This window comes from Dromaius novaehollandiae, chromosome 5, assembly GCF_036370855.1.
Source record: "Dromaius novaehollandiae isolate bDroNov1 chromosome 5, bDroNov1.hap1, whole genome shotgun sequence".
Lineage (NCBI taxonomy): Eukaryota > Metazoa > Chordata > Aves > Casuariiformes > Dromaiidae > Dromaius > Dromaius novaehollandiae.
The window spans coordinates 73,118,235-73,255,420 of NC_088102.1; positions in this window are offsets into that span (position 1 = coordinate 73,118,235).

Here is a 137,186-nt window from a genome sequence, read left to right on the forward strand (position 1 = left end):
GGTGTGGCAGAGCCGGAGAGCCAAGTGCTGCTCATGGGGCTGCTCTTTGGGTAGGTGAGGTCACTGGTGCCTCAGTGCCTGATGGGCTGAGCTGAGCTGACTAAGCTCAAAAGCAAAAGCAGCAGCCATAGTCCTTACGCTGGTCTAGCACACCAGGAGACTGGAGTGCCTTCCCAAGCACAAAGAGCAGCTCTGTCTCCAGCAGCAGCCTCTCAGGCGCTGAGGCACAAGAGCCATTAGGAGCCCAAAGAGCAAGCACATGGCCAGGGCTGCCCTAGCAGACACTAGGACACAAGTGCCCTCACACGCACCAAGAGAAACCATGCGCCTAGCCCTGCCTTATCGGCACTGAGGCAGAAGGGAGCTCCCAACTGGAATCCCCAGCCAGATGAGCAGCACTGGCCTAGCAGGCACTGAGGCACAAGTGACCTGACAGCCACCTGAGCAGCACGGGCCTTGCAGGCACTGTGGGAGAGGAGACCTGAATGCCAGAAAGAGCAGACCTATGGTTGGCTCACCTTCGTCAGGCACCGAGGCACAAGTGACGTCGCAAGCACAAAGAGAAGCCATGCTCCGCTTGCCAGGCAGCTCTTTTCAGTTTGCCTGAGGTCACTAGTGCCTTATGGCCTAAAAGGCCGGTGCTGCTGCCAGGGCTGCCCATGTGGCTGTGAGGTCACTTGTTGCTCAGTGCCTGCGAGGCCAGTGCTGGCCGTCTGGCTGGGCATTGCTGTTGGGAGCTCCCTTCTGCCTCAGTGCCTGATGCGGCAGGACTGGGCGCACGCTTGCTCTTGGTGCTTGTGAGGTCACTTGTGTGTCAGCGCCTGCTAGGGCAGCCCTGGCCATGTGCTTGCTCTTTGGGCTCGCAGTGTCTCCTTAGCCTCAGGGCCTGAGAGAGAGCAGCGCTGGGGACAGAGCTGCTGTTTGTGCTTGTGCGGGCACTTGAGCCTCCTTGTGTGCTAGAGCCCTGTTAGGCCCATGGCTCTTGGTTTGGCTTTTGAGCTCAGCTGCGCCCCACTGCCTCATTGGCCAGTGCTGCTCACCTGGCTACTCTTTGTGCTCTTGAGAACATTGGTGTGGCAGAGCCGGAGAGCCAAGTGCTGCTCATGGGGCTGCTCTTTGGGCAGGTGAGGTCACTGGTGCCTCAGTGCCTGATGGGCTGAGCTGAGCTGACTAAGCTCAAAAGCAAAAGCAGCAGCCATAGTCCTTACGCTGGTCTAGCACACCAGGAGACTGGAGTGCCTTCCCAAGCACAAAGAGCAGCTCTGTCTCCAGCAGCGGCCTCTCAGGCGCTGAGGCACAAGAGCCATTAGGAGCCCAAAGAGCAAGCACATGGCCAGGGCTGCCCTAGCAGACGCTAGGACACAAGTGCCCTCACACGCACCAAGAGAAACCATGCGCCTAGCCCTGCCTTATCGGCACTGAGGCAGAAGGGAGCTCCCAACTGGAATCCCCAGCCAGATGAGCAGCACTGGCCTCGCAGGCACTGAGGCACAAGTGACCTGACAGCCACCTGAGCAGCACGGGCCTTGCAGGCACTGTGGGAGAGGAGACCTGAATGCCAGAAAGAGCAGACCTATGGTTGGCTCACCTTCGTCAGGCACCGAGGCACAAGTGACGTCGCAAGCACAAAGAGAAACCATGCTCCGCTTGCCAGGCAGCTCTTTTCAGTTTGCCTGAGGTCACTAGTGCCTTATGGCCTAAAAGGCCGGTGCTGCTGCCAGGGCTGCCCATGTGGCTGTGAGGTCACTTGTTGCTCAGTGCCTGCGAGGCCAGTGCTGGCCGTCTGGCTGGGCATTGCTGTTGGGAGCTCCCTTCTGCCTCAGTGCCTGATGCGGCAGGACTGGGCGCACGCTTGCTCTTGGTGCTTGTGAGGTCACTTGTGTGTCAGCGCCTGCTAGGGCAGCCCTGGCCATGTGCTTGCTCTTTGGGCTCGCAGTGTCTCCTTAGCCTCAGGGCCTGAGGGAGAGCAGCGCTGGGGACAGAGCTGCTGTTTGTGCTTGTGCGGGCACTTGAGCCTCCTTGTGTGCTAGAGCCCTGTTAGGCCCATGGCTCTTGGTTTGGCTTTTGAGCTCAGCTGCGCCCCACTGCCTCATTGGCCAGTGCTGCTCACCTGGCTACTCTTTGTGCTCTTGAGAACATTGGTGTGGCAGAGGCGGAGAGCCAAGTGCTGGTCATGGGGCTGCTCTTTGGGTAGCTGAGGTCACTGGTGCCTCAGTGCCTGATGGGCTGAGCTGAGCTGACTAAGCTCAAAAGCAAACGCAGCAGCCATAGTCCTTACGCTGGTCTAGCACACCAGGAGACTGGAGTGCCTTCCCAAGCACAAAGAGCAGCTCTGTCTCCAGCAGCGGCCTCTCAGGCGCTGAGGCACAAGAGCCATTAGGAGCCCAAAGAGCAAGCACATGGCCAGGGCTGCCCTAGCAGACACTAGGACACAAGTGCCCTCACACGCACCAAGAGAAACCATGCGCCTAGCCCTGCCTTATCGGCACTGAGGCAGAAGGGAGCTCCCAACTGGAATCAACAGCCAGATGAGCAGCACTGGCCTCGCAGGCACTGAGGCACAAGTGACCTGACAGCCACCTGAGCAGCACGGGCCTTGCAGGCACTGTGGGAGAGGAGACCTGAATGCCAGAAAGAGCAGACCTATGGTTGGCTCACCTTCGTCAGGCACCGAGGCACAAGTGACCTGGCAAGCCCAAAGAGAAGCCATGCTCCGCTTGCCAGGCAGCTCTTTTCAGTTTGCCTGAGGTCACTAGTGCCTTATGGCCTAAAAGGCCGGTGCTGCTGCCAGGGCTGCCCATGTGGCTGTGAGGTCACTTGTTGCTCAGTGCCTGCGAGGCCAGTGCTGGCCGTCTGGCTGGGCATTGCTGTTGGGAGCTCCCTTCTGCCTCAGTGCCTGATGCGGCAGGACTGGGCGCACGCTTGCTCTTGGTGCTTGTGAGGTCACTTGTGTGCCAGCGCCTGCTAGGGCAGCCCTGGCCATGTGCTTGCTCTTTGGGCTCGCAGTGTCTCCTTAGCCTCAGGGCCTGAGAGAGAGCAGCGCTGGGGACAGAGCTGCTGTTTGTGCTTGTGCGGGCACTTGAGCCTCCTTGTGTGCTAGAGCCCTGTTAGGCCCATGGCTCTTGGTTTGGCTTTTGAGCTCAGCTGCGCACCACTGCCTCATTGGCCAGTGCTGCTCACCTGGCTACTCTTTGTGCTCTTGAGAACATTGGTGTGGCAGAGCCGGAGAGCCAAGTGCTGCTCATGGGGCTGCTCTTTGGGCAGCTGAGGTCACTGGTGCCTCAGTGCCTGATGGGCTGAGCTGAGCTGACTAAGCTCAAAAGCAAACGCAGCAGCCATAGTCCTTACGCTGGTCTAGCACACCAGGAGACTGGAGTGCCTTCCCAAGCACAAAGAGCAGCTCTGTCTCCAGCAGCGGCCTCTCAGGCGCTGAGGCACAAGAGCCATTAGGAGCCCAAAGAGCAAGCACATGGCCAGGGCTGCCCTAGCAGACACTAGGACACAAGTGCCCTCACACGCACCAAGAGAAACCATGCGCCTAGCCCTGCCTTATCGGCACTGAGGCAGAAGGGAGCTCCCAACTGGAATCAACAGCCAGATGAGCAGCACTGGCCTCGCAGGCACTGAGGCACAAGTGACCTGACAGCCACCTGAGCAGCACGGGCCTTGCAGGCACTGTGGGAGAGGAGACCTGAATGCCAGAAAGAGCAGACCTATGGTTGGCTCACCTTCGTCAGGCACCGAGGCACAAGTGACGTCGCAAGCACAAAGAGAAGCCATGCTCCGCTTGCCAGGCAGCTCTTTTCAGTTTGCCTGAGGTCACTAGTGCCTTATGGCCTAAAAGGCCGGTGCTGCTGCCAGGGCTGCCCATGTGGCTGTGAGGTCACTTGTTGCTCAGTGCCTGCGAGGCCAGTGCTGGCCGTCTGGCTGGGCATTGCTGTTGGGAGCTCCCTTCTGCCTCAGTGCCTGATGCGGCAGGACTGGGCGCACGCTTGCTCTTGGTGCTTGTGAGGTCACTTGTGTGTCAGCGCCTGCTAGGGCAGCCCTGGCCATGTGCTTGCTCTTTGGGCTCGCAGTGTCTCCTTAGCCTCAGGGCCTGAGAGAGAGCAGCGCTGGGGACAGAGCTGCTGTTTGTGCTTGTGCGGGCACTTGAGCCTCCTTGTGTGCTAGAGCCCTGTTAGGCCCATGGCTCTTGGTTTGGCTTTTGAGCTCAGCTGGACCCCACTGCCTCATTGGCCAGTGCTGCTCACCTGGCTACTCTTTGTGCTCTTGAGAACATTGGTGTGGCAGAGCCGGAGAGCCAAGTGCTGCTCATGGGGCTGCTCTTTGGGTAGGTGAGGTCACTGGTGCCTCAGTGCCTGATGGGCTGAGCTGAGCTGACTAAGCTCAAAAGCAAACGCAGCAGCCATAGTCCTTACGCTGGTCTAGCACACCAGGAGACTGGAGTGCCTTCCCAAGCACAAAGAGCAGCTCTGTCTCCAGCAGCGGCCTCTCAGGCGCTGAGGCACAAGAGCCATTAGGAGCCCAAAGAGCAAGCACATGGCCAGGGCTGCCCTAGCAGACACTAGGACACAAGTGCCCTCACACGCACCAAGAGAAACCATGCGCCTAGCCCTGCCTTATCGGCACTGAGGCAGAAGGGAGCTCCCAACTGGAATCAACAGCCAGATGAGCAGCACTGGCCTCGCAGGCACTGAGGCACAAGTGACCTGACAGCCACCTGAGCAGCACGGGCCTTGCAGGCACTGTGGGAGAGGAGACCTGAATGCCAGAAAGAGCAGACCTATGGTTGGCTCACCTTCGTCAGGCACCGAGGCACAAGTGACCTGGCAAGCCCAAAGAGAAGCCATGCTCCGCTTGCCAGGCAGCTCTTTTCAGTTTGCCTGAGGTCACTAGTGCCTTATGGCCTAAAAGGCCGGTGCTGCTGCCAGGGCTGCCCATGTGGCTGTGAGGTCACTTGTTGCTCAGTGCCTGCGAGGCCAGTGCTGGCCGTCTGGCTGGGCATTGCTGTTGGGAGCTCCCTTCTGCCTCAGTGCCTGATGCGGCAGGACTGGGCGCACGCTTGCTCTTGGTGCTTGTGAGGTCACTTGTGTGCCAGCGCCTGCTAGGGCAGCCCTGGCCATGTGCTTGCTCTTTGGGCTCGCAGTGTCTCCTTAGCCTCAGGGCCTGAGAGAGAGCAGCGCTGGGGACAGAGCTGCTGTTTGTGCTTGTGCGGGCACTTGAGCCTCCTTGTGTGCTAGAGCCCTGTTAGGCCCATGGCTCTTGGTTTGGCTTTTGAGCTCAGCTGCGCACCACTGCCTCATTGGCCAGTGCTGCTCACCTGGCTACTCTTTGTGCTCTTGAGAACATTGGTGTGGCAGAGCCGGAGAGCCAAGTGCTGCTCATGGGGCTGCTCTTTGGGCAGGTGAGGTCAGTGGTGCCTCAGTGCCTGATGGGCTGAGCTGAGCTGACTAAGCTCAAAAGCAAACGCAGCAGCCATAGTCCTTACGCTGGTCTAGCACACCAGGAGACTGGAGTGCCTTCCCAAGCACAAAGAGCAGCTCTGTCTCCAGCAGCGGCCTCTCAGGCGCTGAGGCACAAGAGCCATTAGGAGCCCAAAGAGCAAGCACATGGCCAGGGCTGCCCTAGCAGACACTAGGACACAAGTGCCCTCACACGCACCAAGAGAAACCATGCGCCTAGCCCTGCCTTATCGGCACTGAGGCAGAAGGGAGCTCCCAACTGGAATCCCCAGCCAGATGAGCAGCACTGGCCTCGCAGGCACTGAGGCACAAGTGACCTGACAGCCACCTGAGCAGCACGGGCCTTGCAGGCACTGTGGGAGAGGAGACCTGAATGCCAGAAAGAGCAGACCTATGGTTGGCTCACCTTCGTCAGGCACCGAGGCACAAGTGACGTCGCAAGCACAAAGAGAAGCCATGCTCCGCTTGCCAGGCAGCTCTTTTCAGTTTGCCTGAGGTCACTAGTGCCTTATGGCCTAAAAGGCCGGTGCTGCTGCCAGGGCTGCCCATGTGGCTGTGAGGTCACTTGTTGCTCAGTGCCTGCGAGGCCAGTGCTGGCCGTCTGGCTGGGCATTGCTGTTGGGAGCTCCCTTCTGCCTCAGTGCCTGATGCGGCAGGACTGGGCGCACGCTTGCTCTTGGTGCTTGTGAGGTCACTTGTGTGTCAGCGCCTGCTAGGGCAGCCCTGGCCATGTGCTTGCTCTTTGGGCTCGCAGTGTCTCCTTAGCCTCAGGGCCTGAGAGAGAGCAGCGCTGGGGACAGAGCTGCTGTTTGTGCTTGTGCGGGCACTTGAGCCTCCTTGTGTGCTAGAGCCCTGTTAGGCCCATGGCTCTTGGTTTGGCTTTTGAGCTCAGCTGCGCCCCACTGCCTCATTGGCCAGTGCTGCTCACCTGGCTACTCTTTGTGCTCTTGAGAACATTGGTGTGGCAGAGCCGGAGAGCCAAGTGCTGGTCATGGGGCTGCTCTTTGGGCAGCTGAGGTCACTGGTGCCTCAGTGCCTGATGGGCTGAGCTGAGCTGACTAAGCTCAAAAGCAAACGCAGCAGCCATAGTCCTTACGCTGGTCTAGCACACCAGGAGACTGGAGTGCCTTCCCAAGCACAAAGAGCAGCTCTGTCTCCAGCAGCGGCCTCTCAGGCGCTGAGGCACAAGAGCCATTAGGAGCCCAAAGAGCAAGCACATGGCCAGGGCTGCCCTAGCAGACACTAGGACACAAGTGCCCTCACACACACCAAGAGAAACCATGCGCCTAGCCCTGCCTTATCGGCACTGAGGCAGAAGGGAGCTCCCAACTGGAATCCCCAGCCAGATGAACAGCACTGGCCTCGCAGGCACTGAGGCACAAGTGACCTGACAGCCACCTGAGCAGCACGGGCCTTGCAGGCACTGTGGGAGAGGAGACCTGAATGCCAGAAAGAGCAGACCTATGGTTGGCTCACCTTCGTCAGGCACCGAGGCACAAGAGACCTGGCAAGCACAAAGAGAAGCCATGCTCCACTTGCCAGGCGGCTCTTTTCAGTTTGCCTGAGGTCACTAGTGCCTTATGGCCTAAAAGGCCGGTGCTGCTGCCAGGGCTGCCCATGTGGCTGTGAGGTCACTTGTTGCTCAGTGCCTGCGAGGCCAGTGCTGGCCGTCTGGCTGGGCATTGCTGTTGGGAGCTCCCTTCTGCCTCGGTGCCTGATGCGGCAGGACTGGGCGCACGCTTGCTCTTGGTGCTTGTGAGGTCACTTGTGTGTCAGCGCCTGCTAGGGCAGCCCTGGCCATGTGCTTGCTCTTTGGGCTCGCAGTGTCTCCTTAGCCTCAGGGCCTGAGGGAGAGCAGCGCTGGGGACAGAGCTGCTGTTTGTGCTTGTGCGGGCACTTGAGCCTCCTTGTGTGCTAGAGCCCTGTTAGGCCCATGGCTCTTGGTTTGGCTTTTGAGCTCAGCTGCGCCCCACTGCCTCATTGGCCAGTGCTGCTCACCTGGCTACTCTTTGTGCTCTTGAGAACATTGGTGTGGCAGAGCCGGAGAGCCAAGTGCTGCTCATGGGGCTGCTCTTTGGGTAGCTGAGGTCACTGGTGCCTCAGTGCCTGATGGGCTGAGCTGAGCTGACTAAGCTCAAAAGCAAACGCAGCAGCCATAGTCCTTACGCTGGTCTAGCACACCAGGAGACTGGAGTGCCTTCCCAAGCACAAAGAGCAGCTCTGTCTCCAGCAGCGGCCTCTCAGGCGCTGAGGCACAAGAGCCATTAGGAGCCCAAAGAGCAAGCACATGGCCAGGGCTGCCCTAGCAGACACTAGGACACAAGTGCCCTCACACGCACCAAGAGAAACCATGCGCCTAGCCCTGCCTTATCGGCACTGAGGCAGAAGGGAGCTCCCAACTGGAATCCCCAGCCAGATGAGCAGCACTGGCCTCGCAGGCACTGAGGCACAAGTGACCTGACAGCCACCTGAGCAGCACGGGCCTTGCAGGCACTGTGGGAGAGGAGACCTGAATGCCAGAAAGAGCAAACCTATGCTCAGCTCACCTTCGTCAGGCACCGAGGCACAAGTGACGTCGCAAGCACAAAGAGAAGCCATGCTCCGCTTGCCAGGCAGCTCTTTTCAGTTTGCCTGAGGTCACTAGTGCCTTATGGCCTAAAAGGCCGGTGCTGCTGCCAGGGCTGCCCATGTGGCTGTGAGGTCACTTGTTGCTCAGTGCCTGCGAGGCCAGTGCTGGCCGTCTGGCTGGGCATTGCTGTTGGGAGCTCCCTTCTGCCTCAGTGCCTGATGCGGCAGGACTGGGCGCACGCTTGCTCTTGGTGCTTGTGAGGTCACTTGTGTGTCAGCGCCTGCTAGGGCAGCCCTGGCCATGTGCTTGCTCTTTGGGCTCGCAGTGTCTCCTTAGCCTCAGGGCCTGAGAGAGAGCAGCGCTGGGGACAGAGCTGCTGTTTGTGCTTGTGCGGGCACTTGAGCCTCCTTGTGTGCTAGAGCCCTGTTAGGCCCATGGCTCTTGGTTTGGCTTTTGAGCTCAGCTGCGTCCCACTGCCTCATTGGCCAGTGCTGCTCACCTGGCTACTCTTTGTGCTCTTGAGAACATTGGTGTGGCAGAGCCGGAGAGCCAAGTGCTGGTCATGGGGCTGCTATTTGGGCAGGTGAGGTCACTGGTGCCTCAGTGCCTGATGGGCTGAGCTGAGCTGACTAAGCTCAAAAGCAAAAGCAGCAGCCATAGTCCTTACGCTGGTCTAGCACACCAGGAGACTGGAGTGCCTTCCCAAGCACAAAGAGCAGCTCTGTCTCCAGCAGCGGCCTCTCAGGCGCTGAGGCACAAGAGCCATTAGGAGCCCAAAGAGCAAGCACATGGCCAGGGCTGCCCTAGCAGACACTAGGACACAAGTGCCCTCACACGCACCAAGAGAAACCATGCGCCTAGCCCTGCCTTATCGGCACTGAGGCAGAAGGGAGCTCCCAACTGGAATCCCCAGCCAGATGAGCAGCACTGGCCTCGCAGGCACTGAGGCACAAGTGACCTGACAGCCACCTGAGCAGCACGGGCCTTGCAGGCACTGTGGGAGAGGAGACCTGAATGCCAGAAAGAGCAGACCTATGGTTGGCTCACCTTCGTCAGGCACCGAGGCACAAGTGACCTGGTAAGCCCAAAGAGAAGCCATGCTCCACTTGCCAGGCGGCTCTTTTCAGTTTGCCTGAGGTCACTAGTGCCTTATGGCCTAAAAGGCCGGTGCTGCTGCCAGGGCTGCCCATGTGGCTGTGAGGTCACTTGTTGCTCAGTGCCTGCGAGGCCAGTGCTGGCCGTCTGGCTGGGCATTGCTGTTGGGAGCTCCCTTCTGCCTCAGTGCCTGATGCGGCAGGACTGGGCTCACGCTTGCTCTTGGTGCTTGTGAGGTCACTTGTGTGTCAGCGCCTGCTAGGGCAGCCCTGGCCATGTGCTTGCTCTTTGGGCTCGCAGTGTCTCCTTAGCCTCAGGGCCTGAGGGAGAGCAGCGCTGGGGACAGAGCTGCTGTTTGTGCTTGTGCGGGCACTTGAGCCTCCTTGTGTGCTAGAGCCCTGTTAGGCCCATGGCTCTTGGTTTGGCTTTTGAGCTCAGCTGCGCCCCACTGCCTCATTGGCCAGTGCTGCTCACCTGGCTACTCTTTGTGCTCTTGAGAACATTGGTGTGGCAGAGCCGGAGAGCCAAGTGCTGCTCATGGGGCTGCTCTTTGGGCAGCTGAGGTCACTGGTGCCTCAGTGCCTGATGGGCTGAGCTGAGCTGACTAAGCTCAAAAGCAAAAGCAGCAGCCATAGTCCTTACGCTGGTCTAGCACACCAGGAGACTGGAGTGCCTTCCCAAGCACAAAGAGCAGCTCTGTCTCCAGCAGCGGCCTCTCAGGCCCCGAGGCACAAGAGCCATTAGGAGCCCAAAGAGCAAGCACATGGCCAGGGCTGCCCTAGCAGACACTAGGACACAAGTGCCCTCACACGCACCAAGAGAAACCATGCGCCTAGCCCTGCCTTATCGGCACTGAGGCAGAAGGGAGCTCCCAACTGGAATCCCCAGCCAGATGAGCAGCACTGGCCTCGCAGGCACTGAGGCACAAGTGACCTGACAGCCACCTGAGCAGCACGGGCCTTGCAGGCACTGTGGGAGAGGAGACCTGAATGCCAGAAAGAGCAGACCTATGGTTGGCTCACCTTCGTCAGGCACCGAGGCACAAGAGACCTGGCAAGCACAAAGAGAAGCCATGCTCCGCTTGCCAGGCGGCTCTTTTCAGTTTGCCTGAGGTCACTAGTGCCTTATGGCCTAAAAGGCCGGTGCTGCTGCCAGGGCTGCCCATGTGGCTGTGAGGTCACTTGTTGCTCAGTGCCTGCGAGGCCAGTGCTGGCCGTCTGGCTGGGCATTGCTGTTGGGAGCTCCCTTCTGCCTCGGTGCCTGATGCGGCAGGACTGGGCGCACGCTTGCTCTTGGTGCTTGTGAGGTCACTTGTGTGTCAGCGCCTGCTAGGGCAGCCCTGGCCATGTGCTTGCTCTTTGGGCTCGCAGTGTCTCCTTAGCCTCAGGGCCTGAGAGAGAGCAGCGCTGGGGACAGAGCTGCTGTTTGTGCTTGTGCGGGCACTTGAGCCTCCTTGTGTGCTAGAGCCCTGTTAGGCCCATGGCTCTTGGTTTGGCTTTTGAGCTCAGCTGCGTCCCACTGCCTCATTGGCCAGTGCTGCTCACCTGGCTACTCTTTGTGCTCTTGAGAACATTGGTGTGGCAGAGCCGGAGAGCCAAGTGCTGCTCATGGGGCTGCTATTTGGGCAGGTGAGGTCACTGGTGCCTCAGTGCCTGATGGGCTGAGCTGAGCTGACTAAGCTCAAAAGCAAAAGCAGCAGCCATAGTCCTTACGCTGGTCTAGCACACCAGGAGACTGGAGTGCCTTCCCAAGCACAAAGAGCAGCTCTGTCTCCAGCAGCGGCCTCTCAGGCGCTGAGGCACAAGAGCCATTAGGAGCCCAAAGAGCAAGCACATGGCCAGGGCTGCCCTAGCAGACACTAGGACACAAGTGCCCTCACACGCACCAAGAGAAACCATGCGCCTAGCCCTGCCTTATCGGCACTGAGGCAGAAGGGAGCTCCCAACTGGAATCCCCAGCCAGATGAGCAGCACTGGCCTCGCAGGCACTGAGGCACAAGTGACCTGACAGCCACCTGAGCAGCACGGGCCTTGCAGGCACTGTGGGAGAGGAGACCTGAATGCCAGAAAGAGCAGACCTATGGTTGGCTCACCTTCGTCAGGCACCGAGGCACAAGTGACCTGGTAAGCCCAAAGAGAAGCCATGCTCCACTTGCCAGGCGGCTCTTTTCAGTTTGCCTGAGGTCACTAGTGCCTTATGGCCTAAAAGGCCGGTGCTGCTGCCAGGGCTGCCCATGTGGCTGTGAGGTCACTTGTTGCTCAGTGCCTGCGAGGCCAGTGCTGGCCGTCTGGCTGGGCATTGCTGTTGGGAGCTCCCTTCTGCCTCAGTGCCTGATGCGGCAGGACTGGGCTCACGCTTGCTCTTGGTGCTTGTGAGGTCACTTGTGTGTCAGCGCCTGCTAGGGCAGCCCTGGCCATGTGCTTGCTCTTTGGGCTCGCAGTGTCTCCTTAGCCTCAGGGCCTGAGGGAGAGCAGCGCTGGGGACAGAGCTGCTGTTTGTGCTTGTGCGGGCACTTGAGCCTCCTTGTGTGCTAGAGCCCTGTTAGGCCCATGGCTCTTGGTTTGGCTTTTGAGCTCAGCTGCGCACCACTGCCTCATTGGCCAGTGCTGCTCACCTGGCTACTCTTTGTGCTCTTGAGAACATTGGTGTGGCAGAGCCGGAGAGCCAAGTGCTGGTCATGGGGCTGCTCTTTGGGCAGGTGAGGTCACTGGTGCCTCAGTGCCTGATGGGCTGAGCTGAGCTGACTAAGCTCAAAAGCAAAAGCAGCAGCCATAGTCCTTACGCTGGTCTAGCACACCAGGAGACTGGAGTGCCTTCCCAAGCACAAAGAGCAGCTCTGTCTCCAGCAGCGGCCTCTCAGGCGCTGAGGCACAAGAGCCATTAGGAGCCCAAAGAGCAAGCACATGGCCAGGGCTGCCCTAGCAGACACTAGGACACAAGTGCCCTCACACGCACCAAGAGAAACCATGCGCCTAGCCCTGCCTTATCGGCACTGAGGCAGAAGGGAGCTCCCAACTGGAATCCCCAGCCAGATGAGCAGCACTGGCCTCGCAGGCACTGAGGCACAAGTGACCTGACAGCCACCTGAGCAGCACGGGCCTTGCAGGCACTGTGGGAGAGGAGACCTGAATGCCAGAAAGAGCAGACCTATGGTTGGCTCACCTTCGTCAGGCACCGAGGCACAAGAGACCTGGCAAGCACAAAGAGAAGCCATGCTCCACTTGCCAGGCGGCTCTTTTCAGTTTGCCTGAGGTCACTAGTGCCTTATGGCCTAAAAGGCCGGTGCTGCTGCCAGGGCTGCCCATGTGGCTGTGAGGTCACTTGTTGCTCAGTGCCTGCGAGGCCAGTGCTGGCTGTCTGGCTGGGCATTGCTGTTGGGAGCTCCCTTCTGCCTCGGTGCCTGATGCGGCAGGACTGGGCGCACGCTTGCTCTTGGTGCTTGTGAGGTCACTTGTGTGTCAGCGCCTGCTAGGGCAGCCCTGGCCATGTGCTTGCTCTTTGGGCTCGCAGTGTCTCCTTAGCCTCAGGGCCTGAGAGAGAGCAGCGCTGGGGACAGAGCTGCTGTTTGTGCTTGTGCGGGCACTTGAGCCTCCTTGTGTGCTAGAGCCCTGTTAGGCCCATGGCTCTTGGTTTGGCTTTTGAGCTCAGCTGCGCCCCACTGCCTCATTGGCCAGTGCTGCTCACCTGGCTACTCTTTGTGCTCTTGAGAACATTGGTGTGGCAGAGCCGGAGAGCCAAGTGCTGCTCATGGGGCTGCTCTTTGGGCAGCTGAGGTCACTGGTGCCTCAGTGCCTGATGGGCTGAGCTGAGCTGACTAAGCTCAAAAGCAAACGCAGCAGCCATAGTCCTTACGCTGGTCTAGCACACCAGGAGACTGGAGTGCCTTCCCAAGCACAAAGAGCAGCTCTGTCTCCAGCAGCGGCCTCTCAGGCGCTGAGGCACAAGAGCCATTAGGAGCCCAAAGAGCAAGCACATGGCCAGGGCTGCCCTAGCAGACACTAGGACACAAGTGCCCTCACACGCACCAAGAGAAACCATGCGCCTAGCCCTGCCTTATCGGCACTGAGGCAGAAGGGAGCTCCCAACTGGAATCCCCAGCCAGATGAGCAGCACTGGCCTCGCAGGCACTGAGGCACAAGTGACCTGACAGCCACCTGAGCAGCACGGGCCTTGCAGGCACTGTGGGAGAGGAGACCTGAATGCCAGAAAGAGCAAACCTATGCTCAGCTCAACTTCGTCAGGCACCGAGGCACAAGTGACGTCGCAAGCCCAAAGAGAAGCCATGCTCCGCTTGCCAGGCAGCTCTTTTCAGTTTGCCTGAGGTCACTAGTGCCTTATGGCCTAAAAGGCCGGTGCTGCTGCCAGGGCTGCCCATGTGGCTGTGAGGTCACTTGTTGCTCAGTGCCTGCGAGGCCAGTGCTGGCCGTCTGGCTGGGCATTGCTGTTGGGAGCTCCCTTCTGCCTCAGTGCCTGATGCGGCAGGACTGGGCGCACGCTTGCTCTTGGTGCTTGTGAGGTCACTTGTGTGTCAGCGCCTGCTAGGGCAGCCCTGGCCATGTGCTTGCTCTTTGGGCTCGCAGTGTCTCCTTAGCCTCAGGGCCTGAGAGAGAGCAGCGCTGGGGACAGAGCTGCTGTTTGTGCTTGTGCGGGCACTTGAGCCTCCTTGTGTGCTAGAGCCCTGTTAGGCCCATGGCTCTTGGTTTGGCTTTTGAGCTCAGCTGCGCCCCACTGCCTCATTGGCCAGTGCTGCTCACCTGGCTACTCTTTGTGCTCTTGAGAACATTGGTGTGGCAGAGCCGGAGAGCCAAGTGCTGCTCATGGGGCTGCTCTTTGGGCAGGTGAGGTCACTGGTGCCTCAGTGCCTGATGGGCTGAGCTGAGCTGACTAAGCTCAAAAGCAAAAGCAGCAGCCATAGTCCTTACGCTGGTCTAGCACACCAGGAGACTGGAGTGCCTTCCCAAGCACAAAGAGCAGCTCTGTCTCCAGCAGCGGCCTCTCAGGCGCTGAGGCACAAGAGCCATTAGGAGCCCAAAGAGCAAGCACATGGCCAGGGCTGCCCTAGCAGACACTAGGACACAAGTGCCCTCACACGCACCAAGAGAAACCATGCGCCTAGCCCTGCCTTATCGGCACTGAGGCAGAAGGGAGCTCCCAACTGGAATCCCCAGCCAGATGAGCAGCACTGGCCTCGCAGGCACTGAGGCACAAGTGACCTGACAGCCACCTGAGCAGCATGGGCCTTGCAGGCACTGTGGGAGAGGAGACCTGAATGCCAGAAAGAGCAAACCTATGCTCAGCTCAACTTCGTCAGGCACCGAGGCACAAGTGACCTGGCAAGCACAAAGAGAAGCCATGCTCCGCTTGCCAGGCAGCTCTTTTCAGTTTGCCTGAGGTCACTAGTGCCTTATGGCCTAAAAGGCCGGTGCTGCTGCCAGGGCTGCCCATGTGGCTGTGAGGTCACTTGTTGCTCAGTGCCTGCGAGGCCAGTGCTGGCCGTCTGGCTGGGCATTGCTGTTGGGAGCTCCCTTCTGCCTCGGTGCCTGATGCGGCAGGACTGGGCGCACGCTTGCTCTTGGTGCTTGTGAGGTCACTTGTGTGTCAGCGCCTGCTAGGGCAGCCCTGGCCATGTGCTTGCTCTTTGGGCTCACAGTGTCTCCTTAGCCTCAGGGCCTGAGGGAGAGCAGCGCTGGGGACAGAGCTGCTGTTTGTGCTTGTGCGGGCACTTGAGCCTCCTTGTGTGCTAGAGCCCTGTTAGGCCCATGGCTCTTGGTTTGGCTTTTGAGCTCAGCTGCGCCCCACTGCCTCATTGGCCAGTGCTGCTCACCTGGCTACTCTTTGTGCTCTTGAGAACATTGGTGTGGCAGAGGCGGAGAGCCGAGTGCTGGTCATGGGGCTGCTCTTTGGGCAGGTGAGGTCACTGGTGCCTCAGTGCCTGATGGGCTGAGCTGAGCTGACTAAGCTCAAAAGCAAAAGCAGCAGCCATAGTCCTTACGCTGGTCTAGCACACCAGGAGACTGGAGTGCCTTCCCAAGCACAAAGAGCAGCTCTGTCTCCAGCAGCGGCCTCTCAGGCGCTGAGGCACAAGAGCCATTAGGAGCCCAAAGAGCAAGCACATGGCCAGGGCTGCCCTAGCAGACACTAGGACACAAGTGCCCTCACACGCACCAAGAGAAACCATGCGCCTAGCCCTGCCTTATCGGCACTGAGGCAGAAGGGAGCTCCCAACTGGAATCCCCAGCCAGATGAGCAGCACTGGCCTCGCAGGCACTGAGGCACAAGTGACCTGACAGCCACCTGAGCAGCACGGGCCTTGCAGGCACTGTGGGAGAGGAGACCTGAATGCCAGAAGGGGCAAACCTATGCTCAGCTCAACTTCGTCAGGCACCGAGGCACAAGAGACCTGGCAAGCACAAAGAGAAGCCATGCTCCACTTGCCAGGCAGCTCTTTTCAGTTTGCCTGAGGTCACTAGTGCCTTATGGCCTAAAAGGCCGGTGCTGCTGCCAGGGCTGCCCATGTGGCTGTGAGGTCACTTGTTGCTCAGTGCCTGCGAGGCCAGTGCTGGCCGTCTGGCTGGGCATTGCTGTTGGGAGCTCCCTTCTGCCTCAGTGCCTGATGCGGCAGGACTGGGCGCACGCTTGCTCTTGGTGCTTGTGAGGTCACTTGTGTGTCAGCGCCTGCTAGGGCAGCCCTGGCCATGTGCTTGCTCTTTGGGCTCGCAGTGTCTCCTTAGCCTCAGGGCCTGAGAGAGAGCAGCGCTGGGGACAGAGCTGCTGTTTGTGCTTGTGCGGGCACTTGAGCCTCCTTGTGTGCTAGAGCCCTGTTAGGCCCATGGCTCTTGGTTTGGCTTTTGAGCTCAGCTGCGCCCCACTGCCTCATTGGCCAGTGCTGCTCACCTGGCTACTCTTTGTGCTCTTGAGAACATTGGTGTGGCAGAGCCGGAGAGCCAAGTGCTGCTCATGGGGCTGCTCTTTGGGCAGGTGAGGTCACTGGTGCCTCAGTGCCTGATGGGCTGAGCTGAGCTGACTAAGCTCAAAAGCAAAAGCAGCAGCCATAGTCCTTACGCTGGTCTAGCACACCAGGAGACTGGAGTGCCTTCCCAAGCACAAAGAGCAGCTCTGTCTCCAGCAGCGGCCTCTCAGGCGCTGAGGCACAAGAGCCATTAGGAGCCCAAAGAGCAAGCACATGGCCAGGGCTGCCCTAGCAGACACTAGGACACAAGTGCCCTCACACGCACCAAGAGAAACCATGCGCCTAGCCCTGCCTTATCGGCACTGAGGCAGAAGGGAGCTCCCAACTGGAATCCCCAGCCAGATGAGCAGCACTGGCCTCGCAGGCACTGAGGCACAAGTGACCTGACAGCCACCTGAGCAGCACGGGCCTTGCAGGCACTGTGGGAGAGGAGACCTGAATGCCAGAAAGAGCAAACCTATGCTCGGCTCACCTTCGTCAGGCACCGAGGCACAAGTGACGTCGCAAGCACAAAGAGAAGCCATGCTCCGCTTGCCAGGCAGCTCTTTTCAGTTTGCCTGAGGTCACTCGTGCCTTATGGCCTAAAAGGCCGGTGCTGCTGCCAGGGCTGCCCATGTGGCTGTGAGGTCACTTGTTGCTCAGTGCCTGCGAGGCCAGTGCTGGCCGTCTGGCTGGGCATTGCTGTTGGGAGCTCCCTTCTGCCTCGGTGCCTGATGCCGCAGGACTGGGTGCACGCATTCTCTTGGTGCTTTGTGAGGTCACTTGTGTGTCAGCGCCTGCTAGGGCAGCCCTGGCCATGTGCTTGCTCTTTGGGCTCGCAGTGTCTCCTTAGCCTCAGGGCCTGAGAGAGAGCAGCGCTGGGGACAGAGCTGCTGTTTGTGCTTGTGCGGGCACTTGAGCCTCCTTGTGTGCTAGAGCCCTGTTAGGCCCATGGCTCTTGGTTTGGCTTTTGAGCTCAGCTGCGCCCCACTGCCTCATTGGCCAGTGCTGCTCACCTGGCTACTCTTTGTGCTCTTGAGAACATTGGTGTGGCAGAGCCGGAGAGCCGAGTGCTGCTCATGGGGCTGCTCTTTGGGTAGGTGAGGTCACTGGTGCCTCAGTGCCTGATGGGCTGAGCTGAGCTGACTAAGCTCAAAAGCAAAAGCAGCAGCCATAGTCCTTACGCTGGTCTAGCACACCAGGAGACTGGAGTGCCTTCCCAAGCACAAAGAGCAGCTCTGTCTCCAGCAGCGGCCTCTCAGGCGCTGAGGCACAAGAGCCATTAGGAGCCCAAAGAGCAAGCACATGGCCAGGGCTGCCCTAGCAGACACTAGGACACAAGTGCCCTCACACGCACCAAGAGAAACCATGCGCCTAGCCCTGCCTTATCGGCACTGAGGCAGAAGGGAGCTCCCAACTGGAATCCCCAGCCAGATGAGCAGCACTGGCCTCGCAGGCACTGAGGCACAAGTGACCTGACAGCCACCTGAGCAGCACGGGCCTTGCAGGCACTGTGGGAGAGGAGACCTGAATGCCAGAAAGAGCAAACCTATGCTCGGCTCACCTTCGTCAGGCACCGAGGCACAAGTGACCTGGCAAGCCCAAAGAGAAGCCATGCTCCGCTTGCCAGGCGGCTCTTTTCAGTTTGCCTGAGGTCACTAGTGCCTTATGGCCTAAAAGGCCGGTGCTGCTGCCAGGGCTGCCCATGTGGCTGTGAGGTCACTTGTTGCTCAGTGCCTGCTGGGCCAGTGCTGGCCGTCTGGCTGGGCATTGCTGTTGGGAGCTCCCTTCTGCCTCAGTGCCTGATGCGGCAGGACTGGGCGCACGCTTGCTCTTGGTGCTTGTGAGGTCACTTGTGTGTCAGCGCCTGCTAGGGCAGCCCTGGCCATGTGCTTGCTCTTTGGGCTCGCAGTGTCTCCTTAGCCTCAGGGCCTGAGAGAGAGCAGCGCTGGGGACAGAGCTGCTGTTTGTGCTTGTGCGGGCACTTGAGCCTCCTTGTGTGCTAGAGCCCTGTTAGGCCCATGGCTCTTGGTTTGGCTTTTGAGCTCAGCTGCGCACCACTGCCTCATTGGCCAGTGCTGCTCACCTGGCTACTCTTTGTGCTCTTGAGAACATTGGTGTGGCAGAGCCCGAGAGCCAAGTGCTGCTCATGGGGCTGCTCTTTGGGCAGGTGAGGTCACTGGTGCCTCAGTGCCTGATGGGCTGAGCTGAGCTGACTAAGCTCAAAAGCAAAAGCAGCAGCCATAGTCCTTACGCTGGTCTAGCACACCAGGAGACTGGAGTGCCTTCCCAAGCACAAAGAGCAGCTCTGTCTCCAGCAGCGGCCTCTCAGGCGCTGAGGCACAAGAGCCATTAGGAGCCCAAAGAGCAAGCACATGGCCAGGGCTGCCCTAGCAGACACTAGGACACAAGTGCCCTCACACGCACCAAGAGAAACCATGCGCTTAGCCCTGCCTTATCGGCACTGAGGCAGAAGGGAGCTCCCAACTGGAATCCCCAGCCAGATGAGCAGCACTGGCCTAGCAGGCACTGTGGGAGAGGAGACCTGAATGCCAGAAAGAGCAAACCTATGCTCAGCTCACCTTCGTCAGGCACCGAGGCACAAGTGACCTGGCAAGCCCAAAGAGAAGCCATGCTCCGCTTGCCAGGCAGCTGCTTTCAGTTTGCCTGAGGTCACTAGTGCCTTATGGCCTAAAAGGCCGGTGCTGCTGCCAGGGCTGCCCATGTGGCTGTGAGGTCACTTGTTGCTCAGTGCCTGCGAGGCCAGTGCTGGCCGTCTGTCTGGGCATTGCTGTTGGGAGCTCCCTTCTGCCTCAGTGCCTGATGCGGCAGGACTGGGCGCACGCTTGCTCTTGGTGCTTGTGAGGTCACTTGTGTGTCAGCGCCTGCTAGGGCAGCCCTGGCCATGTGCTTGCTCTTTGGGCTCGCAGTGTCTCCTTAGCCTCAGGGCCTGAGAGAGAGCAGCGCTGGGGACAGAGCTGCTGTTTGTGCTTGTGCGGGCACTTGAGCCTCCTTGTGTGCTAGAGCCCTGTTAGGCCCATGGCTCTTGGTTTGGCTTTTGAGCTCAGCTGCGCCCCACTGCCTCATTGGCCAGTGCTGCTCACCTGGCTACTCTTTGTGCTCTTGAGAACATTGGTGTGGCAGAGCCGGAGAGCCAAGTGCTGGTCATGGGGCTGCTCTTTGGGCAGGTGAGGCCACTGGTGCCTCAGTGCCTGATGGGCTGAGCTGAGCTGACTAAGCTCAAAAGCAAAAGCAGCAGCCATAGTCCTTATGCTGGTCTAGCACACCAGGAGACTGGAGTGCCTTCCCAAGCACAAAGAGCAGCTCTGTCTCCAGCAGCGGCCTCTCAGGCGCTGAGGCACAAGAGCCATTAGGAGCCCAAAGAGCAAGCACATGGCCAGGGCTGCCCTAGCAGACACTAGGACACAAGTGCCCTCACACGCACCAAGAGAAACCATGCGCCTAGCCCTGCCTTATCGGCACTGAGGCAGAAGGGAGCTCCCAACTGGAATCCCCAGCCAGATGAGCAGCACTGGCCTCACAGGCACTGAGGCACAAGTGACCTGACAGCCACCTGAGCAGCACGGGCCTTGCAGGCACTGTGGGAGAGGAGACCTGAATGCCAGAAAGAGCAAACCTATGCTCAGCTCAACTTCGTCAGGCACCGAGGCACAAGTGACGTCGCAAGCACAAAGAGAAGCCATGCTCCGCTTGCCAGGCAGCTCTTTTCAGTTTGCCTGAGGTCACTAGTGCCTTATGGCCTAAAAGGCCGGTGCTGCTGCCAGGGCTGCCCATGTGGCTGTGAGGTCACTTGTTGCTCAGTGCCTGCGAGGCCAGTGCTGGCCGTCTGGCTGGGCATTGCTGTTGGGAGCTCCCTTCTGCCTCAGTGCCTGATGCGGCAGGACTGGGTGCACGCTTGCTCTTGGTGCTTGTGAGGTCACTTGTGTGTCAGCGCCTGCTAGGGCAGCCCTGGCCATGTGCTTGCTCTTTGGGCTCGCAGTGTCTCCTTAGCCTCAGGGCCTGAGAGAGAGCAGCGCTGGGGACAGAGCTGCTGTTTGTGCTTGTGCGGGCACTTGAGCCTCCTTGTGTGCTAGAGCCCTGTTAGGCCCATGGCTCTTGGTTTGGCTTTTGAGCTCAGCTGCGCCCCACTGCCTCATTGGCCAGTGCTGCTCACCTGGCTACTCTTTGTGCTCTTGAGAACATTGGTGTGGCAGAGCCGGAGAGCCAAGTGCTGCTCATGGGGCTGCTCTTTGGGCAGGTGAGGCCACTGGTGCCTCAGTGCCTGATGGGCTGAGCTGAGCTGACTAAGCTCAAAAGCAAAAGCAGCAGCCATAGTCCTTACGCTGGTCTAGCACACCAGGAGACTGGAGTGCCTTCCCAAGCACAAAGAGCAGCTCTGTCTCCAGCAGCGGCCTCTCAGGCCCTGAGGCACAAGAGCCATTAGGAGCCCAAAGAGCAAGCACATGGCCAGGGCTGCCCTAGCAGACGCTAGGACACAAGTGCCCTCACACGCACCAAGAGAAACCATGCGCCTAGCCCTGCCTTATCGGCACTGAGGCAGAAGGGAGCTCCCAACTGGAATCCCCAGCCAGATGAGCAGCACTGGCCTCGCAGGCACTGAGGCACAAGTGACCTGACAGCCACCTGAGCAGCACGGGCCTTGCAGGCACTGTGGGAGAGGAGACCTGAATGCCAGAAAGAGCAAACCTATGCTCAGCTCACCTTCGTCAGGCACCGAGGCACAAGTGACGTCGCAAGCACAAAGAGAAGCCATGCTCCGCTTGCCAGGCAGCTCTTTTCAGTTTGCCTGAGGTCACTAGTGCCTTATGGCCTAAAAGGCCGGTGCTGCTGCCAGGGCTGCCCATGTGGCTGTGAGGTCACTTGTTGCTCAGTGCCTGCGAGGCCAGTGCTGGCCGTCTGTCTGGGCATTGCTGTTGGGAGCTCCCTTCTGCCTCAGTGCCTGATGCGGCAGGACTGGGCGCACGCTTGCTCTTGGTGCTTGTGAGGTCACTTGTGTGTCAGCGCCTGCTAGGGCAGCCCTGGCCATGTGCTTGCTCTTTGGGCTCGCAGTGTCTCCTTAGCCTCAGGGCCTGAGAGAGAGCAGCGCTGGGGACAGAGCTGCTGTTTGTGCTTGTGCGGGCACTTGAGCCTCCTTGTGTGCTAGAGCCCTGTTAGGCCCATGGCTCTTGGTTTGGCTTTTGAGCTCAGCTGCGCCCCACTGCCTCATTGGCCAGTGCTGCTCACCTGGCTACTCTTTGTGCTCTTGAGAACATTGGTGTGGCAGAGCCGGAGAGCCGAGTGCTGCTCATGGGGCTGCTCTTTGGGCAGGTGAGGTCACTGGTGCCTCAGTGCCTGATGGGCTGAGCTGAGCTGACTAAGCTCAAAAGCAAAAGCAGCAGCCATAGTCCTTACGCTGGTCTAGCACACCAGGAGACTGGAGTGCCTTCCCAAGCACAAAGAGCAGCTCTGTCTCCAGCAGCGGCCTCTCAGGCGCTGGGGCACAAGAGCCATTAGGAGCCCAAAGAGCAAGCACATGGCCAGGGCTGCCCTAGCAGACACTAGGACACAAGTGCCCTCACACGCACCAAGAGAAACCATGCGCCTAGCCCTGCCTTATCGGCACTGAGGCAGAAGGGAGCTCCCAACTGGAATCCCCAGCCAGATGAGCAGCACTGGCCTGGCAGGCACTGAGGCACAAGTGACCTGACAGCCACCTGAGCAGCACGGGCCTTGCAGGCACTGTGGGAGAGGAGACCTGAATGCCAGAAAGAGCAGACCTATGGTTGGCTCACCTTCGTCAGGCACCGAGGCACAAGTGACGTCGCAAGCACAAAGAGAAGCCATGCTCCGCTTGCCAGGCAGCTCTTTTCAGTTTGCCTGAGGTCACTAGTGCCTTATGGCCTAAAAGGCTGGTGCTGCTGCCAGGGCTGCCCATGTGGCTGTGAGGTCACTTGTTGCTCAGTGCCTGCTGGGCCAGTGCTGGCCGTCTGGCTGGGCATTGCTGTTGGGAGCTCCCTTCTGCCTCAGTGCCTGATGCGGCAGGACTGGGCGCACGCTTGCTCTTGGTGCTTGTGAGGTCACTTGTGTGTCAGCACCTGCTAGGGCAGCCCTGGCCATGTGCTTGCTCTTTGGGCTCGCAGTGTCTCCTTAGCCTCAGGGCCTGAGAGAGAGCAGCGCTGGGGACAGAGCTGCTGTTTGTGCTTGTGCGGGCACTTGAGCCTCCTTGTGTGCTAGAGCCCTGTTAGGCCCATGGCTCTTGGTTTGGCTTTTGAGCTCAGCTGCGCCCCACTGCCTCATTGGCCAGTGCTGCTCACCTGGCTACTCTTTGTGCTCTTGAGAACATTGGTGTGGCAGAGCCGGAGAGCCAAGTGCTGCTCATGGGGCTGCTCTTTGGGCAGGTGAGGTCACTGGTGCCTCAGTGCCTGATGGGCTGAGCTGAGCTGACTAAGCTCAAAAGCAAAAGCAGCAGCCATAGTCCTTACGCTGGTCTAGCACACCAGGAGACTGGAGTGCCTTCCCAAGCACAAAGAGCAGCTCTGTCTCCAGCAGCGGCCTCTCAGGCCCTGAGGCACAAGAGCCATTAGGAGCCCAAAGAGCAAGCACATGGCCAGGGCTGCCCTAGCAGACACTAGGACACAAGTGCCCTCACACGCACCAAGAGAAACCATGCGCCTAGCCCTGCCTTATCGGCACTGAGGCAGAAGGGAGCTCCCAACTGGAATCCCCAGCCAGATGAGCAGCACTGGCCTCGCAGGCACTGAGGCACAAGTGACCTGACAGCCACCTGAGCAGCACGGGCCTTGCAGGCACTGTGGGAGAGGAGACCTGAATGCCAGAAAGAGCAAACCTATGCTCGGCTCACCTTCGTCAGGCACCGAGGCACAAGTGACCTGGCAAGCACAAAGAGAAGCCATGCTCCGCTTGCCAGGCAGCTCTTTTCAGTTTGCCTGAGGTCACTAGTGCCTTATGGCCTAAAAGGCCGGTGCTGCTGCCAGGGCTGCCCATGTGGCTGTGAGGTCACTTGTTGCTCAGTGCCTGCGAGGCCAGTGCTGGCCGTCTGGCTGGGCATTGCTGTTGGGAGCTCCCTTCTGCCTCAGTGCCTGATGCGGCAGGACTGGGCGCACGCTTGCTCTTGGTGCTTGTGAGGTCACTTGTGTGTCAGCGCCTGCTAGGGCAGCCCTGGCCATGTGCTTGCTCTTTGGGCTCGCAGTGTCTCCTTAGCCTCAGGGCCTGAGAGAGAGCAGCGCTGGGGACAGAGCTGCTGTTTGTGCTTGTGCGGGCACTTGAGCCTCCTTGTGTGCTAGAGCCCTGTTAGGCCCATGGCTCTTGGTTTGGCTTTTGAGCTCAGCTGCGCCCCACTGCCTCATTGGCCAGTGCTGCTCACCTGGCTACTCTTTGTGCTCTTGAGAACATTGGTGTGGCAGAGGCGGAGAGCCAAGTGCTGGTCATGGGGCTGCTCTTTGGGCAGGTGAGGCCACTGGTGCCTCAGTGCCTGATGGGCTGAGCTGAGCTGACTAAGCTCAAAAGCAAAAGCAGCAGCCATAGTCCTTATGCTGGTCTAGCACACCAGGAGACTGGAGTGCCTTCCCAAGCACAAAGAGCAGCTCTGTCTCCAGCAGCGGCCTCTCAGGCGCTGAGGCACAAGAGCCATTAGGAGCCCAAAGAGCAAGCACATGGCCAGGGCTGCCCTAGCAGACACTAGGACACAAGTGCCCTCACACGCACCAAGAGAAACCATGCGCCTAGCCCTGCCTTATCGGCACTGAGGCAGAAGGGAGCTCCCAACTGGAATCCCCAGCCAGATGAGCAGCACTGGCCTAGCAGGCACTGAGGCACAAGTGACCTGACAGCCACCTGAGCAGCACGGGCCTTGCAGGCACTGTGGGAGAGGAGACCTGAATGCCAGAAGGGGCAAACCTATGCTCAGCTCACCTTCGTCAGGCACCGAGGCACAAGTGACGTCGCAAGCACAAAGAGAAGCCATGCTCCGCTTGCCAGGCAGCTCTTTTCAGTTTGCCTGAGGTCACTAGTGCCTTATGGCCTAAAAGGCCGGTGCTGCTGCCAGGGCTGCCCATGTGGCTGTGAGGTCACTTGTTGCTCAGTGCCTGCGAGGCCAGTGCTGGCCGTCTGGCTGGGCATTGCTGTTGGGAGCTCCCTTCTGCCTCAGTGCCTGATGCGGCAGGACTGGGCGCACGCTTGCTCTTGGTGCTTGTGAGGTCACTTGTGTGTCAGCGCCTGCTAGGGCAGCCCTGGCCATGTGCTTGCTCTTTGGGCTCGCAGTGTCTCCTTAGCCTCAGGGCCTGAGAGAGAGCAGCGCTGGGGACAGAGCTGCTGTTTGTGCTTGTGCGGGCACTTGAGCCTCCTTGTGTGCTAGAGCCCTGTTAGGCCCATGGCTCTTGGTTTGGCTTTTGAGCTCAGCTGCGCCCCACTGCCTCATTGGCCAGTGCTGCTCACCTGGCTACTCTTTGTGCTCTTGAGAACATTGGTGTGGCAGAGCTGGAGAGCCGAGTGCTGGTCATGGGGCTGCTCTTTGGGTAGGTGAGGTCACTGGTGCCTCAGTGCCTGATGGGCTGAGCTGAGCTGACTAAGCTCAAAAGCAAAAGCAGCAGCCATAGTCCTTACGCTGGTCTAGCACACCAGGAGACTGGAGTGCCTTCCCAAGCACAAAGAGCAGCTCTGTCTCCAGCAGCGGCCTCTCAGGCGCTGAGGCACAAGAGCCATTAGGAGCCCAAAGAGCAAGCACATGGCCAGGGCTGCCCTAGCAGACACTAGGACACAAGTGCCCTCACATGCACCAAGAGAAACCATGCGCCTAGCCCTGCCTTATCGGCACTGAGGCAGAAGGGAGCTCCCAACTGGAATCCCCAGCCAGATGAGCAGCACTGGCCTAGCAGGCACTGTGGGAGAGGAGACCCGAATGCCAGAAAGAGCAAACCTATGCTCGGCTCACCTTCGTCAGGCACCGAGGCACAAGTGACCTGGCAAGCACAAAGAGAAGCCATGCTCCGCTTGCCAGGCAGCTCTTTTCAGTTTGCCTGAGGTCACTAGTGCCTTATGGCCTAAAAGGCCGGTGCTGCTGCCAGGGCTGCCCATGTGGCTGTGAGGTCACTTGTTGCTCAGTGCCTGCGAGGCCAGTGCTGGCCATCTGTCTGGGCATTGCTGTTGGGAGCTCCCTTCTGCCTCAGTGCCTGATGCGGCAGGACTGGGCGCACGCTTGCTCTTGGTGCTTGTGAGGTCACTTGTGTGTCAGCGCCTGCTAGGGCAGCCCTGGCCATGTGCTTGCTCTTTGGGCTCGCAGTGTCTCCTTAGCCTCAGGGCCTGAGAGAGAGCAGCGCTGGGGACAGAGCTGCTGTTTGTGCTTGTGCGGGCACTTGAGCCTCCTTGTGTGCTAGAGCCCTGTTAGGCCCATGGCTCTTGGTTTGGCTTTTGAGCTCAGCTGCGCACCACTGCCTCATTGGCCAGTGCTGCTCACCTGGCTACTCTTTGTGCTCTTGAGAACATTGGTGTGGCAGAGCCGGAGAGCCGAGTGCTGGTCATGGGGCTGCTCTTTGGGCAGCTGAGGTCACTGGTGCCTCAGTGCCTGATGGGCTGAGCTGAGCTGACTAAGCTCAAAAGCAAAAGCAGCAGCCATAGTCCTTACGCTGGTCTAGCACACCAGGAGACTGGAGTGCCTTCCCAAGCACAAAGAGCAGCTCTGTCTCCAGCAGCGGCCTCTCAGGCCCTGAGGCACAAGAGCCATTAGGAGCCCAAAGGGCAAGCACATGGCCAGGGCTGCCCTAGCAGACACTAGGACACAAGTGCCCTCACACGCACCAAGAGAAACCATGCGCCTAGCCCTGCCTTATCGGCACTGAGGCAGAAGGGAGCTCCCAACTGGAATCCCCAGCCAGATGAGCAGCACTGGCCTCGCAGGCACTGAGGCACAAGTGACCTGACAGCCACCTGAGCAGCACGGGCCTTGCAGGCACTGTGGGAGAGGAGACCTGAATGCCAGAAAGAGCAAACCTATGCTCGGCTCACCTTCGTCAGGCACCGAGGCACAAGTGACCTGGCAAGCACAAAGAGAAGCCATGCTCCGCTTGCCAGGCAGCTCTTTTCAGTTTGCCTGAGGTCACTAGTGCCTTATGGCCTAAAAGGCCGGTGCTGCTGCCAGGGCTGCCCATGTGGCTGTGAGGTCACTTGTTGCTCAGTGCCTGCGAGGCCAGTGCTGGCCGTCTGGCTGGGCATTGCTGTTGGGAGCTCCCTTCTGCCTCAGTGCCTGATGCGGCAGGACTGGGCGCACGCTTGCTCTTGGTGCTTGTGAGGTCACTTGTGTGTCAGCGCCTGCTAGGGCAGCCCTGGCCATGTGCTTGCTCTTTGGGCTCGCAGTGTCTCCTTAGCCTCAGGGCCTGAGAGAGAGCAGCGCTGGGGACAGAGCTGCTGTTTGTGCTTGTGCGGGCACTTGAGCCTCCTTGTGTGCTAGAGCCCTGTTAGGCCCATGGCTCTTGGTTTGGCTTTTGAGCTCAGCTGCGCCCCACTGCCTCATTGGCCAGTGCTGCTCACCTGGCTACTCTTTGTGCTCTTGAGAACATTGGTGTGGCAGAGCCGGAGAGCCGAGTGCTGGTCATGGGGCTGCTCTTTGGGCAGGTGAGGCCACTGGTGCCTCAGTGCCTGATGGGCTGAGCTGAGCTGACTAAGCTCAAAAGCAAAAGCAGCAGCCATAGTCCTTACGCTGGTCTAGCACACCAGGAGACTGGAATGCCTTCCCAAGCACAAAGAGCAGCTCTGTCTCCAGCAGCGGCCTCTCAGGCGCTGAGGCACAAGAGCCATTAGGAGCCCAAAGAGCAAGCACATGGCCAGGGCTGCCCTAGCAGACACTAGGACACAAGTGCCCTCACACGCACCAAGAGAAACCATGCGCCTAGCCCTGCCTTATCGGCACTGAGGCAGAAGGGAGCTCCCAACTGGAATCCCCAGCCAGATGAGCAGCACTGGCCTCGCAGGCACTGAGGCACAAGTGACCTGACAGCCACCTGAGCAGCACGGGCCTTGCAGGCACTGTGGGAGAGGAGACCTGAATGCCAGAAAGAGCAAACCTATGCTCAGCTCACCTTCGTCAGGCACCGAGGCACAAGTGACGTCGCAAGCACAAAGAGAAACCATGCTCCGCTTGCCAGGCAGCTCTTTTCAGTTTGCCTGAGGTCACTAGTGCCTTATGGCCTAAAAGGCCGGTGCTGCTGCCAGGGCTGCCCATGTGGCTGTGAGGTCTCTTGTTGCTCAGTGCCTGCGAGGCCAGTGCTGGCCGTCTGGCTGGGCATTGCTGTTGGGAGCTCCCTTCTGCCTCAGTGCCTGATGCGGCAGGACTGGGCGCACGCTTGCTCTTGGTGCTTGTGAGGTCACTTGTGTGTCAGCGCCTGCTAGGGCAGCCCTGGCCATGTGCTTGCTCTTTGGGCTCGCAGTGTCTCCTTAGCCTCAGGGCCTGAGAGAGAGCAGCGCTGGGGACAGAGCTGCTGTTTGTGCTTGTGCGGGCACTTGAGCCTCCTTGTGTGCTAGAGCCCTGTTAGGCCCATGGCTCTTGGTTTGGCTTTTGAGCTCAGCTGCGCCCCACTGCCTCATTGGCCAGTGCTGCTCACCTGGCTACTCTTTGTGCTCTTGAGAACATTGGTGTGGCAGAGCCGGAGAGCCAAGTGCTGCTCATGGGGCTGCTCTTTGGGCAGCTGAGGTCACTGGTGCCTCAGTGCCTGATGGGCTGAGCTGAGCTGACTAAGCTCAAAAGCAAAAGCAGCAGCCATAGTCCTTACGCTGGTCTAGCACACCAGGAGACTGGAGTGCCTTCCCAAGCACAAAGAGCAGCTCTGTCTCCAGCAGCGGCCTCTCAGGCGCTGAGGCACAAGAGCCATTAGGAGCCCAAAGAGCAAGCACATGACCAGGGCTGCCCTAGCAGACACTAGGACACAAGTGCCCTCACACGCACCAAGAGAAACCATGCGCCTAGCCCTGCCTTATCGGCACTGAGGCAGAAGGGAGCTCCCAACTGGAATCCCCAGCCAGATGAGCAGCACTGGCCTAGCAGGCACTGTGGGAGAGGAGACCCGAATGCCAGAAAGAGCAAACCTATGCTCGGCTCACCTTCGTCAGGCACCGAGGCACAAGTGACCTGGCAAGCACAAAGAGAAGCCATGCTCCGCTTGCCAGGCAGCTCTTTTCAGTTTGCCTGAGGTCACTAGTGCCTTATGGCCTAAAAGGCCGGTGCTGCTGCCAGGGCTGCCCATGTGGCTGTGAGGTCACTTGTTGCTCAGTGCCTGCGAGGCCAGTGCTGGCCATCTGTCTGGGCATTGCTGTTGGGAGCTCCCTTCTGCCTCAGTGCCTGATGCGGCAGGACTGGGCGCACGCTTGCTCTTGGTGCTTGTGAGGTCACTTGTGTGTCAGCGCCTGCTAGGGCAGCCCTGGCCATGTGCTTGCTCTTTGGGCTCGCAGTGTCTCCTTAGCCTCAGGGCCTGAGAGAGAGCAGCGCTGGGGACAGAGCTGCTGTTTGTGCTTGTGCGGGCACTTGAGCCTCCTTGTGTGCTAGAGCCCTGTTAGGCCCATGGCTCTTGGTTTGGCTTTTGAGCTCAGCTGCGCACCACTGCCTCATTGGCCAGTGCTGCTCACCTGGCTACTCTTTGTGCTCTTGAGAACATTGGTGTGGCAGAGCCGGAGAGCCGAGTGCTGGTCATGGGGCTGCTCTTTGGGCAGCTGAGGTCACTGGTGCCTCAGTGCCTGATGGGCTGAGCTGAGCTGACTAAGCTCAAAAGCAAAAGCAGCAGCCATAGTCCTTACGCTGGTCTAGCACACCAGGAGACTGGAGTGCCTTCCCAAGCACAAAGAGCAGCTCTGTCTCCAGCAGCGGCCTCTCAGGCGCTGAGGCACAAGAGCCATTAGGAGCCCAAAGGGCAAGCACATGGCCAGGGCTGCCCTAGCAGACACTAGGACACAAGTGCCCTCACACGCACCAAGAGAAACCATGCGCCTAGCCCTGCCTTATCGGCACTGAGGCAGAAGGGAGCTCCCAACTGGAATCCCCAGCCAGATGAGCAGCACTGGCCTCGCAGGCACTGAGGCACAAGTGACCTGACAGCCACCTGAGCAGCACGGGCCTTGCAGGCACTGTGGGAGAGGAGACCTGAATGCCAGAAAGAGCAAACCTATGCTCAGCTCACCTTCGTCAGGCACCGAGGCACAAGTGACCTGGCAAGCACAAAGAGAAGCCATGCTCCGCTTGCCAGGCAGCTGCTTTCAGTTTGCCTGAGGTCACTAGTGCCTTATGGCCTAAAAGGCCGGTGCTGCTGCCAGGGCTGCCCATGTGGCTGTGAGGTCTCTTGTTGCTCAGTGCCTGCGAGGCCAGTGCTGGCCGTCTGGCTGGGCATTGCTGTTGGGAGCTCCCTTCTGCCTCAGTGCCTGATGCGGCAGGACTGGGCGCACGCTTGCTCTTGGTGCTTGTGAGGTCACTTGTGTGTCAGCGCCTGCTAGGGCCGCCCTGGCCATGTGCTTGCTCTTTGGGCTCGCAGTGTCTCCTTAGCCTCAGGGCCTGAGAGAGAGCAGCGCTGGGGACAGAGCTGCTGTTTGTGCTTGTGCGGGCACTTGAGCCTCCTTGTGTGCTAGAGCCCTGTTAGGCCCATGGCTCTTGGTTTGGCTTTTGAGCTCAGCTGCGCCCCACTGCCTCATTGGCCAGTGCTGCTCACCTGGCTACTCTTTGTGCTCTTGAGAATATTGGTGTGGCAGAGCCGGAGAGCCAAGTGCTGCTCATGGGGCTGCTCTTTGGGCAGGTGAGGCCACTGGTGCCTCAGTGCCTGATGGGCTGAGCTGAGCTGACTAAGCTCAAAAGCAAAAGCAGCAGCCATAGTCCTTACGCTGGTCTAGCACACCAGGAGACTGGAGTGCCTTCCCAAGCACAAAGAGCAGCTCTGTCTCCAGCAGCGGCCTCTCAGGCGCTGAAGCACAAGAGCCATTAGGAGCCCAAAGAGCAAGCACATGGCCAGGGCTGCCCTAGCAGACACTAGGACACAAGTGCCCTCACACGCACCAAGAGAAACCATGCGCCTAGCCCTGCCTTATCGGCACTGAGGCAGAAGGGAGCTCCCAACTGGAATCCCCAGCCAGATGAGCAGCACTGGCCTCGCAGGCACTGAGGCACAAGTGACCTGACAGCCACCTGAGCAGCACGGGCCTTGCAGGCACTGTGGGAGAGGAGACCTGAATGCCAGAAAGAGCAGACCTATGGTTGGCTCACCTTCGTCAGGCACCGAGGCACAAGTGACGTCGCAAGCACAAAGAGAAGCCATGCTCCGCTTGCCAGGCAGCTCTTTTCAGTTTGCCTGAGGTCACTAGTGCCTTATGGCCTAAAAGGCTGGTGCTGCTGCCAGGGCTGCCCATGTGGCTGTGAGGTCACTTGTTGCTCAGTGCCTGCTGGGCCAGTGCTGGCCGTCTGGCTGGGCATTGCTGTTGGGAGCTCCCTTCTGCCTCAGTGCCTGATGCGGCAGGACTGGGCGCACGCTTGCTCTTGGTGCTTGTGAGGTCACTTGTGTGTCAGCACCTGCTAGGGCAGCCCTGGCCATGTGCTTGCTCTTTGGGCTCGCAGTGTCTCCTTAGCCTCAGGGCCTGAGAGAGAGCAGCGCTGGGGACAGAGCTGCTGTTTGTGCTTGTGCGGGCACTTGAGCCTCCTTGTGTGCTAGAGCCCTGTTAGGCCCATGGCTCTTGGTTTGGCTTTTGAGCTCAGCTGCGCCCCACTGCCTCATTGGCCAGTGCTGCTCACCTGGCTACTCTTTGTGCTCTTGAGAACATTGGTGTGGCAGAGCCGGAGAGCCAAGTGCTGCTCATGGGGCTGCTCTTTGGGCAGGTGAGGTCACTGGTGCCTCAGTGCCTGATGGGCTGAGCTGAGCTGACTAAGCTCAAAAGCAAAAGCAGCAGCCATAGTCCTTACGCTGGTCTAGCACACCAGGAGACTGGAGTGCCTTCCCAAGCACAAAGAGCAGCTCTGTCTCCAGCAGCGGCCTCTCAGGCGCTGAGGCACAAGAGCCATTAGGAGCCCAAAGAGCAAGCACATGGCCAGGGCTGCCCTAGCAGACACTAGGACACAAGTGCCCTCACACGCACCAAGAGAAACCATGCGCCTAGCCCTGCCTTATCGGCACTGAGGCAGAAGGGAGCTCCCAACTGGAATCCCCAGCCAGATGAGCAGCACTGGCCTCGCAGGCACTGAGGCACAAGTGACCTGACAGCCACCTGAGCAGCACGGGCCTTGCAGGCACTGTGGGAGAGGAGACCTGAATGCCAGAAAGAGCAAACCTATGCTCGGCTCACCTTCGTCAGGCACCGAGGCACAAGTGACCTGGCAAGCCCAAAGAGAAGCCATGCTCCGCTTGCCAGGCAGCTCTTTTCAGTTTGCCTGAGGTCACTAGTGCCTTATGGCCTAAAAGGCCGGTGCTGCTGCCAGGGCTGCCCATGTGGCTGTGAGGTCACTTGTTGCTCAGTGCCTGCGAGGCCAGTGCTGGCCGTCTGGCTGGGCATTGCTGTTGGGAGCTCCCTTCTGCCTCAGTGCCTGATGCGGCAGGACTGGGCGCACGCTTGCTCTTGGTGCTTGTGAGGTCACTTGTGTGTCAGCGCCTGCTAGGGCAGCCCTGGCCATGTGCTTGCTCTTTGGGCTCGCAGTGTCTCCTTAGCCTCAGGGCCTGAGAGAGAGCAGCGCTGGGGACAGAGCTGCTGTTTGTGCTTGTGCGGGCACTTGAGCCTCCTTGTGTGCTAGAGCCCTGTTAGGCCCATGGCTCTTGGTTTGGCTTTTGAGCTCAGCTGCGCCCCACTGCCTCATTGGCCAGTGCTGCTCACCTGGCTACTCTTTGTGCTCTTGAGAACATTGGTGTGGCAGAGCCGGAGAGCCAAGTGCTGCTCATGGGGCTGCTCTTTGGGTAGCTGAGGTCACTGGTGCCTCAGTGCCTGATGGGCTGAGCTGAGCTGACTAAGCTCAAAAGCAAAAGCAGCAGCCATAGTCCTTACGCTGGTCTAGCACACCAGGAGACTGGAGTGCCTTCCCAAGCACAAAGAGCAGCTCTGTCTCCAGCAGCGGCCTCTCAGGCGCTGAGGCACAAGAGCCATTAGGAGCCCAAAGAGCAAGCACATGGCCAGGGCTGCCCTAGCAGACACTAGGACACAAGTGCCCTCACACGCACCAAGAGAAACCATGCGCCTAGCCCTGCCTTATCGGCACTGAGGCAGAAGGGAGCTCCCAACTGGAATCCCCAGCCAGATGAGCAGCACTGGCCTAGCAGGCACTGAGGCACAAGTGACCTGACAGCCACCTGAGCAGCACGGGCCTTGCAGGCACTGTGGGAGAGGAGACCTGAATGCCAGAAAGAGCAAACCTATGCTCAGCTCACCTTCGTCAGGCACCGAGGCACAAGTGACGTCGCAAGCACAAAGAGAAACCATGCTCCGCTTGCCAGGCAGCTCTTTTCAGTTTGCCTGAGGTCACTAGTGCCTTATGGCCTAAAAGGCCGGTGCTGCTGCCAGGGCTGCCCATGTGGCTGTGAGGTCACTTGTTGCTCAGTGCCTGCGAGGCCAGTGCTGGCCGTCTGGCTGGGCATTGCTGTTGGGAGCTCCCTTCTGCCTCAGTGCCTGATGCGGCAGGACTGGGCGCACGCTTTCTCTTGGTGCTTGTGAGGTCACTTGTGTGTCAGCGCCTGCTAGGGCAGCCCTGGCCATGTGCTTGCTCTTTGGGCTCGCAGTGTCTCCTTAGCCTCAGGGCCTGAGAGAGAGCAGCGCTGGGGACAGAGCTGCTGTTTGTGCTTGTGCGGGCACTTGAGCCTCCTTGTGTGCTAGAGCCCTGTTAGGCCCATGGCTCTTGGTTTGGCTTTTGAGCTCAGCTGCGCCCCACTGCCTCATTGGCCAGTGCTGCTCACCTGGCTACTCTTTGTGCTCTTGAGAACATTGGTGTGGCAGAGGCGGAGAGCCGAGTGCTGGTCATGGGGCTGCTCTTTGGGCAGGTGAGGCCACTGGTGCCTCAGTGCCTGATGGGCTGAGCTGAGCTGACTAAGCTCAAAAGCAAAAGCAGCAGCCATAGTCCTTATGCTGGTCTAGCACACCAGGAGACTGGAGTGCCTTCCCAAGCACAAAGAGCAGCTCTGTCTCCAGCAGCGGCCTCTCAGGCGCTGAGGCACAAGAGCCATTAGGAGCCCAAAGAGCAAGCACATGGCCAGGGCTGCCCTAGCAGACACTAGGACACAAGTGCCCTCACACGCACCAAGAGAAACCATGCGCCTAGCCCTGCCTTATCGGCACTGAGGCAGAAGGGAGCTCCCAACTGGAATCCCCAGCCAGATGAGCAGCACTGGCCTAGCAGGCACTGAGGCACAAGTGACCTGACAGCCACCTGAGCAGCACGGGCCTTGCAGGCACTGTGGGAGAGGAGACCTGAATGCCAGAAAGAGCAAACCTATGCTCAGCTCACCTTCGTCAGGCACCGAGGCACAAGTGACGTCGCAAGCACAAAGAGAAGCCATGCTCCGCTTGCCAGGCAGCTGCTTTCAGTTTGCCTGAGGTCACTAGTGCCTTATGGCCTAAAAGGCCGGTGCTGCTGCCAGGGCTGCCCATGTGGCTGTGAGGTCACTTGTTGCTCAGTGCCTGCGAGGCCAGTGCTGGCCGTCTGGCTGGGCATTGCTGTTGGGAGCTCCCTTCTGCCTCAGTGCCTGATGCGGCAGGACTGGGCGCACGCTTGCTCTTGGTGCTTGTGAGGTCACTTGTGTGTCAGCGCCTGCTAGGGCAGCCCTGGCCATGTGCTTGCTCTTTGGGCTCGCAGTGTCTCCTTAGCCTCAGGGCCTGAGAGAGAGCAGCGCTGGGGACAGAGCTGCTGTTTGTGCTTGTGCGGGCACTTGAGCCTCCTTGTGTGCTAGAGCCCTGTTAGGCCCATGGCTCTTGGTTTGGCTTTTGAGCTCAGCTGCGCCCCACTGCCTCATTGGCCAGTGCTGCTCACCTGGCTACTCTTTGTGCTCTTGAGAACATTGGTGTGGCAGAGCTGGAGAGCCGAGTGCTGGTCATGGGGCTGCTCTTTGGGTAGGTGAGGTCACTGGTGCCTCAGTGCCTGATGGGCTGAGCTGAGCTGACTAAGCTCAAAAGCAAAAGCAGCAGCCATAGTCCTTACGCTGGTCTAGCACACCAGGAGACTGGAGTGCCTTCCCAAGCACAAAGAGCAGCTCTGTCTCCAGCAGCGGCCTCTCAGGCGCTGAGGCACAAGAGCCATTAGGAGCCCAAAGAGCAAGCACATGGCCAGGGCTGCCCTAGCAGACACTAGGACACAAGTGCCCTCACACGCACCAAGAGAAACCATGCGCCTAGCCCTGCCTTATCGGCACTGAGGCAGAAGGGAGCTCCCAACTGGAATCCCCAGCCAGATGAGCAGCACTGGCCTAGCAGGCACTGTGGGAGAGGAGACCCGAATGCCAGAAAGAGCAAACCTATGCTCGGCTCACCTTCGTCAGGCACCGAGGCACAAGTGACCTGGCAAGCACAAAGAGAAGCCATGCTCCGCTTGCCAGGCAGCTCTTTTCAGTTTGCCTGAGGTCACTAGTGCCTTATGGCCTAAAAGGCCGGTGCTGCTGCCAGGGCTGCCCATGTGGCTGTGAGGTCACTTGTTGCTCAGTGCCTGCGAGGCCAGTGCTGGCCGTCTGGCTGGGCATTGCTGTTGGGAGCTCCCTTCTGCCTCAGTGCCTGATGCGGCAGGACTGGGCGCACGCTTGCTCTTGGTGCTTGTGAGGTCACTTGTGTGTCAGCGCCTGCTAGGGCAGCCCTGGCCATGTGCTTGCTCTTTGGGCTCGCAGTGTCTCCTTAGCCTCAGGGCCTGAGAGAGAGCAGCGCTGGGGACAGAGCTGCTGTTTGTGCTTGTGCGGGCACTTGAGCCTCCTTGTGTGCTAGAGCCCTGTTAGGCCCATGGCTCTTGGTTTGGCTTTTGAGCTCAGCTGCGCACCACTGCCTCATTGGCCAGTGCTGCTCACCTGGCTACTCTTTGTGCTCTTGAGAACATTGGTGTGGCAGAGCCGGAGAGCCGAGTGCTGGTCATGGGGCTGCTCTTTGGGCAGGTGAGGCCACTGGTGCCTCAGTGCCTGATGGGCTGAGCTGAGCTGACTAAGCTCAAAAGCAAAAGCAGCAGCCATAGTCCTTACGCTGGTCTAGCACACCAGGAGACTGGAGTGCCTTCCCAAGCACAAAGAGCAGCTCTGTCTCCAGCAGCGGCCTCTCAGGCGCTGAGGCACAAGAGCCATTAGGAGCCCAAAGAGCAAGCACATGGCCAGGGCTGCCCTAGCAGACACTAGGACACAAGTGCCCTCACACGCACCAAGAGAAACCATGCGCCTAGCCCTGCCTTATCGGCACTGAGGCAGAAGGGAGCTCCCAACTGGAATCCCCAGCCAGATGAGCAGCACTGGCCTAGCAGGCACTGAGGCACAAGTGACCTGACAGCCACCTGAGCAGCACGGGCCTTGCAGACACTGTGGGAGAGGAGACCTGAATGCCAGAAAGAGCAAACCTATGCTCAGCTCACCTTCGTCAGGCACCGAGGCACAAGTGACGTCGCAAGCACAAAGAGAAGCCATGCTCCGCTTGCCAGGCAGCTGCTTTCAGTTTGCCTGAGGTCACTAGTGCCTTATGGCCTAAAAGGCCGGTGCTGCTGCCAGGGCTGCCCATGTGGCTGTGAGGTCACTTGTTGCTCAGTGCCTGCAAGGCCAGTGCTGGCCGTCTGGCTGGGCATTGCTGTTGGGAGCTCCCTTCTGCCTCAGTGCCTGATGCGGCAGGACTGGGCGCACGCTTGCTCTTGGTGCTTGTGAGGTCACTTGTGTGTCAGCGCCTCCTAGGGCAGCCCTGGCCATGTGCTTGCTCTTTGGGCTCGCAGTGTCTCCTTAGCCTCAGGGCCTGAGAGAGAGCAGCGCTGGGGACAGAGCTGCTGTTTGTGCTTGTGCGGGCACTTGAGCCTCCTTGTGTGCTAGAGCCCTGTTAGGCCCATGGCTCTTGGTTTGGCTTTTGAGCTCAGCTGCGCCCCACTGCCTCATTGGCCAGTGCTGCTCACCTGGCTACTCTTTGTGCTCTTGAGAACATTGGTGTGGCAGAGCCGGAGAGCCGAGTGCTGGTCATGGGGCTGCTCTTTGGGTAGGTGAGGTCACTGGTGCCTCAGTGCCTGATGGGCTGAGCTGAGCTGACTAAGCTCAAAAGCAAAAGCAGCAGCCATAGTCCTTACGCTGGTCTAGCACACCAGGAGACTGGAGTGCCTTCCCAAGCACAAAGAGCAGCTCTGTCTCCAGCAGCGGCCTCTCAGGCGCTGAGGCACAAGAGCCATTAGGAGCCCAAAGAGCAAGCACATGGCCAGGGCTGCCCTAGCAGACACTAGGACACAAGTGCCCTCACACGCACCAAGAGAAACCATGCGCCTAGCCCTGCCTTATCGGCACTGAGGCAGAAGGGAGCTCCCAACTGGAATCCCCAGCCAGATGAGCAGCACTGGCCTAGCAGGCACTGTGGGAGAGGAGACCTGAATGCCAGAAAGAGCAAACCTATGCTCGGCTCACCTTCGTCAGGCACCGAGGCACAAGTGACCTGGCAAGCACAAAGAGAAGCCATGCTCCGCTTGCCAGGCAGCTCTTTTCAGTTTGCCTGAGGTCACTAGTGCCTTATGGCCTAAAAGGCCGGTGCTGCTGCCAGGGCTGCCCATGTGGCTGTGAGGTCACTTGTTGCTCAGTGCCTGCGAGGCCAGTGCTGGCCGTCTGGCTGGGCATTGCTGTTGGGAGCTCCCTTCTGCCTCAGTGCCTGATGCGGCAGGACTGGGCGCACGCTTGCTCTTGGTGCTTGTGAGGTCACTTGTGTGTCAGCGCCTGCTAGGGCAGCCCTGGCCATGTGCTTGCTCTTTGGGCTCGCAGTGTCTCCTTAGCCTCAGGGCCTGAGAGAGAGCAGCGCTGGGGACAGAGCTGCTGTTTGTGCTTGTGCGGGCACTTGAGCCTCCTTGTGTGCTAGAGCCCTGTTAGGCCCATGGCTCTTGGTTTGGCTTTTGAGCTCAGCTGCGCACCACTGCCTCATTGGCCAGTGCTGCTCACCTGGCTACTCTTTGTGCTCTTGAGAACATTGGTGTGGCAGAGCCGGAGAGCCGAGTGCTGGTCATGGGGCTGCTCTTTGGGCAGCTGAGGTCACTGGTGCCTCAGTGCCTGATGGGCTGAGCTGAGCTGACTAAGCTCAAAAGCAAAAGCAGCAGCCATAGTCCTTACGCTGGTCTAGCACACCAGGAGACTGGAGTGCCTTCCCAAGCACAAAGAGCAGCTCTGTCTCCAGCAGCGGCCTCTCAGGCCCTGAGGCACAAGAGCCATTAGGAGCCCAAAGGGCAAGCACATGGCCAGGGCTGCCCTAGCAGACACTAGGACACAAGTGCCCTCACACGCACCAAGAGAAACCATGCGCCTAGCCCTGCCTTATCGGCACTGAGGCAGAAGGGAGCTCCCAACTGGAATCCCCAGCCAGATGAGCAGCACTGGCCTCGCAGGCACTGAGGCACAAGTGACCTGACAGCCACCTGAGCAGCACGGGCCTTGCAGGCACTGTGGGAGAGGAGACCTGAATGCCAGAAAGAGCAAACCTATGCTCGGCTCACCTTCGTCAGGCACCGAGGCACAAGTGACCTGGCAAGCACAAAGAGAAGCCATGCTCCGCTTGCCAGGCAGCTCTTTTCAGTTTGCCTGAGGTCACTAGTGCCTTATGGCCTAAAAGGCCGGTGCTGCTGCCAGGGCTGCCCATGTGGCTGTGAGGTCACTTGTTGCTCAGTGCCTGCGAGGCCAGTGCTGGCCGTCTGGCTGGGCATTGCTGTTGGGAGCTCCCTTCTGCCTCAGTGCCTGATGCGGCAGGACTGGGCGCACGCTTTCTCTTGGTGCTTGTGAGGTCACTTGTGTGTCAGCGCCTGCTAGGGCAGCCCTGGCCATGTGCTTGCTCTTTGGGCTCGCAGTGTCTCCTTAGCCTCAGGGCCTGAGAGAGAGCAGCGCTGGGGACAGAGCTGCTGTTTGTGCTTGTGCGGGCACTTGAGCCTCCTTGTGTGCTAGAGCCCTGTTAGGCCCATGGCTCTTGGTTTGGCTTTTGAGCTCAGCTGCGCCCCACTGCCTCATTGGCCAGTGCTGCTCACCTGGCTACTCTTTGTGCTCTTGAGAACATTGGTGTGGCAGAGGCGGAGAGCCGAGTGCTGGTCATGGGGCTGCTCTTTGGGCAGGTGAGGCCACTGGTGCCTCAGTGCCTGATGGGCTGAGCTGAGCTGACTAAGCTCAAAAGCAAAAGCAGCAGCCATAGTCCTTATGCTGGTCTAGCACACCAGGAGACTGGAGTGCCTTCCCAAGCACAAAGAGCAGCTCTGTATCCAGCAGCGGCCTCTCAGGCGCTGAGGCACAAGAGCCATTAGGAGCCCAAAGAGCAAGCACATGGCCAGGGCTGCCCTAGCAGACACTAGGACACAAGTGCCCTCACACGCACCAAGAGAAACCATGCGCCTAGCCCTGCCTTATCGGCACTGAGGCAGAAGGGAGCTCCCAACTGGAATCCCCAGCCAGATGAGCAGCACTGGCCTAGCAGGCACTGAGGCACAAGTGACCTGACAGCCACCTGAGCAGCACGGGCCTTGCAGGCACTGTGGGAGAGGAGACCTGAATGCCAGAAAGAGCAAACCTATGCTCAGCTCACCTTCGTCAGGCACCGAGGCACAAGTGACGTCGCAAGCACAAAGAGAAACCATGCTCCGCTTGCCAGGCAGCTCTTTTCAGTTTGCCTGAGGTCACTAGTGCCTTATGGCCTAAAAGGCCGGTGCTGCTGCCAGGGCTGCCCATGTGGCTGTGAGGTCTCTTGTTGCTCAGTGCCTGCGAGGCCAGTGCTGGCCGTCTGGCTGGGCATTGCTGTTGGGAGCTCCCTTCTGCCTCAGTGCCTGATGCGGCAGGACTGGGCGCACGCTTGCTCTTGGTGCTTGTGAGGTCACTTGTGTGTCAGCGCCTGCTAGGGCAGCCCTGGCCATGTGCTTGCTCTTTGGGCTCGCAGTGTCTCCTTAGCCTCAGGGCCTGAGAGAGAGCAGCGCTGGGGACAGAGCTGCTGTTTGTGCTTGTGCGGGCACTTGAGCCTCCTTGTGTGCTAGAGCCCTGTTAGGCCCATGGCTCTTGGTTTGGCTTTTGAGCTCAGCTGCGCCCCACTGCCTCATTGGCCAGTGCTGCTCACCTGGCTACTCTTTGTGCTCTTGAGAACATTGGTGTGGCAGAGCCGGAGAGCCAAGTGCTGGTCATGGGGCTGCTCTTTGGGCAGGTGAGGTCACTGGTGCCTCAGTGCCTGATGGGCTGAGCTGAGCTGACTAAGCTCAAAAGCAAAAGCAGCAGCCATAGTCCTTACGCTGGTCTAGCACACCAGGAGACTGGAGTGCCTTCCCAAGCACAAAGAGCAGCTCTGTCTCCAGCAGCGGCCTCTCAGGCGCTGAGGCACAAGAGCCATTAGGAGCCCAAAGAGCAAGCACATGGCCAGGGCTGCCCTAGCAGACACTAGGACACAAGTGCCCTCACACGCACCAAGAGAAACCATGCGCCTAGCCCTGCCTTATCGGCACTGAGGCAGAAGGGAGCTCCCAACTGGAATCCCCAGCCAGATGAGCAGCACTGGCCTAGCAGGCACTGTGGGAGAGGAGACCTGAATGCCAGAAAGAGCAAACCTATGCTCGGCTCACCTTCGTCAGGCACCGAGGCACAAGTGACGTCGCAAGCACGTCGCAAGCACAAAGAGAAGCCATGCTCCGCTTGCCAGGCAGCTCTTTTCAGTTTGCCTGAGGTCACTAGTGCCTTATGGCCTAAAAGGCCGGTGCTGCTGCCAGGGCTGCCCATGTGGCTGTGAGGTCACTTGTTGCTCAGTGCCTGCGAGGCCAGTGCTGGCCGTCTGGCTGGGCATTGCTGTTGGGAGCTCCCTTCTGCCTCAGTGCCTGATGCGGCAGGACTGGGCGCACGCTTGCTCTTGGTGCTTGTGAGGTCACTTGTGTGTCAGCGCCTGCTAGGGCAGCCCTGGCCATGTGCTTGCTCTTTGGGCTCGCAGTGTCTCCTTAGCCTCAGGGCCTGAGAGAGAGCAGCGCTGGGGACAGAGCTGCTGTTTGTGCTTGTGCGGGCACTTGAGCCTCCTTGTGTGCTAGAGCCCTGTTAGGCCCATGGCTCTTGGTTTGGCTTTTGAGCTCAGCTGCGCCCCACTGCCTCATTGGCCAGTGCTGCTCACCTGGCTACTCTTTGTGCTCTTGAGAACATTGGTGTGGCAGAGCCGGAGAGCCAAGTGCTGCTCATGGGGCTGCTCTTTGGGTAGGTGAGGTCACTGGTGCCTCAGTGCCTGATGGGCTGAGCTGAGCTGACTAAGCTCAAAAGCAAAAGCAGCAGCCATAGTCCTTACGCTGGTCTAGCACACCAGGAGACTGGAGTGCCTTCCCAAGCACAAAGAGCAGCTCTGTCTCCAGCAGCGGCCTCTCAGGCGCTGAGGCACAAGAGCCATTAGGAGCCCAAAGAGCAAGCACATGGCCAGGGCTGCCCTAGCAGACACTAGGACACAAGTGCCCTCACACGCACCAAGAGAAACCATGCGCCTAGCCCTGCCTTATCGGCACTGAGGCAGAAGGGAGCTCCCAGCTGGAATCCCCAGCCAGATGAGCAGCACTGGCCTAGCAGGCACTGTGGGAGAGGAGACCTGAATGCCAGAAAGAGCAAACCTATGCTCAGCTCACCTTCGTCAGGCACCGAGGCACAAGTGACCTGGCAAGCACAAAGAGAAGCCATGCTCCGCTTGCCAAGCAGCTCTTTTCAGTTTGCCTGAGGTCACTAGTGCCTTATGGCCTAAAAGGCCGGTGCTGCTGCCAGGGCTGCCCATGTGGCTGTGAGGTCTCTTGTTGCTCAGTGCCTGCGAGGCCAGTGCTGGCCGTCTGGCTGGGCATTGCTGTTGGGAGCTCCCTTCTGCCTCAGTGCCTGATGCGGCAGGACTGGGCGCACGCTTGCTCTTGGTGCTTGTGAGGTCACTTGTGTGTCAGCGCCTGCTAGGGCAGCCCTGGCCATGTGCTTGCTCTTTGGGCTCGCAGTGTCTCCTTAGCCTCAGGGCCTGAGAGAGAGCAGCGCTGGGGACAGAGCTGCTGTTTGTGCTTGTGCGGGCACTTGAGCCTCCTTGTGTGCTAGAGCCCTGTTAGGCCCATGGCTCTTGGTTTGGCTTTTGAGCTCAGCTGCGCCCCACTGCCTCATTGGCCAGTGCTGCTCACCTGGCTACTCTTTGTGCTCTTGAGAACATTGGTGTGGCAGAGCCGGAGAGCCAAGTGCTGCTCATGGGGCTGCTCTTTGGGCAGGTGAGGTCACTGGTGCCTCAGTGCCTGATGGGCTGAGCTGAGCTGACTAAGCTCAAAAGCAAAAGCAGCAGCCATAGTCCTTACGCTGGTCTAGCACACCAGGAGACTGGAGTGCCTTCCCAAGCACAAAGAGCAGCTCTGTCTCCAGCAGCGGCCTCTCAGGCGCTGAGGCACAAGAGCCATTAGGAGCCCAAAGAGCAAGCACATGGCCAGGGCTGCCCTAGCAGACACTAGGACACAAGTGCCCTCACACGCACCAAGAGAAACCATGCGCCTAGCCCTGCCTTATCGGCACTGAGGCAGAAGGGAGCTCCCAACTGGAATCCCCAGCCAGATGAGCAGCACTGGCCTCGCAGGCACTGAGGCACAAGTGACCTGACAGCCACCTGAGCAGCACGGGCCTTGCAGGCACTGTGGGAGAGGAGACCTGAATGCCAGAAAGAGCAAACCTATGCTCAGCTCACCTTCGTCAGGCACCGAGGCACAAGAGACCTGGCAAGCACAAAAAGAAGCCATGCTCCGCTTGCCAGGCAGCTCTTTTCAGTTTGCCTGAGGTCACTAGTGCCTTATGGCCCAAAAGGCCGGTGCTGCTGCCAGGGCTGCCCATGTGGCTGTGAGGTCACTTGTTGCTCAGTGCCTGCGAGGCCAGTGCTGGCCGTCTGGCTGGGCATTGCTGTTGGGAGCTCCCTTCTGCCTCAGTGCCTGATGCGGCAGGACTGGGCGCACGCTTGCTCTTGGTGCTTGTGAGGTCACTTGTGTGTCAGCGCCTGCTAGGGCAGCCCTGGCCATGTGCTTGCTCTTTGGGCTCGCAGTGTCTCCTTAGCCTCAGGGCCTGAGAGAGAGCAGCGCTGGGGACAGAGCTGCTGTTTGTGCTTGTGCGGGCACTTGAGCCTCCTTGTGTGCTAGAGCCCTGTTAGGCCCATGGCTCTTGGTTTGGCTTTTGAGCTCAGCTGCGCACCACTGCCTCATTGGCCAGTGCTGCTCACCTGGCTACTCTTTGTGCTCTTGAGAACATTGGTGTGGCAGAGCCGGAGAGCCGAGTGCTGGTCATGGGGCTGCTCTTTGGGCAGCTGAGGTCACTGGTGCCTCAGTGCCTGATGGGCTGAGCTGAGCTGACTAAGCTCAAAAGCAAAAGCAGCAGCCATAGTCCTTACGCTGGTCTAGCACACCAGGAGACTGGAGTGCCTTCCCAAGCACAAAGAGCAGCTCTGTCTCCAGCAGCGGCCTCTCAGGCGCTGAGGCACAAGAGCCATTAGGAGCCCAAAGGGCAAGCACATGGCCAGGGCTGCCCTAGCAGACACTAGGACACAAGTGCCCTCACACGCACCAAGAGAAACCATGCGCCTAGCCCTGCCTTATCGGCACTGAGGCAGAAGGGAGCTCCCAACTGGAATCCCCAGCCAGATGAGCAGCACTGGCCTTGCAGGCACTGTGGGAGAGGAGACCTGAATGCCAGAAAGAGCAAACCTATGCTCGGCTCACCTTCGTCAGGCACCGAGGCACAAGTGACGTCGCAAGCCCAAAGAGAAGCCATGCTCCGCTTGCCAGGCAGCTCTTTTCAGTTTGCCTGAGGTCACTAGTGCCTTATGGCCTAAAAGGCCGGTGCTGCTGCCAGGGCTGCCCATGTGGCTGTGAGGTCACTTGTTGCTCAGTGCCTGCGAGGCCAGTGCTGGCCGTCTGGCTGGGCATTGCTGTTGGGAGCTCCCTTCTGCCTCAGTGCCTGATGCGGCAGGACTGGGCGCACGCTTGCTCTTGGTGCTTGTGAGGTCACTTGTGTGTCAGCGCCTGCTAGGGCAGCCCTGGCCATGTGCTTGCTCTTTGGGCTCGCAGTGTCTCCTTAGCCTCAGGGCCTGAGAGAGAGCAGCGCTGGGGACAGAGCTGCTGTTTGTGCTTGTGCGGGCACTTGAGCCTCCTTGTGTGCTAGAGCCCTGTTAGGCCCATGGCTCTTGGTTTGGCTTTTGAGCTCAGCTGTGCCCCACTGCCTCATTGGCCAGTGCTGCTCACCTGGCTACTCTTTGTGCTCTTGAGAACATTGGTGTGGCAGAGCCGGAGAGCCAAGTGCTGCTCATGGGGCTGCTCTTTGGGCAGGTGAGGTCACTGGTGCCTCAGTGCCTGATGGGCTGAGCTGAGCTGACTAAGCTCAAAAGCAAACGCAGCAGCCATAGTCCTTACGCTGGTCTAGCACACCAGGAGACTGGAGTGCCTTCCCAAGCACAAAGAGCAGCTCTGTCTCCAGCAGCGGCCTCTCAGGCGCTGAGGCACAAGAGCCATTAGGAGCCCAAAGAGCAAGCACATGGCCAGGGCTGCCCTAGCAGACACTAGGACACAAGTGCCCTCACACGCACCAAGAGAAACCATGTGCCTAGCCCTGCCTTATCGGCACTGAGACAGAAGGGAGCTCCCAACTGGAATCCCCAGCCAGATGAGCAGCACTGGCCTTGCAGGCACTGTGGGAGAGGAGACCTGAATGCCAGAAAGAGCAAACCTATGCTCGGCTCACCTTCGTCAGGCACCGAGGCACAAGTGACGTCGCAAGCACGTCGCAAGCACAAAGAGAAGCCATGCTCCGCTTGCCAGGCAGCTCTTTTCAGTTTGCCTGAGGTCACTAGTGCCTTATGGCCTAAAAGGCTGGTGCTGCTGCCAGGGCTGCCCATGTGGCTGTGAGGTCACTTGTTGCTCAGTGCCTGCGAGGCCAGTGCTGGCCGTCTGGCTGGGCATTGCTGTTGGGAGCTCCCTTCTGCCTCAGTGCCTGATGCGGCAGGACTGGGCGCACGCTTGCTCTTGGTGCTTGTGAGGTCACTTGTGTGTCAGCGCCTGCTAGGGCAGCCCTGGCCATGTGCTTGCTCTTTGGGCTCGCAGTGTCTCCTTAGCCTCAGGGCCTGAGAGAGAGCAGCGCTGGGGACAGAGCTGCTGTTTGTGCTTGTGCGGGCACTTGAGTCTCCTTGTGTGCTAGAGCTCTGTTAGGCCCATGGCTCTTGGTTTGGCTTTTGAGCTCAGCTGCGCCCCACTGCCTCATTGGCCAGTGCTGCTCACCTGGCTACTCTTTGTGCTCTTGAGAACATTGGTGTGGCAGAGCCGGAGAGCCAAGTGCTGCTCATGGGGCTGCTCTTTGGGCAGCTGAGGTCACTGGTGCCTCAGTGCCTGATGGGCTGAGCTGAGCTGACTAAGCTCAAAAGCAAAAGCAGCAGCCATAGTCCTTACGCTGGTCTAGCACACCAGGAGACTGGAGTGCCTTCCCAAGCACAAAGAGCAGCTCTGTCTCCAGCAGCGGCCTCTCAGGCGCTGAGGCACAAGAGCCATTAGGAGCCCAAAGAGCAAGCACATGGCCAGGGCTGCCCTAGCAGACACTAGGACACAAGTGCCCTCACACGCACCAAGAGAAACCATGCGCCTAGCCCTGCCTTATCGGCACTGAGGCAGAAGGGAGCTCCCAACTGGAATCCCCAGCCAGATGAGCAGCACTGGCCTTGCAGGCACTGTGGGAGAGGAGACCTGAATGCCAGAAAGAGCAAACCTATGCTCGGCTCACCTTCGTCAGGCACCGAGGCACAAGTGACGTCGCAAGCACGTCGCAAGCACAAAGAGAAGCCATGCTCCGCTTGCCAGGCAGCTCTTTTCAGTTTGCCTGAGGTCACTAGTGCCTTATGGCCTAAAAGGCCGGTGCTGCTGCCAGGGCTGCCCATGTGGCTGTGAGGTCACTTGTTGCTCAGTGCCTGCGAGGCCAGTGCTGGCCGTCTGGCTGGGCATTGCTGTTGGGAGCTCCCTTCTGCCTCAGTGCCTGATGCGGCAGGACTGGGCGCACGCTTGCTCTTGGTGCTTGTGAGGTCACTTGTGTGTCAGCGCCTGCTAGGGCAGCCCTGGCCATGTGCTTGCTCTTTGGGCTCGCAGTGTCTCCTTAGCCTCAGGGCCTGAGAGAGAGCAGCGCTGGGGACAGAGCTGCTGTTTGTGCTTGTGCGGGCACTTGAGCCTCCTTGTGTGCTAGAGCCCTGTTAGGCCCATGGCTCTTGGTTTGGCTTTTGAGCTCAGCTGCGCCCCACTGCCTCATTGGCCAGTGCTGCTCACCTGGCTACTCTTTGTGCTCTTGAGAACATTGGTGTGGCAGAGCCGGAGAGCCAAGTGCTGCTCATGGGGCTGCTCTTTGGGCAGGTGAGGTCACTGGTGCCTCAGTGCCTGATGGGCTGAGCTGAGCTGACTAAGCTCAAAAGCAAAAGCAGCAGCCATAGTCCTTACGCTGGTCTAGCACACCAGGAGACTGGAGTGCCTTCCCAAGCACAAAGAGCAGCTCTGTCTCCAGCAGCGGCCTCTCAGGCGCTGAGGCACAAGAGCCATTAGGAGCCCAAAGAGCAAGCACATGGCCAGGGCTGCCCTAGCAGACACTAGGACACAAGTGCCCTCACACGCACCAAGAGAAACCATGCGCCTAGCCCTGCCTTATCGGCACTGAGGCAGAAGGGAGCTCCCAACTGGAATCCCCAGCCAGATGAGCAGCACTGGCCTTGCAGGCACTGTGGGAGAGGAGACCTGAATGCCAGAAAGAGCAAACCTATGCTCAGCTCACCTTCGTCAGGCACCGAGGCACAAGTGACGTCGCAAGCACAAAGAGAAGCCATGCTCCGCTTGCCAGGCAGCTCTTTTCAGTTTGCCTGAGGTCACTAGTGCCTTATGGCCTAAAAGGCCGGTGCTGCTGCCAGGGCTGCCCATGTGGCTGTGAGGTCACTTGTTGCTCAGTGCCTGCGAGGCCAGTGCTGGCCGTCTGGCTGGGCATTGCTGTTGGGAGCTCCCTTCTGCCTCAGTGCCTGATGCGGCAGGACTGGGCGCACGCTTGCTCTTGGTGCTTGTGAGGTCACTTGTGTGTCAGCGCCTGCTAGGGCAGCCCTGGCCATGTGCTTGCTCTTTGGGCTCGCAGTGTCTCCTTAGCCTCAGGGCCTGAGAGAGAGCAGCGCTGGGGACAGAGCTGCTGTTTGTGCTTGTGCGGGCACTTGAGCCTCCTTGTGTGCTAGAGCCCTGTTAGGCCCATGGCTCTTGGTTTGGCTTTTGAGCTCAGCTGCGCCCCACTGCCTCATTGGCCAGTGCTGCTCACCTGGCTACTCTTTGTGCTCTTGAGAACATTGGTGTGGCAGAGGCGGAGAGCCAAGTGCTGCTCATGGGGCTGCTCTTTGGGCAGCTGAGGTCACTGGTGCCTCAGTGCCTGATGGGCTGAGCTGAGCTGACTAAGCTCAAAAGCAAACGCAGCAGCCATAGTCCTTACGCTGGTCTAGCACACCAGGAGACTGGAGTGCCTTCCCAAGCACAAAGAGCAGCTCTGTCTCCAGCAGCGGCCTCTCAGGCGCTGAGGCACAAGAGCCATTAGGAGCCCAAAGAGCAAGCACATGGCCAGGGCTGCCCTAGCAGACACTAGGACACAAGTGCCCTCACACGCACCAAGAGAAACCATGCGCCTAGCCCTGCCTTATCGGCACTGAGACAGAAGGGAGCTCCCAACTGGAATCCCCAGCCAGATGAGCAGCACTGGCCTTGCAGGCACTGTGGGAGAGGAGACCTGAATGCCAGAAAGAGCAAACCTATGCTCGGCTCACCTTCGTCAGGCACCGAGGCACAAGTGACGTCGCAAGCACGTCGCAAGCCCAAAGAGAAGCCATGCTCCGCTTGCCAGGCAGCTCTTTTCAGTTTGCCTGAGGTCACTAGTGCCTTATGGCCTAAAAGGCCGGTGCTGCTGCCAGGGCTGCCCATGTGGCTGTGAGGTCACTTGTTGCTCAGTGCCTGCGAGGCCAGTGCTGGCCGTCTGGCTGGGCATTGCTGTTGGGAGCTCCCTTCTGCCTCAGTGCCTGATGCAGCAGGACTGGGCGCACGCTTGCTCTTGGTGCTTGTGAGGTCACTTGTGTGTCAGCGCCTGCTAGGGCCGCCCTGGCCATGTGCTTGCTCTTTGGGCTCGCAGTGTCTCCTTAGCCTCAGGGCCTGAGAGAGAGCAGCGCTGGGGACAGAGCTGCTGTTTGTGCTTGTGCGGGCACTTGAGCCTCCTTGTGTGCTAGAGCCCTGTTAGGCCCATGGCTCTTGGTTTGGCTTTTGAGCTCAGCTGCGCCCCACTGCCTCATTGGCCAGTGCTGCTCACCTGGCTACTCTTTGTGCTCTTGAGAACATTGGTGTGGCAGAGCCGGAGAGCCAAGTGCTGCTCATGGGGCTGCTCTTTGGGCAGGTGAGGTCACTGGTGCCTCAGTGCCTGATGGGCTGAGCTGAGCTGACTAAGCTCAAAAGCAAAAGCAGCAGCCATAGTCCTTACGCTGGTCTAGCACACCAGGAGACGCGAGTGCCTTCCCAAGCACAAAGAGCAGCTCTGTCTCCAGCAGCGGCCTCTCAGGCGCTGAGGCACAAGAGCCATTAGGAGCCCAAAGAGCAAGCACATGGCCAGGGCTGCCCTAGCAGACACTAGGACACAAGTGCCCTCACACGCACCAAGAGAAACCATGCGCCTAGCCCTGCCTTATCGGCACTGAGGCAGAAGGGAGCTCCCAACTGGAATCCCCAGCCAGATGAGCAGCACTGGCCTCGCAGGCACTGAGGCACAAGTGACCTGACAGCCACCTGAGCAGCACGGGCCTTGCAGGCACTGTGGGAGAGGAGACCTGAATGCCAGAAAGAGCAAACCTATGCTCGGCTCACCTTCGTCAGGCACCGAGGCACAAGTGACGTCGCAAGCACAAAGAGAAGCCATGCTCCGCTTGCCAGGCAGCTCTTTTCAGTTTGCCTGAGGTCACTAGTGCCTTATGGCCTAAAAGGCCGGTGCTGCTGCCAGGGCTGCCCATGTGGCTGTGAGGTCACTTGTTGCTCAGTGCCTGCGAGGCCAGTGCTGGCCGTCTGTCTGGGCATTGCTGTTGGGAGCTCCCTTCTGCCTCAGTGCCTGATGCGGCAGGACTGGGCGCACGCTTGCTCTTGGTGCTTGTGAGGTCACTTGTGTGTCAGCGCCTGCTAGGGCCGCCCTGGCCATGTGCTTGCTCTTTGGGCTCGCAGTGTCTCCTTAGCCTCAGGGCCTGAGAGAGAGCAGCGCTGGGGACAGAGCTGCTGTTTGTGCTTGTGCGGGCACTTGAGCCTCCTTGTGTGCTAGAGCCCTGTTAGGCCCATGGCTCTTGGTTTGGCTTTTGAGCTCAGCTGCGCCCCACTGCCTCATTGGCCAGTGCTGCTCACCTGGCTACTCTTTGTGCTCTTGAGAACATTGGTGTGGCAGAGGCGGAGAGCCAAGTGCTGCTCATGGGGCTGCTCTTTGGGCAGGTGAGGTCACTGGTGCCTCAGTGCCTGATGGGCTGAGCTGAGCTGACTAAGCTCAAAAGCAAACGCAGCAGCCATAGTCCTTACGCTGGTCTAGCACACCAGGAGACTGGAGTGCCTTCCCAAGCACAAAGAGCAGCTCTGTCTCCAGCAGCGGCCTCTCAGGCGCTGAGGCACAAGAGCCATTAGGAGCCCAAAGAGCAAGCACATGGCCAGGGCTGCCCTAGCAGACACTAGGACACAAGTGCCCTCACACGCACCAAGAGAAACCATGCGCCTAGCCCTGCCTTATCGGCACTGAGACAGAAGGGAGCTCCCAACTGGAATCCCCAGCCAGATGAGCAGCACTGGCCTTGCAGGCACTGTGGGAGAGGAGACCTGAATGCCAGAAAGAGCAAACCTATGCTCGGCTCACCTTCGTCAGGCACCGAGGCACAAGGGACGTCGCAAGCACGTCGCAAGCCCAAAGAGAAGCCATGCTCCGCTTGCCAGGCAGCTCTTTTCAGTTTGCCTGAGGTCACTAGTGCCTTATGGCCTAAAAGGCCGGTGCTGCTGCCAGGGCTGCCCATGTGGCTGTGAGGTCACTTGTTGCTCAGTGCCTGCGAGGCCAGTGCTGGCCGTCTGGCTGGGCATTGCTGTTGGGAGCTCCCTTCTGCCTCAGTGCCTGATGCAGCAGGACTGGGCGCACGCTTGCTCTTGGTGCTTGTGAGGTCACTTGTGTGTCAGCGCCTGCTAGGGCCGCCCTGGCCATGTGCTTGCTCTTTGGGCTCGCAGTGTCTCCTTAGCCTCAGGGCCTGAGAGAGAGCAGCGCTGGGGACAGAGCTGCTGTTTGTGCTTGTGCGGGCACTTGAGCCTCCTTGTGTGCTAGAGCCCTGTTAGGCCCATGGCTCTTGGTTTGGCTTTTGAGCTCAGCTGCGCCCCACTGCCTCATTGGCCAGTGCTGCTCACCTGGCTACTCTTTGTGCTCTTGAGAACATTGGTGTGGCAGAGCCGGAGAGCCAAGTGCTGCTCATGGGGCTGCTCTTTGGGCAGGTGAGGTCACTGGTGCCTCAGTGCCTGATGGGCTGAGCTGAGCTGACTAAGCTCAAAAGCAAAAGCAGCAGCCATAGTCCTTACGCTGGTCTAGCACACCAGGAGACTGGAGTGCCTTCCCAAGCACAAAGAGCAGCTCTGTCTCCAGCAGCGGCCTCTCAGGCGCTGAGGCACAAGAGCCATTAGGAGCCCAAAGAGCAAGCACATGGCCAGGGCTGCCCTAGCAGACACTAGGACACAAGTGCCCTCACACGCACCAAGAGAAACCATGCGCCTAGCCCTGCCTTATCGGTACTGAGGCAGAAGGGAGCTCCCAACTGGAATCCCCAGCCAGATGAGCAGCACTGGCCTCGCAGGCACTGAGGCACAAGTGACCTGACAGCCACCTGAGCAGCACGGGCCTTGCAGGCACTGTGGGAGAGGAGACCTGAATGCCAGAAAGAGCAAACCTATGCTCGGCTCACCTTCGTCAGGCACCGAGGCACAAGTGACCTGGCAAGCACAAAGAGAAGCCATGCTCCGCTTGCCAGGCAGCTCTTTTCAGTTTGCCTGAGGTCACTAGTGCCTTATGGCCTAAAAGGCCGGTGCTGCTGCCAGGGCTGCCCATGTGGCTGTGAGGTCACTTGTTGCTCAGTGCCTGCGAGGCCAGTGCTGGCCGTCTGGCTGGGCATTGCTGTTGGGAGCTCCCTTCTGCCTCAGTGCCTGATGCGGCAGGACTGGGCGCACGCTTGCTCTTGGTGCTTGTGAGGTCACTTGTGTGTCAGCGCCTGCTAGGGCCGCCCTGGCCATGTGCTTGCTCTTTGGGCTCGCAGTGTCTCCTTAGCCTCAGGGCCTGAGAGAGAGCAGCGCTGGGGACAGAGCTGCTGTTTGTGCTTGTGCGGGCACTTGAGCCTCCTTGTGTGCTAGAGCCCTGTTAGGCCCATGGCTCTTGGTTTGGCTTTTGAGCTCAGCTGCGCCCCACTGCCTCATTGGCCAGTGCTGCTCACCTGGCTACTCTTTGTGCTCTTGAGAACATTGGTGTGGCAGAGGCGGAGAGCCAAGTGCTGCTCATGGGGCTGCTCTTTGGGTAGGTGAGGTCAGTGGTGCCTCAGTGCCTGATGGGCTGAGCTGAGCTGACTAAGCTCAAAAGCAAAAGCAGCAGCCATAGTCCTTACGCTGGTCTAGCACACCAGGAGACTGGAGTGCCTTCCCAAGCACAAAGAGCAGCTCTGTCTCCAGCAGCGGCCTCTCAGGCGCTGAGGCACAAGAGCCATTAGGAGCCCAAAGAGCAAGCACATGGCCAGGGCTGCCCTAGCAGACACTAGGACACAAGTGCCCTCACACGCACCAAGAGAAACCATGCGCCTAGCCCTGCCTTATCGGCACTGAGGCAGAAGGGAGCTCCCAACTGGAATCCCCAGCCAGATGAGCAGCACTGGCCTAGCAGGCACTGTGGGAGAGGAGACCTGAATGCCAGAAAGAGCAAACCTATGCTCGGCTCACCTTCGTCAGGCACCGAGGCACAAGTGACCTGGCAAGCACAAAGAGAAGCCATGCTCCGCTTGCCAGGCAGCTCTTTTCAGTTTGCCTGAGGTCACTAGTGCCTTATGGCCTAAAAGGCCGGTGCTGCTGCCAGGGCTGCCCATGTGGCTGTGAGGTCACTTGTTGCTCAGTGCCTGCGAGGCCAGTGCTGGCCGTCTGGCTGGGCATTGCTGTTGGGAGCTCCCTTCTGCCTCAGTGCCTGATGCGGCAGGACTGGGCGCACGCTTGCTCTTGGTGCTTGTGAGGTCACTTGTGTGTCAGCGCCTGCTAGGGCAGCCCTGGCCATGTGCTTGCTCTTTGGGCTCGCAGTGTCTCCTTAGCCTCAGGGCCTGAGAGAGAGCAGCGCTGGGGACAGAGCTGCTGTTTGTGCTTGTGCGGGCACTTGAGCCTCCTTGTGTGCTAGAGCCCTGTTAGGCCCATGGCTCTTGGTTTGGCTTTTGAGCTCAGCTGCGCCCCACTGCCTCATTGGCCAGTGCTGCTCACCTGGCTACTCTTTGTGCTCTTGAGAACATTGGTGTGGCAGAGCCGGAGAGCCAAGTGCTGGTCATGGGGCTGCTCTTTGGGTAGGTGAGGCCACTGGTGCCTCAGTGCCTGATGGGCTGAGCTGAGCTGACTAAGCTCAAAAGCAAAAGCAGCAGCCATAGTCCTTACGCTGGTCTAGCACACCAGGAGACTGGAGTGCCTTCCCAAGCACAAAGAGCAGCTCTGTCTCCAGCAGCGGCCTCTCAGGCGCTGAGGCACAAGAGCCATTAGGAGCCCAAAGAGCAAGCACGTGGCCAGGGCTGCCCTAGCAGACACTAGGACACAAGTGCCCTCACACGCACCAAGAGAAACCATGCGCCTAGCCCTGCCTTATCGGCACTGAGGCAGAAGGGAGCTCCCAACTGGAATCCCCAGCCAGATGAGCAGCACTGGCCTCGCAGGCACTGTGGGAGAGGAGACCTGAATGCCAGAAAGAGCAAACCAATGCTCAGCTCAACTTCGTCAGGTACCGAGGCACAAGTGACCTGGCAAGCACAAAGAGAAGCCATGCTCCGCTTGCCAGGCAGCTCTTTTCAGTTTGCCTGAGGTCACTAGTGCCTTATGGCCTAAAAGGCCGGTGCTGCTGCCAGGGCTGCCCATGTGGCTGTGAGGTCACTTGTTGCTCAGTGCCTGCGAGGCCAGTGCTGGCCGTCTGGCTGGGCATTGCTGTTGGGAGCTCCCTTCTGCCTCAGTGCCTGATGCGGCAGGACTGGGCGCACGCTTGCTCTTGGTGCTTGTGAGGTCACTTGTGTGTCAGCGCCTGCTAGGGCAGCCCTGGCCATGTGCTTGCTCTTTGGGCTCGCAGTGTCTCCTTAGCCTCAGGGCCTGAGAGAGAGCAGCGCTGGGGACAGAGCTGCTGTTTGTGCTTGTGCGGGCACTTGAGCCTCCTTGTGTGCTAGAGCCCTGTTAGGCCCATGGCTCTTGGTTTGGCTTTTGAGCTCAGCTGCGCACCACTGCCTCATTGGCCAGTGCTGCTCACCTGGCTACTCTTTGTGCTCTTGAGAACATTGGTGTGGCAGAGGCGGAGAGCCAAGTGCTGCTCATGGGGCTGCTCTTTGGGTAGCTGAGGCCACTGGTGCCTCAGTGCCTGATGGGCTGAGCTGAGCTGACTAAGCTCAAAAGCAAAAGCAGCAGCCATAGTCCTTACGCTGGTCTAGCACACCAGGAGACTGGAGTGCCTTCCCAAGCACAAAGAGCAGCTCTGTCTCCAGCAGCGGCCTCTCAGGCGCTGAGGCACAAGAGCCATTAGGAGCCCAAAGAGCAAGCACATGGCCAGGGCTGCCCTAGCAGACACTAGGACACAAGTGCCCTCACACGCACCAAGAGAAACCATGCGCCTAGCCCTGCCTTATCGGCACTGAGGCAGAAGGGAGCTCCCAACTGGAATCCCCAGCCAGATGAGCAGCACTGGCCTAGCAGGCACTGTGGGAGAGGAGACCTGAATGCCAGAAAGAGCAAACCTATGCTCGGCTCACCTTCGTCAGGCACCGAGGCACAAGTGACCTGGCAAGCACAAAGAGAAGCCATGCTCCGCTTGCCAGGCAGCTCTTTTCAGTTTGCCTGAGGTCACTAGTGCCTTATGGCCTAAAAGGCTGGTGCTGCTGCCAGGGCTGCCCATGTGGCTGTGAGGTCACTTGTTGCTCAGTGCCTGCGAGGCCAGTGCTGGCCGTCTGGCTGGGCATTGCTGTTGGGAGCTCCCTTCTGCCTCAGTGCCTGATGCGGCAGGACTGGGCGCACGCTTGCTCTTGGTGCTTGTGAGGTCACTTGTGTGTCAGCGCCTGCTAGGGCAGCCCTGGCCATGTGCTTGCTCTTTGGGCTCGCAGTGTCTCCTTAGCCTCAGGGCCTGAGAGAGAGCAGTGCTGGGGACAGAGCTGCTGTTTGTGCTTGTGCAGGCACTTGAGCCTCCTTGTGTGCTAGAGCCCTGTTAGGCCCATGGCTCTTGGTTTGGCTTTTGAGCTCAGCTGCGCCCCACTGCCTCATTGGCCAGTGCTGCTCACCTGGCTACTCTTTGTGCTCTTGAGAACATTGGTGTGGCAGAGCCGGAGAGCCAAGTGCTGCTCATGGGGCTGCTCTTTGGGCAGGTGAGGCCACTGGTGCCTCAGTGCCTGATGGGCTGAGCTGAGCTGACTAAGCTCAAAAGCAAAAGCAGCAGCCATAGTCCTTACGCTGGTCTAGCACACCAGGAGACTGGAGTGCCTTCCCAAGCACAAAGAGCAGCTCTGTCTCCAGCAGCGGCCTCTCAGGCGCTGAGGCACAAGAGCCATTAGGAGCCCAAAGAGCAAGCACATGGCCAGGGCTGCCCTAGCAGACACTAGGACACAAGTGCCCTCACACGCACCAAGAGAAACCATGCGCCTAGCCCTGCCTTATCGGCACTGAGGCAGAAGGGAGCTCCCAACTGGAATCCCCAGCCAGATGAGCAGCACTGGCCTAGCAGGCACTGTGGGAGAGGAGACCTGAATGCCAGAAAGAGCAAACCTATGCTCGGCTCACCTTCGTCAGGCACCGAGGCACAAGTGACCTGGCAAGCCCAAAGAGAAGCCATGCTCCGCTTGCCAGGCAGCTCTTTTCAGTTTGCCTGAGGTCACTAGTGCCTTATGGCCTAAAAGGCCGGTGCTGCTGCCAGGGCTGCCCATGTGGCTGTGAGGTCACTTGTTGCTCAGTGCCTGCGAGGCCAGTGCTGGCCGTCTGGCTGGGCATTGCTGTTGGGAGCTCCCTTCTGCCTCAGTGCCTGATGCGGCAGGACTGGGCGCACGCTTGCTCTTGGTGCTTGTGAGGTCACTTGTGTGTCAGCGCCTGCTAGGGCAGCCCTGGCCATGTGCTTGCTCTTTGGGCTCGCAGTGTCTCCTTAGCCTCAGGGCCTGAGAGAGAGCAGCGCTGGGGACAGAGCTGCTGTTTGTGCTTGTGCAGGCACTTGAGCCTCCTTGTGTGCTAGAGCCCTGTTAGGCCCATGGCTCTTGGTTTGGCTTTTGAGCTCAGCTGGACCCCACTGCCTCATTGGCCAGTGCTGCTCACCTGGCTACTCTTTGTGCTCTTGAGAACATTGGTGTGGCAGAGCCGGAGAGCCAAGTGCTGCTCATGGGGCTGCTCTTTGGGTAGGTGAGGCCACTGGTGCCTCAGTGCCTGATGGGCTGAGCTGAGCTGACTAAGCTCAAAAGCAAAAGCAGCAGCCATAGTCCTTACGCTGGTCTAGCACACCAGGAGACGCGAGTGCCTTCCCAAGCACAAAGAGCAGCTCTGTCTCCAGCAGCGGCCTCTCAGGCGCTGAGGCACAAGAGCCATTAGGAGCCCAAAGAGCAAGCACGTGGCCAGGGCTGCCCTAGCAGACACTAGGACACAAGTGCCCTCACACGCACCAAGAGAAACCATGCGCCTAGCCCTGCCTTATCGGCACTGAGGCAGAAGGGAGCTCCCAACTGGAATCCCCAGCCAGATGAGCAGCACTGGCCTAGCAGGCACTGTGGGAGAGGAGACCTGAATGCCAGAAAGAGCAAACCTATGCTCGGCTCACCTTCGTCAGGCACCGAGGCACAAGTGACCTGGCAAGCACAAAGAGAAGCCATGCTCCGCTTGCCAGGCAGCTCTTTTCAGTTTGCCTGAGGTCACTAGTGCCTTATGGCCTAAAAGGCCGGTGCTGCTGCCAGGGCTGCCCATGTGGCTGTGAGGTCACTTGTTGCTCAGTGCCTGCGAGGCCAGTGCTGGCCGTCTGGCTGGGCATTGCTGTTGGGAGCTCCCTTCTGCCTCAGTGCCTGATGCGGCAGGACTGGGCGCACGCTTGCTCTTGGTGCTTGTGAGGTCACTTGTGTGTCAGCGCCTGCTAGGGCAGCCCTGGCCATGTGCTTGCTCTTTGGGCTCGCAGTGTCTCCTTAGCCTCAGGGCCTGAGAGAGAGCAGCGCTGGGGACAGAGCTGCTGTTTGTGCTTGTGCGGGCACTTGAGCCTCCTTGTGTGCTAGAGCCCTGTTAGGCCCATGGCTCTTGGTTTGGCTTTTGAGCTCAGCTGCGCCCCACTGCCTCATTGGCCAGTGCTGCTCACCTGGCTACTCTTTGTGCTCTTGAGAACATTGGTGTGGCAGAGCCGGAGAGCCAAGTGCTGCTCATGGGGCTGCTCTTTGGGCAGGTGAGGCCACTGGTGCCTCAGTGCCTGATGGGCTGAGCTGAGCTGACTAAGCTCAAAAGCAAAAGCAGCAGCCATAGTCCTTACGCTGGTCTAGCACACCAGGAGACTGGAGTGCCTTCCCAAGCACAAAGAGCAGCTCTGTCTCCAGCAGCGGCCTCTCAGGCGCTGAGGCACAAGAGCCATTAGGAGCCCAAAGAGCAAGCACGTGGCCAGGGCTGCCCTAGCAGACACTAGGACACAAGTGCCCTCACACGCACCAAGAGAAACCATGCGCCTAGCCCTGCCTTATCGGCACTGAGGCAGAAGGGAGCTCCCAACTGGAATCCCCAGCCAGATGAGCAGCACTGGCCTTGCAGGCACTGTGGGAGAGGAGACCTGAATGCCAGAAAGAGCAAACCTATGCTCAGCTCACCTTCGTCAGGTACCGAGGCACAAGTGACCTGGCAAGCACAAAGAGAAGCCATGCTCCGCTTGCCAGGCAGCTCTTTTCAGTTTGCCTGAGGTCACTAGTGCCTTATGGCCTAAAAGGCCGGTGCTGCTGCCAGGGCTGCCCATGTGGCTGTGAGGTCACTTGTTGCTCAGTGCCTGCGAGGCCAGTGCTGGCCGTCTGGCTGGGCATTGCTGTTGGGAGCTCCCTTCTGCCTCAGTGCCTGATGCGGCAGGACTGGGCGCACGCTTGCTCTTGGTGCTTGTGAGGTCACTTGTGTGTCAGCGCCTGCTAGGGCAGCCCTGGCCATGTGCTTGCTCTTTGGGCTCGCAGTGTCTCCTTAGCCTCAGGGCCTGAGAGAGAGCAGCGCTGGGGACAGAGCTGCTGTTTGTGCTTGTGCGGGCACTTGAGCCTCCTTGTGTGCTAGAGCCCTGTTAGGCCCATGGCTCTTGGTTTGGCTTTTGAGCTCAGCTGCGCACCACTGCCTCATTGGCCAGTGCTGCTCACCTGGCTACTCTTTGTGCTCTTGAGAACATTGGTGTGGCAGAGGCGGAGAGCCAAGTGCTGCTCATGGGGCTGCTCTTTGGGTAGGTGAGGCCACTGGTGCCTCAGTGCCTGATGGGCTGAGCTGAGCTGACTAAGCTCAAAAGCAAAAGCAGCAGCCATAGTCCTTACGCTGGTCTAGCACACCAGGAGACTGGAGTGCCTTCCCAAGCACAAAGAGCAGCTCTGTCTCCAGCAGCGGCCTCTCAGGCCCCGAGGCACAAGAGCCATTAGGAGCCCAAAGAGCAAGCACATGGCCAGGGCTGCCCTAGCAGACACTAGGACACAAGTGCCCTCACACGCACCAAGAGAAACCATGCGCCTAGCCCTGCCTTATCGGCACTGAGGCAGAAGGGAGCTCCCAACTGGAATCCCCAGCCAGATGAGCAGCACTGGCCTAGCAGGCACTGTGGGAGAGGAGACCTGAATGCCAGAAAGAGCAAACCTCTGCTCGGCTCACCTTCGTCAGGCACCGAGGCACAAGTGACCTGGCAAGCACAAAGAGAAGCCATGCTCCGCTTGCCAGGCAGCTCTTTTCAGTTTGCCTGAGGTCACTAGTGCCTTATGGCCTAAAAGGCCGGTGCTGCTGCCAGGGCTGCCCATGTGGCTGTGAGGTCACTTGTTGCTCAGTGCCTGCGAGGCCAGTGCTGGCCGTCTGGCTGGGCATTGCTGTTGGGAGCTCCCTTCTGCCTCAGTGCCTGATGCGGCAGGACTGGGCGCACGCTTGCTCTTGGTGCTTGTGAGGTCACTTGTGTGTCAGCGCCTGCTAGGGCCGCCCTGGCCATGTGCTTGCTCTTTGGGCTCGCAGTGTCTCCTTAGCCTCAGGGCCTGAGAGAGAGCAGCGCTGGGGACAGAGCTGCTGTTTGTGCTTGTGCGGGCACTTGAGCCTCCTTGTGTGCTAGAGCCCTGTTAGGCCCATGGCTCTTGGTTTGGCTTTTGAGCTCAGCTGCGCCCCACTGCCTCATTGGCCAGTGCTGCTCACCTGGCTACTCTTTGTGCTCTTGAGAACATTGGTGTGGCAGAGGTGGAGAGCCAAGTGCTGCTCATGGGGCTGCTCTTTGGGCAGGTGAGGCCACTGGTGCCTCAGTGCCTGATGGGCTGAGCTGAGCTGACTAAGCTCAAAAGCAAAAGCAGCAGCCATAGTCCTTACGCTGGTCTAGCACACCAGGAGACTGGAGTGCCTTCCCAAGCACAAAGAGCAGCTCTGTCTCCAGCAGCGGCCTCTCAGGCCCTGAGGCACAAGAGCCATTAGGAGCCCAAAGAGCAAGCACGTGGCCAGGGCTGCCCTAGCAGACACTAGGACACAAGTGCCCTCACACGCACCAAGAGAAACCATGCGCCTAGCCCTGCCTTATCGGCACTGAGGCAGAAGGGAGCTCCCAACTGGAATCCCCAGCCAGATGAGCAGCACTGGCCTAGCAGGCACTGTGGGAGAGGAGACCTGAATGCCAGAAAGAGCAAACCTATGCTCAGCTCACCTTCGTCAGGTACCGAGGCACAAGTGACCTGGCAAGCCCAAAGAGAAGCCATGCTCCGCTTGCCAGGCAGCTCTTTTCAGTTTGCCTGAGGTCACTAGTGCCTTATGGCCTAAAAGGCCGGTGCTGCTGCCAGGGCTGCCCATGTGGCTGTGAGGTCTCTTGTTGCTCAGTGCCTGCGAGGCCAGTGCTGGCCGTCTGGCTGGGCATTGCTGTTGGGAGCTCCCTTCTGCCTCAGTGCCTGATGCGGCAGGACTGGGCGCACGCTTGCTCTTGGTGCTTGTGAGGTCACTTGTGTGTCAGCGCCTGCTAGGGCAGCCCTGGCCATGTGCTTGCTCTTTGGGCTCGCAGTGTCTCCTTAGCCTCAGGGCCTGAGAGAGAGCAGCGCTGGGGACAGAGCTGCTGTTTGTGCTTGTGCGGGCACTTGAGCCTCCTTGTGTGCTAGAGCCCTGTTAGGCCCATGGCTCTTGGTTTGGCTTTTGAGCTCAGCTGCGCCCCACTGCCTCATTGGCCAGTGCTGCTCACCTGGCTACTCTTTGTGCTCTTGAGAACATTGGTGTGGCAGAGCCGGAGAGCCAAGTGCTGCTCATGGGGCTGCTCTTTGGGTAGGTGAGGCCACTGGTGCCTCAGTGCCTGATGGGCTGAGCTGAGCTGACTAAGCTCAAAAGCAAAAGCAGCAGCCATAGTCCTTACGCTGGTCTAGCACACCAGGAGACTGGAGTGCCTTCCCAAGCACAAAGAGCAGCTCTGTCTCCAGCAGCGGCCTCTCAGGCGCTGAGGCACAAGAGCCATTAGGAGCCCAAAGAGCAAGCACATGGCCAGGGCTGCCCTAGCAGACACTAGGACACAAGTGCCCTCACACGCACCAAGAGAAACCATGCGCCTAGCCCTGCCTTATCGGCACTGAGGCAGAAGGGAGCTCCCAACTGGAATCCCCAGCCAGATGAGCAGCACTGGCCTAGCAGGCACTGTGGGAGAGGAGACCTGAATGCCAGAAAGAGCAAACCTATGCTCGGCTCACCTTCGTCAGGCACCGAGGCACAAGTGACCTGGCAAGCACAAAGAGAAGCCATGCTCCGCTTGCCAGGCAGCTCTTTTCAGTTTGCCTGAGGTCACTAGTGCCTTATGGCCTAAAAGGCCGGTGCTGCTGCCAGGGCTGCCCATGTGGCTGTGAGGTCACTTGTTGCTCAGTGCCTGCGAGGCCAGTGCTGGCCGTCTGGCTGGGCATTGCTGTTGGGAGCTCCCTTCTGCCTCAGTGCCTGATGCGGCAGGACTGGGCGCACGCTTGCTCTTGGTGCTTGTGAGGTCACTTGTGTGTCAGCGCCTGCTAGGGCAGCCCTGGCCATGTGCTTGCTCTTTGGGCTCGCAGTGTCTCCTTAGCCTCAGGGCCTGAGAGAGAGCAGCGCTGGGGACAGAGCTGCTGTTTGTGCTTGTGCGGGCACTTGAGCCTCCTTGTGTGCTAGAGCCCTGTTAGGCCCATGGCTCTTGGTTTGGCTTTTGAGCTCAGCTGCGCACCACTGCCTCATTGGCCAGTGCTGCTCACCTGGCTACTCTTTGTGCTCTTGAGAACATTGGTGTGGCAGAGGCGGAGAGCCAAGTGCTGCTCATGGGGCTGCTCTTTGGGTAGGTGAGGCCACTGGTGCCTCAGTGCCTGATGGGCTGAGCTGAGCTGACTAAGCTCAAAAGCAAAAGCAGCAGCCATAGTCCTTACGCTGGTCTAGCACACCAGGAGACTGGAGTGCCTTCCCAAGCACAAAGAGCAGCTCTGTCTCCAGCAGCGGCCTCTCAGGCGCTGAGGCACAAGAGCCATTAGGAGCCCAAAGAGCAAGCACATGGCCAGGGCTGCCCTAGCAGACACTAGGACACAAGTGCCCTCACACGCACCAAGAGAAACCATGCGCCTAGCCCTGCCTTATCGGCACTGAGGCAGAAGGGAGCTCCCAACTGGAATCCCCAGCCAGATGAGCAGCACTGGCCTAGCAGGCACTGTGGGAGAGGAGACCTGAATGCCAGAAAGAGCAAACCTCTGCTCGGCTCACCTTCGTCAGGCACCGAGGCACAAGTGACCTGGCAAGCACAAAGAGAAGCCATGCTCCGCTTGCCAGGCAGCTCTTTTCAGTTTGCCTGAGGTCACTAGTGCCTTATGGCCTAAAAGGCCGGTGCTGCTGCCAGGGCTGCCCATGTGGCTGTGAGGTCACTTGTTGCTCAGTGCCTGCGAGGCCAGTGCTGGCCGTCTGGCTGGGCATTGCTGTTGGGAGCTCCCTTCTGCCTCAGTGCCTGATGCGGCAGGACTGGGCGCACGCTTGCTCTTGGTGCTTGTGAGGTCACTTGTGTGTCAGCGCCTGCTAGGGCAGCCCTGGCCATGTGCTTGCTCTTTGGGCTCGCAGTGTCTCCTTAGCCTCAGGGCCTGAGAGAGAGCAGCGCTGGGGACAGAGCTGCTGTTTGTGCTTGTGCGGGCACTTGAGCCTCCTTGTGTGCTAGAGCCCTGTTAGGCCCATGGCTCTTGGTTTGGCTTTTGAGCTCAGCTGCGCCCCACTGCCTCATTGGCCAGTGCTGCTCACCTGGCTACTCTCTGTGCTCTTGAGAACATTGGTGTGGCAGAGGCGGAGAGCCAAGTGCTGCTCATGGGGCTGCTCTTTGGGTAGGTGAGGTCAGTGGTGCCTCAGTGCCTGATGGGCTGAGCTGAGCTGACTAAGCTCAAAAGCAAAAGCAGCAGCCATAGTCCTTACGCTGGTCTAGCACACCAGGAGACTGGAGTGCCTTCCCAAGCACAAAGAGCAGCTCTGTCTCCAGCAGCGGCCTCTCAGGCGCTGAGGCACAAGAGCCATTAGGAGCCCAAAGAGCAAGCACATGGCCAGGGCTGCCCTAGCAGACACTAGGACACAAGTGCCCTCACACGCACCAAGAGAAACCATGCGCCTAGCCCTGCCTTATCGGCACTGAGGCAGAAGGGAGCTCCCAACTGGAATCCCCAGCCAGATGAGCAGCACTGGCCTAGCAGGCACTGTGGGAGAGGAGACCTGAATGCCAGAAAGAGCAAACCTCTGCTCGGCTCACCTTCGTCAGGCACCGAGGCACAAGTGACCTGGCAAGCCCAAAGAGAAGCCATGCTCCACTTGCCAGGCAGGTCTTTTCAGTTTGCCTGAGGTCACTAGTGCCTTATGGCCTAAAAGGCTGGTGCTGCTGCCAGGGCTGCCCATGTGGCTGTGAGGTCACTTGTTGCTCAGTGCCTGCGAGGCCAGTGCTGGCCGTCTGGCTGGGCATTGCTGTTGGGAGCTCCCTTCTGCCTCAGTGCCTGATGCGGCAGGACTGGGCGCACGCTTGCTCTTGGTGCTTGTGAGGTCACTTGTGTGTCAGCGCCTGCTAGGGCCGCCCTGGCCATGTGCTTGCTCTTTGGGCTCGCAGTGTCTCCTTAGCCTCAGGGCCTGAGAGAGAGCAGCGCTGGGGACAGAGCTGCTGTTTGTGCTTGTGCGGGCACTTGAGCCTCCTTGTGTGCTAGAGCCCTGTTAGGCCCATGGCTCTTGGTTTGGCTTTTGAGCTCAGCTGCGCCCCACTGCCTCATTGGCCAGTGCTGCTCACCTGGCTACTCTTTGTGCTCTTGAGAACATTGGTGTGGCAGAGCCGGAGAGCCAAGTGCTGCTCATGGGGCTGCTCTTTGGGTAGCTGAGGCCACTGGTGCCTCAGTGCCTGATGGGCTGAGCTGAGCTGACTAAGCTCAAAAGCAAAAGCAGCAGCCATAGTCCTTACGCTGGTCTAGCACACCAGGAGACTGGAGTGCCTTCCCAAGCACAAAGAGCAGCTCTGTCTCCAGCAGCGGCCTCTCAGGCCCCGAGGCACAAGAGCCATTAGGAGCCCAAAGAGCAAGCACATGGCCAGGGCTGCCCTAGCAGACACTAGGACACAAGTGCCCTCACACGCACCAAGAGAAACCATGCGCCTAGCCCTGCCTTATCGGCACTGAGGCAGAAGGGAGCTCCCAACTGGAATCCCCAGCCAGATGAGCAGCACTGGCCTAGCAGGCACTGTGGGAGAGGAGACCTGAATGCCAGAAAGAGCAAACCTCTGCTCGGCTCACCTTCGTCAGGCACCGAGGCACAAGTGACCTGGCAAGCACAAAGAGAAGCCATGCTCCGCTTGCCAGGCAGCTCTTTTCAGTTTGCCTGAGGTCACTAGTGCCTTATGGCCTAAAAGGCCGGTGCTGCTGCCAGGGCTGCCCATGTGGCTGTGAGGTCACTTGTTGCTCAGTGCCTGCGAGGCCAGTGCTGGCCGTCTGGCTGGGCATTGCTGTTGGGAGCTCCCTTCTGCCTCAGTGCCTGATGCGGCAGGACTGGGCGCACGCTTGCTCTTGGTGCTTGTGAGGTCACTTGTGTGTCAGCGCCTGCTAGGGCAGCCCTGGCCATGTGCTTGCTCTTTGGGCTCGCAGTGTCTCCTTAGCCTCAGGGCCTGAGAGAGAGCAGCGCTGGGGACAGAGCTGCTGTTTGTGCTTGTGCGGGCACTTGAGCCTCCTTGTGTGCTAGAGCCCTGTTAGGCCCATGGCTCTTGGTTTGGCTTTTGAGCTCAGCTGCGCCCCACTGCCTCATTGGCCAGTGCTGCTCACCTGGCTACTCTTTGTGCTCTTGAGAACATTGGTGTGGCAGAGCCCGAGAGCCAAGTGCTGCTCATGGGGCTGCTCTTTGGGTAGCTGAGGCCACTGGTGCCTCAGTGCCTGATGGGCTGAGCTGAGCTGACTAAGCTCAAAAGCAAAAGCAGCAGCCATAGTCCTTACGCTGGTCTAGCACACCAGGAGACTGGAGTGCCTTCCCAAGCACAAAGAGCAGCTCTGTCTCCAGCAGCGGCCTCTCAGGCCCTGAGGCACAAGAGCCATTAGGAGCCCAAAGAGCAAGCACATGGCCAGGGCTGCCCTAGCAGACACTAGGACACAAGTGCCCTCACACGCACCAAGAGAAACCATGCGCCTAGCCCTGCCTTATCGGCACTGAGGCAGAAGGGAGCTCCCAACTGGAATCCCCAGCCAGATGAGCAGCACTGGCCTAGCAGGCACTGTGGGAGAGGAGACCTGAATGCCAGAAAGAGCAAACCTCTGCTCGGCTCACCTTCGTCAGGCACCGAGGCACAAGTGACCTGGCAAGCCCAAAGAGAAGCCATGCTCCGCTTGCCAGGCAGCTCTTTTCAGTTTGCCTGAGGTCACTAGTGCCTTATGGCCTAAAAGGCCGGTGCTGCTGCCAGGGCTGCCCATGTGGCTGTGAGGTCACTTGTTGCTCAGTGCCTGCGAGGCCAGTGCTGGCCGTCTGGCTGGGCATTGCTGTTGGGAGCTCCCTTCTGCCTCAGTGCCTGATGCGGCAGGACTGGGCGCACGCTTGCTCTTGGTGCTTGTGAGGTCACTTGTGTGTCAGCGCCTGCTAGGGCAGCCCTGGCCATGTGCTTGCTCTTTGGGCTCGCAGTGTCTCCTTAGCCTCAGGGCCTGAGAGAGAGCAGCGCTGGGGACAGAGCTGCTGTTTGTGCTTGTGCGGGCACTTGAGCCTCCTTGTGTGCTAGAGCCCTGTTAGGTCCATGGCTCTTGGTTTGGCTTTTGAGCTCAGCTGCGCCCCACTGCCTCATTGGCCAGTGCTGCTCACCTGGCTACTCTTTGTGCTCTTGAGAACATTGGTGTGGCAGAGGCGGAGAGCCAAGTGCTGCTCATGGGGCTGCTCTTTGGGTAGGTGAGGCCACTGGTGCCTCAGTGCCTGATGGGCTGAGCTGAGCTGACTAAGCTCAAAAGCAAAAGCAGCAGCCATAGTCCTTACGCTGGTCTAGCACACCAGGAGACTGGAGTGCCTTCCCAAGCACAAAGAGCAGCTCTGTCTCCAGCAGCGGCCTCTCAGGCGCTGAGGCACAAGAGCCATTAGGAGCCCAAAGAGCAAGCACATGGCCAGGGCTGCCCTAGCAGACACTAGGACACAAGTGCCCTCACACGCACCAAGAGAAACCATGCGCCTAGCCCTGCCTTATCGGCACTGAGGCAGAAGGGAGCTCCCAACTGGAATCCCCAGCCAGATGAGCAGCACTGGCCTCGCAGGCACTGTGGGAGAGGAGACCTGAATGCCAGAAAGAGCAAACCTCTGCTCGGCTCACCTTCGTCAGGCACCGAGGCACAAGTGACCTGGCAAGCACAAAGAGAAGCCATGCTCCGCTTGCCAGGCAGCTCTTTTCAGTTTGCCTGAGGTCACTAGTGCCTTATGGCCTAAAAGGCCGGTGCTGCTGCCAGGGCTGCCCATGTGGCTGTGAGGTCACTTGTTGCTCAGTGCCTGCGAGGCCAGTGCTGGCCGTCTGGCTGGGCATTGCTGTTGGGAGCTCCCTTCTGCCTCAGTGCCTGATGCGGCAGGACTGGGCGCACGCTTGCTCTTGGTGCTTGTGAGGTCACTTGTGTGTCAGCGCCTGCTAGGGCCGCCCTGGCCATGTGCTTGCTCTTTGGGCTCGCAGTGTCTCCTTAGCCTCAGGGCCTGAGAGAGAGCAGCGCTGGGGACAGAGCTGCTGTTTGTGCTTGTGCGGGCACTTGAGCCTCCTTGTGTGCTAGAGCCCTGTTAGGCCCATGGCTCTTGGTTTGGCTTTTGAGCTCAGCTGCGCCCCACTGCCTCATTGGCCAGTGCTGCTCACCTGGCTACTCTTTGTGCTCTTGAGAACATTGGTGTGGCAGAGCCCGAGAGCCAAGTGCTGCTCATGGGGCTGCTCTTTGGGTAGCTGAGGCCACTGGTGCCTCAGTGCCTGATGGGCTGAGCTGAGCTGACTAAGCTCAAAAGCAAAAGCAGCAGCCATAGTCCTTACGCTGGTCTAGCACACCAGGAGACTGGAGTGCCTTCCCAAGCACAAAGAGCAGCTCTGTCTCCAGCAGCGGCCTCTCAGGCGCTGAGGCACAAGAGCCATTAGGAGCCCAAAGAGCAAGCACATGGCCAGGGCTGCCCTAGCAGACACTAGGACACAAGTGCCCTCACACGCACCAAGAGAAACCATGCGCCTAGCCCTGCCTTATCGGCACTGAGGCAGAAGGGAGCTCCCAACTGGAATCCCCAGCCAGATGAGCAGCACTGGCCTAGCAGGCACTGTGGGAGAGGAGACCTGAATGCCAGAAAGAGCAAACCTCTGCTCGGCTCACCTTCGTCAGGCACCGAGGCACAAGTGACCTGGCAAGCACAAAGAGAAGCCATGCTCCGCTTGCCAGGCAGCTCTTTTCAGTTTGCCTGAGGTCACTAGTGCCTTATGGCCTAAAAGGCCGGTGCTGCTGCCAGGGCTGCCCATGTGGCTGTGAGGTCACTTGTTGCTCAGTGCCTGCGAGGCCAGTGCTGGCCGTCTGGCTGGGCATTGCTGTTGGGAGCTCCCTTCTGCCTCAGTGCCTGATGCGGCAGGACTGGGCGCACGCTTGCTCTTGGTGCTTGTGAGGTCACTTGTGTGTCAGCGCCTGCTAGGGCCGCCCTGGCCATGTGCTTGCTCTTTGGGCTCGCAGTGTCTCCTTAGCCTCAGGGCCTGAGAGAGAGCAGCGCTGGGGACAGAGCTGCTGTTTGTGCTTGTGCGGGCACTTGAGCCTCCTTGTGTGCTAGAGCCCTGTTAGGCCCATGGCTCTTGGTTTGGCTTTTGAGCTCAGCTGCGCCCCACTGCCTCATTGGCCAGTGCTGCTCACCTGGCTACTCTTTGTGCTCTTGAGAACATTGGTGTGGCAGAGCCGGAGAGCCAAGTGCTGCTCATGGGGCTGCTCTTTGGGTAGGTGAGGCCACTGGTGCCTCAGTGCCTGATGGGCTGAGCTGAGCTGACTAAGCTCAAAAGCAAAAGCAGCAGCCATAGTCCTTACGCTGGTCTAGCACACCAGGAGACTGGAGTGCCTTCCCAAGCACAAAGAGCAGCTCTGTCTCCAGCAGCGGCCTCTCAGGCGCTGAGGCACAAGAGCCATTAGGAGCCCAAAGAGCAAGCACATGGCCAGGGCTGCCCTAGCAGACACTAGGACACAAGTGCCCTCACACGCACCAAGAGAAACCATGCGCCTAGCCCTGCCTTATCGGCACTGAGGCAGAAGGGAGCTCCCAACTGGAATCCCCAGCCAGATGAGCAGCACTGGCCTAGCAGGCACTGTGGGAGAGGAGACCTGAATGCCAGAAAGAGCAAACCTCTGCTCGGCTCACCTTCGTCAGGCACCGAGGCACAAGTGACCTGGCAAGCACAAAGAGAAGCCATGCTCCGCTTGCCAGGCAGCTCTTTTCAGTTTGCCTGAGGTCACTAGTGCCTTATGGCCTAAAAGGCCGGTGCTGCTGCCAGGGCTGCCCATGTGGCTGTGAGGTCACTTGTTGCTCAGTGCCTGCGAGGCCAGTGCTGGCCGTCTGGCTGGGCATTGCTGTTGGGAGCTCCCTTCTGCCTCAGTGCCTGATGCGGCAGGACTGGGCGCACGCTTGCTCTTGGTGCTTGTGAGGTCACTTGTGTGTCAGCGCCTGCTAGGGCCGCCCTGGCCATGTGCTTGCTCTTTGGGCTCGCAGTGTCTCCTTAGCCTCAGGGCCTGAGAGAGAGCAGCGCTGGGGACAGAGCTGCTGTTTGTGCTTGTGCGGGCACTTGAGCCTCCTTGTGTGCTAGAGCCCTGTTAGGCCCATGGCTCTTGGTTTGGCTTTTGAGCTCAGCTGCGCCCCACTGCCTCATTGGCCAGTGCTGCTCACCTGGCTACTCTTTGTGCTCTTGAGAACATTGGTGTGGCAGAGCCGGAGAGCCAAGTGCTGCTCATGGGGCTGCTCTTTGGGTAGCTGAGGCCACTGGTGCCTCAGTGCCTGATGGGCTGAGCTGAGCTGACTAAGCTCAAAAGCAAAAGCAGCAGCCATAGTCCTTACGCTGGTCTAGCACACCAGGAGACTGGAGTGCCTTCCCAAGCACAAAGAGCAGCTCTGTCTCCAGCAGCGGCCTCTCAGGCGCTGAGGCACAAGAGCCATTAGGAGCCCAAAGAGCAAGCACATGGCCAGGGCTGCCCTAGCAGACACTAGGACACAAGTGCCCTCACACGCACCAAGAGAAACCATGCGCCTAGCCCTGCCTTATCGGCACTGAGGCAGAAGGGAGCTCCCAACTGGAATCCCCAGCCAGATGAGCAGCACTGGCCTTGCAGGCACTGTGGGAGAGGAGACCTGAATGCCAGAAAGAGCAAACCTCTGCTCGGCTCACCTTCGTCAGGCACCGAGGCACAAGTGACGTCGCAAGCACAAAGAGAAGCCATGCTCCGCTTGCCAGGCAGCTCTTTTCAGTTTGCCTGAGGTCACTAGTGCCTTATGGCCTAAAAGGCCGGTGCTGCTGCCAGGGCTGCCCATGTGGCTGTGAGGTCACTTGTTGCTCAGTGCCTGCGAGGCCAGTGCTGGCCGTCTGGCTGGGCATTGCTGTTGGGAGCTCCCTTCTGCCTCAGTGCCTGATGCGGCAGGACTGGGCGCACGCTTGCTTTTGGTGCTTGTGAGGTCACTTGTGTGTCAGCGCCTGCTAGGGCCGCCCTGGCCATGTGCTTGCTCTTTGGGCTCGCAGTGTCTCCTTAGCCTCAGGGCCTGAGAGAGAGCAGCGCTGGGGACAGAGCTGCTGTTTGTGCTTGTGCGGGCACTTGAGCCTCCTTGTGTGCTAGAGCCCTGTTAGGCCCATGGCTCTTGGTTTGGCTTTTGAGCTCAGCTGCGCCCCACTGCCTCATTGGCCAGTGCTGCTCACCTGGCTACTCTTTGTGCTCTTGAGAACATTGGTGTGGCAGAGCCCGAGAGCCAAGTGCTGCTCATGGGGCTGCTCTTTGGGTAGCTGAGGCCACTGGTGCCTCAGTGCCTGATGGGCTGAGCTGAGCTGACTAAGCTCAAAAGCAAAAGCAGCAGCCATAGTCCTTACGCTGGTCTAGCACACCAGGAGACTGGAGTGCCTTCCCAAGCACAAAGAGCAGCTCTGTCTCCAGCAGCGGCCTCTCAGGCGCTGAGGCACAAGAGCCATTAGGAGCCCAAAGAGCAAGCACATGGCCAGGGCTGCCCTAGCAGACACTAGGACACAAGTGCCCTCACACGCACCAAGAGAAACCATGCGCCTAGCCCTGCCTTATCGGCACTGAGGCAGAAGGGAGCTCCCAACTGGAATCCCCAGCCAGATGAGCAGCACTGGCCTTGCAGGCACTGTGGGAGAGGAGACCTGAATGCCAGAAAGAGCAAACCTCTGCTCGGCTCACCTTCGTCAGGCACCGAGGCACAAGTGACGTCGCAAGCACAAAGAGAAGCCATGCTCCGCTTGCCAGGCAGCTCTTTTCAGTTTGCCTGAGGTCACTAGTGCCTTATGGCCTAAAAGGCCGGTGCTGCTGCCAGGGCTGCCCATGTGGCTGTGAGGTCACTTGTTGCTCAGTGCCTGCTGGGCCAGTGCTGGCCGTCTGGCTGGGCATTGCTGTTGGGAGCTCCCTTCTGCCTCAGTGCCTGATGCGGCAGGACTGGGCGCACGCTTGCTTTTGGTGCTTGTGAGGTCACTTGTGTGTCAGCGCCTGCTAGGGCCGCCCTGGCCATGTGCTTGCTCTTTGGGCTCGCAGTGTCTCCTTAGCCTCAGGGCCTGAGAGAGAGCAGCGCTGGGGACAGAGCTGCTGTTTGTGCTTGTGCGGGCACTTGAGCCTCCTTGTGTGCTAGAGCCCTGTTAGGCCCATGGCTCTTGGTTTGGCTTTTGAGCTCAGCTGCGCACCACTGCCTCATTGGCCAGTGCTGCTCACCTGGCTACTCTTTGTGCTCTTGAGAACATTGGTGTGGCAGAGCCGGAGAGCCAAGTGCTGCTCATGGGGCTGCTCTTTGGGTAGGTGAGGCCACTGGTGCCTCAGTGCCTGATGGGCTGAGCTGAGCTGACTAAGCTCAAAAGCAAAAGCAGCAGCCATAGTCCTTACGCTGGTCTAGCACACCAGGAGACTGGAGTGCCTTCCCAAGCACAAAGAGCAGCTCTGTCTCCAGCAGCGGCCTCTCAGGCGCTGAGGCACAAGAGCCATTAGGAGCCCAAAGAGCAAGCACATGGCCAGGGCTGCCCTAGCAGACACTAGGACACAAGTGCCCTCACACGCACCAAGAGAAACCATGCGCCTAGCCCTGCCTTATCGGCACTGAGGCAGAAGGGAGCTCCCAACTGGAATCCCCAGCCAGATGAGCAGCACTGGCCTAGCAGGCACTGTGGGAGAGGAGACCTGAATGCCAGAAAGAGCAAACCTCTGCTCGGCTCACCTTCGTCAGGCACCGAGGCACAAGTGACCTGGCAAGCACAAAGAGAAGCCATGCTCCACTTGCCAGTCAGCTCTTTTCAGTTTGCCTGAGGTCACTAGTGCCTTATGGCCTAAAAGGCCGGTGCTGCTGCCAGGGCTGCCCATGTGGCTGTGAGGTCACTTGTTGCTCAGTGCCTGCGAGGCCAGTGCTGGCCGTCTGGCTGGGCATTGCTGTTGGGAGCTCCCTTCTGCCTCAGTGCCTGATGCGGCAGGACTGGGCGCACGCTTGCTCTTGGTGCTTGTGAGGTCACTTGTGTGTCAGCGCCTGCTAGGGCAGCCCTGGCCATGTGCTTGCTCTTTGGGCTCGCAGTGTCTCCTTAGCCTCAGGGCCTGAGAGAGAGCAGCGCTGGGGACAGAGCTGCTGTTTGTGCTTGTGCGGGCACTTGAGCCTCCTTGTGTGCTAGAGCCCTGTTAGGCCCATGGCTCTTGGTTTGGCTTTTGAGCTCAGCTGCGCCCCACTGCCTCATTGGCCAGTGCTGCTCACCTGGCTACTCTTTGTGCTCTTGAGAACATTGGTGTGGCAGAGGTGGAGAGCCAAGTGCTGCTCATGGGGCTGCTCTTTGGGTAGGTGAGGCCACTGGTGCCTCAGTGCCTGATGGGCTGAGCTGAGCTGACTAAGCTCAAAAGCAAAAGCAGCAGCCATAGTCCTTACGCTGGTCTAGCACACCAGGAGACTGGAGTGCCTTCCCAAGCACAAAGAGCAGCTCTGTCTCCAGCAGCGGCCTCTCAGGCGCTGAGGCACAAGAGCCATTAGGAGCCCAAAGAGCAAGCACATGGCCAGGGCTGCCCTAGCAGACACTAGGACACAAGTGCCCTCACACGCACCAAGAGAAACCATGCGCCTAGCCCTGCCTTATCGGCACTGAGGCAGAAGGGAGCTCCCAACTGGAATCCCCAGCCAGATGAGCAGCACTGGCCTTGCAGGCACTGTGGGAGAGGAGACCTGAATGCCAGAAAGAGCAAACCTCTGCTCGGCTCACCTTCGTCAGGCACCGAGGCACAAGTGACGTCGCAAGCACAAAGAGAAGCCATGCTCCGCTTGCCAGGCAGCTCTTTTCAGTTTGCCTGAGGTCACTAGTGCCTTATGGCCTAAAAGGCCGGTGCTGCTGCCAGGGCTGCCCATGTGGCTGTGAGGTCACTTGTTGCTCAGTGCCTGCGAGGCCAGTGCTGGCCGTCTGGCTGGGCATTGCTGTTGGGAGCTCCCTTCTGCCTCAGTGCCTGATGCGGCAGGACTGGGCGCACGCTTGCTTTTGGTGCTTGTGAGGTCACTTGTGTGTCAGCGCCTGCTAGGGCCGCCCTGGCCATGTGCTTGCTCTTTGGGCTCGCAGTGTCTCCTTAGCCTCAGGGCCTGAGAGAGAGCAGCGCTGGGGACAGAGCTGCTGTTTGTGCTTGTGCGGGCACTTGAGCCTCCTTGTGTGCTAGAGCCCTGTTAGGCCCATGGCTCTTGGTTTGGCTTTTGAGCTCAGCTGCGCCCCACTGCCTCATTGGCCAGTGCTGCTCACCTGGCTACTCTTTGTGCTCTTGAGAACATTGGTGTGGCAGAGCCCGAGAGCCAAGTGCTGCTCATGGGGCTGCTCTTTGGGTAGCTGAGGCCACTGGTGCCTCAGTGCCTGATGGGCTGAGCTGAGCTGACTAAGCTCAAAAGCAAAAGCAGCAGCCATAGTCCTTACGCTGGTCTAGCACACCAGGAGACTGGAGTGCCTTCCCAAGCACAAAGAGCAGCTCTGTCTCCAGCAGCGGCCTCTCAGGCGCTGAGGCACAAGAGCCATTAGGAGCCCAAAGAGCAAGCACATGGCCAGGGCTGCCCTAGCAGACACTAGGACACAAGTGCCCTCACACGCACCAAGAGAAACCATGCGCCTAGCCCTGCCTTATCGGCACTGAGGCAGAAGGGAGCTCCCAACTGGAATCCCCAGCCAGATGAGCAGCACTGGCCTTGCAGGCACTGTGGGAGAGGAGACCTGAATGCCAGAAAGAGCAAACCTCTGCTCGGCTCACCTTCGTCAGGCACCGAGGCACAAGTGACGTCGCAAGCACAAAGAGAAGCCATGCTCCGCTTGCCAGGCAGCTCTTTTCAGTTTGCCTGAGGTCACTAGTGCCTTATGGCCTAAAAGGCCGGTGCTGCTGCCAGGGCTGCCCATGTGGCTGTGAGGTCACTTGTTGCTCAGTGCCTGCGAGGCCAGTGCTGGCCGTCTGGCTGGGCATTGCTGTTGGGAGCTCCCTTCTGCCTCAGTGCCTGATGCGGCAGGACTGGGCGCACGCTTGCTTTTGGTGCTTGTGAGGTCACTTGTGTGTCAGCGCCTGCTAGGGCCGCCCTGGCCATGTGCTTGCTCTTTGGGCTCGCAGTGTCTCCTTAGCCTCAGGGCCTGAGAGAGAGCAGCGCTGGGGACAGAGCTGCTGTTTGTGCTTGTGCGGGCACTTGAGCCTCCTTGTGTGCTAGAGCCCTGTTAGGCCCATGGCTCTTGGTTTGGCTTTTGAGCTCAGCTGCGCACCACTGCCTCATTGGCCAGTGCTGCTCACCTGGCTACTCTTTGTGCTCTTGAGAACATTGGTGTGGCAGAGCCGGAGAGCCAAGTGCTGCTCATGGGGCTGCTCTTTGGGTAGGTGAGGCCACTGGTGCCTCAGTGCCTGATGGGCTGAGCTGAGCTGACTAAGCTCAAAAGCAAAAGCAGCAGCCATAGTCCTTACGCTGGTCTAGCACACCAGGAGACTGGAGTGCCTTCCCAAGCACAAAGAGCAGCTCTGTCTCCAGCAGCGGCCTCTCAGGCGCTGAGGCACAAGAGCCATTAGGAGCCCAAAGAGCAAGCACATGGCCAGGGCTGCCCTAGCAGACACTAGGACACAAGTGCCCTCACACGCACCAAGAGAAACCATGCGCCTAGCCCTGCCTTATCGGCACTGAGGCAGAAGGGAGCTCCCAACTGGAATCCCCAGCCAGATGAGCAGCACTGGCCTAGCAGGCACTGTGGGAGAGGAGACCTGAATGCCAGAAAGAGCAAACCTATGCTCGGCTCACCTTCGTCAGGCACCGAGGCACAAGTGACCTGGCAAGCACAAAGAGAAGCCATGCTCCACTTGCCAGTCAGCTCTTTTCAGTTTGCCTGAGGTCACTAGTGCCTTATGGCCTAAAAGGCCGGTGCTGCTGCCAGGGCTGCCCATGTGGCTGTGAGGTCACTTGTTGCTCAGTGCCTGCGAGGCCAGTGCTGGCCGTCTGGCTGGGCATTGCTGTTGGGAGCTCCCTTCTGCCTCAGTGCCTGATGCGGCAGGACTGGGCGCACGCTTGCTCTTGGTGCTTGTGAGGTCACTTGTGTGTCAGCGCCTGCTAGGGCAGCCCTGGCCATGTGCTTGCTCTTTGGGCTCGCAGTGTCTCCTTAGCCTCAGGGCCTGAGAGAGAGCAGCGCTGGGGACAGAGCTGCTGTTTGTGCTTGTGCGGGCACTTGAGCCTCCTTGTGTGCTAGAGCCCTGTTAGGCCCATGGCTCTTGGTTTGGCTTTTGAGCTCAGCTGCGCACCACTGCCTCATTGGCCAGTGCTGCTCACCTGGCTACTCTTTGTGCTCTTGAGAACATTGGTGTGGCAGAGGTGGAGAGCCAAGTGCTGCTCATGGGGCTGCTCTTTGGGTAGGTGAGGCCACTGGTGCCTCAGTGCCTGATGGGCTGAGCTGAGCTGACTAAGCTCAAAAGCAAAAGCAGCAGCCATAGTCCTTACGCTGGTCTAGCACACCAGGAGACTGGAGTGCCTTCCCAAGCACAAAGAGCAGCTCTGTCTCCAGCAGCGGCCTCTCAGGCGCTGAGGCACAAGAGCCATTAGGAGCCCAAAGAGCAAGCACATGGCCAGGGCTGCCCTAGCAGACACTAGGACACAAGTGCCCTCACACGCACCAAGAGAAACCATGCGCCTAGCCCTGCCTTATCGGCACTGAGGCAGAAGGGAGCTCCCAACTGGAATCCCCAGCCAGATGAGCAGCACTGGCCTTGCAGGCACTGTGGGAGAGGAGACCTGAATGCCAGAAAGAGCAAACCTCTGCTCGGCTCACCTTCGTCAGGCACCGAGGCACAAGTGACCTGGCAAGCACAAAGAGAAGCCATGCTCCGCTTGCCAGGCAGCTCTTTTCAGTTTGCCTGAGGTCACTAGTGCCTTATGGCCTAAAAGGCCGGTGCTGCTGCCAGGGCTGCCCATGTGGCTGTGAGGTCACTTGTTGCTCAGTGCCTGCGAGGCCAGTGCTGGCCGTCTGGCTGGGCATTGCTGTTGGGAGCTCCCTTCTGCCTCAGTGCCTGATGCGGCAGGACTGGGCGCACGCTTGCTCTTGGTGCTTGTGAGGTCACTTGTGTGTCAGCGCCTGCTAGGGCAGCCCTGGCCATGTGCTTGCTCTTTGGGCTCGCAGTGTCTCCTTAGCCTCAGGGCCTGAGAGAGAGCAGCGCTGGGGACAGAGCTGCTGTTTGTGCTTGTGCGGGCACTTGAGCCTCCTTGTGTGCTAGAGCCCTGTTAGGCCCATGGCTCTTGGTTTGGCTTTTGAGCTCAGCTGCGCACCACTGCCTCATTGGCCAGTGCTGCTCACCTGGCTACTCTTTGTGCTCTTGAGAACATTGGTGTGGCAGAGCCGGAGAGCCAAGTGCTGCTCATGGGGCTGCTCTTTGGGTAGGTGAGGCCACTGGTGCCTCAGTGCCTGATGGGCTGAGCTGAGCTGAGCTGACTAAGCTCAAAAGCAAAAGCAGCAGCCATAGTCCTTACGCTGGTCTAGCACACCAGGAGACTGGAGTGCCTTCCCAAGCACAAAGAGCAGCTCTGTCTCCAGCAGCGGCCTCTCAGGCGCTGAGGCACAAGAGCCATTAGGAGCCCAAAGAGCAAGCACATGGCCAGGGCTGCCCTAGCAGACACTAGGACACAAGTGCCCTCACACGCACCAAGAGAAACCATGCGCCTAGCCCTGCCTTATCGGCACTGAGGCAGAAGGGAGCTCCCAACTGGAATCCCCAGCCAGATGAGCAGCACTGGCCTTGCAGGCACTGTGGGAGAGGAGACCTGAATGCCAGAAAGAGCAAACCTATGCTCGGCTCACCTTCATCAGGCACCGAGGCACAAGTGACCTGGCAAGCACAAAGAGAAGCCATGCTCCGCTTGCCAGGCAGCTCTTTTCAGTTTGCCTGAGGTCACTAGTGCCCTATGGCCTAAAAGGCCGGTGCTGCTGCCAGGGCTGCCCATGTGGCTGTGAGGTCACTTGTTGCTCAGTGCCTGCGAGGCCAGTGCTGGCCGTCTGGCTGGGCATTGCTGTTGGGAGCTCCCTTCTGCCTCAGTGCCTGATGCGGCAGGACTGGGCGCACGCTTGCTCTTGGTGCTTGTGAGGTCACTTGTGTGTCAGCGCCTGCTAGGGCAGCCCTGGCCATGTGCTTGCTCTTTGGGCTCGCAGTGTCTCCTTAGCCTCAGGGCCTGAGAGAGAGCAGCGCTGGGGACAGAGCTGCTGTTTGTGCTTGTGCGGGCACTTGAGCCTCCTTGTGTGCTAGAGCCCTGTTAGGCCCATGGCTCTTGGTTTGGCTTTTGAGCTCAGCTGCGCCCCACTGCCTCATTGGCCAGTGCTGCTCACCTGGCTACTCTTTGTGCTCTTGAGAACATTGGTGTGGCAGAGCCGGAGAGCCAAGTGCTGGTCATGGGGCTGCTCTTTGGGTAGCTGAGGTCACTGGTGCCTCAGTGCCTGATGGGCTGAGCTGAGCTGACTAAGCTCAAAAGCAAACGCAGCAGCCATAGTCCTTACGCTGGTCTAGCACACCAGGAGACTGGAGTGCCTTCCCAAGCACAAAGAGCAGCTCTGTCTCCAGCAGCGGCCTCTCAGGCGCTGAGGCACAAGAGCCATTAGGAGCCCAAAGAGCAAGCACATGGCCAGGGCTGCCCTAGCAGACACTAGGACACAAGTGCCCTCACACGCACCAAGAGAAACCATGCGCCTAGCCCTGCCTTATCGGCACTGAGGCAGAAGGGAGCTCCCAACTGGAATCCCCAGCCAGATGAGCAGCACTGGCCTAGCAGGCACTGTGGGAGAGGAGACCTGAATGCCAGAAAGAGCAAACCTATGCTCGGCTCACCTTCGTCAGGCACCGAGGCACAAGTGACCTGGCAAGCACAAAGAGAAGCCATGCTCCGCTTGCCAGGCAGCTCTTTTCAGTTTGCCTGAGGTCACTAGTGCCTTATGGCCTAAAAGGCCGGTGCTGCTGCCAGGGCTGCCCATGTGGCTGTGAGGTCACTTGTTGCTCAGTGCCTGCGAGGCCAGTGCTGGCCGTCTGGCTGGGCATTGCTGTTGGGAGCTCCCTTCTGCCTCAGTGCCTGATGCGGCAGGACTGGGCGCACGCTTGCTCTTGGTGCTTGTGAGGTCACTTGTGTGTCAGCGCCTGCTAGGGCAGCCCTGGCCATGTGCTTGCTCTTTGGGCTCGCAGTGTCTCCTTAGCCTCAGGGCCTGAGAGAGAGCAGCGCTGGGGACAGAGCTGCTGTTTGTGCTTGTGCGGGCACTTGAGCCTCCTTGTGTGCTAGAGCCCTGTTAGGCCCATGGCTCTTGGTTTGGCTTTTGAGCTCAGCTGCGCCCCACTGCCTCATTGGCCAGTGCTGCTCACCTGGCTACTCTTTGTGCTCTTGAGAACATTGGTGTGGCAGAGGTGGAGAGCCAAGTGCTGCTCATGGGGCTGCTCTTTGGGTAGGTGAGGCCACTGGTGCCTCAGTGCCTGATGGGCTGAGCTGAGCTGACTAAGCTCAAAAGCAAAAGCAGCAGCCATAGTCCTTACGCTGGTCTAGCACACCAGGAGACTGGAGTGCCTTCCCAAGCACAAAGAGCAGCTCTGTCTCCAGCAGCGGCCTCTCAGGCCCTGAGGCACAAGAGCCATTAGGAGCCCAAAGAGCAAGCACATGGCCAGGGCTGCCCTAGCAGACACTAGGACACAAGTGCCCTCACACGCACCAAGAGAAACCATGCGCCTAGCCCTGCCTTATCGGCACTGAGGCAGAAGGGAGCTCCCAACTGGAATCCCCAGCCAGATGAGCAGCACTGGCCTAGCAGGCACTGTGGGAGAGGAGACCTGAATGCCAGAAAGAGCAAACCTATGCTCGGCTCACCTTCGTCAGGCACCGAGGCACAAGTGACCTGGCAAGCACAAAGAGAAGCCATGCTCCGCTTGCCAGGCAGCTCTTTTCAGTTTGCCTGAGGTCACTAGTGCCTTATGGCCTAAAAGGCCGGTGCTGCTGCCAGGGCTGCCCATGTGGCTGTGAGGTCACTTGTTGCTCAGTGCCTGCGAGGCCAGTGCTGGCCGTCTGGCTGGGCATTGCTGTTGGGAGCTCCCTTCTGCCTCAGTGCCTGATGCAGCAGGACTGGGCGCACGCTTGCTCTTGGTGCTTGTGAGGTCACTTGTGTGTCAGCGCCTGCTAGGGCAGCCCTGGCCATGTGCTTGCTCTTTGGGCTCGCAGTGTCTCCTTAGCCTCAGGGCCTGAGAGAGAGCAGCGCTGGGGACAGAGCTGCTGTTTGTGCTTGTGCGGGCACTTGAGCCTCCTTGTGTGCTAGAGCCCTGTTAGGCCCATGGCTCTTGGTTTGGCTTTTGAGCTCAGCTGCGCCCCACTGCCTCATTGGCCAGTGCTGCTCACCTGGCTACTCTTTGTGCTCTTGAGAACATTGGTGTGGCAGAGCCGGAGAGCCAAGTGCTGCTCATGGGGCTGCTCTTTGGGCAGCTGAGGTCACTGGTGCCTCAGTGCCTGATGGGCTGAGCTGAGCTGACTAAGCTCAAAAGCAAACGCAGCAGCCATAGTCCTTACGCTGGTCTAGCACACCAGGAGACTGGAGTGCCTTCCCAAGCACAAAGAGCAGCTCTGTCTCCAGCAGCGGCCTCTCAGGCGCTGAGGCACAAGAGCCATTAGGAGCCCAAAGAGCAAGCACATGGCCAGGGCTGCCCTAGCAGACACTAGGACACAAGTGCCCTCACACGCACCAAGAGAAACCATGCGCCTAGCCCTGCCTTATCGGCACTGAGGCAGAAGGGAGCTCCCAACTGGAATCCCCAGCCAGATGAGCAGCACTGGCCTAGCAGGCACTGTGGGAGAGGAGACCTGAATGCCAGAAAGAGCAAACCTCTGCTCGGCTCACCTTCGTCAGGCACCGAGGCACAAGTGACCTGGCAAGCACAAAGAGAAGCCATGCTCCGCTTGCCAGGCAGCTCTTTTCAGTTTGCCTGAGGTCACTAGTGCCTTATGGCCTAAAAGGCCGGTGCTGCTGCCAGGGCTGCCCATGTGGCTGTGAGGTCACTTGTTGCTCAGTGCCTGCGAGGCCAGTGCTGGCCGTCTGGCTGGGCATTGCTGTTGGGAGCTCCCTTCTGCCTCAGTGCCTGATGCGGCAGGACTGGGCGCACGCTTGCTCTTGGTGCTTGTGAGGTCACTTGTGTGTCAGCGCCTGCTAGGGCAGCCCTGGCCATGTGCTTGCTCTTTGGGCTCGCAGTGTCTCCTTAGCCTCAGGGCCTGAGAGAGAGCAGCGCTGGGGACAGAGCTGCTGTTTGTGCTTGTGCGGGCACTTGAGCCTCCTTGTGTGCTAGAGCCCTGTTAGGCCCATGGCTCTTGGTTTGGCTTTTGAGCTCAGCTGCGCACCACTGCCTCATTGGCCAGTGCTGCTCACCTGGCTACTCTTTGTGCTCTTGAGAACATTGGTGTGGCAGAGCCGGAGAGCCAAGTGCTGCTCATGGGGCTGCTCTTTGGGTAGGTGAGGCCACTGGTGCCTCAGTGCCTGATGGGCTGAGCTGAGCTGAGCTGACTAAGCTCAAAAGCAAAAGCAGCAGCCATAGTCCTTACGCTGGTCTAGCACACCAGGAGACTGGAGTGCCTTCCCAAGCACAAAGAGCAGCTCTGTCTCCAGCAGCGGCCTCTCAGGCGCTGAGGCACAAGAGCCATTAGGAGCCCAAAGAGCAAGCACATGGCCAGGGCTGCCCTAGCAGACACTAGGACACAAGTGCCCTCACACGCACCAAGAGAAACCATGCGCCTAGCCCTGCCTTATCGGCACTGAGGCAGAAGGGAGCTCCCAACTGGAATCCCCAGCCAGATGAGCAGCACTGGCCTTGCAGGCACTGTGGGAGAGGAGACCTGAATGCCAGAAAGAGCAAACCTATGCTCGGCTCACCTTCATCAGGCACCGAGGCACAAGTGACCTGGCAAGCACAAAGAGAAGCCATGCTCCGCTTGCCAGGCAGCTCTTTTCAGTTTGCCTGAGGTCACTAGTGCCCTATGGCCTAAAAGGCCGGTGCTGCTGCCAGGGCTGCCCATGTGGCTGTGAGGTCACTTGTTGCTCAGTGCCTGCGAGGCCAGTGCTGGCCGTCTGGCTGGGCATTGCTGTTGGGAGCTCCCTTCTGCCTCAGTGCCTGATGCGGCAGGACTGGGCGCACGCTTGCTCTTGGTGCTTGTGAGGTCACTTGTGTGTCAGCGCCTGCTAGGGCAGCCCTGGCCATGTGCTTGCTCTTTGGGCTCGCAGTGTCTCCTTAGCCTCAGGGCCTGAGAGAGAGCAGCGCTGGGGACAGAGCTGCTGTTTGTGCTTGTGCGGGCACTTGAGCCTCCTTGTGTGCTAGAGCCCTGTTAGGCCCATGGCTCTTGGTTTGGCTTTTGAGCTCAGCTGCGCCCCACTGCCTCATTGGCCAGTGCTGCTCACCTGGCTACTCTTTGTGCTCTTGAGAACATTGGTGTGGCAGAGCCGGAGAGCCAAGTGCTGGTCATGGGGCTGCTCTTTGGGTAGCTGAGGTCACTGGTGCCTCAGTGCCTGATGGGCTGAGCTGAGCTGACTAAGCTCAAAAGCAAACGCAGCAGCCATAGTCCTTACGCTGGTCTAGCACACCAGGAGACTGGAGTGCCTTCCCAAGCACAAAGAGCAGCTCTGTCTCCAGCAGCGGCCTCTCAGGCGCTGAGGCACAAGAGCCATTAGGAGCCCAAAGAGCAAGCACATGGCCAGGGCTGCCCTAGCAGACACTAGGACACAAGTGCCCTCACACGCACCAAGAGAAACCATGCGCCTAGCCCTGCCTTATCGGCACTGAGGCAGAAGGGAGCTCCCAACTGGAATCCCCAGCCAGATGAGCAGCACTGGCCTTGCAGGCACTGTGGGAGAGGAGACCTGAATGCCAGAAAGAGCAAACCTCTGCTCGGCTCAGCTTCGTCAGGCACCGAGGCACAAGTGACCTGGCAAGCACAAAGAGAAGCCATGCTCCGCTTGCCAGGCAGCTCTTTTCAGTTTGCCTGAGGTCACTAGTGCCTTATGGCCTAAAAGGCCGGTGCTGCTGCCAGGGCTGCCCATGTGGCTGTGAGGTCACTTGTTGCTCAGTGCCTGCGAGGCCAGTGCTGGCCGTCTGGCTGGGCATTGCTGTTGGGAGCTCCCTTCTGCCTCAGTGCCTGATGCGGCAGGACTGGGCGCACGCTTGCTCTTGGTGCTTGTGAGGTCACTTGTGTGTCAGCGCCTGCTAGGGCAGCCCTGGCCATGTGCTTGCTCTTTGGGCTCGCAGTGTCTCCTTAGCCTCAGGGCCTGAGAGAGAGCAGCGCTGGGGACAGAGCTGCTGTTTGTGCTTGTGCGGGCACTTGAGCCTCCTTGTGTGCTAGAGCCCTGTTAGGCCCATGGCTCTTGGTTTGGCTTTTGAGCTCAGCTGCGCCCCACTGCCTCATTGGCCAGTGCTGCTCACCTGGCTACTCTTTGTGCTCTTGAGAACATTGGTGTGGCAGAGCCCGAGAGCCAAGTGCTGCTCATGGGGCTGCTCTTTGGGTAGCTGAGGCCACTGGTGCCTCAGTGCCTGATGGGCTGAGCTGAGCTGAGCTGACTAAGCTCAAAAGCAAAAGCAGCAGCCATAGTCCTTACGCTGGTCTAGCACACCAGGAGACTGGAGTGCCTTCCCAAGCACAAAGAGCAGCTCTGTCTCCAGCAGCGGCCTCTCAGGCGCTGAGGCACAAGAGCCATTAGGAGCCCAAAGAGCAAGCACATGGCCAGGGCTGCCCTAGCAGACACTAGGACACAAGTGCCCTCACACGCACCAAGAGAAACCATGCGCCTAGCCCTGCCTTATCGGCACTGAGGCAGAAGGGAGCTCCCAACTGGAATCCCCAGCCAGATGAGCAGCACTGGCCTAGCAGGCACTGTGGGAGAGGAGACCCGAATGCCAGAAAGAGCAAACCTATGCTCGGCTCACCTTCGTCAGGCACCGAGGCACAAGTGACCTGGCAAGCACAAAGAGAAGCCATGCTCCGCTTGCCAGGCAGCTCTTTTCAGTTTGCCTGAGGTCACTAGTGCCTTATGGCCTAAAAGGCCGGTGCTGCTGCCAGGGCTGCCCATGTGGCTGTGAGGTCACTTGTTGCTCAGTGCCTGCGAGGCCAGTGCTGGCCGTCTGGCTGGGCATTGCTGTTGGGAGCTCCCTTCTGCCTCAGTGCCTGATGCGGCAGGACTGGGCGCACGCTTGCTCTTGGTGCTTGTGAGGTCACTTGTGTGTCAGCGCCTGCTAGGGCAGCCCTGGCCATGTGCTTGCTCTTTGGGCTCGCAGTGTCTCCTTAGCCTCAGGGCCTGAGAGAGAGCAGCGCTGGGGACAGAGCTGCTGTTTGTGCTTGTGCGGGCACTTGAGCCTCCTTGTGTGCTAGAGCCCTGTTAGGCCCATGGCTCTTGGTTTGGCTTTTGAGCTCAGCTGCGCCCCACTGCCTCATTGGCCAGTGCTGCTCACCTGGCTACTCTTTGTGCTCTTGAGAACATTGGTGTGGCAGAGCCGGAGAGCCAAGTGCTGGTCATGGGGCTGCTCTTTGGGTAGCTGAGGTCACTGGTGCCTCAGTGCCTGATGGGCTGAGCTGAGCTGACTAAGCTCAAAAGCAAAAGCAGCAGCCATAGTCCTTACGCTGGTCTAGCACACCAGGAGACTGGAGTGCCTTCCCAAGCACAAAGAGCAGCTCTGTCTCCAGCAGCAGCCTCTCAGGCGCTGAGGCACAAGAGCCATTAGGAGCCCAAAGAGCAAGCACATGGCCAGGGCTGCCCTAGCAGACACTAGGACACAAGTGCCCTCACACGCACCAAGAGAAACCATGCGCCTAGCCCTGCCTTATCGGCACTGAGGCAGAAGGGAGCTCCCAACTGGAATCCCCAGCCAGATGAGCAGCACTGGCCTAGCAGGCACTGTGGGAGAGGAGACCTGAATGCCAGAAAGAGCAAACCTCTGCTCGGCTCACCTTCGTCAGGCACCGAGGCACAAGTGACCTGGCAAGCACAAAGAGAAGCCATGCTCCGCTTGCCAGGCAGCTCTTTTCAGTTTGCCTGAGGTCACTAGTGCCTTATGGCCTAAAAGGCCGGTGCTGCTGCCAGGGCTGCCCATGTGGCTGTGAGGTCACTTGTTGCTCAGTGCCTGCGAGGCCAGTGCTGGCCGTCTGGCTGGGCATTGCTGTTGGGAGCTCCCTTCTGCCTCAGTGCCTGATGCGGCAGGACTGGGCGCACGCTTGCTCTTGGTGCTTGTGAGGTCACTTGTGTGTCAGCGCCTGCTAGGGCAGCCCTGGCCATGTGCTTGCTCTTTGGGCTCGCAGTGTCTCCTTAGCCTCAGGGCCTGAGAGAGAGCAGCGCTGGGGACAGAGCTGCTGTTTGTGCTTGTGCGGGCACTTGAGCCTCCTTGTGTGCTAGAGCCCTGTTAGGCCCATGGCTCTTGGTTTGGCTTTTGAGCTCAGCTGCGCACCACTGCCTCATTGGCCAGTGCTGCTCACCTGGCTACTCTTTGTGCTCTTGAGAACATTGGTGTGGCAGAGGCGGAGAGCCAAGTGCTGCTCATGGGGCTGCTCTTTGGGTAGCTGAGGTCACTGGTGCCTCAGTGCCTGATGAGCTGAGCTGAGCTGACTAAGCTCAAAAGCAAAAGCAGCAGCCATAGTCCTTACGCTGGTCTAGCACACCAGGAGACTGGAGTGCCTTCCCAAGCACAAAGAGCAGCTCTGTCTCCAGCAGCGGTCTCTCAGGCGCTGAGGCACAAGAGCCATTAGGAGCCCAAAGAGCAAGCACATGGCCAGGGCTGCCCTAGCAGACACTAGGACACAAGTGCCCTCACACGCACCAAGAGAAACCATGCGCCTAGCCCTGCCTTATCGGCACTGAGGCAGAAGGGAGCTCCCAACTGGAATCCCCAGCCAGATGAGCAGCACTGGCCTTGCAGGCACTGTGGGAGAGGAGACCTGAATGCCAGAAAGAGCAAACCTCTGCTCGGCTCACCTTCGTCAGGCACCGAGGCACAAGTGACGTCGCAAGCACAAAGAGAAGCCATGCTCCGCTTGCCAGGCAGCTCTTTTCAGTTTGCCTGAGGTCACTAGTGCCTTATGGCCTAAAAGGCCGGTGCTGCTGCCAGGGCTGCCCATGTGGCTGTGAGGTCACTTGTTGCTCAGTGCCTGCGAGGCCAGTGCTGGCCGTCTGGCTGGGCATTGCTGTTGGGAGCTCCCTTCTGCCTCAGTGCCTGATGCGGCAGGACTGGGCGCACGCTTGCTCTTGGTGCTTGTGAGGTCACTTGTGTGTCAGCGCCTGCTAGGGCAGCCCTGGCCATGTGCTTGCTCTTTGGGCTCGCAGTGTCTCCTTAGCCTCAGGGCCTGAGAGAGAGCAGCGCTGGGGACAGAGCTGCTGTTTGTGCTTGTGCGGGCACTTGAGCCTCCTTGTGTGCTAGAGCCCTGTTAGGCCCATGGCTCTTGGTTTGGCTTTTGAGCTCAGCTGCGCACCACTGCCTCATTGGCCAGTGCTGCTCACCTGGCTACTCTTTGTGCTCTTGAGAACATTGGTGTGGCAGAGGCGGAGAGCCAAGTGCTGCTCATGGGGCTGCTCTTTGGGTAGGTGAGGCCACTGGTGCCTCAGTGCCTGATGGGCTGAGCTGAGCTGACTAAGCTCAAAAGCAAAAGCAGCAGCCATAGTCCTTACGCTGGTCTAGCACACCAGGAGACTGGAGTGCCTTCCCAAGCACAAAGAGCAGCTCTGTCTCCAGCAGCGGCCTCTCAGGCCCTGAGGCACAAGAGCCATTAGGAGCCCAAAGAGCAAGCACATGGCCAGGGCTGCCCTAGCAGACACTAGGACACAAGTGCCCTCACACGCACCAAGAGAAACCATGCGCCTAGCCCTGCCTTATCGGCACTGAGACAGAAGGGAGCTCCCAACTGGAATCCCCAGCCAGATGAGCAGCACTGGCCTAGCAGGCACTGTGGGAGAGGAGACCTGAATGCCAGAAAGAGCAAACCTCTGCTCGGCTCACCTTCGTCAGGCACCGAGGCACAAGTGACTTGGCAAGCACAAAGAGAAGCCATGCTCCGCTTGCCAGGCAGCTCTTTTCAGTTTGCCTGAGGTCACTAGTGCCTTATGGCCTAAAAGGCTGGTGCTGCTGCCAGGGCTGCCCATGTGGCTGTGAGGTCACTTGTTGCTCAGTGCCTGCGAGGCCAGTGCTGGCCGTCTGGCTGGGCATTGCTGTTGGGAGCTCCCTTCTGCCTCAGTGCCTGATGCGGCAGGACTGGGCGCACGCTTGCTCTTGGTGCTTGTGAGGTCACTTGTGTGTCAGCGCCTGCTAGGGCCGCCCTGGCCATGTGCTTGCTCTTTGGGCTCGCAGTGTCTCCTTAGCCTCAGGGCCTGAGAGAGAGCAGCGCTGGGGACAGAGCTGCTGTTTGTGCTTGTGCGGGCACTTGAGCCTCCTTGTGTGCTAGAGCCCTGTTAGGTCCATGACTCTTGGTTTGGCTTTTGAGCTCAGCTGCGCCCCACTGCCTCATTGGCCAGTGCTGCTCACCTGGCTACTCTTTGTGCTCTTGAGAACATTGGTGTGGCAGAGGCGGAGAGCCAAGTGCTGCTCATGGGGCTGCTCTTTGGGTAGGTGAGGCCACTGGTGCCTCAGTGCCTGATGGGCTGAGCTGAGCTGACTAAGCTCAAAAGCAAAAGCAGCAGCCATAGTCCTTACGCTGGTCTAGCACACCAGGAGACTGGAGTGCCTTCCCAAGCACAAAGAGCAGCTCTGTCTCCAGCAGCGGCCTCTCAGGCGCTGAGGCACAAGAGCCATTAGGAGCCCAAAGAGCAAGCACATGGCCAGGGCTGCCCTAGCAGACACTAGGACACAAGTGCCCTCACACGCACCAAGAGAAACCATGCGCCTAGCCCTGCCTTATCGGCACTGAGGCAGAAGGGAGCTCCCAACTGGAATCCCCAGCCAGATGAGCAGCACTGGCCTAGCAGGCACTGTGGGAGAGGAGACCTGAATGCCAGAAAGAGCAAACCTCTGCTCGGCTCACCTTCGTCAGGCACCGAGGCACAAGTGACGTCGCAAGCACAAAGAGAAGCCATGCTCCGCTTGCCAGGCAGCTCTTTTCAGTTTGCCTGAGGTCACTAGTGCCTTATGGCCTAAAAGGCCGGTGCTGCTGCCAGGGCTGCCCATGTGGCTGTGAGGTCACTTGTTGCTCAGTGCCTGCGAGGCCAGTGCTGGCCGTCTGGCTGGGCATTGCTGTTGGGAGCTCCCTTCTGCCTCAGTGCCTGATGCGGCAGGACTGGGCGCACGCTTGCTCTTGGTGCTTGTGAGGTCACTTGTGTGTCAGCGCCTGCTAGGGCAGCCCTGGCCATGTGCTTGCTCTTTGGGCTCGCAGTGTCTCCTTAGCCTCAGGGCCTGAGAGAGAGCAGCGCTGGGGACAGAGCTGCTGTTTGTGCTTGTGCGGGCACTTGAGCCTCCTTGTGTGCTAGAGCCCTGTTAGGCCCATGGCTCTTGGTTTGGCTTTTGAGCTCAGCTGCGCCCCACTGCCTCATTGGCCAGTGCTGCTCACCTGGCTACTCTTTGTGCTCTTGAGAACATTGGTGTGGCAGAGGCGGAGAGCCAAGTGCTGCTCATGGGGCTGCTCTTTGGGTAGGTGAGGCCACTGGTGCCTCAGTGCCTGATGGGCTGAGCTGAGCTGACTAAGCTCAAAAGCAAAAGCAGCAGCCATAGTCCTTACGCTGGTCTAGCACACCAGGAGACTGGAGTGCCTTCCCAAGCACAAAGAGCAGCTCTGTCTCCAGCAGCGGCCTCTCAGGCGCTGAGGCACAAGAGCCATTAGGAGCCCAAAGAGCAAGCACATGGCCAGGGCTGCCCTAGCAGACACTAGGACACAAGTGCCCTCACACGCACCAAGAGAAACCATGCGCCTAGCCCTGCCTTATCGGCACTGAGGCAGAAGGGAGCTCCCAACTGGAATCCCCAGCCAGATGAGCAGCACTGGCCTAGCAGGCACTGTGGGAGAGGAGACCTGAATGCCAGAAAGAGCAAACCTCTGCTCGGCTCACCTTCGTCAGGCACCGAGGCACAAGTGACGTCGCAAGCACAAAGAGAAGCCATGCTCCGCTTGCCAGGCAGCTCTTTTCAGTTTGCCTGAGGTCACTAGTGCCTTATGGCCTAAAAGGCCGGTGCTGCTGCCAGGGCTGCCCATGTGGCTGTGAGGTCACTTGTTGCTCAGTGCCTGCGAGGCCAGTGCTGGCCGTCTGGCTGGGCATTGCTGTTGGGAGCTCCCTTCTGCCTCAGTGCCTGATGCGGCAGGACTGGGCGCACGCTTGCTCTTGGTGCTTGTGAGGTCACTTGTGTGTCAGCGCCTGCTAGGGCAGCCCTGGCCATGTGCTTGCTCTTTGGGCTCGCAGTGTCTCCTTAGCCTCAGGGCCTGAGAGAGAGCAGCGCTGGGGACAGAGCTGCTGTTTGTGCTTGTGCGGGCACTTGAGCCTCCTTGTGTGCTAGAGCCCTGTTAGGCCCATGGCTCTTGGTTTGGCTTTTGAGCTCAGCTGCGCCCCACTGCCTCATTGGCCAGTGCTGCTCACCTGGCTACTCTTTGTGCTCTTGAGAACATTGGTGTGGCAGAGGCGGAGAGCCAAGTGCTGCTCATGGGGCTGCTCTTTGGGTAGGTGAGGCCACTGGTGCCTCAGTGCCTGATGGGCTGAGCTGAGCTGACTAAGCTCAAAAGCAAAAGCAGCAGCCATAGTCCTTACGCTGGTCTAGCACACCAGGAGACTGGAGTGCCTTCCCAAGCACAAAGAGCAGCTCTGTCTCCAGCAGCGGCCTCTCAGGCGCTGAGGCACAAGAGCCATTAGGAGCCCAAAGAGCAAGCACATGGCTAGGGCTGCCCTAGCAGACACTAGGACACAAGTGCCCTCACACGCACCAAGAGAAACCATGCGCCTAGCCCTGCCTTATCGGCACTGAGGCAGAAGGGAGCTCCCAACTGGAATCCCCAGCCAGATGAGCAGCACTGGCCTAGCAGGCACTGAGGCACAAGTGACCTGACAGCCACCTGAGCAGCACGGGCCTAGCAGGCACTGTGGGAGAGGAGACCTGAATGCCAGAAAGAGCAAACCTCTGCTCGGCTCACCTTCGTCAGGCACCGAGGCACAAGTGACGTCGCAAGCACAAAGAGAAGCCATGCTCCGCTTGCCAGGCAGCTCTTTTCAGTTTGCCTGAGGTCACTAGTGCCTTATGGCCTAAAAGGCCGGTGCTGCTGCCAGGGCTGCCCATGTGGCTGTGAGGTCACTTGTTGCTCAGTGCCTGCGAGGCCAGTGCTGGCCGTCTGGCTGGGCATTGCTGTTGGGAGCTCCCTTCTGCCTCAGTGCCTGATGCGGCAGGACTGGGTGCACGCTTGCTCTTGGTGCTTGTGAGGTCACTTGTGTGTCAGCGCCTGCTAGGGCAGCCCTGGCCATGTGCTTGCTCTTTGGGCTCGCAGTGTCTCCTTAGCCTCAGGGCCTGAGAGAGAGCAGCGCTGGGGACAGAGCTGCTGTTTGTGCTTGTGCGGGCACTTGAGCCTCCTTGTGTGCTAGAGCCCTGTTAGGCCCATGGCTCTTGGTTTGGCTTTTGAGCTCAGCTGCGCCCCACTGCCTCATTGGCCAGTGCTGCTCACCTGGCTACTCTTTGTGCTCTTGAGAACATTGGTGTGGCAGAGCCGGAGAGCCAAGTGCTGCTCATGGGGCTGCTCTTTGGGTAGCTGAGGCCACTGGTGCCTCAGTGCCTGATGGGCTGAGCTGAGCTGACTAAGCTCAAAAGCAAAAGCAGCAGCCATAGTCCTTACGCTGGTCTAGCACACCAGGAGACTGGAGTGCCTTCCCAAGCACAAAGAGCAGCTCTGTCTCCAGCAGCGGCCTCTCAGGCGCTGAGGCACAAGAGCCATTAGGAGCCCAAAGAGCAAGCACATGGCCAGGGCTGCCCTAGCAGACACTAGGACACAAGTGCCCTCACACGCACCAAGAGAAACCATGCGCCTAGCCCTGCCTTATCGGCACTGAGGCAGAAGGGAGCTCCCAACTGGAATCCCCAGCCAGATGAGCAGCACTGGCCTCGCAGGCACTGAGGCACAAGTGACCTGACAGCCACCTGAGCAGCACGGGCCTTGCAGGCACTGTGGGAGAGGAGACCTGAATGCCAGAAAGAGCAAACCTCTGCTCGGCTCACCTTCGTCAGGCACCGAGGCACAAGTGACCTGGCAAGCACAAAGAGAAGCCATGCTCCGCTTGCCAGGCAGCTCTTTTCAGTTTGCCTGAGGTCACTAGTGCCTTATGGCCTAAAAGGCCGGTGCTGCTGCCAGGGCTGCCCATGTGGCTGTGAGGTCACTTGTTGCTCAGTGCCTGCGAGGCCAGTGCTGGCCGTCTGGCTGGGCATTGCTGTTGGGAGCTCCCTTCTGCCTCAGTGCCTGATGCGGCAGGACTGGGCGCACGCTTGCTCTTGGTGCTTGTGAGGTCACTTGTGTGTCAGCGCCTGCTAGGGCCGCCCTGGCCATGTGCTTGCTCTTTGGGCTCGCAGTGTCTCCTTAGCCTCAGGGCCTGAGAGAGAGCAGCGCTGGGGAGACAGCTGCTGTTTGTGCTTGTGCGGGCACCACTTTCTCTTGGTGCTTGTGAGGTCACTTGTGTGTCAGCGCCTGCTAGGGCAGCCCTGGCTATGTGCTTGCTCTTTGGGCTTGCAGTGTCTCCTTAGCCTCAGGGCCTGAGAGAGAGCAGCGCTGGGGACAGAGCTGCTGTTTGTGCTTGTGCGGGCACTTGAGCCTCCTTGTGTGCTAGAGCCCTGTTAGGCCCATGGCTCTTGGTTTGGCTTTTGAGCTCAGCTGCGCCCCACTGCCTCATTGGCCAGTGCTGCTCACCTGGCTACTCTTTGTGCTCTTGAGAACATTGGTGTGGCAGAGCCGGAGAGCCAAGTGCTGCTCATGGGGCTGCTCTTTGGGTAGCTGAGGCCACTGGTGCCTCAGTGCCTGATGGGCTGAGCTGAGCTGACTAAGCTCAAAAGCAAAAGCAGCAGCCATAGTCCTTACGCTGGTCTAGCACACCAGGAGACTGGAGTGCCTTCCCAAGCACAAAGAGCAGCTCTGTCTCCAGTAGCGGCCTCTCAGGCGCTGAGGCACAAGAGCCATTAGGAGCCCAAAGAGCAAGCACATGGCCAGGGCTGCCCTAGCAGACACTAGGACACAAGTGCCCTCACACGCACCAAGAGAAACCATGCGCCTAGCCCTGCCTTATCGGCACTGAGGCAGAAGGGAGCTCCCAACTGGAATCCCCAGCCAGATGAGCAGCACTGGCCTCGCAGGCACTGAGGCACAAGAGACCTGACAGCCACCTGAGCAGCACGGGCCTTGCAGGCACTGTGGGAGAGGAGACCTGAATGCCAGAAAGAGCAAACCTCTGCTCGGCTCACCTTCGTCAGGCACCGAGGCACAAGTGACCTGGCAAGCCCAAAGAGAAGCCATGCTCCGCTTGCCAGGCAGCTCTTTTCAGTTTGCCTGAGGTCACTAGTGCCTTATGGCCTAAAAGGCCGGTGCTGCTGCCAGGGCTGCCCATGTGGCTGTGAGGTCACTTGTTGCTCAGTGCCTGCGAGGCCAGTGCTGGCCGTCTGGCTGGGCATTGCTGTTGGGAGCTCCCTTCTGCCTCAGTGCCTGATGCGGCAGGACTGGGCGCACGCTTGCTCTTGGTGCTTGTGAGGTCACTTGTGTGTCAGCGCCTGCTAGGGCCGCCCTGGCCATGTGCTTGCTCTTTGGGCTCGCAGTGTCTCCTTAGCCTCAGGGCCTGAGAGAGAGCAGCGCTGGGGACAGAGCTGCTGTTTGTGCTTGTGCGGGCACCACTTTCTCTTGGTGCTTGTGAGGTCACTTGTGTGTCAGCGCCTGCTAGGGCAGCCCTGGCTATGTGCTTGCTCTTTGGGCTTGCAGTGTCTCCTTAGCCTCAGGGCCTGAGAGAGAGCAGCGCTGGGGACAGAGCTGCTGTTTGTGCTTGTGCGGGCACTTGAGCCTCCTTGTGTGCTAGAGCCCTGTTAGGCCCATGGCTCTTGGTTTGGCTTTTGAGCTCAGCTGCGCCCCACTGCCTCATTGGCCAGTGCTGCTCACCTGGCTACTCTTTGTACTCTTGAGAACATTGGTGTGGCAGAGCCCGAGAGCCAAGTGCTGGTCATGGGGCTGCTCTTTGGGCAGGTGAGGCCACTGGTGCCTCAGTGCCTGATGGGCTGAGCTGAGCTGACTAAGCTCAAAAGCAAAAGCAGCAGCCATAGTCCTTACGCTGGTCTAGCACACCAGGAGACTGGAGTGCCTTCCCAAGCACAAAGAGCAGCTCTGTCTCCAGCAGCGGCCTCTCAGGCCCTGAGGCACAAGAGCCATTAGGAGCCCAAAGAGCAAGCACATGGCCAGGGCTGCCCTAGCAGACACTAGGACACAAGTGCCCTCACACGCACCAAGAGAAACCATGCGCCTAGCCCTGCCTTATCGGCACTGAGGCAGAAGGGAGCTCCCAACTGGAATCCCCAGCCAGATGAGCAGCACTGGCCTAGCAGGCACTGAGGCACAAGTGACCTGACAGCCACCTGAGCAGCACGGGCCTAGCAGGCACTGTGGGAGAGGAGACCTGAATGCCAGAAAGAGCAAACCTCTGCTCGGCTCACCTTCGTCAGGCACCGAGGCACAAGTGACGTCGCAAGCACAAAGAGAAGCCATGCTCCGCTTGTCAGGCAGCTGCTTTCAGTTTGCCTGAGGTCTCTCGTGCCTTATGGCCTAAAAGACCGGTGCTGCTGCCAGGGCTGCCCATGTGGCTGTGAGGTCACTTGTTGCTCAGTGCCTGCGAGGCCAGTGCTGGCCGTCTGGCTGGGCATTGCTGTTGGGAGCTCCCTTCTGCCTCAGTGCCTGATGCGGCAGGACTGGGCGCACGCTTGCTCTTGGTGCTTGTGAGGTCACTTGTGTGTCAGCGCCTGCTAGGGCAGCCCTGGCCATGTGCTTGCTCTTTGGGCTCGCAGTGTCTCCTTAGCCTCAGGGCCTGAGAGAGAGCAGCGCTGGGGACAGAGCTGCTGTTTGTGCTTGTGCGGGCACTTGAGCCTCCTTGTGTGCTAGAGCCCTGTTAGGCCCATGGCTCTTGGTTTGGCTTTTGAGCTCAGCTGCGCCCCACTGCCTCATTGGCCAGTGCTGCTCACCTGGCTACTCTTTGTGCTCTTGAGAACATTGGTGTGGCAGAGGCGGAGAGCCAAGTGCTGCTCATGGGGCTGCTCTTTGGGTAGGTGAGGCCACTGGTGCCTCAGTGCCTGATGGGCTGAGCTGAGCTGACTAAGCTCAAAAGCAAAAGCAGCAGCCATAGTCCTTACGCTGGTCTAGCACACCAGGAGACTGGAGTGCCTTCCCAAGCACAAAGAGCAGCTCTGTCTCCAGCAGCGGTCTCTCAGGCGCTGAGGCACAAGAGCCATTAGGAGCCCAAAGAGCAAGCACATGGCCAGGGCTGCCCTAGCAGACACTAGGACACAAGTGCCCTCACACGCACCAAGAGAAACCATGCGCCTAGCCCTGCCTTATCGGCACTGAGGCAGAAGGGAGCTCCCAACTGGAATCCCCAGCCAGATGAGCAGCACTGGCCTTGCAGGCACTGTGGGAGAGGAGACCTGAATGCCAGAAAGAGCAAACCTCTGCTCGGCTCACCTTCGTCAGGCACCGAGGCACAAGTGACCTGGCAAGCACAAAGAGAAGCCATGCTCCGCTTGCCAGGCAGCTCTTTTCAGTTTGCCTGAGGTCACTAGTGCCTTATGGCCTAAAAGGCCGGTGCTGCTGCCAGGGCTGCCCATGTGGCTGTGAGGTCACTTGTTGCTCAGTGCCTGCGAGGCCAGTGCTGGCCGTCTGGCTGGGCATTGCTGTTGGGAGCTCCCTTCTGCCTCAGTGCCTGATGCGGCAGGACTGGGCGCACGCTTGCTCTTGGTGCTTGTGAGGTCACTTGTGTGTCAGCGCCTGCTAGGGCAGCCCTGGCCATGTGTTTGCTCTTTGGGCTCGCAGTGTCTCCTTAGCCTCAGGGCCTGAGAGAGAGCAGCGCTGGGGACAGAGCTGCTGTTTGTGCTTGTGCGGGCACTTGAGCCTCCTTGTGTGCTAGAGCCCTGTTAGGCCCATGGCTCTTGGTTTGGCTTTTGAGCTCAGCTGCGCCCCACTGCCTCATTGGCCAGTGCTGCTCACCTGGCTACTCTTTGTGCTCTTGAGAACATTGGTGTGGCAGAGCCCGAGAGCCAAGTGCTGCTCATGGGGCTGCTCTTTGGGTAGCTGAGGCCACTGGTGCCTCAGTGCCTGATGGGCTGAGCTGAGCTGAGCTGACTAAGCTCAAAAGCAAAAGCAGCAGCCATAGTCCTTACGCTGGTCTAGCACACCAGGAGACTGGAGTGCCTTCCCAAGCACAAAGAGCAGCTCTGTCTCCAGCAGCGGCCTCTCAGGCGCTGAGGCACAAGAGCCATTAGGAGCCCAAAGAGCAAGCACATGGCCAGGGCTGCCCTAGCAGACACTAGGACACAAGTGCCCTCACACGCACCAAGAGAAACCATGCGCCTAGCCCTGCCTTATCGGCACTGAGGCAGAAGGGAGCTCCCAACTGGAATCCCCAGCCAGATGAGCAGCACTGGCCTTGCAGGCACTGTGGGAGAGGAGACCTGAATGCCAGAAAGAGCAAACCTCTGCTCGGCTCACCTTCGTCAGGCACCGAGGCACAAGTGACCTGGCAAGCCCAAAGAGAAGCCATGCTCCGCTTGCCAGGCAGCTCTTTTCAGTTTGCCTGAGGTCACTAGTGCCTTATGGCCTAAAAGGCCGGTGCTGCTGCCAGGGCTGCCCATGTGGCTGTGAGGTCACTTGTTGCTCAGTGCCTGCGAGGCCAGTGCTGGCCGTCTGGCTGGGCATTGCTGTTGGGAGCTCCCTTCTGCCTCAGTGCCTGATGCGGCAGGACTGGGCGCACGCTTGCTCTTGGTGCTTGTGAGGTCACTTGTGTGTCAGCGCCTGCTAGGGCAGCCCTGGCCATGTGCTTGCTCTTTGGGCTCGCAGTGTCTCCTTAGCCTCAGGGCCTGAGAGAGAGCAGCGCTGGGGACAGAGCTGCTGTTTGTGCTTGTGCGGGCACTTGAGCCTCCTTGTGTGCTAGAGCCCTGTTAGGCCCATGGCTCTTGGTTTGGCTTTTGAGCTCAGCTGCGCCCCACTGCCTCATTGGCCAGTGCTGCTCACCTGGCTACTCTTTGTGCTCTTGAGAACATTGGTGTGGCAGAGGCGGAGAGCCAATTGCTGCTCATGGGGCTGCTCTTTGGGTAGCTGAGGTCACTGGTGCCTCAGTGCCTGATGAGCTGAGCTGAGCTGACTAAGCTCAAAAGCAAAAGCAGCAGCCATAGTCCTTACGCTGGTCTAGCACACCAGGAGACTGGAGTGCCTTCCCAAGCACAAAGAGCAGCTCTGTCTCCAGCAGCGGTCTCTCAGGCGCTGAGGCACAAGAGCCATTAGGAGCCCAAAGAGCAAGCACATGGCCAGGGCTGCCCTAGCAGACACTAGGACACAAGTGCCCTCACACGCACCAAGAGAAACCATGCGCCTAGCCCTGCCTTATCGGCACTGAGACAGAAGGGAGCTCCCAACTGGAATCCCCAGCCAGATGAGCAGCACTGGCCTAGCAGGCACTGTGGGAGAGGAGACCTGAATGCCAGAAAGAGCAAACCTCTGCTCGGCTCACCTTCGTCAGGCACCGAGCCACAAGTGACTTGGCAAGCACAAAGAGAAGCCATGCTCCGCTTGCCAGGCAGCTCTTTTCAGTTTGCCTGAGGTCACTAGTGCCTTATGGCCTAAAAGGCCGGTGCTGCTGCCAGGGCTGCCCATGTGGCTGTGAGGTCACTTGTTGCTCAGTGCCTGCGAGGCCAGTGCTGGCCGTCTGGCTGGGCATTGCTGTTGGGAGCTCCCTTCTGCCTCAGTGCCTGATGCGGCAGGACTGGGCGCACGCTTGCTCTTGGTGCTTGTGAGGTCACTTGTGTGTCAGCGCCTGCTAGGGCAGCCCTGGCCATGTGCTTGCTCTTTGGGCTCGCAGTGTCTCCTTAGCCTCAGGGCCTGAGAGAGAGCAGCGCTGGGGACAGAGCTGCTGTTTGTGCTTGTGCGGGCACTTGAGCCTCCTTGTGTGCTAGAGCCCGGTTAGGCCCATGGCTCTTGGTTTGGCTTTTGAGCTCAGCTGCGCCCCACTGCCTCATTGGCCAGTGCTGCTCACCTGGCTACTCTTTGTGCTCTTGAGAACATTGGTGTGGCAGAGCCGGAGAGCCGAGTGCTGCTCATGGGGCTGCTCTTTGGGTAGCTGAGGCCACTGGTGCCTCAGTGCCTGATGGGCTGAGCTGAGCTGACTAAGTTCAAAAGCAAAAGCAGCAGCCATAGTCCTTACGCTGGTCTAGCACACCAGGAGACTGGAGTGCCTTCCCAAGCACAAAGAGCAGCTCTGTCTCCAGCAGCGGCCTCTCAGGCCCCGAGGCACAAGAGCCATTAGGAGCCCAAAGAGCAAGCACATGGCCAGGGCTGCCCTAGCAGACACTAGGACACAAGTGCCCTCACACGCACCAAGAGAAACCATGCGCCTAGCCCTGCCTTATCGGCACTGAGGCAGAAGGGAGCTCCCAACTGGAATCCCCAGCCAGATGAGCAGCACTGGCCTAGCAGGCACTGTGGGAGAGGAGACCTGAATGCCAGAAAGAGCAAACCTCTGCTCAGCTCACCTTCGTCAGGCACCGAGGCACAAGTGACCTGGCAAGCACAAAGAGAAGCCATGCTCCGCTTGCCAGGCAGCTCTTTTCAGTTTGCCTGAGGTCACTAGTGCCTTATGGCCTAAAAGGCCGGTGCTGCTGCCAGGGCTGCCCATGTGGCTGTGAGGTCACTTGTTGCTCAGTGCCTGCGAGGCCAGTGCTGGCCGTCTGGCTGGGCATTGCTGTTGGGAGCTCCCTTCTGCCTCAGTGCCTGATGCGGCAGGACTGGGCGCACGCTTGCTCTTGGTGCTTGTGAGGTCACTTGTGTGTCAGCGCCTGCTAGGGCAGCCCTGGCCATGTGCTTGCTCTTTGGGCTCGCAGTGTCTCCTTAGCCTCAGGGCCTGAGAGAGAGCAGCGCTGGGGACAGAGCTGCTGTTTGTGCTTGTGCGGGCACCACTTTCTCTTGGTGCTTGTGAGGTCACTTGTGTGTCAGCGCCTGCTAGGGCAGCCCTGGCCATGTGCTTGCTCTTTGGGCTCGCAGTGTCTCCTTAGCCTCAGGGCCTGAGAGAGAGCAGCGCTGGGGACAGAGCTGCTGTTTGTGCTTGTGCGGGCACTTGAGCCTCCTTGTGTGCTAGAGCCCTGTTAGGCCCATGGCTCTTGGTTTGGCTTTTGAGCTCAGCTGCGCCCCACTGCCTCATTGGCCAGTGCTGCTCACCTGGCTACTCTTTGTGCTCTTGAGAACATTGGTGTGGCAGAGCCGGAGAGCCAAGTGCTGCTCATGGGGCTGCTCTTTGGGCAGGTGAGGCCACTGGTGCCTCAGTGCCTGATGGGCTGAGCTGAGCTGACTAAGCTCAAAAGCAAAAGCAGCAGCCATAGTCCTTATGCTGGTCTAGCACACCAGGAGACTGGAGTGCCTTCCCAAGCATAAAGAGCAGCTCTGTCTCCAGCAGCGGCCTCTCAGGCGCTGAGGCACAAGAGCCATTAGGAGCCCAAAGAGCAAGCACATGGCCAGGGCTGCCCTAGCAGACACTAGGACACAAGTGCCCTCACACGCACCAAGAGAAACCATGCGCCTAGCCCTGCCTTATCGGCACTGAGGCAGAAGGGAGCTCCCAACTGGAATCCCCAGCCAGATGAGCAGCACTGGCCTAGCAGGCACTGAGGCACAAGTGACCTGACAGCCACCTGAGCAGCACTGGCCTAGCAGGCACTGTGGGAGAGGAGACCTGAATGCCAGAAAGAGCAAACCTATGCTCGGCTCACCTTCGTCAGGCACCGAGGCACAAGTGACGTCGCAAGCACAAAGAGAAGCCATGCTCCGCTTGCCAGGCAGCTCTTTTCAGTTTGCCTGAGGTCACTAGTGCCTTATGGCCTAAAAGGCCGGTGCTGCTGCCAGGGCTGCCCATGTGGCTGTGAGGTCACTTGTTGCTCAGTGCCTGCGAGGCCAGTGCTGGCCGTCTGGCTGGGCATTGCTGTTGGGAGCTCCCTTCTGCCTCAGTGCCTGATGCGGCAGGACTGGGCGCACGCTTGCTCTTGGTGCTTGTGAGGTCACTTGTGTGTCAGCGCCTGCTAGGGCAGCCCTGGCCATGTGCTTGCTCTTTGGGCTCGCAGTGTCTCCTTAGCCTCAGGGCCTGAGAGAGAGCAGCGCTGGGGACAGAGCTGCTGTTTGTGCTTGTGCGGGCACTTGAGCCTCCTTGTGTGCTAGAGCCCTGTTAGGCCCATGGCTCTTGGTTTGGCTTTTGAGCTCAGCTGCGCCCCACTGCCTCATTGGCCAGTGCTGCTCACCTGGCTACTCTTTGTGCTCTTGAGAACATTGGTGTGGCAGAGCCGGAGAGCCAAGTGCTGCTCATGGGGCTGCTCTTTGGGTAGCTGAGGTCACTGGTGCCTCAGTGCCTGATGGGCTGAGCTGAGCTGACTAAGCTCAAAAGCAAAAGCAGCAGCCATAGTCCTTACGCTGGTCTAGCACACCAGGAGACTGGAGTGCCTTCCCAAGCACAAAGAGCAGCTCTGTCTCCAGCAGCGGCCTCTCAGGCGCTGAGGCACAAGAGCCATTAGGAGCCCAAAGAGCAAGCACATGGCCAGGGCTGCCCTAGCAGACACTAGGACACAAGTGCCCTCACACGCACCAAGAGAAACCATGCGCCTAGCCCTGCCTTATCGGCACTGAGGCAGAAGGGAGCTCCCAACTGGAATCCCCAGCCAGATGAGCAGCACTGGCCTAGCAGGCACTGTGGGAGAGGAGACCTGAATGCCAGAAAGAGCAAACCTCTGCTCGGCTCACCTTCGTCAGGCACCGAGGCACAAGTGACCTGGCAAGCAGAAAGAGAAGCCATGCTCCGCTTGCCAGGCAGCTGCTTTCAGTTTGCCTGAGGTCACTAGTGCCTTATGGCCTAAAAGGCCGGTGCTGCTGCCAGGGCTGCCCATGTGGCTGTGAGGTCACTTGTTGCTCAGTGCCTGCGAGGCCAGTGCTGGCCGTCTGGCTGGGCATTGCTGTTGGGAGCTCCCTTCTGCCTCAGTGCCTGATGCGGCAGGACTGGGCGCACGCTTGCTCTTGGTGCTTGTGAGGTCACTTGTGTGTCAGCGCCTGCTAGGGCAGCCCTGGCCATGTGCTTGCTCTTTGGGCTCGCAGTGTCTCCTTAGCCTCAGGGCCTGAGAGAGAGCAGCGCTGGGGACAGAGCTGCTGTTTGTGCTTGTGCGGGCACCACTTTCTCTTGGTGCTTGTGAGGTCACTTGTGTGTCAGCGCCTGCTAGGGCAGCCCTGGCCATGTGCTTGCTCTTTGGGCTCGCAGTGTCTCCTTAGCCTCAGGGCCTGAGAGAGAGCAGCGCTGGGGACAGAGCTGCTGTTTGTGCTTGTGCGGGCACTTGAGCCTCCTTGTGTGCTAGAGCCCTGTTAGGCCCATGGCTCTTGGTTTGGCTTTTGAGCTCAGCTGCGCCCCACTGCCTCATTGGCCAGTGCTGCTCACCTGGCTACTCTTTGTGCTCTTGAGAACATTGGTGTGGCAGAGCCCGAGAGCCAAGTGCTGCTCATGGGGCTGCTCTTTGGGTAGCTGAGGCCACTGGTGCCTCAGTGCCTGATGGGCTGAGCTGAGCTGACTAAGCTCAAAAGCAAAAGCAGCAGCCATAGTCCTTACGCTGGTCTAGCACACCAGGAGACTGGAGTGCCTTCCCAAGCACAAAGAGCAGCTCTGTCTCCAGCAGCGGCCTCTCAGGCGCTGAGGCACAAGAGCCATTAGGAGCCCAAAGAGCAAGCACATGGCCAGGGCTGCCCTAGCAGACACTAGGACACAAGTGCCCTCACACGCACCAAGAGAAACCATGCGCCTAGCCCTGCCTTATCGGCACTGAGGCAGAAGGGAGCTCCCAACTGGAATCCCCAGCCAGATGAGCAGCACTGGCCTAGCAGGCACTGTGGGAGAGGAGACCTGAATGCCAGAAAGAGCAAACCTATGCTCAGCTCACCTTCATCAGGCACCGAGGCACAAGTGACCTGGCAAGCAGAAAGAGAAGCCATGCTCCGCTTGCCAGGCAGCTGCTTTCAGTTTGCCTGAGGTCACTAGTGCCTTATGGCCTAAAAGGCCGGTGCTGCTGCCAGGGCTGCCCATGTGGCTGTGAGGTCACTTGTTGCTCAGTGCCTGCGAGGCCAGTGCTGGCCGTCTGGCTGGGCATTGCTGTTGGGAGCTCCCTTCTGCCTCAGTGCCTGATGCGGCAGGACTGGGTGCACGCTTGCTCTTGGTGCTTGTGAGGTCACTTGTGTGTCAGCGCCTGCTAGGGCAGCCCTGGCCATGTGCTTGCTCTTTGGGCTCGCAGTGTCTCCTTAGCCTCAGGGCCTGAGAGAGAGCAGCGCTGGGGACAGAGCTGCTGTTTGTGCTTGTGCGGGCACCACTTTCTCTTGGTGCTTGTGAGGTCACTTGTGTGTCAGCGCCTGCTAGGGCAGCCCTGGCCATGTGCTTGCTCTTTGGGCTCGCAGTGTCTCCTTAGCCTCAGGGCCTGAGAGAGAGCAGCGCTGGGGACAGAGCTGCTGTTTGTGCTTGTGCGGGCACTTGAGCCTCCTTGTGTGCTAGAGCCCTGTTAGGCCCATGGCTCTTGGTTTGGCTTTTGAGCTCAGCTGCGCCCCACTGCCTCATTGGCCAGTGCTGCTCACCTGGCTACTCTTTGTGCTCTTGAGAACATTGGTGTGGCAGAGCCGGAGAGCCAAGTGCTGCTCATGGGGCTGCTCTTTGGGTAGGTGAGGTCACTGGTGCCTCAGTGCCTGATGGGCTGAGCTGAGCTGAGCTGACTAAGCTCAAAAGCAAAAGCAGCAGCCATAGTCCTTACGCTGGTCTAGCACACCAGGAGACTGGAGTGCCTTCCCAAGCACAAAGAGCAGCTCTGTCTCCAGCAGCGGCCTCTCAGGCGCTGAGGCACAAGAGCCATTAGGAGCCCAAAGAGCAAGCACATGGCCAGGGCTGCCCTAGCAGACACTAGGACACAAGTGCCCTCACACGCACCAAGAGAAACCATGCGCCTAGCCCTGCCTTATCGGCACTGAGGCAGAAGGGAGCTCCCAACTGGAATCCCCAGCCAGATGAGCAGCACTGGCCTAGCAGGCACTGAGGCACAAGTGACCTGACAGCCACCTGAGCAGCACTGGCCTAGCAGGCACTGTGGGAGAGGAGACCTGAATGCCAGAAAGAGCAAACCTCTGCTCGGCTCACCTTCTTCAGGCACCGAGGCACAAGTGACGTCGCAAGCACAAAGAGAAGCCATGCTCCGCTTGCCAGGCAGCTCTTTTCAGTTTGCCTGAGGTCACTAGTGCCTTATGGCCTAAAAGGCCGGTGCTGCTGCCAGGGCTGCCCATGTGGCTGTGAGGTCACTTGTTGCTCAGTGCCTGCGAGGCCAGTGCTGGCCGTCTGGCTGGGCATTGCTGTTGGGAGCTCCCTTCTGCCTCAGTGCCTGATGCGGCAGGACTGGGCGCACGCTTGCTCTTGGTGCTTGTGAGGTCACTTGTGTGTCAGCGCCTGCTAGGGCAGCCCTGGCCATGTGCTTGCTCTTTGGGCTCGCAGTGTCTCCTTAGCCTCAGGGCCTGAGAGAGAGCAGCGCTGGGGACAGAGCTGCTGTTTGTGCTTGTGCGGGCACTTGAGCCTCCTTGTGTGCTAGAGCCCTGTTAGGCCCATGGCTCTTGGTTTGGCTTTTGAGCTCAGCTGCGCCCCACTGCCTCATTGGCCAGTGCTGCTCACCTGGCTACTCTTTGTGCTCTTGAGAACATTGGTGTGGCAGAGGCGGAGAGCCAAGTGCTGCTCATGGGGCTGCTCTTTGGGTAGGTGAGGCCACTGGTGCCTCAGTGCCTGATGGGCTGAGCTGAGCTGACTAAGCTCAAAAGCAAAAGCAGCAGCCATAGTCCTTACGCTGGTCTAGCACACCAGGAGACTGGAGTGCCTTCCCAAGCACAAAGAGCAGCTCTGTCTCCAGCAGCGGCCTCTCAGGCGCTGAGGCACAAGAGCCATTAGGAGCCCAAAGAGCAAGCACATGGCCAGGGCTGCCCTAGCAGACACTAGGACACAAGTGCCCTCACACGCACCAAGAGAAACCATGCGCCTAGCCCTGCCTTATCGGCACTGAGGCAGAAGGGAGCTCCCAACTGGAATCCCCAGCCAGATGAGCAGCACTGGCCTAGCAGGCACTGTGGGAGAGGAGACCTGAATGCCAGAAAGAGCAAACCTCTGCTCGGCTCACCTTCGTCAGGCACCGAGGCACAAGTGACCTGGCAAGCAGAAAGAGAAGCCATGCTCCGCTTGCCAGGCAGCTGCTTTCAGTTTGCCTGAGGTCACTAGTGCCTTATGGCCTAAAAGGCCGGTGCTGCTGCCAGGGCTGCCCATGTGGCTGTGAGGTCACTTGTTGCTCAGTGCCTGCGAGGCCAGTGCTGGCCGTCTGGCTGGGCATTGCTGTTGGGAGCTCCCTTCTGCCTCAGTGCCTGATGCGGCAGGACTGGGCGCACGCTTGCTCTTGGTGCTTGTGAGGTCACTTGTGTGTCAGCGCCTGCTAGGGCAGCCCTGGCCATGTGCTTGCTCTTTGGGCTCGCAGTGTCTCCTTAGCCTCAGGGCCTGAGAGAGAGCAGCGCTGGGGACAGAGCTGCTGTTTGTGCTTGTGCGGGCACCACTTTCTCTTGGTGCTTGTGAGGTCACTTGTGTGTCAGCGCCTGCTAGGGCAGCCCTGGCCATGTGCTTGCTCTTTGGGCTCGCAGTGTCTCCTTAGCCTCAGGGCCTGAGAGAGAGCAGCGCTGGGGACAGAGCTGCTGTTTGTGCTTGTGCGGGCACTTGAGCCTCCTTGTGTGCTAGAGCCCTGTTAGGCCCATGGCTCTTGGTTTGGCTTTTGAGCTCAGCTGCGCCCCACTGCCTCATTGGCCAGTGCTGCTCACCTGGCTACTCTTTGTGCTCTTGAGAACATTGGTGTGGCAGAGCCGGAGAGCCAAGTGCTGCTCATGGGGCTGCTCTTTGGGTAGCTGAGGCCACTGGTGCCTCAGTGCCTGATGGGCTGAGCTGAGCTGACTAAGCTCAAAAGCAAAAGCAGCAGCCATAGTCCTTACGCTGGTCTAGCACACCAGGAGACTGGAGTGCCTTCCCAAGCACAAAGAGCAGCTCTGTCTCCAGCAGCGGCCTCTCAGGCGCTGAGGCACAAGAGCCATTAGGAGCCCAAAGAGCAAGCACATGGCCAGGGCTGCCCTAGCAGACACTAGGACACAAGTGCCCTCACACGCACCAAGAGAAACCATGCGCCTAGCCCTGCCTTATCGGCACTGAGGCAGAAGGGAGCTCCCAACTGGAATCCCCAGCCAGATGAGCAGCACTGGCCTCGCAGGCACTGTGGGAGAGGAGACCTGAATGCCAGAAAGAGCAAACCTATGCTCAGCTCACCTTCGTCAGGCACCGAGGCACAAGTGACCTGGCAAGCACAAAGAGAAGCCATGCTCCGCTTGCCAGGCAGCTGCTTTCAGTTTGCCTGAGGTCACTAGTGCCTTATGGCCTAAAAGGCCGGTGCTGCTGCCAGGGCTGCCCATGTGGCTGTGAGGTCACTTGTTGCTCAGTGCCTGCGAGGCCAGTGCTGGCCGTCTGGCTGGGCATTGCTGTTGGGAGCTCCCTTCTGCCTCAGTGCCTGATGCGGCAGGACTGGGCGCACGCTTGCTCTTGGTGCTTGTGAGGTCACTTGTGTGTCAGCGCCTGCTAGGGCAGCCCTGGCCATGTGCTTGCTCTTTGGGCTCGCAGTGTCTCCTTAGCCTCAGGGCCTGAGAGAGAGCAGCGCTGGGGAGACAGCTGCTGTTTGTGCTTGTGCGGGCACCACTTTCTCTTGGTGCTTGTGAGGTCACTTGTGTGTCAGCGCCTGCTAGGGCAGCCCTGGCTATGTGCTTGCTCTTTGGGCTCGCAGTGTCTCCTTAGCCTCAGGGCCTGAGAGAGAGCAGCGCTGGGGACAGAGCTGCTGTTTGTGCTTGTGCGGGCACTTGAGCCTCCTTGTGTGCTAGAGCCCTGTTAGGCCCATGGCTCTTGGTTTGGCTTTTGAGCTCAGCTGCGCCCCACTGCCTCATTGGCCAGTGCTGCTCACCTGGCTACTCTTTGTGCTCTTGAGAACATTGGTGTGGCAGAGCCGGAGAGCCAAGTGCTGGTCATGGGGCTGCTCTTTGGGCAGGTGAGGCCACTGGTGCCTCAGTGCCTGATGGGCTGAGCTGAGCTGACTAAGCTCAAAAGCAAAAGCAGCAGCCATAGTCCTTACGCTGGTCTAGCACACCAGGAGACTGGAGTGCCTTCCCAAGCATAAAGAGCAGCTCTGTCTCCAGCAGCGGCCTCTCAGGCGCTGAGGCACAAGAGCCATTAGGAGCCCAAAGAGCAAGCACATGGCCAGGGCTGCCCTAGCAGACACTAGGACACAAGTGCCCTCACACGCACCAAGAGAAACCATGCGCCTAGCCCTGCCTTATCGGCACTGAGGCAGAAGGGAGCTCCCAACTGGAATCCCCAGCCAGATGAGCAGCACTGGCCTAGCAGGCACTGAGGCACAAGTGACCTGACAGCCACCTGAGCAGCACTGGCCTAGCAGGCACTGTGGGAGAGGAGACCTGAATGCCAGAAAGAGCAAACCTCTGCTCGGCTCACCTTCGTCAGGCACCGAGGCACAAGGGACCTGGCAAGCACAAAGAGAAGCCATGCTCCGCTTGTCAGGCAGCTGCTTTCAGTTTGCCTGAGGTCACTCGTGCCTTATGGCCTAAAAGACCGGTGCTGCTGCCAGGGCTGCCCATGTGGCTGTGAGGTCACTTGTTGCTCAGTGCCTGCGAGGCCAGTGCTGGCCGTCTGGCTGGGCATTGCTGTTGGGAGCTCCCTTCTGCCTCAGTGCCTGATGCGGCAGGACTGGGCGCACGCTTGCTCTTGGTGCTTGTGAGGTCACTTGTGTGTCAGCGCCTGCTAGGGCAGCCCTGGCCATGTGCTTGCTCTTTGGGCTCGCAGTGTCTCCTTAGCCTCAGGGCCTGAGAGAGAGCAGCGCTGGGGACAGAGCTGCTGTTTGTGCTTGTGCGGGCACTTGAGCCTCCTTGTGTGCTAGAGCCCTGTTAGGCCCATGGCTCTTGGTTTGGCTTTTGAGCTCAGCTGCGCCCCACTGCCTCATTGGCCAGTGCTGCTCACCTGGCTACTCTTTGTGCTCTTGAGAACATTGGTGTGGCAGAGCCGGAGAGCCAAGTGCTGCTCATGGGGCTGCTCTTTGGGTAGCTGAGGCCACTGGTGCCTCAGTGCCTGATGGGCTGAGCTGAGCTGACTAAGCTCAAAAGCAAAAGCAGCAGCCATAGTCCTTACGCTGGTCTAGCACACCAGGAGACTGGAGTGCCTTCCCAAGCACAAAGAGCAGCTCTGTCTCCAGCAGCGGCCTCTCAGGCGCTGAGGCACAAGAGCCATTAGGAGCCCAAAGAGCAAGCACATGGCCAGGGCTGCCCTAGCAGACACTAGGACACAAGTGCCCTCACACGCACCAAGAGAAACCATGCGCCTAGCCCTGCCTTATCGGCACTGAGGCAGAAGGGAGCTCCCAACTGGAATCCCCAGCCAGATGAGCAGCACTGGCCTAGCAGGCACTGAGGCACAAGTGACCTGACAGCCACCTGAGCAGCACGGGCCTTGCAGGCACTGTGGGAGAGGAGACCTGAATGCCAGAAAGAGCAAACCTCTGCTCGGCTCACCTTCGTCAGGCACCGAGGCACAAGTGACCTGGCAAGCACAAAGAGAAGCCATGCTCCGCTTGCCAGGCAGCTCTTTTCAGTTTGCCTGAGGTCACTAGTGCCTTATGGCCTAAAAGGCCGGTGCTGCTGCCAGGGCTGCCCATGTGGCTGTGAGGTCACTTGTTGCTCAGTGCCTGCGAGGCCAGTGCTGGCCGTCTGGCTGGGCATTGCTGTTGGGAGCTCCCTTCTGCCTCAGTGCCTGATGCGGCAGGACTGGGCGCACGCTTGCTCTTGGTGCTTGTGAGGTCACTTGTGTGTCAGCGCCTGCTAGGGCAGCCCTGGCCATGTGCTTGCTCTTTGGGCTCGCAGTGTCTCCTTAGCCTCAGGGCCTGAGAGAGAGCAGCGCTGGGGACAGAGCTGCTGTTTGTGCTTGTGCGGGCACTTGAGCCTCCTTGTGTGCTAGAGCCCTGTTAGGCCCATGGCTCTTGGTTTGGCTTTTGAGCTCAGCTGCGCCCCACTGCCTCATTGGCCAGTGCTGCTCACCTGGCTACTCTTTGTGCTCTTGAGAACATTGGTGTGGCAGAGGCGGAGAGCCAAGTGCTGGTCATGGGGCTGCTTTTTGGGCAGGTGAGGTCACTGGTGCCTCAGTGCCTGATGGGCTGAGCTGAGCTGACTAAGCTCAAAAGCAAAAGCAGCAGCCATAGTCCTTATGCTGGTCTAGCACACCAGGAGACTGGAGTGCCTTCCCAAGCACAAAGAGCAGCTCTGTCTCCAGCAGCGGCCTCTCAGGCGCTGAGGCACAAGAGCCATTAGGAGCCCAAAGAGCAAGGACATGGCCAGGGCTGCCCTAGCAGACACTAGGACACAAGTGCCCTCACACGCACCAAGAGAAACCATGCGCCTAGCCCTGCCTTATCGGCACTGAGACAGAAGGGAGCTCCCAACTGGAATCCCCAGCCAGATGAGCAGCACTGGCCTTGCAGGCACTGTGGGAGAGGAGACCTGAATGCCAGAAAGAGCAAACCTATGCTCAGCTCACCTTCGTCAGGCACTGAGGCACAAGTGACGTCGCAAGCACAAAGAGAAGCCATGCTCCGCTTGCCAGGCAGCTCTTTTCAGTTTGCCTGAGGTCACTAGTGCCTTATGGCCTAAAAGGCCGGTGCTGCTGCCAGGGCTGCCCATGTGGCTGTGAGGTCACTTGTTGCTCAGTGCCTGCGAGGCCAGTGCTGGCCGTCTGGCTGGGCATTGCTGTTGGGAGCTCCCTTCTGCCTCAGTGCCTGATGCGGCAGGACTGGGCGCACGCTTGCTCTTGGTGCTTGTGAGGTCACTTGTGTGTCAGCGCCTGCTAGGGCAGCCCTGGCCATGTGCTTGCTCTTTGGGCTCGCAGTGTCTCCTTAGCCTCAGGGCCTGAGAGAGAGCAGCGCTGGGGACAGAGCTGCTGTTTGTGCTTGTGCGGGCACTTGAGCCTCCTTGTGTGCTAGAGCCCTGTTAGGCCCATGGCTCTTGGTTTGGCTTTTGAGCTCAGCTGCGCCCCACTGCCTCATTGGCCAGTGCTGCTCACCTGGCTACTCTTTGTGCTCTTGAGAACATTGGTGTGGCAGAGCCGGAGAGCCAAGTGCTGCTCATGGGGCTGCTCTTTGGGTAGGTGAGGTCACTGGTGCCTCAGTGCCTGATGGGCTGAGCTGAGCTGAGCTGACTAAGCTCAAAAGCAAAAGCAGCAGCCATAGTCCTTACGCTGGTCTAGCACACCAGGAGACTGGAGTGCCTTCCCAAGCACAAAGAGCAGCTCTGTCTCCAGCAGCGGCCTCTCAGGCGCTGAGGCACAAGAGCCATTAGGAGCCCAAAGAGCAAGCACATGGCCAGGGCTGCCCTAGCAGACACTAGGACACAAGTGCCCTCACACGCACCAAGAGAAACCATGCGCCTAGCCCTGCCTTATCGGCACTGAGGCAGAAGGGAGCTCCCAACTGGAATCCCCAGCCAGATGAGCAGCACTGGCCTCGCAGGCACTGTGGGAGAGGAGACCTGAATGCCAGAAAGAGCAAACCTATGCTCAGCTCACCTTCGTCAGGCACCGAGGCACAAGTGACCTGGCAAGCACAAAGAGAAGCCATGCTCCGCTTGCCAGGCAGCTGCTTTCAGTTTGCCTGAGGTCACTAGTGCCTTACGGCCTCAAGGGCCGGTGCTGCTGCCAGGGCTGCCCATGTGGCTGTGAGGTCACTTGTTGCTCAGTGCCTGCGAGGCCAGTGCTGGCCGTCTGGCTGGGCATTGCTGTTGGGAGCTCCCTTCTGCCTCAGTGCCTGATGCGGCAGGACTGGGCGCACGCTTGCTCTTGGTGCTTGTGAGGTCACTTGTGTGTCAGCGCCTGCTAGGGCCGCCCTGGCCATGTGCTTGCTCTTTGGGCTCGCAGTGTCTCCTTAGCCTCAGGGCCTGAGAGAGAGCAGCGCTGGGGAGACAGCTGCTGTTTGTGCTTGTGCGGGCACCACTTTCTCTTGGTGCTTGTGAGGTCACTTGTGTGTCAGCGCCTGCTAGGGCAGCCCTGGCTATGTGCTTGCTCTTTGGGCTCGCAGTGTCTCCTTAGCCTCAGGGCCTGAGAGAGAGCAGCGCTGGGGACAGAGCTGCTGTTTGTGCTTGTGCGGGCACTTGAGCCTCCTTGTGTGCTAGAGCCCTGTTAGGCCCATGGCTCTTGGTTTGGCTTTTGAGCTCAGCTGCGCCCCACTGCCTCATTGGCCAGTGCTGCTCACCTGGCTACTCTTTGTGCTCTTGAGAACATTGGTGTGGCAGAGGCGGAGAGCCAAGTGCTGGTCATGGGGCTGCTTTTTGGGCAGGTGAGGTCACTGGTGCCTCAGTGCCTGATGGGCTGAGCTGAGCTGACTAAGCTCAAAAGCAAAAGCAGCAGCCATAGTCCTTATGCTGGTCTAGCACACCAGGAGACTGGAGTGCCTTCCCAAGCACAAAGAGCAGCTCTGTCTCCAGCAGCGGCCTCTCAGGCGCTGAGGCACAAGAGCCATTAGGAGCCCAAAGAGCAAGGACATGGCCAGGGCTGCCCTAGCAGACACTAGGACACAAGTGCCCTCACACGCACCAAGAGAAACCATGCGCCTAGCCCTGCCTTATCGGCACTGAGACAGAAGGGAGCTCCCAACTGGAATCCCCAGCCAGATGAGCAGCACTGGCCTTGCAGGCACTGTGGGAGAGGAGACCTGAATGCCAGAAAGAGCAAACCTATGCTCAGCTCACCTTCGTCAGGCACTGAGGCACAAGTGACGTCGCAAGCACAAAGAGAAGCCATGCTCCGCTTGCCAGGCAGCTCTTTTCAGTTTGCCTGAGGTCACTAGTGCCTTATGGCCTAAAAGGCCGGTGCTGCTGCCAGGGCTGCCCATGTGGCTGTGAGGTCACTTGTTGCTCAGTGCCTGCGAGGCCAGTGCTGGCCGTCTGGCTGGGCATTGCTGTTGGGAGCTCCCTTCTGCCTCAGTGCCTGATGCGGCAGGACTGGGCGCACGCTTGCTCTTGGTGCTTGTGAGGTCACTTGTGTGTCAGCGCCTGCTAGGGCAGCCCTGGCCATGTGCTTGCTCTTTGGGCTCGCAGTGTCTCCTTAGCCTCAGGGCCTGAGAGAGAGCAGCGCTGGGGACAGAGCTGCTGTTTGTGCTTGTGCGGGCACTTGAGCCTCCTTGTGTGCTAGAGCCCTGTTAGGCCCATGGCTCTTGGTTTGGCTTTTGAGCTCAGCTGCGCCCCACTGCCTCATTGGCCAGTGCTGCTCACCTGGCTACTCTTTGTGCTCTTGAGAACATTGGTGTGGCAGAGCCGGAGAGCCAAGTGCTGCTCATGGGGCTGCTCTTTGGGTAGCTGAGGTCACTGGTGCCTCAGTGCCTGATGGGCTGAGCTGAGCTGAGCTGACTAAGCTCAAAAGCAAAAGCAGCAGCCATAGTCCTTACGCTGGTCTAGCACACCAGGAGACTGGAGTGCCTTCCCAAGCACAAAGAGCAGCTCTGTCTCCAGCAGCGGCCTCTCAGGCGCTGAGGCACAAGAGCCATTAGGAGCCCAAAGAGCAAGCACATGGCCAGGGCTGCCCTAGCAGACACTAGGACACAAGTGCCCTCACACGCACCAAGAGAAACCATGCGCCTAGCCCTGCCTTATCGGCACTGAGGCAGAAGGGAGCTCCCAACTGGAATCCCCAGCCAGATGAGCAGCACTGGCCTCGCAGGCACTGTGGGAGAGGAGACCTGAATGCCAGAAAGAGCAAACCTATGCTCAGCTCACCTTCGTCAGGCACCGAGGCACAAGTGACCTGGCAAGCACAAAGAGAAGCCATGCTCCGCTTGCCAGGCAGCTGCTTTCAGTTTGCCTGAGGTCACTAGTGCCTTACGGCCTAAAAGGCCGGTGCTGCTGCCAGGGCTGCCCATGTGGCTGTGAGGTCACTTGTTGCTCAGTGCCTGCGAGGCCAGTGCTGGCCGTCTGGCTGGGCATTGCTGTTGGGAGCTCCCTTCTGCCTCAGTGCCTGATGCGGCAGGACTGGGCGCACGCTTGCTCTTGGTGCTTGTGAGGTCACTTGTGTGTCAGCGCCTGCTAGGGCCGCCCTGGCCATGTGCTTGCTCTTTGGGCTCGCAGTGTCTCCTTAGCCTCAGGGCCTGAGAGAGAGCAGCGCTGGGGACAGAGCTGCTGTTTGTGCTTGTGCGGGCACCACTTTCTCTTGGTGCTTGTGAGGTCACTTGTGTGTCAGCGCCTGCTAGGGCAGCCCTGGCTATGTGCTTGCTCTTTGGGCTCGCAGTGTCTCCTTAGCCTCAGGGCCTGAGAGAGAGCAGCGCTGGGGACAGAGCTGCTGTTTGTGCTTGTGCGGGCACTTGAGCCTCCTTGTGTGCTAGAGCCCTGTTAGGCCCATGGCTCTTGGTTTGGCTTTTGAGCTCAGCTGCGCCCCACTGCCTCATTGGCCAGTGCTGCTCACCTGGCTACTCTTTGTGCTCTTGAGAACATTGGTGTGGCAGAGCCGGAGAGCCAAGTGCTGGTCATGGGGCTGCTTTTTGGGCAGGTGAGGCCACTGGTGCCTCAGTGCCTGATGGGCTGAGCTGAGCTGACTAAGCTCAAAAGCAAAAGCAGCAGCCATAGTCCTTACGCTGGTCTAGCACACCAGGAGACTGGAGTGCCTTCCCAAGCATAAAGAGCAGCTCTGTCTCCAGCAGCGGCCTCTCAGGCGCTGAGGCACAAGAGCCATTAGGAGCCCAAAGAGCAAGCACATGGCCAGGGCTGCCCTAGCAGACACTAGGACACAAGTGCCCTCACACGCACCAAGAGAAACCATGCGCCTAGCCCTGCCTTATCGGCACTGAGGCAGAAGGGAGCTCCCAACTGGAATCCCCAGCCAGATGAGCAGCACTGGCCTCGCAGGCACTGAGGCACAAGTGACCTGACAGCCACCTGAGCAGCACGGGCCTAGCAGGCACTGTGGGAGAGGAGACCTGAATGCCAGAAAGAGCAAACCTATGCTCGGCTCACCTTCGTCAGGCACCGAGGCACAAGTGACGTCGCAAGCACAAAGAGAAGCCATGCTCCGCTTGTCAGGCAGCTGCTTTCAGTTTGCCTGAGGTCACTCGTGCCTTATGGCCTAAAAGGCCGGTGCTGCTGCCAGGGCTGCCCATGTGGCTGTGAGGTCACTTGTTGCTCAGTGCCTGCGAGGCCAGTGCTGGCCGTCTGGCTGGGCATTGCTGTTGGGAGCTCCCTTCTGCCTCAGTGCCTGATGCGGCAGGACTGGGCGCACGCTTGCTCTTGGTGCTTGTGAGGTCACTTGTGTGTCAGCGCCTGCTAGGGCAGCCCTGGCCATGTGCTTGCTCTTTGGGCTCGCAGTGTCTCCTTAGCCTCAGGGCCTGAGAGAGAGCAGCGCTGGGGACAGAGCTGCTGTTTGTGCTTGTGCGGGCACTTGAGCCTCCTTGTGTGCTAGAGCCCTGTTAGGCCCATGGCTCTTGGTTTGGCTTTTGAGCTCAGCTGCGCCCCACTGCCTCATTGGCCAGTGCTGCTCACCTGGCTACTCTTTGTGCTCTTGAGAACATTGGTGTGGCAGAGCCCGAGAGCCAAGTGCTGCTCATGGGGCTGCTCTTTGGGTAGCTGAGGCCACTGGTGCCTCAGTGCCTGATGGGCTGAGCTGAGCTGACTAAGCTCAAAAGCAAAAGCAGCAGCCATAGTCCTTACGCTGGTCTAGCACACCAGGAGACTGGAGTGCCTTCCCAAGCACAAAGAGCAGCTCTGTCTCCAGCAGCGGCCTCTCAGGCGCTGAGGCACAAGAGCCATTAGGAGCCCAAAGAGCAAGCACATGGCCAGGGCTGCCCTAGCAGACACTAGGACACAAGTGCCCTCACACGCACCAAGAGAAACCATGCGCCTAGCCCTGCCTTATCGGCACTGAGGCAGAAGGGAGCTCCCAACTGGAATCCCCAGCCAGATGAGCAGCACTGGCCTAGCAGGCACTGAGGCACAAGTGACCTGACAGCCACCTGAGCAGCACGGGCCTTGCAGGCACTGTGGGAGAGGAGACCTGAATGCCAGAAAGAGCAAACCTCTGCTCGGCTCACCTTCGTCAGGCACCGAGGCACAAGTGACCTGGCAAGCACAAAGAGAAGCCATGCTCCGCTTGCCAGGCAGCTCTTTTCAGTTTGCCTGAGGTCACTAGTGCCTTATGGCCTAAAAGGCCGGTGCTGCTGCCAGGGCTGCCCATGTGGCTGTGAGGTCACTTGTTGCTCAGTGCCTGCGAGGCCAGTGCTGGCCGTCTGGCTGGGCATTGCTGTTGGGAGCTCCCTTCTGCCTCAGTGCCTGATGCGGCAGGACTGGGCGCACGCTTGCTCTTGGTGCTTGTGAGGTCACTTGTGTGTCAGCGCCTGCTAGGGCAGCCCTGGCCATGTGCTTGCTCTTTGGGCTCGCAGTGTCTCCTTAGCCTCAGGGCCTGAGAGAGAGCAGCGCTGGGGACAGAGCTGCTGTTTGTGCTTGTGCGGGCACTTGAGCCTCCTTGTGTGCTAGAGCCCTGTTAGGCCCATGGCTCTTGGTTTGGCTTTTGAGCTCAGCTGCGCCCCACTGCCTCACTGGCCAGTGCTGCTCACCTGGCTACTCTTTGTGCTCTTGAGAACATTGGTGTGGCAGAGGCGGAGAGCCGAGTGCTGGTCATGGGGCTGCTTTTTGGGCAGGTGAGGTCACTGGTGCCTCAGTGCCTGATGGGCTGAGCTGAGCTGACTAAGCTCAAAAGCAAAAGCAGCAGCCATAGTCCTTATGCTGGTCTAGCACACCAGGAGACTGGAGTGCCTTCCCAAGCACAAAGAGCAGCTCTGTCTCCAGCAGCGGCCTCTCAGGCGCTGAGGCACAAGAGCCATTAGGAGCCCAAAGAGCAAGGACATGGCCAGGGCTGCCCTAGCAGACACTAGGACACAAGTGCCCTCACACGCACCAAGAGAAACCATCCGCCTAGCCCTGCCTTATCGGCACTGAGACAGAAGGGAGCTCCCAACTGGAATCCCCAGCCAGATGAGCAGCACTGGCCTTGCAGGCACTGTGGGAGAGGAGACCTGAATGCCAGAAAGAGCAAACCTATGCTCAGCTCACCTTCGTCAGGCACTGAGGCACAAGTGACGTCGCAAGCACAAAGAGAAGCCATGCTCCGCTTGCCAGGCAGCTCTTTTCAGTTTGCCTGAGGTCACTAGTGCCTTATGGCCTAAAAGGCCGGTGCTGCTGCCAGGGCTGCCCATGTGGCTGTGAGGTCACTTGTTGCTCAGTGCCTGCGAGGCCAGTGCTGGCCGTCTGGCTGGGCATTGCTGTTGGGAGCTCCCTTCTGCCTCAGTGCCTGATGCGGCAGGACTGGGCGCACGCTTGCTCTTGGTGCTTGTGAGGTCACTTGTGTGTCAGCGCCTGCTAGGGCAGCCCTGGCCATGTGCTTGCTCTTTGGGCTCGCAGTGTCTCCTTAGCCTCAGGGCCTGAGAGAGAGCAGCGCTGGGGACAGAGCTGCTGTTTGTGCTTGTGCGGGCACCACTTTCTCTTGGTGCTTGTGAGGTCACTTGTGTGTCAGCGCCTGCTAGGGCAGCCCTGGCCATGTGCTTGCTCTTTGGGCTCGCAGTGTCTCCTTAGCCTCAGGGCGTGAGAGAGCAGCGCTGGGGACAGAGCTGCTGTTTGTGCTTGTGCGGGCACTTGAGCCTCCTTGTGTGCTAGAGCCCTGTTAGGCCCATGGCTCTTGGTTTGGCTTTTGAGCTCAGCTGCGCCCCACTGCCTCATTGGCCAGTGCTGCTCACCTGGCTACTCTTTGTGCTCTTGAGAACATTGGTGTGGCAGAGCCCGAGAGCCAAGTGCTGCTCATGGGGCTGCTCTTTGGGTAGCTGAGGCCACTGGTGCCTCAGTGCCTGATGGGCTGAGCTGAGCTGACTAAGCTCAAAAGCAAAAGCAGCAGCCATAGTCCTTACGCTGGTCTAGCACACCAGGAGACTGGAGTGCCTTCCCAAGCACAAAGAGCAGCTCTGTCTCCAGCAGCGGCCTCTCAGGCGCTGAGGCACAAGAGCCATTAGGAGCCCAAAGAGCAAGCACATGGCCAGGGCTGCCCTAGCAGACACTAGGACACAAGTGCCCTCACACGCACCAAGAGAAACCATGCGCCTAGCCCTGCCTTATCGGCACTGAGGCAGAAGGGAGCTCCCAACTGGAATCCCCAGCCAGATGAGCAGCACTGGCCTCGCAGGTACTGTGGGAGAGGAGACCTGAATGCCAGAAAGAGCAAACCTATGCTCAGCTCACCTTCGTCAGGCACCGAGGCACAAGTGACCTGGCAAGCACAAAGAGAAGCCATGCTCCGCTTGCCAGGCAGCTGCTTTCAGTTTGCCTGAGGTCACTAGTGCCTTATGGCCTAAAAGGCCGGTGCTGCTGCCAGGGCTGCCCATGTGGCTGTGAGGTCACTTGTTGCTCAGTGCCTGCGAGGCCAGTGCTGGCCGTCTGGCTGGGCATTGCTGTTGGGAGCTCCCTTCTGCCTCAGTGCCTGATGCGGCAGGACTGGGCGCACGCTTGCTCTTGGTGCTTGTGAGGTCACTTGTGTGTCAGCGCCTGCTAGGGCAGCCCTGGCCATGTGCTTGCTCTTTGGGCTCGCAGTGTCTCCTTAGCCTCAGGGCCTGAGAGAGAGCAGCGCTGGGGAGACAGCTGCTGTTTGTGCTTGTGCGGGCACCACTTTCTCTTGGTGCTTGTGAGGTCACTTGTGTGTCAGCGCCTGCTAGGGCAGCCCTGGCTATGTGCTTGCTCTTTGGGCTCGCAGTGTCTCCTTAGCCTCAGGGCCTGAGAGAGAGCAGCGCTGGGGACAGAGCTGCTGTTTGTGCTTGTGCGGGCACTTGAGCCTCCTTGTGTGCTAGAGCCCTGTTAGGCCCATGGCTCTTGGTTTGGCTTTTGAGCTCAGCTGCGCCCCACTGCCTCATTGGCCAGTGCTGCTCACCTGGCTACTCTTTGTGCTCTTGAGAACATTGGTGTGGCAGAGCCCGAGAGCCAAGTGCTGGTCATGGGGCTGCTTTTTGGGCAGGTGAGGCCACTGGTGCCTCAGTGCCTGATGGGCTGAGCTGAGCTGACTAAGCTCAAAAGCAAAAGCAGCAGCCATAGTCCTTACGCTGGTCTAGCACACCAGGAGACTGGAGTGCCTTCCCAACCATAAAGAGCAGCTCTGTCTCCAGCAGCGGCCTCTCAGGCGCTGAGGCACAAGAGCCATTAGGAGCCCAAAGAGCAAGCACATGGCCAGGGCTGCCCTAGCAGACACTAGGACACAAGTGCCCTCACACGCACCAAGAGAAACCATGCGCCTAGCCCTGCCTTATCGGCACTGAGGCAGAAGGGAGCTCCCAACTGGAATCCCCAGCCAGATGAGCAGCACTGGCCTCGCAGGCACTGAGGCACAAGTGACCTGACAGCCACCTGAGCAGCACGGGCCTTGCAGGCACTGCGGGAGAGGAGACCTGAATGCCAGAAAGAGCAAACCTATGCTCGGCTCAGCTTCCTCAGGCACCGAGGCACAAGTGACGTCGCAAGCACAAAGAGAAGCCATGCTCCGCTTGCCAGGCAGCTCTTTTCAGTTTGCCTGAGGTCACTAGTGCCTTATGGCCTAAAAGGCCGGTGCTGCTGCCAGGGCTGCCCATGTGGCTGTGAGGTCACTTGTTGCTCAGTGCCTGCGAGGCCAGTGCTGGCCGTCTGGCTGGGCATTGCTGTTGGGAGCTCCCTTCTGCCTCAGTGCCTGATGCGGCAGGACTGGGCGCACGCTTGCTCTTGGTGCTTGTGAGGTCACTTGTGTGTCAGCGCCTGCTAGGGCAGCCCTGGCCATGTGCTTGCTCTTTGGGCTCGCAGTGTCTCCTTAGCCTCAGGGCCTGAGAGAGAGCAGCGCTGGGGACAGAGCTGCTGTTTGTGCTTGTGCGGGCACTTGAGCCTCCTTGTGTGCTAGAGCCCTGTTAGGCCCATGGCTCTTGGTTTGGCTTTTGAGCTCAGCTGCGCCCCACTGCCTCATTGGCCAGTGCTGCTCACCTGGCTACTCTCTGTGCTCTTGAGAACATTGGTGTGGCAGAGCCGGAGAGCCAAGTGCTGCTCATGGGGCTGCTCTTTGGGTAGGTGAGGTCACTGGTGCCTCAGTGCCTGATGGGCTGAGCTGAGCTGACTAAGCTCAAAAGCAAAAGCAGCAGCCATAGTCCTTACGCTGGTCTAGCACACCAGGAGACTGGAGTGCCTTCCCAAGCACAAAGAGCAGCTCTGTCTCCAGCAGCGGCCTCTCAGGCGCTGAGGCACAAGAGCCATTAGGAGCCCAAAGAGCAAGCACATGGCCAGGGCTGCCCTAGCAGACACTAGGACACAAGTGCCCTCACACGCACCAAGAGAAACCATGCGCCTAGCCCTGCCTTATCGGCACTGAGGCAGAAGGGAGCTCCCAACTGGAATCCCCAGCCAGATGAGCAGCACTGGCCTCGCAGGCACTGAGGCACAAGTGACCTGACAGCCACCTGAGCAGCACGGGCCTTGCAGGCACTGTGGGAGAGGAGACCTGAATGCCAGAAAGAGCAAACCTATGCTCGGCTCACCTTCGTCAGGCACCGAGGCACAAGTGACGTCGCAAGCACAAAGAGAAGCCATGCTCCGCTTGCCAGGCAGCTGCTTTCAGTTTGCCTGAGGTCACTAGTGCCTTATGGCCTAAAAGGCTGGTGCTGCTGCCAGGGCTGCCCATGTGGCTGTGAGGTCACTTGTTGCTCAGTGCCTGCGAGGCCAGTGCTGGCCGTCTGGCTGGGCATTGCTGTTGGGAGCTCCCTTCTGCCTCAGTGCCTGATGCGGCAGGACTGGGCACACGCTTGCTCTTGGTGCTTGTGAGGTCACTTGTGTGTCAGCGCCTGCTAGGGCAGCCCTGGCCATGTGCTTGCTCTTTGGGCTCGCAGTGTCTCCTTAGCCTCAGGGCCTGAGAGAGAGCAGCGCTGGGGACAGAGCTGCTGTTTGTGCTTGTGCGGGCACTTGAGCCTCCTTGTGTGCTAGAGCCCTGTTAGGCCCATGGCTCTTGGTTTGGCTTTTGAGCTCAGCTGCGCCCCACTGCCTCATTGGCCAGTGCTGCTCACCTGGCTACTCTTTGTGCTCTTGAGAACATTGGTGTGGCAGAGGCGGAGAGCCAAGTGCTGGTCATGGGGCTGCTCTTTGGGCAGGTGAGGTCACTGGTGCCTCTGTGCCTGATGGGCTGAGCTGAGCTGACTAAGCTCAAAAGCAAAAGCAGCAGCCATAGTCCTTACACTGGTCTAGCACACCAGGAGACTGGAGTGCCTTCCCAAGCACAAAGAGCAGCTCTGTCTCCAGCAGCGGCCTCTCAGGCGCTGAGGCACAAGAGCCATTAGGAGCCCAAAGAGCAAGCACATGGCCAGGGCTGCCCTAGCAGACACTAGGACACAAGTGCCCTCACACGCACCAAGAGAAACCATGCGCCTAGCCCTGCCTTATCGGCACTGAGGCAGAAGGGAGCTCCCAACTGGAATCCCCAGCCAGATGAGCAGCACTGGCCTAGCAGGCACTGTGGGAGAGGAGACCTGAATGCCAGAAAGAGCAAACCTATGCTCGGCTCACCTTCGTCAGGCACCGAGGCACAAGTGACCTGGCAAGCCCAAAGAGAAGCCATGCTCCGCTTGCCAGGCAGCTGCTTTCAGTTTGCCTGAGGTCACTAGTGCCTTATGGCCTAAAAGGCCGGTGCTGCTGCCAGGGCTGCCCATGTGGCTGTGAGGTCACTTGTTGCTCAGTGCCTGCGAGGCCAGTGCTGGCCGTCTGGCTGGGCATTGCTGTTGGGAGCTCCCTTCTGCCTCAGTGCCTGATGCGGCAGGATGGGCGCACGCTTGCTCTTGGTGCTTGTGAGGTCACTTGTGTGTCAGCGCCTGCTAGGGCAGCCCTGGCCATGTGCTTGCTCTTTGGGCTCGCAGTGTCTCCTTAGCCTCAGGGCCTGAGAGAGAGCAGCGCTGGGGACAGAGCTGCTGTTTGTGCTTGTGCGGGCACTTGAGCCTCCTTGTGTGCTAGAGCCCTGTTAGGCCCATGGCTCTTGGTTTGGCTTTTGAGCTCAGCTGCGCCCCACTGCCTCATTGGCCAGTGCTGCTCACCTGGCTACTCTTTGTGCTCTTGAGAACATTGGTGTGGCAGAGGCGGAGAGCCAAGTGCTGCTCATGGGGCTGCTCTTTGGGCAGGTGAGGTCACTGGTGCCTCAGTGCCTGATGGGCTGAGCTGAGCTGACTAAGCTCAAAAGCAAAAGCAGCAGCCATAGTCCTTACGCTGGTCTAGCACACCAGGAGACTGGAGTGCCTTCCCAAGCACAAAGAGCAGCTCTGTCTCCAGCAGCAGCCTCTCAGGCGCTGAGGCACAAGAGCCATTAGGAGCCCAAAGAGCAAGCACATGGCCAGGGCTGCCCTAGCAGACACTAGGACACAAGTGCCCTCACACGCACCAAGAGAAACCATGCGCTTAGCCCTGCCTTATCGGCACTGAGGCAGAAGGGAGCTCCCAACTGGAATCCCCAGCCAGATGAGCAGCACTGGCCTCGCAGGCACTGAGGCACAAGTGACCTGACAGCCACCTGAGCAGCACGGGCCTTGCAGGCACTGTGGGAGAGGAGACCTGAATGCCAGAAAGAGCAAACCTCTGCTCGGCTCAACTTCCTCAGGCACCGAGGCACAAGTGACGTCGCAAGCACAAAGAGAAGCCATGCTCCGCTTGCCAGGCAGCTGCTTTCAGTTTGCCTGAGGTCACTAGTGCCTTATGGCCTAAAAGGCTGGTGCTGCTGCCAGGGCTGCCCATGTGGCTGTGAGGTCACTTGTTGCTCAGTGCCTGCGAGGCCAGTGCTGGCCGTCTGGCTGGGCATTGCTGTTGGGAGCTCCCTTCTGCCTCAGTGCCTGATGCGGCAGGACTGGGCACACGCTTGCTCTTGGTGCTTGTGAGGTCACTTGTGTGTCAGCGCCTGCTAGGGCAGCCCTGGCCATGTGCTTGCTCTTTGGGCTCGCAGTGTCTCCTTAGCCTCAGGGCCTGAGAGAGAGCAGCGCTGGGGACAGAGCTGCTGTTTGTGCTTGTGCGGGCACTTGAGCCTCCTTGTGTGCTAGAGCCCTGTTAGGCCCATGGCTCTTGGTTTGGCTTTTGAGCTCAGCTGCGCCCCACTGCCTCATTGGCCAGTGCTGCTCACCTGGCTACTCTTTGTGCTCTTGAGAACATTGGTGTGGCAGAGCCGGAGAGCCAAGTGCTGCTCATGGGGCTGCTCTTTGGGCAGGTGAGGCCACTGGTGCCTCTGTGCCTGATGGGCTGAGCTGAGCTGACTAAGCTCAAAAGCAAAAGCAGCAGCCATAGTCCTTACACTGGTCTAGCACACCAGGAGACTGGAGTGCCTTCCCAAGCACAAAGAGCAGCTCTGTCTCCAGCAGCGGCCTCTCAGGCGCTGAGGCACAAGAGCCATTAGGAGCCCAAAGAGCAAGCACATGGCCAGGGCTGCCCTAGCAGACACTAGGACACAAGTGCCCTCACACGCACCAAGAGAAACCATGCGCCTAGCCCTGCCTTATCGGCACTGAGGCAGAAGGGAGCTCCCAACTGGAATCCCCAGCCAGATGAGCAGCACTGGCCTAGCAGGCACTGAGGCACAAGTGACCTGACAGCCACCTGAGCAGCACGGGCCTTGCAGGCACTGTGGGAGAGGAGACCTGAATGCCAGAAAGAGCAAACCTCTGCTCGGCTCACCTTCGTCAGGCACCGAGGCACAAGGGACCTGGCAAGCACAAAGAGAAGCCATGCTCCGCTTGCCAGGCAGCTCTTTTCAGTTTGCCTGAGGTCACTAGTGCCTTATGGCCTAAAAGGCCGGTGCTGCTGCCAGGGCTGCCCATGTGGCTGTGAGGTCACTTGTTGCTCAGTGCCTGCGAGGCCAGTGCTGGCCGTCTGGCTGGGCATTGCTGTTGGGAGCTCCCTTCTGCCTCAGTGCCTGATGCGGCAGGACTGGGCGCACGCTTGCTCTTGGTGCTTGTGAGGTCACTTGTGTGTCAGCGCCTGCTAGGGCAGCCCTGGCCATGTGCTTGCTCTTTGGGCTCGCAGTGTCTCCTTAGCCTCAGGGCCTGAGAGAGAGCAGCGCTGGGGACAGAGCTGCTGTTTGTGCTTGTGCGGGCACTTGAGCCTCCTTGTGTGCTAGAGCCCTGTTAGGCCCATGGCTCTTGGTTTGGCTTTTGAGCTCAGCTGCGCCCCACTGCCTCATTGGCCAGTGCTGCTCACCTGGCTACTCTTTGTGCTCTTGAGAACATTGGTGTGGCAGAGGCGGAGAGCCAAGTGCTGCTCATGGGGCTGCTCTTTGGGTAGCTGAGGCCACTGGTGCCTCAGTGCCTGATGGGCTGAGCTGAGCTGACTAAGCTCAAAAGCAAAAGCAGCAGCCATAGTCCTTACGCTTGTCTAGCACACCAGGAGACTGGAGTGCCTTCCCAAGCACAAAGAGCAGCTCTGTCTCCAGCAGCGGCCTCTCAGGCGCTGAGGCACAAGAGCCATTAGGAGCCCAAAGAGCAAGCACATGGCCAGGGCTGCCCTAGCAGACACTAGGACACAAGTGCCCTCACACGCACCAAGAGAAACCATGCGCCTAGCCCTGCCTTATCGGCACTGAGGCAGAAGGGAGCTCCCAACTGGAATCCCCAGCCAGATGAGCAGCACTGGCCTCGCAGGCACTGAGGCACAAGTGACCTGACAGCCACCTGAGCAGCACGGGCCTTGCAGGCACTGTGGGAGAGGAGACCTGAATGCCAGAAAGAGCAAACCTATGCTCGGCTCACCATCGTCAGGCACTGAGGCACAAGGGACCTGGCAAGCACAAAGAGAAGCCATGCTCCGCTTGCCAGGCAGCTCTTTTCAGTTTGCCTGAGGTCACTAGTGCCTTATGGCCTAAAAGGCCGGTGCTGCTGCCAGGGCTGCCCATGTGGCTGTGAGGTCACTTGTTGCTCAGTGCCTGCGAGGCCAGTGCTGGCCGTCTGGCTGGGCATTGCTGTTGGGAGCTCCCTTCTGCCTCAGTGCCTGATGCGGCAGGACTGGGCGCACGCTTGCTCTTGGTGCTTGTGAGGTCACTTGTGTGTCAGCGCTTGCTAGGGCAGCCCTGGCCATGTGCTTGCTCTTTGGGCTCGCAGTGTCTCCTTAGCCTCAGGGCCTGAGAGAGAGCAGCGCTGGGGACAGAGCTGCTGTTTGTGCTTGTGCGGGCACTTGAGCCTCCTTGTGTGCTAGAGCCCTGTTAGGCCCATGGCTCTTGGTTTGGCTTTTGAGCTCAGCTGCGCCCCACTGCCTCATTGGCCAGTGCTGCTCACCTGGCTACTCTCTGTGCTCTTGAGAACATTGGTGTGGCAGAGCCGGAGAGCCAAGTGCTGGTCATGGGGCTGCTCTTTGGGTAGCTGAGGCCACTGGTGCCTCAGTGCCTGATGGGCTGAGCTGAGCTGACTAAGCTCAAAAGCAAAAGCAGCAGCCATAGTCCTTACGCTGGTCTAGCACACCAGGAGACTGGAGTGCCTTCCCAAGCACAAAGAGCAGCTCTGTCTCCAGCAGCGGCCTCTCAGGCCCCGAGGCACAAGAGCCATTAGGAGCCCAAAGAGCAAGCACATGGCCAGGGCTGCCCTAGCAGACACTAGGACACAAGTGCCCTCACACGCACAAAGAGAAACCATGCGCCTAGCCCTGCCTTATCGGCACTGAGGCAGAAGGGAGCTCCCAACTGGAATCCCCAGCCAGATGAGCAGCACTGGCCTAGCAGGCACTGAGGCACAAGTGACCTGACAGCCACCTGAGCAGCACGGGCCTTGCAGGCACTGTGGGAGAGGAGACCTGAATGCCAGAAAGAGCAAACCTATGCTCGGCCCACCATCGTCAGGCACTGAGGCACAAGTGACCTGGCAAGCACAAAGAGAAGCCATGCTCCTCTTGCCAGGCAGCTCTTTTCAGTTTGCCTGAGGTCACTAGTGCCTTATGGCCTAAAAGGCCGGTGCTGCTGCCAGGGCTGCCCATGTGGCTGTGAGGTCACTTGTTGCTCAGTGCCTGCGAGGCCAGTGCTGGCCGTCTGGCTGGGCATTGCTGTTGGGAGCTCCCTTCTGCCTCAGTGCCTGATGCGGCAGGACTGGGCGCACGCTTGCTCTTGGTGCTTGTGAGGTCACTTGTGTGTCAGCGCTTGCTAGGGCAGCCCTGGCCATGTGCTTGCTCTTTGGGCTCGCAGTGTCTCCTTAGCCTCAGGGCCTGAGAGAGAGCAGCGCTGGGGACAGAGCTGCTGTTTGTGCTTGTGCGGGCACTTGAGCCTCCTTGTGTGCTAGAGCCCTGTTAGGCCCATGGCTCTTGGTTTGGCTTTTGAGCTCAGCTGCGCCCCACTGCCTCATTGGCCAGTGCTGCTCACCTGGCTACTCTTTGTGCTCTTGAGAACATTGGTGTGGCAGAGGCGGAGAGCCAAGTGCTGCTCATGGGGCTGCTCTTTGGGTAGCTGAGGTCACTGGTGCCTCAGTGCCTGATGGGCTGAGCTGAGCTGACTAAGCTCAAAAGCAAACACAGCAGCCATAGTCCTTACGCTGGTCTAGCACACCAGGAGACTGGAGTGCCTTCCCAAGCACAAAGAGCAGCTCTGTCTCCAGCAGCGGCCTCTCAGGCGCTGAGGCACAAGAGCCATTAGGAGCCCAAAGAGCAAGCACATGGCCAGGGCTGCCCTAGCAGACACTAGGACACAAGTGCCCTCACACGCACAAAGAGAAGCCATGCGCCTAGCCCTGCCTTATCGGCACTGAGGCAGAAGGGAGCTCCCAACTGGAATCCCCAGCCAGATGAGCAGCACTGGCCTAGCAGGCACTGAGGCACAAGTGACCTGACAGCCACCTGAGCAGCACGGGCCTTGCAGGCACTGTGGGAGAGGAGACCTGAATGCCAGAAAGAGCAAACCTCTGCTCGGCTCACCATCGTCAGGCACCGAGGCACAAGTGACCTGGCAAGCACAAAGAGAAGCCATGCTCCGCTTGCCAGGCAGCTCTTTTCAGTTTGCCTGAGGTCACTAGTGCCTTATGGCCTAAAAGGCCGGTGCTGCTGCCAGGGCTGACCATGTGGCTGTGAGGTCACTTGTTGCTCAGTGCCTGCGAGGCCAGTGCTGGCCGTCTGGCTGGGCATTGCTGTTGGGAGCTCCCTTCTGCCTCAGTGCCTGATGCGGCAGGACTGGGCGCACGCTTGCTCTTGGTGCTTGTGAGGTCACTTGTGTGTCAGCGCCTGCTAGGGCCGCCCTGGCCATGTGCTTGCTCTTTGGGCTCGCAGTGTCTCCTTAGCCTCAGGGCCTGAGAGAGAGCAGCGCTGGGGACAGAGCTGCTGTTTGTGCTTGTGCGGGCACTTGAGCCTCCTTGTGTGCTAGAGCCCTGTTAGGCCCATGGCTCTTGGTTTGGCTTTTGAGCTCAGCTGCGCCCCACTGCCTCATTGGCCAGTGCTGCTCACCTGGCTACTCTCTGTGCTCTTGAGAACATTGGTGTGGCAGAGCCGGAGAGCCAAGTGCTGGTCATGGGGCTGCTCTTTGGGTAGCTGAGGCCACTGGTGCCTCAGTGCCTGATGGGCTGAGCTGAGCTGACTAAGCTCAAAAGCAAAAGCAGCAGCCATAGTCCTTACGCTGGTCTAGCACACCAGGAGACTGGAGTGCCTTCCCAAGCACAAAGAGCAGCTCTGTCTCCAGCAGCGGCCTCTCAGGCCCCGAGGCACAAGAGCCATTAGGAGCCCAAAGAGCAAGCACATGGCCAGGGCTGCCCTAGCAGACACTAGGACACAAGTGCCCTCACACGCACCAAGAGAAACCATGCGCCTAGCCCTGCCTTATCGGCACTGAGGCAGAAGGGAGCTCCCAACTGGAATCCCCAGCCAGATGAGCAGCACTGGCCTAGCAGGCACTGAGGCACAAGTGACCTGACAGCCACCTGAGCAGCACGGGCCTAGCAGGCACTGTGGGAGAGGAGACCTGAATGCCAGAAAGAGCAAACCTATGCTCGGCTCACCATCGTCAGGCACTGAGGCACAAGTGACCTGGCAAGCACAAAGAGAAGCCATGCTCCTCTTGCCAGGCAGCTCTTTTCAGTTTGCCTGAGGTCACTAGTGCCTTATGGCCTAAAAGGCCGGTGCTGCTGCCAGGGCTGCCCATGTGGCTGTGAGGTCACTTGTTGCTCAGTGCCTGCGAGGCCAGTGCTGGCCGTCTGGCTGGGCATTGCTGTTGGGAGCTCCCTTCTGCCTCAGTGCCTGATGCGGCAGGACTGGGCGCACGCTTGCTCTTGGTGCTTGTGAGGTCACTTGTGTGTCAGCGCCTGCTAGGGCAGCCCTGGCCATGTGCTTGCTCTTTGGGCTCGCAGTGTCTCCTTAGCCTCAGGGCCTGAGAGAGAGCAGCGCTGGGGACAGAGCTGCTGTTTGTGCTTGTGCGGGCACTTGAGCCTCCTTGTGTGCTAGAGCCCTGTTAGGCCCATGGCTCTTGGTTTGGCTTTTGAGCTCAGCTGCGCCCCACTGCCTCATTGGCCAGTGCTGCTCACCTGGCTACTCTTTGTGCTCTTGAGAACATTGGTGTGGCAGAGCCCGAGAGCCGAGTGCTGCTCATGGGGCTGCTCTTTGGGTAGCTGAGGCCACTGGTGCCTCAGTGCCTGATGGGCTGAGCTGAGCTGACTAAGTTCAAAAGCAAAAGCAGCAGCTATAGTCCTTACGCTGGTCTAGCACACCAGGAGACTGGAGTGCCTTCCCAAGCACAAAGAGCAGCTCTGTCTCCAGCAGCGGCCTCTCAGGCCCCGAGGCACAAGAGCCATTAGGAGCCCAAAGAGCAAGCACATGGCCAGGGCTGCCCTAGCAGACACTAGGACACAAGTGCCCTCACACGCACCAAGAGAAACCATGCGCCTAGCCCTGCCTTATCGGCACTGAGGCAGAAGGGAGCTCCCAACTGGAATCCCCAGCCAGATGAGCAGCACTGGCCTAGCAGGCACTGAGGCACAAGTGACCTGACATCCACCTGAGCAGCACGGGCCTTGCAGGCACTGTGGGAGAGGAGACCTGAATGCCAGAAAGAGCAAACCTATGCTCAGCTCACCATCGTCAGGCACTGAGGCACAAGTGACCTGGCAAGCACAAAGAGAAGCCATGCTCCTCTTGCCAGGCAGCTCTTTTCAGTTTGCCTGAGGTCACTAGTGCCTTATGGCCTAAAAGGCCGGTGCTGCTGCCAGGGCTGCCCATGTGGCTGTGAGGTCACTTGTTGCTCAGTGCCTGCGAGGCCAGTGCTGGCCGTCTGGCTGGGCATTGCTGTTGGGAGCTCCCTTCTGCCTCAGTGCCTGATGCGGCAGGACTGGGCGCACGCTTGCTCTTGGTGCTTGTGAGGTCACTTGTGTGTCAGCGCCTGCTAGGGCAGCCCTGGCCATGTGCTTGCTCTTTGGGCTTGCAGTGTCTCCTTAGCCTCAGGGCCTGAGAGAGAGCAGCGCTGGGGACAGAGCTGCTGTTTGTGCTTGTGCGGGCACTTGAGCCTCCTTGTGTGCTAGAGCCCTGTTAGGCCCATGGCTCTTGGTTTGGCTTTTGAGCTCAGCTGCGCCCCACTGCCTCATTGGCCAGTGCTGCTCACCTGGCTACTCTCTGTGCTCTTGAGAACATTGGTGTGGCAGAGCCGGAGAGCCAAGTGCTGCTCATGGGGCTGCTCTTTGGGTAGCTGAGGTCACTGGTGCCTCAGTGCCTGATGGGCTGAGCTGAGCTGACTAAGCTCAAAAGCAAAAGCAGCAGCCATAGTCCTTACGCTGGTCTAGCACACCAGGAGACTGGAGTGCCTTCCCAAGCACAAAGAGCAGCTCTGTCTCCAGCAGCGGCCTCTCAGGCGCTGAGGCACAAGAGCCATTAGGAGCCCAAAGAGCAAGCACATGGCCAGGGCTGCCCTAGCAGACACTAGGACACAAGTGCCCTCACACGCACCAAGAGAAACCATGTGCCTAGCCCTGCCTTATCGGCACTGAGGCAGAAGGGAGCTCCCAACTGGAATCCCCAGCCAGATGAGCAGCACTGGACTAGCAGGCACTGAGGCACAAGTGACCTGACAGCCACCTGAGCAGCACGGGCCTTGCAGGCACTGTGGGAGAGGAGACCTGAATGCCAGAAAGAGCAAACCTATGCTCGGCTCACCATCGTCAGGCACTGAGGCACAAGTGACCTGGCAAGCCCAAAGAGAAGCCATGCTCCGCTTGCCAGGCAGCTCTTTTCAGTTTGCCTGAGGTCACTAGTGCCTTATGGCCTAAAAGGCCAGTGCTGCTGCCAGGGCTGCCCATGTGGCTGTGAGGTCACTTGTTGCTCAGTGCCTGCGAGGCCAGTGCTGGCCGTCTGGCTGGGCATTGCTGTTGGGAGCTCCCTTCTGCCTCAGTGCCTGATGCGGCAGGACTGGGCGCACGCTTGCTCTTGGTGCTTGTGAGGTCACTTGTGTGTCAGCGCCTGCTAGGGCAGCCCTGGCCATGTGCTTGCTCTTTGGGCTCGCAGTGTCTCCTTAGCCTCAGGGCCTGAGAGAGAGCAGCGCTGGGGACAGAGCTGCTGTTTGTGCTTGTGCGGGCACTTGAGCCTCCTTGTGTGCTAGAGCCCTGTTAGGCCCATGGCTCTTGGTTTGGCTTTTGAGCTCAGCTGCGCCCCACTGCCTCATTGGCCAGTGCTGCTCACCTGGCTACTCTTTGTGCTCTTGAGAACATTGGTGTGGCAGAGCCCGAGAGCCAAGTGCTGGTCATGGGGCTGCTCTTTGGGTAGCTGAGGTCACTGGTGCCTCAGTGCCTGATGGGCTGAGCTGAGCTGACTAAGCTCAAAAGCAAAAGCAGCAGCCATAGTCCTTACGCTGGTCTAGCACACCAGGAGACTGGAGTGCCTTCCCAAGCACAAAGAGCAGCTCTGTCTCCAGCAGCGGCCTCTCAGGCCCCGAGGCACAAGAGCCATTAGGAGCCCAAAGAGCAAGCACATGGCCAGGGCTGCCCTAGCAGACACTAGGACACAAGTGCCCTCACACGCACCAAGAGAAACCATGCGCCTAGCCCTGCCTTATCGGCACTGAGGCAGAAGGGAGCTCCCAACTGGAATCCCCAGCCAGATGAGCAGCACTGGCCTCGCAGGCACTGAGGCACAAGTGACCTGACAGCCACCTGAGCAGCACGGGCCTTGCAGGCACTGTGGGAGAGGAGACCTGAATGCCAGAAAGAGCAAACCTATGCTCGGCTCACCTTCGTCAGGCACCGAGGCACAAGTGACCTGGCAAGCACAAAGAGAAGCCATGCTCCGCTTGCCAGGCAGCTCTTTTCAGTTTGCCTGAGGTCACTAGTGCCTTATGGCCTAAAAGGCCGGTGCTGCTGCCAGGGCTGCCCATGTGGCTGTGAGGTCACTTGTTGCTCAGTGCCTGCGAGGCCAGTGCTGGCCGTCTGGCTGGGCATTGCTGTTGGGAGCTCCCTTCTGCCTCAGTGCCTGATGCGGCAGGACTGGGCGCACGCTTGCTCTTGGTGCTTGTGAGGTCACTTGTGTGTCAGCGCCTGCTAGGGCAGCCCTGGCCATGTGCTTGCTCTTTGGGCTCGCAGTGTCTCCTTAGCCTCAGGGCCTGAGAGAGAGCAGCGCTGGGGACAGAGCTGCTGTTTGTGCTTGTGCGGGCACCACTTTCTCTTGGTGCTTGTGAGGTCACTTGTGTGTCAGCGCCTGCTAGGGCAGCCCTGGCCATGTGCTTGCTCTTTGGGCTCGCAGTGTCTCCTTAGCCTCAGGGCCTGAGAGAGAGCAGCGCTGGGGACAGAGCTGCTGTTTGTGCTTGTGCGGGCACTTGAGCCTCCTTGTGTGCTAGAGCCCTGTTAGGCCCATGGCTCTTGGTTTGGCTTTTGAGCTCAGCTGCGCCCCACTGCCTCATTGGCCAGTGCTGCTCACCTGGCTACTCTCTGTGCTCTTGAGAACATTGGTGTGGCAGAGCCGGAGAGCCAAGTGCTGGTCATGGGGCTGCTCTTTGGGTAGCTGAGGCCACTGGTGCCTCAGTGCCTGATGGGCTGAGCTGAGCTGACTAAGCTCAAAAGCAAAAGCAGCAGCCATAGTCCTTACGCTGGTCTAGCACACCAGGAGACTGGAGTGCCTTCCCAAGCACAAAGAGCAGCTCTGTCTCCAGCAGCGGCCTCTCAGGCCCCGAGGCACAAGAGCCATTAGGAGCCCAAAGAGCAAGCACATGGCCAGGGCTGCCCTAGCAGACACTAGGACACAAGTGCCCTCACACGCACCAAGAGAAACCATGCGCCTAGCCCTGCCTTATCGGCACTGAGGCAGAAGGGAGCTCCCAGCTGGAATCCCCAGCCAGATGAGCAGCACTGGCCTCGCAGGCACTGAGGCACAAGTGACCTGACAGCCACCTGAGCAGCACGGGCCTTGCAGGCACTGTGGGAGAGGAGACCTGAATGCCAGAAAGAGCAAACCTATGCTCGGCTCACCTTCGTCAGGCACCGAGGCACAAGTGACCTGGCAAGCACAAAGAGAAGCCATGCTCCGCTTGCCAGGCAGCTCTTTTCAGTTTGCCTGAGGTCACTAGTGCCTTATGGCCTAAAAGGCCGGTGCTGCTGCCAGGGCTGCCCATGTGGCTGTGAGGTCACTTGTTGCTCAGTGCCTGCGAGGCCAGTGCTGGCCGTCTGGCTGGGCATTGCTGTTGGGAGCTCCCTTCTGCCTCAGTGCCTGATGCGGCAGGACTGGGCGCACACTTGCTCTTGGTGCTTGTGAGGTCACTTGTGTGTCAGCGCTTGCTAGGGCAGCCATGGCCATGTGCTTGCTCTTTGGGCTCGCAGTGTCTCCTTAGCCTCAGGGCCTGAGAGAGAGCAGCGCTGGGGACAGAGCTGCTGTTTGTGCTTGTGCGGGCACTTGAGCCTCCTTGTGTGCTAGAGCCCTGTTAGGCCCATGGCTCTTGGTTTGGCTTTTGAGCTCAGCTGCGCCCCACTGCCTCATTGGCCAGTGCTGCTCACCTGGCTACTCTTTGTGCTCTTGAGAACATTGGTGTGGCAGAGCCGGAGAGCCGAGTGCTGCTCATGGGGCTGCTCTTTGGGTAGCTGAGGTCACTGGTGCCTCAGTGCCTGATGGGCTGAGCTGAGCTGACTAAGTTCAAAAGCAAAAGCAGCAGCCATAGTCCTTACGCTGGTCTAGCACACCAGGAGACTGGAGTGCCTTCCCAAGCACAAAGAGCAGCTCTGTCTCCAGCAGCGGCCTCTCAGGCGCTGAGGCACAAGAGCCATTAGGAGCCCAAAGAGCAAGCACATGGCCAGGGCTGCCCTAGCAGACACTAGGACACAAGTGCCCTCACACGCACCAAGAGAAACCATGCGCCTAGCCCTGCCTTATCGGCACTGAGGCAGAAGGGAGCTCCCAACTGGAATCCCCAGCCAGATGAGCAGCACTGGCCTAGCAGGCACTGAGGCACAAGTGACCTGACAGCCACCTGAGCAGCACGGGCCTTGCAGGCACTGTGGGAGAGGAGACCTGAATGCCAGAAAGAGCAAACCTATGCTCGGCTCACCATCGTCAGGCACCGAGGCACAAGGGACCTGGCAAGCACAAAGAGAAGCCATGCTCCGCTTGCCAGGCAGCTCTTTTCAGTTTGCCTGAGGTCACTAGTGCCTTATGGCCTAAAAGGCCGGTGCTGCTGCCAGGGCTGCCCATGTGGCTGTGAGGTCACTTGTTGCTCAGTGCCTGCGAGGCCAGTGCTGGCCGTCTGGCTGGGCATTGCTGTTGGGAGCTCCCTTCTGCCTCAGTGCCTGATGCGGCAGGACTGGGCGCACGCTTGCTCTTGGTGCTTGTGAGGTCACTTGTGTGTCAGCGCCTGCTAGGGCAGCCCTGGCCATGTGCTTGCTCTTTGGGCTCGCAGTGTCTCCTTAGCCTCAGGGCCTGAGAGAGAGCAGAGCTGGGGACAGAGCTGCTGTTTGTGCTTGTGCGGGCACTTGAGCCTCCTTGTGTGCTAGAGCCCGGTTAGGCCCATGGCTCTTGGTTTGGCTTTTGAGCTCAGCTGCGCCCCACTGCCTTATTGGCCAGTGCTGCTCACCTGGCTACTCTTTGTGCTCTTGAGAACATTGGTGTGGCAGAGCCGGAGAGCCAAGTGCTGGTCATGGGGCTGCTCTTTGGGTAGCTGAGGTCACTGGTGCCTCAGTGCCTGATGGGCTGAGCTGAGCTGACTAAGCTCAAAAGCAAACGCAGCAGCCATAGTCCTTACGCTGGTCTAGCACACCAGGAGACTGGAGTGCCTTCCCAAGCACAAAGAGCAGCTCTGTCTCCAGCAGCGGCCTCTCAGGCCCCGAGGCACAAGAGCCATTAGGAGCCCAAAGAGCAAGCACATGGCCAGGGCTGCCCTAGCAGACACTAGGACACAAGTGCCCTCACACGCACCAAGAGAAACCATGCACCTAGCCCTGCCTTATCGGCACTGAGGCAGAAGGGAGCTCCCAACTGGAATCCCCAGCCAGATGAGCAGCACTGGCCTAGCAGGCACTGAGGCACAAGTGACCTGACATCCACCTGAGCAGCACGGGCCTTGCAGGCACTGTGGGAGAGGAGACCTGAATGCCAGAAAGAGCAAACCTATGCTCAGCTCACCATCGTCAGGCACTGAGGCACAAGTGACGTCGCAAGCACAAAGAGAAGCCATGCTCCGCTTGCCAGGCAGCTCTTTTCAGTTTGCCTGAGGTCACTAGTGCCTTATGGCCTAAAAGGCCGGTGCTGCTGCCAGGGCTGCCCATGTGGCTGTGAGGTCACTTGTTGCTCAGTGCCTGCGAGGCCAGTGCTGGCCGTCTGGCTGGGCATTGCTGTTGGGAGCTCCCTTCTGCCTCAGTGCCTGATGCGGCAGGACTGGGCGCACGCTTGCTCTTGGTGCTTGTGAGGTCACTTGTGTGTCAGCGCCTGCTAGGGCCGCCCTGGCCATGTGCTTGCTCTTTGGGCTCGCAGTGTCTCCTTAGCCTCAGGGCCTGAGAGAGAGCAGCGCTGGGGACAGAGCTGCTGTTTGTGCTTGTGCGGGCACTTGAGCCTCCTTGTGTGCTAGAGCCCGGTTAGGCCCATGGCTCTTGGTTTGGCTTTTGAGCTCAGCTGCGCCCCACTGCCTCATTGGCCAGTGCTGCTCACCTGGCTACTCTCTGTGCTCTTGAGAACATTGGTGTGGCAGAGCCGGAGAGCCAAGTGCTGCTCATGGGGCTGCTCTTTGGGTAGCTGAGGTCACTGGTGCCTCAGTGCCTGATGAGCTGAGCTGAGCTGACTAAGCTCAAAAGCAAACGCAGCAGCCATAGTCCTTACGCTGGTCTAGCACACCAGGAGACTGGAGTGCCTTCCCAAGCACAAAGAGCAGCTCTGTCTCCAGCAGCGGTCTCTCAGGCGTTGAGGCACAAGAGCCATTAGGAGCCCAAAGAGCAAGCACACGGCCAGGGCTGCCCTAGCAGACACTAGGACACAAGTGCCCTCACACGCACCAAGAGAAACCATGCGCCTAGCCCTGCCTTATCGGCACTGAGGCAGAAGGGAGCTCCCAACTGGAATCCCCAGCCAGATGAGCAGCACTGGCCTAGCAGGCACTGAGGCACAAGTGACCTGACAGCCACCTGAGCAGCACGGGCCTTGCAGGCACTGTGGGAGAGGAGACCTGAATGCCAGAAAGAGCAAACCTATGCTCGGCTCACCTTCGTCAGGCACCGAGGCACAAGGGACCTGGCAAGCACAAAGAGAAGCCATGCTCCGCTTGCCAGGCAGCTCTTTTCAGTTTGCCTGAGGTCACTAGTGCCTTATGGCCTAAAAGGCCGGTGCTGCTGCCAGGGCTGCCCATGTGGCTGTGAGGTCACTTGTTGCTCAGTGCCTGCGAGGCCAGTGCTGGCCGTCTGGCTGGGCATTGCTGTTGGGAGCTCCCTTCTGCCTCAGTGCCTGATGCGGCAGGACTGGGCGCACGCTTGCTCTTGGTGCTTGTGAGGTCACTTGTGTGTCAGCGCCTGCTAGGGCAGCCCTGGCCATGTGCTTGCTCTTTGGGCTCGCAGTGTCTCCTTAGCCTCAGGGCCTGAGAGAGAGCAGCGCTGGGGACAGAGCTGCTGTTTGTGCTTGTGCGGGCACTTGAGCCTCCTTGTGTGCTAGAGCCCTGTTAGGCCCATGGCTCTTGGTTTGGCTTTTGAGCTCAGCTGCGCCCCACTGCCTCATTGGCCAGTGCTGCTCACCTGGCTACTCTTTGTGCTCTTGAGAACATTGGTGTGGCAGAGGCGGAGAGCCAAGTGCTGGTCATGGGGCTGCTCTTTGGGTAGCTGAGGTCACTGGTGCCTCAGTGCCTGATGGGCTGAGCTGAGCTGACTAAGCTCAAAAGCAAACACAGCAGCCATAGTCCTTACGCTGGTCTAGCACACCAGGAGACTGGAGTGCCTTCCCAAGCACAAAGAGCAGCTCTGTCTCCAGCAGCGGCCTCTCAGGCCCTGAGGCACAAGAGCCATTAGGAGCCCAAAGAGCAAGCACATGGCCAGGGCTGCCCTAGCAGACACTAGGACACAAGTGCCCTCACACGCACCAAGAGAAACCATGCGCCTAGCCCTGCCTTATCGGCACTGAGGCAGAAGGGAGCTCCCAACTGGAATCCCCAGCCAGATGAGCAGCACTGGCCTAGCAGGCACTGAGGCACAAGTGACCTGACAGCCACCTGAGCAGCACGGGCCTTGCAGGCACTGTGGGAGAGGAGACCTGAATGCCAGAAAGAGCAAACCTATGCTCGGCTCACCTTCGTCAGGCACCGAGGCACAAGGGACCTGGCAAGCCCAAAGAGAAGCCATGCTCCGCTTGCCAGGCAGCTCTTTTCAGTTTGCCTGAGGTCACTAGTGCCTTATGGCCTAAAAGGCCGGTGCTGCTGCCAGGGCTGCCCATGTGGCTGTGAGGTCACTTGTTGCTCAGTGCCTGCGAGGCCAGTGCTGGCCGTCTGGCTGGGCATTGCTGTTGGGAGCTCCCTTCTGCCTCAGTGCCTGATGCGGCAGGACTGGGCGCACGCTTGCTCTTGGTGCTTGTGAGGTCACTTGTGTGTCAGCGCCTGCTAGGGCAGCCCTGGCCATGTGCTTGCTCTTTGGGCTCGCAGTGTCTCCTTAGCCTCAGGGCCTGAGAGAGAGCAGCGCTGGGGACAGAGCTGCTGTTTGTGCTTGTGCGGGCACTTGAGCCTCCTTGTGTGCTAGAGCCCTGTTAGGCCCATGGCTCTTGGTTTGGCTTTTGAGCTCAGCTGCGCACCACTGCCTCATTGGCCAGTGCTGCTCACCTGGCTACTCTTTGTGCTCTTGAGAACATTGGTGTGGCAGAGGCGGAGAGCCAAGTGCTGGTCCTGGGGCTGCTCTTTGGGTAGGTGAGGTCACTGGTGCCTCAGTGCCTGATGGGCTGAGCTGAGCTGACTAAGCTCAAAAGCAAACACAGCAGCCATAGTCCTTACGCTGGTCTAGCACACCAGGAGACTGGAGTGCCTTCCCAAGCACAAAGAGCAGCTCTGTCTCCAGCAGCGGCCTCTCAGGCCCTGAGGCACAAGAGCCATTAGGAGCCCAAAGAGCAAGCACATGGCCAGGGCTGCCCTAGCAGACACTAGGACACAAGTGCCCTCACACGCACCAAGAGAAACCATGCGCCTAGCCCTGCCTTATCGGCACTGAGGCAGAAGGGAGCTCCCAACTGGAATCCCCAGCCAGATGAGCAGCACTGGCCTAGCAGGCACTGAGGCACAAGTGACCTGACATCCACCTGAGCAGCACGGGCCTTGCAGGCACTGTGGGAGAGGAGACCTGAATGCCAGAAAGAGCAAACCTATGCTCAGCTCACCATCGTCAGGCACCGAGGCACAAGTGACCTGGCAAGCACAAAGAGAAGCCATGCTCCGCTTGCCAGGCAGCTCTTTTCAGTTTGCCTGAGGTCACTAGTGCCTTATGGCCTAAAAGGCCGGTGCTGCTGCCAGGGCTGCCCATGTGGCTGTGAGGTCACTTGTTGCTCAGTGCCTGCGAGGCCAGTGCTGGCCGTCTGGCTGGGCATTGCTGTTGGGAGCTCCCTTCTGCCTCAGTGCCTGATGCGGCAGGACTGGGCGCACGCTTGCTCTTGGTGCTTGTGAGGTCACTTGTGTGTCAGCGCCTGCTAGGGCAGCCCTGGCCATGTGCTTGCTCTTTGGGCTCGCAGTGTCTCCTTAGCCTCAGGGCCTGAGAGAGAGCAGCGCTGGGGACAGAGCTGCTGTTTGTGCTTGTGCGGGCACTTGAGCCTCCTTGTGTGCTAGAGCCCTGTTAGGCCCATGGCTCTTGGTTTGGCTTTTGAGCTCAGCTGCGCCCCACTGCCTCATTGGCCAGTGCTGCTCACCTGGCTACTCTTTGTGCTCTTGAGAACATTGGTGTGGCAGAGCCCGAGAGCCAAGTGCTGGTCCTGGGGCTGCTCTTTGGGTAGGTGAGGTCACTGGTGCCTCAGTGCCTGATGGGCTGAGCTGAGCTGACTAAGCTCAAAAGCAAACACAGCAGCCATAGTCCTTACGCTGGTCTAGCACACCAGGAGACTGGAGTGCCTTCCCAAGCACAAAGAGCAGCTCTGTCTCCAGCAGCGGCCTCTCAGGCGCTGAGGCACAAGAGCCATTAGGAGCCCAAAGAGCAAGCACATGGCCAGGGCTGCCCTAGCAGACACTAGGACACAAGTGCCCTCACACGCACCAAGAGAAACCATGCGCCTAGCCCTGCCTTATCGGCACTGAGGCAGAAGGGAGCTCCCAACTGGAATCCCCAGCCAGATGAGCAGCACTGGCCTCGCAGGCACTGAGGCACAAGTGACCTGACAGCCACCTGAGCAGCACGGGCCTTGCAGGCACTGTGGGAGAGGAGACCTGAATGCCAGAAAGAGCAAACCTATGCTCGGCTCACCTTCGTCAGGCACCGAGGCACAAGGGACCTGGCAAGCACAAAGAGAAGCCATGCTCCGCTTGCCAGGCAGCTCTTTTCAGTTTGCCTGAGGTCACTAGTGCCTTATGGCCTAAAAGGCCGGTGCTGCTGCCAGGGCTGCCCATGTGGCTGTGAGGTCACTTGTTGCTCAGTGCCTGCGAGGCCAGTGCTGGCCGTCTGGCTGGGCATTGCTGTTGGGAGCTCCCTTCTGCCTCAGTGCCTGATGCGGCAGGACTGGGCGCACGCTTGCTCTTGGTGCTTGTGAGGTCACTTGTGTGTCAGCGCCTGCTAGGGCAGCCCTGGCCATGTGCTTGCTCTTTGGGCTCGCAGTGTCTCCTTAGCCTCAGGGCCTGAGAGAGAGCAGCGCTGGGGACAGAGCTGCTGTTTGTGCTTGTGCGGGCACTTGAGCCTCCTTGTGTGCTAGAGCCCTGTTAGGCCCATGGCTCTTGGTTTGGCTTTTGAGCTCAGCTGCGCCCCACTGCCTCATTGGCCAGTGCTGCTCACCTGGCTACTCTTTGTGCTCTTGAGAACATTGGTGTGGCAGAGCCCGAGAGCCAAGTGCTGGTCATGGGGCTGCTCTTTGGGTAGCTGAGGTCACTGGTGCCTCAGTGCCTGATGGGCTGAGCTGAGCTGACTAAGCTCAAAAGCAAACGCAGCAGCCATAGTCCTTACGCTGGTCTAGCACACCAGGAGACTGGAGTGCCTTCCCAAGCACAAAGAGCAGCTCTGTCTCCAGCAGCGGTCTCTCAGGCCCTGAGGCACAAGAGCCATTAGGAGCCCAAAGAGCAAGCACATGGCCAGGGCTGCCCTAGCAGACACTAGGACACAAGTGCCCTCACACGCACAAAGAGAAGCCATGCGCCTAGCCCTGCCTTATCGGCACTGAGGCAGAAGGGAGCTCCCAACTGGAATCCCCAGCCAGATGAGCAGCACTGGCCTAGCAGGCACTGAGGCACAAGTGACCTGACAGCCACCTGAGCAGCACGGGCCTTGCAGGCACTGTGGGAGAGGAGACCTGAATGCCAGAAAGAGCAAACCTCTGCTCGGCTCAGCTTCGTCAGGCACCGAGGCACAAGTGACCTGGCAAGCACAAAGAGAAGCCATGCTCCGCTTGCCAGGCAGCTCTTTTCAGTTTGCCTGAGGTCACTAGTGCCTTATGGCCTAAAAGGCCGGTGCTGCTGCCAGGGCTGCCCATGTGGCTGTGAGGTCACTTGTTGCTCAGTGCCTGCGAGGCCAGTGCTGGCCGTCTGGCTGGGCATTGCTGTTGGGAGCTCCCTTCTGCCTCAGTGCCTGATGCGGCAGGACTGGGCGCACGCTTGCTCTTGGTGCTTGTGAGGTCACTTGTGTGTCAGCGCCTGCTAGGGCAGCCCTGGCCATGTGCTTGCTCTTTGGGCTCGCAGTGTCTCCTTAGCCTCAGGGCCTGAGAGAGAGCAGCGCTGGGGACAGAGCTGCTGTTTGTGCTTGTGCGGGCACTTGAGCCTCCTTGTGTGCTAGAGCCCTGTTAGGCCCATGGCTCTTGGTTTGGCTTTTGAGCTCAGCTGCGCCCCACTGCCTCATTGGCCAGTGCTGCTCACCTGGCTACTCTTTGTGCTCTTGAGAACATTGGTGTGGCAGAGCCGGAGAGCCAAGTGCTGCTCATGGGGCTGCTCTTTGGGTAGGTGAGGTCACTGGTGCCTCAGTGCCTGATGGGCTGAGCTGAGCTGACTAAGCTCAAAAGCAAACGCAGCAGCCATAGTCCTTACGCTGGTCTAGCACACCAGGAGACTGGAGTGCCTTCCCAAGCACAAAGAGCAGCTCTGTCTCCAGCAGCGGCCTCTCAGGCGCTGAGGCACAAGAGCCATTAGGAGCCCAAAGAGCAAGCACATGGCCAGGGCTGCCCTAGCAGACACTAGGACACAAGTGCCCTCACACGCACCAAGAGAAACCATGCGCCTAGCCCTGCCTTATCGGCACTGAGGCAGAAGGGAGCTCCCAACTGGAATCCCCAGCCAGATGAGCAGCACTGGCCTCGCAGGCACTGAGGCACAAGTGACCTGACAGCCACCTGAGCAGCACGGGCCTTGCAGGCACTGTGGGAGAGGAGACCTGAATGCCAGAAAGAGCAAACCTATGCTCAGCTCACCTTCGTCAGGCACCGAGGCACAAGGGACCTGGCAAGCACAAAGAGAAGCCATGCTCCGCTTGCCAGGCAGCTCTTTTCAGTTTGCCTGAGGTCACTAGTGCCTTATGGCCTAAAAGGCCGGTGCTGCTGCCAGGGCTGCCCATGTGGCTGTGAGGTCACTTGTTGCTCAGTGCCTGCGAGGCCAGTGCTGGCCGTCTGGCTGGGCATTGCTGTTGGGAGCTCCCTTCTGCCTCAGTGCCTGATGCGGCAGGACTGGGCGCACGCTTGCTCTTGGTGCTTGTGAGGTCACTTGTGTGTCAGCGCCTGCTAGGGCAGCCCTGGCCATGTGCTTGCTCTTTGGGCTCGCAGTGTCTCCTTAGCCTCAGGGCCTGAGAGAGAGCAGCGCTGGGGACAGAGCTGCTGTTTGTGCTTGTGCGGGCACTTGAGCCTCCTTGTGTGCTAGAGCCCTGTTAGGCCCATGGCTCTTGGTTTGGCTTTTGAGCTCAGCTGCGCCCCACTGCCTCATTGGCCAGTGCTGCTCACCTGGCTACTCTTTGTGCTCTTGAGAACATTGGTGTGGCAGAGCCGGAGAGCCAAGTGCTGGTCATGGGGCTGCTCTTTGGGTAGGTGAGGCCACTGGTGCCTCAGTGCCTGATGGGCTGAGCTGAGCTGACTAAGCTCAAAAGCAAAAGCAGCAGCCATAGTCCTTACGCTGGTCTAGCACACCAGGAGACTGGAGTGCCTTCCCAAGCACAAAGAGCAGCTCTGTCTCCAGCAGCGGCCTCTCAGGCGCTGAGGCACAAGAGCCATTAGGAGCCCAAAGAGCAAGCACATGGCCAGGGCTGCCCTAGCAGACACTAGGACACAAGTGCCCTCACACGCACCAAGAGAAACCATGCGCCTAGCCCTGCCTTATCGGCACTGAGGCAGAAGGGAGCTCCCAACTGGAATCCCCAGCCAGATGAGCAGCACTGGCCTCGCAGGCACTGAGGCACAAGTGACCTGACAGCCACCTGAGCAGCACGGGCCTTGCAGGCACTGTGGGAGAGGAGACCTGAATGCCAGAAAGAGCAAACCTCTGCTCGGCTCAGCTTCGTCAGGCACCGAGGCACAAGTGACCTGGCAAGCACAAAGAGAAGCCATGCTCCGCTTGCCAGGCAGCTCTTTTCAGTTTGCCTGAGGTCACTAGTGCCTTATGGCCTAAAAGGCCGGTGCTGCTGCCAGGGCTGCCCATGTGGCTGTGAGGTCACTTGTTGCTCAGTGCCTGCGAGGCCAGTGCTGGCCGTCTGGCTGGGCATTGCTGTTGGGAGCTCCCTTCTGCCTCAGTGCCTGATGCGGCAGGACTGGGCGCACGCTTGCTCTTGGTGCTTGTGAGGTCACTTGTGTGTCAGCGCCTGCTAGGGCAGCCCTGGCCATGTGCTTGCTCTTTGGGCTCGCAGTGTCTCCTTAGCCTCAGGGCCTGAGAGAGAGCAGCGCTGGGGACAGAGCTGCTGTTTGTGCTTGTGCGGGCACTTGAGCCTCCTTGTGTGCTAGAGCCCTGTTAGGCCCATGGCTCTTGGTTTGGCTTTTGAGCTCAGCTGCGCCCCACTGCCTCATTGGCCAGTGCTGCTCACCTGGCTACTCTCTGTGCTCTTGAGAACATTGGTGTGGCAGAGCCGGAGAGCCAAGTGCTGGTCATGGGGCTGCTCTTTGGGTAGCTGAGGCCACTGGTGCCTCAGTGCCTGATGGGCTGAGCTGAGCTGACTAAGCTCAAAAGCAAACGCAGCAGCCATAGTCCTTACGCTGGTCTAGCACACCAGGAGACTGGAGTGCCTTCCCAAGCACAAAGAGCAGCTCTGTCTCCAGCAGCGGCCTCTCAGGCCCCGAGGCACAAGAGCCATTAGGAGCCCAAAGAGCAAGCACATGGCCAGGGCTGCCCTAGCAGACACTAGGACACAAGTGCCCTCACACGCACCAAGAGAAACCATGCGCCTAGCCCTGCCTTATCGGCACTGAGGCAGAAGGGAGCTCCCAACTGGAATCCCCAGCCAGATGAGCAGCACTGGCCTCGCAGGCACTGAGGCACAA